The sequence below is a fragment of the Asterias amurensis genome, chromosome 12 (genome assembly GCF_032118995.1).
Source record: "Asterias amurensis chromosome 12, ASM3211899v1".
NCBI lineage: Eukaryota > Metazoa > Echinodermata > Asteroidea > Forcipulatida > Asteriidae > Asterias > Asterias amurensis.
Window position 1 is genome coordinate 20,622,033 of NC_092659.1, and position 122,656 is coordinate 20,744,688.

The window sequence follows — 122,656 nt, forward strand, 5'->3', positions numbered from 1 at the left end:
ACTCAACAAGTGTCTTCAGCACACCCGTATTTCTTGGTAAAAAACTAATCTAAGGTCGATCTGAGCAAATTGAAAAATTTTCTTCACAGATCACGCTGCAACTCAACTAGTGTCTTCAGCACACCCATATTTCTTGGTAGAAAATTAATCTAAGGTCGATCTAAAAAAGTTTAAAACATTTCTTCTCAGATCACGCTGCGATTGAACCAGTCGCTTCAGGACACCCATATTTCTTGGTACAAAACTAATCTTAGCTCGATCTGAGCAAATTTAAAATTTTTCTTCACAGATCACGCTGCAACTCAACAATCACACCCATATTTCTTGGTACAAAACTAATCTAAGCTCGATCTGAGAAAGTTTAAAACATTTCTTCTCAGATCACGCTGCGATTCAACCAGTCGCTACAGCACACCCATGTTTCTTGGTAGAAAACTAATCTAAGCTTGATCTGTGCAAATTTAAAATATTTCTTCTCCGATCATGCTGCGATTCAACCAGTAGCTTCAGCACCCCCATGTTTCTTGGTAGAAAACTAATCTAAGCTTGATCTGAGCAAATTTTAAATATTTCTTCTTAGATCACGCTGAAACTCAACCAGTGTCTTCAGCACATCCATATTTCTTGTAGAAAACTAATCTAAGCACGAACTGAGCAAATTTAAAATATTTTTTCTCAGATTACGCTGTGATTCAACCAGTCCCTTCAGGACACCCATAGTTCTTGGTACAAAACTAATCATAGCTCGATCTGAGCAAATTTAAAATATTTTTTTCACAGATCACGCTGCAACTCAACTAATGTCTTCAGCACACCCATATTTCTTGGTAGAAAACTAATCTAAGGTCGATCTGAGCACGTTTAAACATTTCTTCTCAGATCACGCTGCGATGCAACCAGTCGCTTCAGCACACCCATGTTTCTTGGTAGAAAACTAATCTAAGCTTGATCTGAGCAAATTTTAAATATTTCTTCTTAGATCACGCTGAAACTCAACCAGTGTCTTCAGCACATCCATATTTCTGGTAGAAAACTAATCTAAGCACGAACTGAGCAAATTTAAAATATTTTTTCTCAGATTACGCTGTGATTCAACCAGTCCCTTCAGGACACCCATATTTCTTGGTACAAAACTAATCATAGCTCGATCTGAGCAAATTTAAAATATTTCTTCTCAGATCACGCTGCGATTCAATCAGTCGCTTCAGCACACCCATGTTTCTTGGTAGAAAACTAATCTAAGCTTGATCTGTGCAAATTTAAAATATTTCTTCTCCGATCATGCTGCGATTCAACCAGTCGCTTCAGCACACCCATGTTTCTTGGTAGAAAACTAATCAAAACTCGATCTGAGCAATTTTAAAATATTTCTTCTCAGATCACGCTGCGATTGAACCATTCGCTTCAGCACACCCTTGTTTCTTGGTACAAAACTAATCTTAGCTCGATCTGAGCAAATTAACAATTTTTCTTCACAGATCACGCTGAAACTCAACTAGCGTCTTCAGCACACCCATATTTCTTGGTAGAAAACTAATCTAAGGTCGATCTGAGCACGTTTAAACATTTCTTCACAGATCACGCTGCGATTCAACCAGTCGCTTCAGCACACCCATGTTTCTTGGTAGAAAACTAATCTAAGCTTGATCTGAGCAATTTTAAAATATTTCTTCTCAGATCACGCTGCGATTGAACCATTCGCTTCAGCACACCCATGTTTCTTGGTAGAAAACTAATCTAAGCTTGATCTGAGCAAATTTTAAATATTTCTTCTTAGATCACGCTGAAACTCAACCAGTGTCTTCAGCACATCCATATTTCTGGTAGAAAACTAATCTAAGGTCGATCTGAGCAAATTGAAAAATTTTCTTCACAGATCACGCTGCAACTCAACAAGAGTCTTCAGCACACCCATATTTCTTGGTAGAAAACTAATCTAAGGTCGATCTGAGCACGTTTAAACTTTTCTTCACAGATCACGCTGCGATTCAACCAGTCGCTTCAGCACACCCATGTTTCTTGGTAGAAAACTAATCTAAGCTTGATCTGAGCAATTTTAAAATATTTCTTCTCAGATCACGCTGCGATTGAACCATTCGCTTCAGCACACCCATGTTTCTTGGTAGAAAACTAATCTAAGCTTGATCTGAGCAAATTTTAAATATTTCTTCTTAGATCACGCTGAAACTCAACCAGTGTCTTCAGCACATCCATATTTCTGGTAGAAAACTAATCTAAGGTCGATCTGAGCAAATTGAAAAATTTTCTTCACAGATCACGCTGCGATTCAACCAGTCGCTTCAGCACACCCATGTTTCTTGGTACAAAACTAATCTAAGCTCGATCTGAGCCAATTTAAAAAAAATTTTCTCAAATAACTCTGCAACTCAACAAGTGTCTTCAGCACACCCGTATTTCTTGGTACAAAACTAATCTTAGCTCGATCTGAGCAAATTTAAAATTTTTCTTCACAGATCACGCTGCAACTCAACAAGTGTCTTAAGCACACCCATATTTCTTGGTAGAAAACTAATCTAAGGTCGATCTGAGAAAGTTTAAAACATTTCTTCTCAGATCACGCTGCGATTCAACCAGTGTCTTCAGCACATCCATATTTCTTGTAGAAAACTAATCTAAGCACGAACTGAGCCAATTTAAAATATTTTTTCTCAGATTACGCTGTGATTCAACCAGTCCCTTCAGGACACCCATATTTCTTGGTACAAAACTAATCATAGCTCGATCTGAGCAAATTTAAAATATTTCTTCTCAGATCACGCTGCGATTCAATCAGTCGCTTCAGCACACCCATGTTTCTTGGTAGAAAACTAATCTAAGCTTGATCTGTGCAAATTTAAAATATTTCTTCTCCGATCATGCTGCGATTCAACCAGTCGCTTCAGCACACCCATGTTTCTTGGTAGAAAACTAATCAAAACTCGATCTGAGCAATTTTAAAATATTTCTTCTCAGATCACGCTGCGATTGAACCATTCGCTTCAGCACACCCTTGTTTCCTGGTACAAAACTAATCTTAGCTCGATCTGAGCAAATTAAAAATTTTTCTTCACAGATCACGCTGAAACTCAACTAGTGTCTTCAGCACACCCATATTTCTTGGTAGAAAACTAATCTAAGGTCGATCTGAGCACGTTTAAACATTTCTTCACAGATCACGCTGCGATTCAACCAGTCGCTTCAGCACACCCATGTTTCTTTGTAGAAAACTAATCTAAGCTTGATCTGAGCAATTTTAAAATATTTCTTCTCAGATCACGCTGCGATTGAACCATTCGCTTCAGCACACCCATGTTTCTTGGTAGAAAACTAATCTAAGCTTGATCTGAGCAAATTTTAAATATTTCTTCTTAGATCACGCTGAAACTCAACCAGTATCTTCAGCACATCCATATTTCTGGTAGAAAACTAATCTAAGGTCGATCTGAGCAAATTGAAAAATTTTCTTCACAGATCACGCTGCAACTCAACTAGTGTCTTCAGCACACCCATATTTCTTGGTAGAAAACTAATCTAAGGTCGATCTGAGAAAGTTTAAAACATTTCTTCTCAGATCACGCTGCGATTCAACCAGTCGCTTCAGCACACCCATGTTTCTTGGTACAAAACTAATCAAAACTCGATCTGAGCAATTTTAAAATATTTCTTCTCAGATCACGCTGCGATTGAGCCATTCGCTTTAGCACACCCATATTTCTTGGTAGAAAACTAATCAAAGCTTGATCTGAGCAAAATTAAATTATTTCTTCTCAAATCACGCTGCGATTCAACCATTCGCTTCAGGTCACCCATATTTCTTGGTACAAAACTAATCATAGCTCGATCTGAGCAAATTCAAAATATTTCTTCACAGATCACGCAGCAACTCAACTAGTGTCTTCAGCACACCCATATTTCTTGGTAGAAAACTAATCTAAGGTCGATCTGAGCACGTTTAAACATTTCTTCACAGATCACGCTGCGATTCAACCAGTCGCTTCAGCACACCCATATTTCTTGGTAGAAAACTAATCTAAGGTCGATCTAAAAAAGTTTAAAACATTTCTTCTCAGATCACGCTGCGATTCAACCAGTCGCTTCAGCACACCCATGTTTCTTGGTACAAAACTAATCTAAGCTCGATCTGAGCCAATTTAAAAAAAATTTTCTCAAATCACTCTGCAACTCAACAAGTGTCTTCAGCACACCCGTATTTCTTGGTAAAAAACTAATCTAAGGTCGATCTGAGCAAATTGAAAAATTTTCTTCACAGATCACGCTGCAACTCAACTAGTGTCTTCAGCACACCCATATTTCTTGGTAGAAAATTAATCTAAGGTCGATCTAAAAAAGTTTAAAACATTTCTTCTCAGATCACGCTGCGATTGAACCAGTCGCTTCAGGACACCCATATTTCTTGGTACAAAACTAATCTTAGCTCGATCTGAGCAAATTTAAAATTTTTCTTCACAGATCACGCTGCAACTCAACAATCACACCCATATTTCTTGGTACAAAACTAATCTAAGCTCGATCTGAGAAAGTTTAAAACATTTCTTCTCAGATCACGCTGCGATTCAACCAGTCGCTACAGCACACCCATGTTTCTTGGTAGAAAACTAATCTAAGCTTGATCTGTGCAAATTTAAAATATTTCTTCTCCGATCATGCTGCGATTCAACCAGTAGCTTCAGCACCCCCATGTTTCTTGGTAGAAAACTAATCTTAGCTCGATCTGAGCAAATTTAAAATTTTTCTTCACAGATCACGCTGCAACTCAACAATCACACCCATATTTCTTGGTAGAAAACTAATCTAAGCTCGATCTGAGAAAGTTTAAAACATTTCTTCTCAGATCACGCTGCGATTCAACCAGTCGCTACAGCACACCCATGTTTCTTGGTAGAAAACTAATCTAAGCTTGATCTGTGCAAATTTAAAATATTTCTTCTCCGATCATGCTGCGATTCAACCAGTAGCTTCAGCACCCCCATGTTTCTTGGTAGAAAACTAATCTTAGCTCGATCTGAGCAAATTTAAAATTTTTCTTCACAGATCACGCTGCAACTCAACAATCACACCCATATTTCTTGGTACAAAACTAATCTAAGCTCGATCTGAGAAAGTTTAAAACATTTCTTCTCAGATCACGCTGCGATTCAACCAGTCGCTACAGCACACCCATGTTTCTTGGTAGAAAACTAATCTAAGCTTGATCTGTGCAAATTTAAAATATTTCTTCTCCGATCATGCTGCGATTCAACCAGTAGCTTCAGCACCCCCATGTTTCTTGGTAGAAAACTAATCTAAGCTTGATCTGAGCAAATTTTAAATATTTCTTCTTAGATCACGCTGAAACTCAACCAGTGTCTTCAGCACATCCATATTTCTGGTAGAAAACTAATCTAAGGTCGATCTGAGCAAATTGAAAAATTTTCTTCACAGATCACGCTGCGATTCAACCAGTCGCTTCAGCACACCCATATTTCTTGGTAGAAAACTAATCTAAGGTCGATCTAAAAAAGTTTAAAACATTTCTTCTCAGATCACGCTGCGATTCAACCAGTCGCTTCAGCACACCCATGTTTCTTGGTACAAAACTAATCTAAGCTCGATCTGAGCCAATTTAAAAAAATTTTTCTCAAATAACTCTGCAACTCAACAAGTGTCTTCAGCACACCCGTATTTCTTGGTACAAAACTAATCTTAGCTCGATCTGAGCAAATTTAAAATTTTTCTTCACAGATCACGCTGCAACTCAACAAGTGTCTTAAGCACACCCATATTTCTTGGTAGAAAACTAATCTAAGGTCGATCTGAGAAAGTTTAAAACATTTCTTCTCAGATCACGCTGCGATTCAACCAGTGTCTTCAGCACATCCATATTTCTTGTAGAAAACTAATCTAAGCACGAACTGAGCAAATTTAAAATATTTTTTCTCAGATTACGCTGTGATTCAACCAGTCCCTTCAGGACACCCATAGTTCTTGGTACAAAACTAATCATAGCTCGATCTGAGCAAATTTAAAATATTTTTTTCACAGATCACGCTGCAACTCAACTAATGTCTTCAGCACACCCATATTTCTTGGTAGAAAACTAATCTAAGGTCGATCTGAGCACGTTTAAACATTTCTTCTCAGATCACGCTGCGATGCAACCAGTCGCTTCAGCACACCCATGTTTCTTGGTAGAAAACTAATCTAAGCTTGATCTGTGCAAATTTAAAACATTTCTTCTCCGATCATGCTGCGATTCAACCAGTCGCTTCAGCACACCCATGTTTCTTGGTAGAAAACTAATCTAAGCTTGATCTGAGCAATTTTAAAATATTTCTTCTCAGATCACGCTGCGATTGAACCATTCGCTTCAGCACACCCATGTTTCTTGGTAGAAAACTAATCTAAGCTTGATCTGAGCAAATTTTAAATATTTCTTCTTAGATCACGCTGAAACTCAACCAGTGTCTTCAGCACATCCATATTTCTTGGTAGAAAACTAATCTAAGGTCGATCTGAGCAAATTGAAAAATTTTCTTCACAGATCACGCTGCAACTCAACAAGAGTCTTCAGCACACCCATATTTCTTGGTAGAAAACTAATCTAAGGTCGATCTGAGCACGTTTAAACATTTCTTCACAGATCACGCTGCGATTCAACCAGTCGCTTCAGCACACCCATGTTTCTTGGTAGAAAACTAATCTAAGCTTGATCTGATCAATTTTAAAATATTTCCTTTCAGATCACGCTGCGATTGAACCATTCGCTTCAGCACACCCATGTTTCTTGGTAGAAAACTAATCTAAGCTTGATCTGAGCAAATTTTAAATATTTCTTCTTAGATCACGCTGAAACTCAACCAGTGTCTTCAGCACATCCATATTTCTGGTAGAAAACTAATCTAAGGTCGATCTGAGCAAATTGAAAAATTTTCTTCACAGATCACGCTGCGATTCAACCAGTCGCTTCAGCACACCCATATTTCTTGGTAGAAAACTAATCTAAGGTCGATCTAAAAAAGTTTAAAACATTTCTTCTCAGATCACGCTGCGATTCAACCAGTCGCTTCAGCACACCCATGTTTCTTGGTACAAAACTAATCTAAGCTCGATCTGAGCCAATTTAAAAAAAATTTTCTCAAATAACTCTGCAACTCAACAAGTGTCTTCAGCACACCCGTATTTCTTGGTACAAAACTAATCTTAGCTCGATCTGAGCAAATTTAAAATTTTTCTTCACAGATCACGCTGCAACTCAACAAGTGTCTTAAGCACACCCATATTTCTTGGTAGAAAACTAATCTAAGGTCGATCTGAGAAAGTTTAAAACATTTCTTCTCAGATCACGCTGCGATTCAACCAGTGTCTTCAGCACATCCATATTTCTTGTAGAAAACTAATCTAAGCACGAACTGAGCCAATTTAAAATATTTTTTCTCAGATTACGCTGTGATTCAACCAGTCCCTTCAGGACACCCATAGTTCTTGGTACAAAACTAATCATAGCTCGATCTGAGCAAATTTAAAATATTTTTTTCACAGATCACGCTGCAACTCAACTAATGTCTTCAGCACACCCATATTTCTTGGTAGAAAACTAATCTAAGGTCGATCTGAGCACGTTTAAACATTTCTTCTCAGATCACGCTGCGATGCAACCAGTCGCTTCAGCACACCCATGTTTCTTGGTAGAAAACTAATCTAAGCTTGATCTGAGCAAATTTTAAATATTTCTTCTTAGATCACGCTGAAACTCAACCAGTGTCTTCAGCACATCCATATTTCTGGTAGAAAACTAATCTAAGCACGAACTGAGCAAATTTAAAATATTTTTTCTCAGATTACGCTGTGATTCAACCAGTCCCTTCAGGACACCCATATTTATTGGTACAAAACTAATCATAGCTCGATCTGAGCAAATTTAAAATATTTCTTCTCAGATCACGCTGCGATTCAATCAGTCGCTTCAGCACACCCATGTTTCTTGGTAGAAAACTAATCTAAGCTTGATCTGTGCAAATTTAAAATATTTCTTCTCCGATCATGCTGCGATTCAACCAGTCGCTTCAGCACACCCATGTTTCTTGGTAGAAAACTAATCAAAACTCGATCTGAGCAATTTTAAAATATTTCTTCTCAGATCACGCTGCGATTGAACCATTCGCTTCAGCACACCCTTGTTTCCTGGTACAAAACTAATCTTAGCTCGATCTGAGCAAATTAAAAATTTTTCTTCACAGATCACGCTGAAACTCAACTAGTGTCTTCAGCACACCCATATTTCTTGGTAGAAAACTAATCTAAGGTCGATCTGAGCACGTTTAAACATTTCTTCACAGATCACGCTGCGATTCAACCAGTCGCTTCAGCACACCCATGTTTCTTTGTAGAAAACTAATCTAAGCTTGATCTGAGCAAATTTTAAATATTTCTTCTTAGATCACGCTGAAACTCAACCAGTATCTTCAGCACATCCATATTTCTGGTAGAAAACTAATCTAAGGTCGATCTGAGCAAATTGAAAAATTTTCTTCACAGATCACGCTGCAACTCAACTAGTGTCTTCAGCACACCCATATTTCTTGGTAGAAAACTAATCTAAGGTCGATCTGAGAAAGTTTAAAACATTTCTTCTCAGATCACGCTGCGATTCAACCAGTCGCTTCAGCACACCCATGTTTCTTGGTACAAAACTAATCAAAACTCGATCTGAGCAATTTTAAAATATTTCTTCTCAGATCACGCTGCGATTGAGCCATTCGCTTTAGCACACCCATATTTCTTGGTAGAAAACTAATCAAAGCTTGATCTGAGCAAAATTAAATTATTTCTTCTCAAATCACGCTGCGATTCAACCATTCGCTTCAGGTCACCCATATTTCTTGGTACAAAACTAATCATAGCTCGATCTGAGCAAATTCAAAATATTTCTTCACAGATCACGCAGCAACTCAACTAGTGTCTTCAGCACACCCATATTTCTTGGTAGAAAACTAATCTAAGGTCGATCTGAGCACGTTTAAACATTTCTTCACAGATCACGCTGCGATTCAACCAGTCGCTTCAGCACACCCATATTTCTTGGTAGAAAACTAATCTAAGGTCGATCTAAAAAAGTTTAAAACATTTCTTCTCAGATCACGCTGCGATTCAACCAGTCGCTTCAGCACACCCATGTTTCTTGGTACAAAACTAATCTAAGCTCGATCTGAGCCAATTTAAAAAATTTCTTCACAGATCACGCTGCAACTCAACAATCACACCCATATTTCTTGGTACAAAACTAATCTAAGCTCGATCTGAGAAAGTTTAAAACATTTCTTCTCAGATCACGCTGCGATTCAACCAGTCGCTACAGCACACCCATGTTTCTTGGTAGAAAACTAATCTAAGCTTGATCTGTGCAAATTTAAAATATTTCTTCTCCGATCATGCTGCGATTCAACCAGTAGCTTCAGCACCCCCATGTTTCTTGGTAGAAAACTAATCTAAGCTTGATCTGAGCAAATTTTAAATATTTCTTCTTAGATCACGCTGAAACTCAACCAGTGTCTTCAGCACATCCATATTTCTGGTAGAAAACTAATCTAAGGTCGATCTGAGCAAATTGAAAAATTTTCTTCACAGATCACGCTGCGAATCAACCAGTCGCTTCAGCACACCCATATTTCTTGGTAGAAAACTAATCTAAGGTCGATCTAAAAAAGTTTAAAACATTTCTTCTCAGATCACGCTGCGATTCAACCAGTCGCTTCAGCACACCCATGTTTCTTGGTACAAAACTAATCTAAGCTCGATCTGAGCCAATTTAAAAAACATTTTCTCAAATAACTCTGCAACTCAACAAGTGTCTTCAGCACACCCGTATTTCTTGGTACAAAACTAATCTTAGCTCGATCTGAGCAAATTTAAAATTTTTCTTCACAGATCACGCTGCAACTCAACAAGTGTCTTAAGCACACCCATATTTCTTGGTAGAAAACTAATCTAAGGTCGATCTGAGAAAGTTTAAAACATTTCTTCTCAGATCACGCTGCGATTCAACCAGTGTCTTCAGCACACCCATATTTCTTGTAGAAAACTAATCTAAGCACGAACTGAGCAAATTTAAAATATATTTTCTCAGATTACGCTGTGATTCAACCAGTCCCTTCAGGACACCCATAGTTCTTGGTACAAAACTAATCATAGCTCGATCTGAGCAAATTTAAAATATTTTTTTCACAGATCACGCTGCAACTCAACTAATGTCTTCAGCACACCCATATTTCTTGGTAGAAAACTAATCTAAGGTCGATCTGAGCACGTTTAAACATTTCTTCTCAGATCACGCTGCGATGCAACCAGTCGCTTCAGCACACCCATGTTTCTTGGTAGAAAACTAATCTAAGCTTGATCTGAGCAAATTTTAAATATTTCTTCTTAGATCACGCTGAAACTCAACCAGTGTCTTCAGCACATCCATAATTCTGTTAGAAAACTAATCTAAGCTTGATCTGTGCAAATTTAAAACATTTCTTCTCCGATCATGCTGCGATTCAACCAGTCGCTTTAGCACACCCATGTTTCTTGGTAGAAAACTAATCAAAACTCGATCTGAGCAATTTTAAAATATTTCTTCTCAGATCACGCTGCGATTGAACCATTCGCTTCAGCACACCCTTGTTTCTTGGTACAAAACTAATCTTAGCTCGATCTGAGCAAATTAAAAATTTTTCTTCACAGATCACGCTGAAACTCAACTAGTGTCTTCAGCACACCCATATTTCTTGGTAGAAAACTAATCTAAGGTCGATCTGAGCACGTTTAAACATTTCTTCACAGATCACGCTGCGATTCAACCAGTCGCTTCAGCACACCCATGTTTCTTGGTAGAAAACTAATCTAAGCTTGATCTGAGCAATTTTAAAATATTTCTTCTCAGATCACGCTGCGATTGAACCATTCGCTTCAGCACACCCATGTTTCTTGGTAGAAAACTAATCTAAGCTTGATCTGAGCAAATTTTAAATATTTCTTCTTAGATCACGCTGAAACTCAACCAGTGTCTTCAGCACATCCATATTTCTGGTAGAAAACTAATCTAAGGTCGATCTGAGCAAATTGAAAAATTTTCTTCACAGATCACGCTGCAACTCAACTAGTGTCTTCAGCACACCCATATTTCTTGGTAGAAAACTAATCTAATGTCGATCTGAGAAAATTTAAAACATTTCTTCTCAGATCACGCTGCGATTCAACCAGTCGCTTCAGCACACCCATGTTTCTTGGTACAAAACTAATCAAAACTCGATCTGAGCAATTTTAAAATATTTCTTCTCAGATCACGCTGCGATTGAGCCATTCGCTTTAGCACACCCATATTTCTTGGTAGAAAACTAATCAAAGCTTGATCTGAGCAAAATTAAATTATTTCTTCTCAAATCACGCTGCGATTCAACCATTCGCTTCAGGTCACCCATATTTCTTGGTACAAAACTAATCATAGCTCGATCTGAGCAAATTCAAAATATTTCTTCACAGATCACGCAGCAACTCAACTAGTGTCTTCAGCACACCCATATTTCTTGGTAGAAAACTAATCTAAGGTCGATCTGAGCACGTTTAAACATTTCTTCACAGATCACGCTGCGATTCAACCAGTCGCTTCAGCACACCCATATTTCTTGGTAGAAAACTAATCTAAGGTCGATCTAAAAAAGTTTAAAACATTTCTTCTCAGATCACGCTGCGATTCAACCAGTCGCTTCAGCACACCCATGTTTCTTGGTACAAAACTAATCTAAGCTCGATCTGAGCCAATTTAAAAAAAATTTTCTCAAATCACTCTGCAACTCAACAAGTGTCTTCAGCACACCCGTATTTCTTGGTAAAAAACTAATCTAAGGTCGATCTGAGCAAATTGAAAAATTTTCTTCACAGATCACGCTGCAACTCAACTAGTGTCTTCAGCACACCCATATTTCTTGGTAGAAAATTAATCTAAGGTCGATCTAAAAAAGTTTAAAACATTTCTTCTCAGATCACGCTGCGATTGAACCAGTCGCTTCAGGACACCCATATTTCTTGGTACAAAACTAATCTTAGCTCGATCTGAGCAAATTTAAAATTTTTCTTCACAGATCACGCTGCAACTCAACAATCACACCCATATTTCTTGGTACAAAACTAATCTAAGCTCGATCTGAGAAAGTTTAAAACATTTCTTCTCAGATCACGCTGCGATTCAACCAGTCGCTACAGCACACCCATGTTTCTTGGTAGAAAACTAATCTAAGCTTGATCTGTGCAAATTTAAAATATTTCTTCTCCGATCATGCTGCGATTCAACCAGTAGCTTCAGCACCCCCATGTTTCTTGGTAGAAAACTAATCTAAGCTTGATCTGAGCAAATTTTAAATATTTCTTCTTAGATCACGCTGAAACTCAACCAGTGTCTTCAGCACATCCATATTTCTTGTAGAAAACTAATCTAAGCACGAACTGAGCAAATTTAAAATATTTTTTCTCAGATTACGCTGTGATTCAACCAGTCCCTTCAGGACACCCATAGTTCTTGGTACAAAACTAATCATAGCTCGATCTGAGCAAATTTAAAATATTTTTTTCACAGATCACGCTGCAACTCAACTAATGTCTTCAGCACACCCATATTTCTTGGTAGAAAACTAATCTAAGGTCGATCTGAGCACGTTTAAACATTTCTTCTCAGATCACGCTGCGATGCAACCAGTCGCTTCAGCACACCCATGTTTCTTGGTAGAAAACTAATCTAAGCTTGATCTGAGCAAATTTTAAATATTTCTTCTTAGATCACGCTGAAACTCAACCAGTGTCTTCAGCACATCCATATTTCTGGTAGAAAACTAATCTAAGCACGAACTGAGCAAATTTAAAATATTTTTTCTCAGATTACGCTGTGATTCAACCAGTCCCTTCAGGACACCCATATTTCTTGGTACAAAACTAATCATAGCTCGATCTGAGCAAATTTAAAATATTTCTTCTCAGATCACGCTGCGATTCAATCAGTCGCTTCAGCACACCCATGTTTCTTGGTAGAAAACTAATCTAAGCTTGATCTGTGCAAATTTAAAATATTTCTTCTCCGATCATGCTGCGATTCAACCAGTCGCTTCAGCACACCCATGTTTCTTGGTAGAAAACTAATCAAAACTCGATCTGAGCAATTTTAAAATATTTCTTCTCAGATCACGCTGCGATTGAACCATTCGCTTCAGCACACCCTTGTTTCTTGGTACAAAACTAATCTTAGCTCGATCTGAGCAAATTAACAATTTTTCTTCACAGATCACGCTGAAACTCAACTAGTGTCTTCAGCACACCCATATTTCTTGGTAGAAAACTAATCTAAGGTCGATCTGAGCACGTTTAAACATTTCTTCACAGATCACGCTGTGATTCAACCAGTCGCTTCAGCACACCCATGTTTCTTGGTAGAAAACTAATCTAAGCTTGATCTGAGCAATTTTAAAATATTTCTTCTCAGATCACGCTGCGATTGAACCATTCGCTTCAGCACACCCATGTTTCTTGGTAGAAAACTAATCTAAGCTTGATCTGAGCAAATTTTAAATATTTCTTCTTAGATCACGCTGAAACTCAACCAGTGTCTTCAGCACATCCATATTTCTGGTAGAAAACTAATCTAAGGTCGATCTGAGCAAATTGACAAATTTTCTTCACAGATCACGCTGCAACTCAACTAGTGTCTTCAGCACACCCATATTTCTTGGTAGAAAACTAATCTAAGGTCGATCTGAGCACGTTTAAACATTTCTTCACAGATCACGCTGCGATTCAACCAGTCGCTTCAGCACACCCATGTTTCTTGGTAGAAAACTAATCATAGCTCGATCTGAGCAAATTTAAAATATTTCTTCACAGATCACGCTGCAACTCAACAAGTGTCTTCAGCACACCCATGTTTCTTGGTAGAAAACTAATCTAAGCTTGATCTGAGCAATTTTAAAATATTTCTTCTCAGATCACGCTGCGATTCAACCAGTCGATTCAGCACACCCATGTTTCTTGGTACAAAACTAATCATAGCTCGATCTGAGCTAATTTAAAATATATTTTCTCAAATCACGCTGCAACTCAACAGTTGTCTTCAGCACACCCATATTTCTTGGTAAAAAACTAATCTTAGCTCGATCTGAGCAAATTAAAAAATTTTCTTCACAGATCACGCTGCAACTCAACAAGTGTCTTCAGCACACCCATATTACTTGGTAGAAAACTAATCTAAGGTCGATCTGAGCACGTTTAAACATTTCTTCTCAGATCACGCTGCGATTCAACCAGTCGCTTCAGCACACCCATGTTTCTTGGTAGAAAACTAATCTAAGCTTGATCTGAGCAAATTTTAAATATTTCTTCTTAGATCACGCTGAAACTCAACCAGTGTCTTCAGCACATCCATATTTCTGGTAGAAAACTAATCTAAGCACGAACTGAGCAAATTTAAAATATTTTTTCTCAGATTACGCTGTGATTCAACTAGTGTCTTCAGCACACCCATATTTCTTGGTAGAAAACTAATCTAAGGTCGATCTAAAAAAGTTTAAAACATTTCTTCTCAGATCACGCTGCGATTCAACCAGTCGCTTCAGCACACCCATGTTTCTTGGTAGAAAACTAATCAAAACTCGATCTGAGCAATTTTAAAATATTTCTTCTCAGATCACGCTGCGATTGAACCATTCGCTTCAGCACACCCATGTTTCTTGGTAGAAAACTAATCAAAGCTTGATCTGAGCAAAATTAAATTATTTCTTCTCAAATCACGCTGCGATTCAACCATTCGCTTCAGGTCACCCATATTTCTTGGTACAAAACTAATCATAGCTCGATCTGAGCAAATTCAAAATATTTCTTCACAGATCACGCAGCAACTCAACTAGTGTCTTCAGCACACCCATATTTCTTGGTAGAAAACTAATCTAAGGTCGATCTGAGCACGTTTAAACATTTCTTCACAGATCACGCTGCGATTCAACCAGTCGCTTCAGCACACCCATGTTTCTTGGTAGAAAACTAATCTAAGCTTGATCTGAGCAATTTTAAAATATTTCTTCTCAGATCACGCTGCGATTGAACCATTCGCTTCAGCACACCCATGTTTCTTGGTAGAAAACTAATCTAAGCTTGATCTGAGCAAATTTTAAATATTTCTTCTTAGATCACGCTGAAACTCAACCAGTGTCTTCAGCACATCCATATTTCTGGTAGAAAACTAATCTAAGGTCGATCTGAGCAAATTGACAAATTTTCTTCACAGATCACGCTGCAACTCAACTAGTGTCTTCAGCACACCCATATTTCTTGGTAGAAAACTAATCTAAGGTCGATCTGAGCACGTTTAAACATTTCTTCACAGATCACGCTGCGATTCAACCAGTCGCTTCAGCACACCCATGTTTCTTGGTAGAAAACTAATCATAGCTCGATCTGAGCAAATTTAAAATATTTCTTCACAGATCACGCTGCAACTCAACAAGTGTCTTCAGCACACCCATATTTCTTGGTAGAAAACTAATCTAAGGTCGATCTGAGAAAGTTTAAAACATTTCTTCTCAGATCACACTGCGATTCAACCAGTCGCTACAGCACACCCATGTTTCTTGGTAGAAAACTAATCTAAGCTTGATCTGTGCAAATTGAAAATATTTCTTCTCCGATCATGCTGCGATTCAACCAGTCCCTTCAGGACACACATATTTCTTGGTACAAAACTAATCATAGCTCGATCTGAGCTAATTTAAAATATTTCTTCACAGATCACGCTGCAACTCAACAAGTGTCATAAGCACACCCATATTTCTTGGTAGAAAACTAATCTAAGGTCGATCTAAAAAAGTTTAAAACATCTCTTCTCAGATCACGCTGCGATTCAACCAGTCGCTTCAGCACACCCATGTTTCTTGGTAGAAAACTAATCAAAACTCGATCTGAGCAATTTTAAAATATTTCTTCTCAGATCACGCTGCGATTGAGCCATTCGCTTTAGCACACCCATATTTCTTGGTAGAAAACTAATCAAAGCTTGATCTGAGCAAAATTAAATTATTTCTTCTCAAATCACGCTGCGATTCAACCATTCGCATTCAGGTCACCCATATTTCTTGGTACAAAACTAATCATAGCTCGATCTGAGCAAATTCAAAATATTTCTTCACAGATCACGCAGCAACTCAACTAGTGTCTTCAGCACACCCATATTTCTTGGTAGAAAACTAATCTAAGGTCGATCTGAGCACGTTTAAACATTTCTTCACAGATCACGCTGCGATTCAACCAGTCGCTTCAGCACACCCATATTTCTTGGTAGAAAACTAATCTAAGGTCGATCTAAAAAAGTTTAAAACATTTCTTCTCAGATCACGCTGCGATTCAACCAGTCGCTTCAGCACACCCATGTTTCTTGGTACAAAACTAATCAAAACTCGATCTGAGCAATTTTAAAATATTTCTTCTAAGATCACGCTGCGATTGAACCATTCGCTTCAGCACACCCTTGTTCCTTGGTACAAAACTAATCTTAGCTCGATCTGAGCAAATTAAAAAATTTTCTTCACAGATCACGCTGCAACTCAACTAGTGTCTTCAGCACACCCATATTTCTTGGTAGAAAACTAATCTAAGGTCGATCTGAGCCCGTTTAAACATTTCTTCACAGATCACGCTGCGATTCAACCAGTCGCTTCAGCACACCCATGTTTCTTGGTAGAAAACTAATCTAAGCTTGATCTGAGCAATTTTAAAATATTTCTTCTCAGATCACGCTGCGATTCAACCAGTCGATTCAGCACACCCATGTTTCTTGGTACAAAACTAATCATAGCTCGATCTGAGCTAATTTAAAATATATTTTCTCAAATCACGCTGCAACTCAACAGTTGTCTTCAGCACACCCATATTTCTTGGTAAAAAACTAATCTTAGCTCGATCTGAGCAAATTAAAAAATTTTCTTCACAGATCACGCTGCAACTCAACAAGTGTCTTCAGCACACCAATATTACTTGGTAGAAAACTAATCTAAGGTCGATCTGAGCACGTTTAAACATTTCTTCTCAGATCACGCTGCGATTCAACCAGTCGCTTCAGCACACCCATGTTTCTTGGTAGAAAACTAATCTAAGCTTGATCTGAGCAAATTTTAAATATTTCTTCTTAGATCACGCTGAAACTCAACCAGTGTCTTCAGCACATCCATATTTCTGGTAGAAAACTAATCTAAGCACGAACTGAGCAAATTTAAAATATTTTTTCTCAGATTACGCTGTGATTCAACTAGTGTCTTCAGCACACCCATATTTCTTGGTAGAAAACTAATCTAAGGTCGATCTAAAAAAGTTTAAAACATTTCTTCTCAGATCACGCTGCGATTCAACCAGTCGCTTCAGCACACCCATGTTTCTTGGTAGAAAACTAATCAAAACTCGATCTGAGCAATTTTAAAATATTTCTTCTCAGATCACGCTGCGATTGAACCATTCGCTTCAGCACACCCATGTTTCTTGGTAGAAAACTAATCAAAGCTTGATCTGAGCAAAATTAAATTATTTCTTCTCAAATCACGCTGCGATTCAACCATTCGCTTCAGGTCACCCATATTTCTTGGTACAAAACTAATCATAGCTCGATCTGAGCAAATTTAAAATATTTCTTCACAGATCACGCTGCAACTCAACAAGTGTCTTAAGCACACCCATATTTCTTGGTAGAAAACTAATCTAAGGTCGATCTGAGAAAGTTTAAAACATTTCTTCTCAGATCACGCTGCGATTCAACCAGTCGCTACAGCACACCCATGTTTCTTGGTAGAAAACTAATCTAAGCTTGATCTGTGCAAATTTAAAGAATTTCTTCTCCGATCATGCTGCGATTCAACCAGTAGCTTCAGCACACCCATGTTTCTTGGTAGAAAACTAATCTAAGCTTGATCTGAGCAAATTTTAAATATTTCTTCTTAGATCACGCTGAAACTCAACCAGTGTCTTCAGCACATCCATATTTCTGGTAGAAAACTAATCTAAGCACGAACTGAGCAAATTTAAAATATTTTTTTCTCAGATTACGCTGTGATTCAACCAGTCCCTTCAGGACACCCATATTTCTTGGTACAAAACTAATCATAGCTCGATCTGAGCAAATTCAAAATATTTCTTCACAGATCACGCAGCAACTCAACTAGTGTCTTCAGCACACCCATATTTCTTGGTAGAAAACTAATCTAAGGTCGATCTGAGCACGTTTAAACATTTCTTCACAGATCACGCTGCGATTCAACCAGTCGCTTCAGCACATCCATATTTCTGGTAGAAAACTAATCTAAGCACGAACTGAGCAAATTTAAAATATTTTTTCTCAGATTACGCTGTGATTCAACCAGTCCCTTCAGGACACCCATAGTTCTTGGTACAAAACTAATCATAGCTCGATCTGAGCAAATTTAAAATATTTTTTCACAGATCACGCTGCAACTCAACTAATGTCTTCAGCACACCCATATTTCTTGGTAGAAAACTAATCTAAGGTCGATCTGAGCACGTTTAAACATTTCTTCTCAGATCACGCTGCGATTCAACCAGTCGCTTCAGCACACCCATATTTCTTGGTAGAAAACTAATCTAAGGTCGATCTAAAAAAGTTTAAAACATTTCTTCTCAGATCACGCTGCGATTCAACCAGTCGCTTCAGCACACCCATGTTTCTTGGTACAAAACTAATCATAGCTCGATCTGAGCTAATTTAAAATATATTTTCTCAAATCACGCTGCGATTGAACCATTCGCTTCAGCACACCCATGTTTCTTGGTAAAAAACTAATCAAAGCTTGATCTGAGCAAAATTAAATTATTTCTTCTCAAATCACGCTGCGATTCAACCATTCGCTTCAGGTCACCCATATTTCTTGGTACAAAACTAATCATAGCTCGATCTGAGCAAATTTAAAATTTTTCTTCACAGATCACGCTGCAACTCAACAAGTGTCTTCAGCACACCCATAATTACTTGGTAGAAAATTAATCTAAGGTCGATCTGAGCACGTTTAAACATTTCTTCTCAGATCACGCTGCGATTCAACCAGTCGCTTCAGCACACCCATGTTTCTTGGTAGAAAACTAATCTAAGCTTGATCTGAGCAAATTTTAAATATTTCTTCTTAGATCACGCTGAAACTCAACCAGTGTCTTCAGCACATCCATATTTCTGGTAGAAAACTAATCTAAGCACGAACTGAGCAAATTTAAAATATTTTTTCTCAGATTACGCTGTGATTCAACCTTCAGGACACCCATATTTCTTGGTACAAAACTAATCATAGCTCGATCTGAGCAAATTTAAAATATTTTTTCACAGATCACGCTGCAACTCAACTAGTGTCTTCAGCACACCCATATTTCTTGGTAGAAAACTAATCTAAGGTCGATCTAAAAAAGTTTAAAACATTTCTTCTCAGATCACGCTGCGATTCAACCATGCGCTTCAGCACACCCATGTTTCTTTGTAGAAAACTAATCAAAACTCGATCTGAGCAATTTTAAAATATTTCTTCTCAGATCACGCTGCGATTGAACCATTCGCTTCAGCACACCCATGTTTCTTGGTAGAAAACTAATCAAAGCTTGATCTGAGCAAAATTAAATTATTTCTTCTCAAATCACGCTGCGATTCAACCATTCGCTTCAGGTCACCCATATTTCTTGGTACAAAACTAATCATAGCTCGATCTGAGCAAATTTAAAATATTTCTTCACAGATCACGCTGCAACTCAACAAGTGTCTTAAGCACACCCATATTTCTTGGTAGAAAACTAATCTAAGGTCGATCTGAGAAAGTTTAAAACATTTCTTCTCAGATCACGCTGCGATTCAACCAGTCGCTACAGCACACCCATGTTTCTTGGTAGAAAACTAATCTAAGCCTGATCTGTGCAAATTTAAAGAATTTCTTCTCCGATCATGCTGCGATTCAACCAGTAGCTTCAGCACACCCATGTTTCTTGGTAGAAAACTAATCTAAGCTTGATCTGAGCAAATTTTAAATATTTCTTCTTAGATCACGCTGAAACTCAACCAGTGTCTTCAGCACATCCATATTTCTGGTAGAAAACTAATCTAAGCACGAACTGAGCAAATTTAAAATATTTTTTCTCAGATTACGCTGTGATTCAACCAGTCCCTTCAGGACACCCATATTTCTTGGTACAAAACTAATCATAGCTCGATCTGAGCAAATTCAAAATATTTCTTCACAGATCACGCAGCAACTCAACTAGTGTCTTCAGCACACCCATATTTCTTGGTAGTAAACTAATCCAAGGTCGATCTGAGCACGTTTAAACATTTCTTCACAGATCACGCTGCGATTCAACCAGTCGCTTCAGCACACCCATGTTTCTTGGTAGAAAACTAATCTAAGCTTGATCTGAGCAAATTTTAAATATTTCTTCTTAGATCACGCTGAAACTCAACCAGTGTCTTCAGCACATCCATATTTCTGGTAGAAAACTAATCTAAGCACGAACTGAGCAAATTTAAAATATTTTTTCTCAGATTACGCTGTGATTCAACCAGTCCCTTCAGGACACCCATAGTTCTTGGTACAAAACTAATCATAGCTCGATCTGAGCAAATTTAAAATATTTTTTCACAGATCACGCTGCAACTCAACTAATGTCTTCAGCACACCCATATTTCTTGGTAGAAAACTAATCTAAGGTCGATCTGAGCACGTTTAAACATTTCTTCTCAGATCACGCTGCGATTCAACCAGTCGCTTCAGCACACCCATATTTCTTGGTAGAAAACTAATCTAAGGTCGATCTAAAAAAGTTTAAAACATTTCTTCTCAGATCACGCTGCGATTCAACCAGTCGCTTCAGCACACCCATGTTTCTTGGTACAAAACTAATCTAAGCTCGATCTGAGCCAATTTAAAAAATTTCTTCACAGATCACGCTGCAACTCAACAATCACACCCATATTTCTTGGTACAAAACTAATCTAAGCTCGATCTGAGAAAGTTTAAAACATTTCTTCTCAGATCACGCTGCGATTCAACCAGTCGCTACAGCACACCCATGTTTCTTGGTAGAAAACTAATCTAAGCTTGATCTGTGCAAATTTAAAATATTTCTTCTCCGATCATGCTGCGATTCAACCAGTAGCTTCAGCACCCCCATGTTTCTTGGTAGAAAACTAATCTAAGCTTGATCTGAGCAAATTTTAAATATTTCTTCTTAGATCACGCTGAAACTCAACCAGTGTCTTCAGCACATCCATATTTCTGGTAGAAAACTAATCTAAGGTCGATCTGAGCAAATTGAAAAATTTTCTTCACAGATCACGCTGCGAATCAACCAGTCGCTTCAGCACACCCATATTTCTTGGTAGAAAACTAATCTAAGGTCGATCTAAAAAAGTTTAAAACATTTCTTCTCAGATCACGCTGCGATTCAACCAGTCGCTTCAGCACACCCATGTTTCTTGGTACAAAACTAATCTAAGCTCGATCTGAGCCAATTTAAAAAACATTTTCTCAAATAACTCTGCAACTCAACAAGTGTCTTCAGCACACCCGTATTTCTTGGTACAAAACTAATCTTAGCTCGATCTGAGCAAATTTAAAATTTTTCTTCACAGATCACGCTGCAACTCAACAAGTGTCTTAAGCACACCCATATTTCTTGGTAGAAAACTAATCTAAGGTCGATCTGAGAAAGTTTAAAACATTTCTTCTCAGATCACGCTGCGATTCAACCAGTGTCTTCAGCACACCCATATTTCTTGTAGAAAACTAATCTAAGCACGAACTGAGCAAATTTAAAATATATTTTCTCAGATTACGCTGTGATTCAACCAGTCCCTTCAGGACACCCATAGTTCTTGGTACAAAACTAATCATAGCTCGATCTGAGCAAATTTAAAATATTTTTTTCACAGATCACGCTGCAACTCAACTAATGTCTTCAGCACACCCATATTTCTTGGTAGAAAACTAATCTAAGGTCGATCTGAGCACGTTTAAACATTTCTTCTCAGATCACGCTGCGATGCAACCAGTCGCTTCAGCACACCCATGTTTCTTGGTAGAAAACTAATCTAAGCTTGATCTGAGCAAATTTTAAATATTTCTTCTTAGATCACGCTGAAACTCAACCAGTGTCTTCAGCACATCCATAATTCTGTTAGAAAACTAATCTAAGCTTGATCTGTGCAAATTTAAAACATTTCTTCTCCGATCATGCTGCGATTCAACCAGTCGCTTTAGCACACCCATGTTTCTTGGTAGAAAACTAATCAAAACTCGATCTGAGCAATTTTAAAATATTTCTTCTCAGATCACGCTGCGATTGAACCATTCGCTTCAGCACACCCTTGTTTCTTGGTACAAAACTAATCTTAGCTCGATCTGAGCAAATTAAAAATTTTTCTTCACAGATCACGCTGAAACTCAACTAGTGTCTTCAGCACACCCATATTTCTTGGTAGAAAACTAATCTAAGGTCGATCTGAGCACGTTTAAACATTTCTTCACAGATCACGCTGCGATTCAACCAGTCGCTTCAGCACACCCATGTTTCTTGGTAGAAAACTAATCTAAGCTTGATCTGAGCAATTTTAAAATATTTCTTCTCAGATCACGCTGCGATTGAACCATTCGCTTCAGCACACCCATGTTTCTTGGTAGAAAACTAATCTAAGCTTGATCTGAGCAAATTTTAAATATTTCTTCTTAGATCACGCTGAAACTCAACCAGTGTCTTCAGCACATCCATATTTCTGGTAGAAAACTAATCTAAGGTCGATCTGAGCAAATTGAAAAATTTTCTTCACAGATCACGCTGCAACTCAACTAGTGTCTTCAGCACACCCATATTTCTTGGTAGAAAACTAATCTAATGTCGATCTGAGAAAATTTAAAACATTTCTTCTCAGATCACGCTGCGATTCAACCAGTCGCTTCAGCACACCCATGTTTCTTGGTACAAAACTAATCAAAACTCGATCTGAGCAATTTTAAAATATTTCTTCTCAGATCACGCTGCGATTGAGCCATTCGCTTTAGCACACCCATATTTCTTGGTAGAAAACTAATCAAAGCTTGATCTGAGCAAAATTAAATTATTTCTTCTCAAATCACGCTGCGATTCAACCATTCGCTTCAGGTCACCCATATTTCTTGGTACAAAACTAATCATAGCTCGATCTGAGCAAATTCAAAATATTTCTTCACAGATCACGCAGCAACTCAACTAGTGTCTTCAGCACACCCATATTTCTTGGTAGAAAACTAATCTAAGGTCGATCTGAGCACGTTTAAACATTTCTTCACAGATCACGCTGCGATTCAACCAGTCGCTTCAGCACACCCATATTTCTTGGTAGAAAACTAATCTAAGGTCGATCTAAAAAAGTTTAAAACATTTCTTCTCAGATCACGCTGCGATTCAACCAGTCGCTTCAGCACACCCATGTTTCTTGGTACAAAACTAATCTAAGCTCGATCTGAGCCAATTTAAAAAAATTTTTCTCAAATCACTCTGCAACTCAACAAGTGTCTTCAGCACACCCGTATTTCTTGGTAAAAAACTAATCTAAGGTCGATCTGAGCAAATTGAAAAATTTTCTTCACAGATCACGCTGCAACTCAACTAGTGTCTTCAGCACACCCATATTTCTTGGTAGAAAATTAATCTAAGGTCGATCTAAAAAAGTTTAAAACATTTCTTCTCAGATCACGCTGCGATTGAACCAGTCGCTTCAGGACACCCATATTTCTTGGTACAAAACTAATCTTAGCTCGATCTGAGCAAATTTAAAATTTTTCTTCACAGATCACGCTGCAACTCAACAATCACACCCATATTTCTTGGTACAAAACTAATCTAAGCTCGATCTGAGAAAGTTTAAAACATTTCTTCTCAGATCACGCTGCGATTCAACCAGTCGCTACAGCACACCCATGTTTCTTGGTAGAAAACTAATCTAAGCTTGATCTGTGCAAATTTAAAATATTTCTTCTCCGATCATGCTGCGATTCAACCAGTAGCTTCAGCACCCCCATGTTTCTTGGTAGAAAACTAATCTAAGCTTGATCTGAGCAAATTTTAAATATTTCTTCTTAGATCACGCTGAAACTCAACCAGTGTCTTCAGCACATCCATATTTCTTGTAGAAAACTAATCTAAGCACGAACTGAGCAAATTTAAAATATTTTTTCTCAGATTACGCTGTGATTCAACCAGTCCCTTCAGGACACCCATAGTTCTTGGTACAAAACTAATCATAGCTCGATCTGAGCAAATTTAAAATATTTTTTTCACAGATCACGCTGCAACTCAACTAATGTCTTCAGCACACCCATATTTCTTGGTAGAAAACTAATCTAAGGTCGATCTGAGCACGTTTAAACATTTCTTCTCAGATCACGCTGCGATGCAACCAGTCGCTTCAGCACACCCATGTTTCTTGGTAGAAAACTAATCTAAGCTTGATCTGAGCAAATTTTAAATATTTCTTCTTAGATCACGCTGAAACTCAACCAGTGTCTTCAGCACATCCATATTTCTGGTAGAAAACTAATCTAAGCACGAACTGAGCAAATTTAAAATATTTTTTCTCAGATTACGCTGTGATTCAACCAGTCCCTTCAGGACACCCATATTTCTTGGTACAAAACTAATCATAGCTCGATCTGAGCAAATTTAAAATATTTCTTCTCAGATCACGCTGCGATTCAATCAGTCGCTTCAGCACACCCATGTTTCTTGGTAGAAAACTAATCTAAGCTTGATCTGTGCAAATTTAAAATATTTCTTCTCCGATCATGCTGCGATTCAACCAGTCGCTTCAGCACACCCATGTTTCTTGGTAGAAAACTAATCAAAACTCGATCTGAGCAATTTTAAAATATTTCTTCTCAGATCACGCTGCGATTGAACCATTCGCTTCAGCACACCCTTGTTTCTTGGTACAAAACTAATCTTAGCTCGATCTGAGCAAATTAACAATTTTTCTTCACAGATCACGCTGAAACTCAACTAGTGTCTTCAGCACACCCATATTTCTTGGTAGAAAACTAATCTAAGGTCGATCTGAGCACGTTTAAACATTTCTTCACAGATCACGCTGTGATTCAACCAGTCGCTTCAGCACACCCATGTTTCTTGGTAGAAAACTAATCTAAGCTTGATCTGAGCAATTTTAAAATATTTCTTCTCAGATCACGCTGCGATTGAACCATTCGCTTCAGCACACCCATGTTTCTTGGTAGAAAACTAATCTAAGCTTGATCTGAGCAAATTTTAAATATTTCTTCTTAGATCACGCTGAAACTCAACCAGTGTCTTCAGCACATCCATATTTCTGGTAGAAAACTAATCTAAGGTCGATCTGAGCAAATTGACAAATTTTCTTCACAGATCACGCTGCAACTCAACTAGTGTCTTCAGCACACCCATATTTCTTGGTAGAAAACTAATCTAAGGTCGATCTGAGCACGTTTAAACATTTCTTCACAGATCACGCTGCGATTCAACCAGTCGCTTCAGCACACCCATGTTTCTTGGTAGAAAACTAATCATAGCTCGATCTGAGCAAATTTAAAATATTTCTTCACAGATCACGCTGCAACTCAACAAGTGTCTTCAGCACACCCATGTTTCTTGGTAGAAAACTAATCTAAGCTTGATCTGAGCAATTTTAAAATATTTCTTCTCAGATCACGCTGCGATTCAACCAGTCGATTCAGCACACCCATGTTTCTTGGTACAAAACTAATCATAGCTCGATCTGAGCTAATTTAAAATATATTTTCTCAAATCACGCTGCAACTCAACAGTTGTCTTCAGCACACCCATATTTCTTGGTAAAAAACTAATCTTAGCTCGATCTGAGCAAATTAAAAAATTTTCTTCACAGATCACGCTGCAACTCAACAAGTGTCTTCAGCACACCCATATTACTTGGTAGAAAACTAATCTAAGGTCGATCTGAGCACGTTTAAACATTTCTTCTCAGATCACGCTGCGATTCAACCAGTCGCTTCAGCACACCCATGTTTCTTGGTAGAAAACTAATCTAAGCTTGATCTGAGCAAATTTTAAATATTTCTTCTTAGATCACGCTGAAACTCAACCAGTGTCTTCAGCACATCCATATTTCTGGTAGAAAACTAATCTAAGCACGAACTGAGCAAATTTAAAATATTTTTTCTCAGATTACGCTGTGATTCAACTAGTGTCTTCAGCACACCCATATTTCTTGGTAGAAAACTAATCTAAGGTCGATCTAAAAAAGTTTAAAACATTTCTTCTCAGATCACGCTGCGATTCAACCAGTCGCTTCAGCACACCCATGTTTCTTGGTAGAAAACTAATCAAAACTCGATCTGAGCAATTTTAAAATATTTCTTCTCAGATCACGCTGCGATTGAACCATTCGCTTCAGCACACCCATGTTTCTTGGTAGAAAACTAATCAAAGCTTGATCTGAGCAAAATTAAATTATTTCTTCTCAAATCACGCTGCGATTCAACCATTCGCTTCAGGTCACCCATATTTCTTGGTACAAAACTAATCATAGCTCGATCTGAGCAAATTCAAAATATTTCTTCACAGATCACGCAGCAACTCAACTAGTGTCTTCAGCACACCCATATTTCTTGGTAGAAAACTAATCTAAGGTCGATCTGAGCACGTTTAAACATTTCTTCACAGATCACGCTGCGATTCAACCAGTCGCTTCAGCACACCCATGTTTCTTGGTAGAAAACTAATCTAAGCTTGATCTGAGCAATTTTAAAATATTTCTTCTCAGATCACGCTGCGATTGAACCATTCGCTTCAGCACACCCATGTTTCTTGGTAGAAAACTAATCTAAGCTTGATCTGAGCAAATTTTAAATATTTCTTCTTAGATCACGCTGAAACTCAACCAGTGTCTTCAGCACATCCATATTTCTGGTAGAAAACTAATCTAAGGTCGATCTGAGCAAATTGACAAATTTTCTTCACAGATCACGCTGCAACTCAACTAGTGTCTTCAGCACACCCATATTTCTTGGTAGAAAACTAATCTAAGGTCGATCTGAGCACGTTTAAACATTTCTTCACAGATCACGCTGCGATTCAACCAGTCGCTTCAGCACACCCATGTTTCTTGGTAGAAAACTAATCATAGCTCGATCTGAGCAAATTTAAAATATTTCTTCACAGATCACGCTGCAACTCAACAAGTGTCTTCAGCACACCCATATTTCTTGGTAGAAAACTAATCTAAGGTCGATCTGAGAAAGTTTAAAACATTTCTTCTCAGATCACGCTGCGATTCAACCAGTCGCTACAGCACACCCATGTTTCTTGGTAGAAAACTAATCTAAGCTTGATCTGTGCAAATTGAAAATATTTCTTCTCCGATCATGCTGCGATTCAACCAGTCCCTTCAGGACACACATATTTCTTGGTACAAAACTAATCATAGCTCGATCTGAGCTAATTTAAAATATTTCTTCACAGATCACGCTGCAACTCAACAAGTGTCATAAGCACACCCATATTTCTTGGTAGAAAACTAATCTAAGGTCGATCTAAAAAAGTTTAAAACATCTCTTCTCAGATCACGCTGCGATTCAACCAGTCGCTTCAGCACACCCATGTTTCTTGGTAGAAAACTAATCAAAACTCGATCTGAGCAATTTTAAAATATTTCTTCTCAGATCACGCTGCGATTGAGCCATTCGCTTTAGCACACCCATATTTCTTGGTAGAAAACTAATCAAAGCTTGATCTGAGCAAAATTAAATTATTTCTTCTCAAATCACGCTGCGATTCAACCATTCGCATTCAGGTCACCCATATTTCTTGGTACAAAACTAATCATAGCTCGATCTGAGCAAATTCAAAATATTTCTTCACAGATCACGCAGCAACTCAACTAGTGTCTTCAGCACACCCATATTTCTTGGTAGAAAACTAATCTAAGGTCGATCTGAGCACGTTTAAACATTTCTTCACAGATCACGCTGCGATTCAACCAGTCGCTTCAGCACACCCATATTTCTTGGTAGAAAACTAATCTAAGGTCGATCTAAAAAAGTTTAAAACATTTCTTCTCAGATCACGCTGCGATTCAACCAGTCGCTTCAGCACACCCATGTTTCTTGGTACAAAACTAATCAAAACTCGATCTGAGCAATTTTAAAATATTTCTTCTAAGATCACGCTGCGATTGAACCATTCGCTTCAGCACACCCTTGTTCCTTGGTACAAAACTAATCTTAGCTCGATCTGAGCAAATTAAAAAATTTTCTTCACAGATCACGCTGCAACTCAACTAGTGTCTTCAGCACACCCATATTTCTTGGTAGAAAACTAATCTAAGGTCGATCTGAGCCCGTTTAAACATTTCTTCACAGATCACGCTGCGATTCAACCAGTCGCTTCAGCACACCCATGTTTCTTGGTAGAAAACTAATCTAAGCTTGATCTGAGCAATTTTAAAATATTTCTTCTCAGATCACGCTGCGATTCAACCAGTCGATTCAGCACACCCATGTTTCTTGGTACAAAACTAATCATAGCTCGATCTGAGCTAATTTAAAATATATTTTCTCAAATCACGCTGCAACTCAACAGTTGTCTTCAGCACACCCATATTTCTTGGTAAAAAACTAATCTTAGCTCGATCTGAGCAAATTAAAAAATTTTCTTCACAGATCACGCTGCAACTCAACAAGTGTCTTCAGCACACCAATATTACTTGGTAGAAAACTAATCTAAGGTCGATCTGAGCACGTTTAAACATTTCTTCTCAGATCACGCTGCGATTCAACCAGTCGCTTCAGCACACCCATGTTTCTTGGTAGAAAACTAATCTAAGCTTGATCTGAGCAAATTTTAAATATTTCTTCTTAGATCACGCTGAAACTCAACCAGTGTCTTCAGCACATCCATATTTCTGGTAGAAAACTAATCTAAGCACGAACTGAGCAAATTTAAAATATTTTTTCTCAGATTACGCTGTGATTCAACTAGTGTCTTCAGCACACCCATATTTCTTGGTAGAAAACTAATCTAAGGTCGATCTAAAAAAGTTTAAAACATTTCTTCTCAGATCACGCTGCGATTCAACCAGTCGCTTCAGCACACCCATGTTTCTTGGTAGAAAACTAATCAAAACTCGATCTGAGCAATTTTAAAATATTTCTTCTCAGATCACGCTGCGATTGAACCATTCGCTTCAGCACACCCATGTTTCTTGGTAGAAAACTAATCAAAGCTTGATCTGAGCAAAATTAAATTATTTCTTCTCAAATCACGCTGCGATTCAACCATTCGCTTCAGGTCACCCATATTTCTTGGTACAAAACTAATCATAGCTCGATCTGAGCAAATTTAAAATATTTCTTCACAGATCACGCTGCAACTCAACAAGTGTCTTAAGCACACCCATATTTCTTGGTAGAAAACTAATCTAAGGTCGATCTGAGAAAGTTTAAAACATTTCTTCTCAGATCACGCTGCGATTCAACCAGTCGCTACAGCACACCCATGTTTCTTGGTAGAAAACTAATCTAAGCTTGATCTGTGCAAATTTAAAGAATTTCTTCTCCGATCATGCTGCGATTCAACCAGTAGCTTCAGCACACCCATGTTTCTTGGTAGAAAACTAATCTAAGCTTGATCTGAGCAAATTTTAAATATTTCTTCTTAGATCACGCTGAAACTCAACCAGTGTCTTCAGCACATCCATATTTCTGGTAGAAAACTAATCTAAGCACGAACTGAGCAAATTTAAAATATTTTTTTCTCAGATTACGCTGTGATTCAACCAGTCCCTTCAGGACACCCATATTTCTTGGTACAAAACTAATCATAGCTCGATCTGAGCAAATTCAAAATATTTCTTCACAGATCACGCAGCAACTCAACTAGTGTCTTCAGCACACCCATATTTCTTGGTAGAAAACTAATCTAAGGTCGATCTGAGCACGTTTAAACATTTCTTCACAGATCACGCTGCGATTCAACCAGTCGCTTCAGCACATCCATATTTCTGGTAGAAAACTAATCTAAGCACGAACTGAGCAAATTTAAAATATTTTTTCTCAGATTACGCTGTGATTCAACCAGTCCCTTCAGGACACCCATAGTTCTTGGTACAAAACTAATCATAGCTCGATCTGAGCAAATTTAAAATATTTTTTCACAGATCACGCTGCAACTCAACTAATGTCTTCAGCACACCCATATTTCTTGGTAGAAAACTAATCTAAGGTCGATCTGAGCACGTTTAAACATTTCTTCTCAGATCACGCTGCGATTCAACCAGTCGCTTCAGCACACCCATATTTCTTGGTAGAAAACTAATCTAAGGTCGATCTAAAAAAGTTTAAAACATTTCTTCTCAGATCACGCTGCGATTCAACCAGTCGCTTCAGCACACCCATGTTTCTTGGTACAAAACTAATCATAGCTCGATCTGAGCTAATTTAAAATATATTTTCTCAAATCACGCTGCGATTGAACCATTCGCTTCAGCACACCCATGTTTCTTGGTAAAAAACTAATCAAAGCTTGATCTGAGCAAAATTAAATTATTTCTTCTCAAATCACGCTGCGATTCAACCATTCGCTTCAGGTCACCCATATTTCTTGGTACAAAACTAATCATAGCTCGATCTGAGCAAATTTAAAATTTTTCTTCACAGATCACGCTGCAACTCAACAAGTGTCTTCAGCACACCCATAATTACTTGGTAGAAAATTAATCTAAGGTCGATCTGAGCACGTTTAAACATTTCTTCTCAGATCACGCTGCGATTCAACCAGTCGCTTCAGCACACCCATGTTTCTTGGTAGAAAACTAATCTAAGCTTGATCTGAGCAAATTTTAAATATTTCTTCTTAGATCACGCTGAAACTCAACCAGTGTCTTCAGCACATCCATATTTCTGGTAGAAAACTAATCTAAGCACGAACTGAGCAAATTTAAAATATTTTTTCTCAGATTACGCTGTGATTCAACCTTCAGGACACCCATATTTCTTGGTACAAAACTAATCATAGCTCGATCTGAGCAAATTTAAAATATTTTTTCACAGATCACGCTGCAACTCAACTAGTGTCTTCAGCACACCCATATTTCTTGGTAGAAAACTAATCTAAGGTCGATCTAAAAAAGTTTAAAACATTTCTTCTCAGATCACGCTGCGATTCAACCATGCGCTTCAGCACACCCATGTTTCTTTGTAGAAAACTAATCAAAACTCGATCTGAGCAATTTTAAAATATTTCTTCTCAGATCACGCTGCGATTGAACCATTCGCTTCAGCACACCCATGTTTCTTGGTAGAAAACTAATCAAAGCTTGATCTGAGCAAAATTAAATTATTTCTTCTCAAATCACGCTGCGATTCAACCATTCGCTTCAGGTCACCCATATTTCTTGGTACAAAACTAATCATAGCTCGATCTGAGCAAATTTAAAATATTTCTTCACAGATCACGCTGCAACTCAACAAGTGTCTTAAGCACACCCATATTTCTTGGTAGAAAACTAATCTAAGGTCGATCTGAGAAAGTTTAAAACATTTCTTCTCAGATCACGCTGCGATTCAACCAGTCGCTACAGCACACCCATGTTTCTTGGTAGAAAACTAATCTAAGCCTGATCTGTGCAAATTTAAAGAATTTCTTCTCCGATCATGCTGCGATTCAACCAGTAGCTTCAGCACACCCATGTTTCTTGGTAGAAAACTAATCTAAGCTTGATCTGAGCAAATTTTAAATATTTCTTCTTAGATCACGCTGAAACTCAACCAGTGTCTTCAGCACATCCATATTTCTGGTAGAAAACTAATCTAAGCACGAACTGAGCAAATTTAAAATATTTTTTCTCAGATTACGCTGTGATTCAACCAGTCCCTTCAGGACACCCATATTTCTTGGTACAAAACTAATCATAGCTCGATCTGAGCAAATTCAAAATATTTCTTCACAGATCACGCAGCAACTCAACTAGTGTCTTCAGCACACCCATATTTCTTGGTAGTAAACTAATCCAAGGTCGATCTGAGCACGTTTAAACATTTCTTCACAGATCACGCTGCGATTCAACCAGTCGCTTCAGCACACCCATGTTTCTTGGTAGAAAACTAATCTAAGCTTGATCTGAGCAAATTTTAAATATTTCTTCTTAGATCACGCTGAAACTCAACCAGTGTCTTCAGCACATCCATATTTCTGGTAGAAAACTAATCTAAGCACGAACTGAGCAAATTTAAAATATTTTTTCTCAGATTACGCTGTGATTCAACCAGTCCCTTCAGGACACCCATAGTTCTTGGTACAAAACTAATCATAGCTCGATCTGAGCAAATTTAAAATATTTTTTCACAGATCACGCTGCAACTCAACTAATGTCTTCAGCACACCCATATTTCTTGGTAGAAAACTAATCTAAGGTCGATCTGAGCACGTTTAAACATTTCTTCTCAGATCACGCTGCGATTCAACCAGTCGCTTCAGCACACCCATATTTCTTGGTAGAAAACTAATCTAAGGTCGATCTAAAAAAGTTTAAAACATTTCTTCTCAGATCACGCTGCGATTCAACCAGTCGCTTCAGCACACCCATGTTTCTTGGTACAAAACTAATCATAGCTCGATCTGAGCTAATTTAAAATATATTTTCTCAAATCACGCTGCGATTGAACCATTCGCTTCAGCACACCCATGTTTCTTGGTAAAAAACTAATCAAAGCTTGATCTGAGCAAAATTAAATTATTTCTTCTCAAATCACGCTGCGATTCAACCATTCGCTTCAGGTCACCCATATTTCTTGGTACAAAACTAATCATAGCTCGATCTGAGCAAATTTAAAATATTTCTTCTCAAACCACGCTGCAACTCAACCATGTGTCTTCAGCACACCCATGTTTCTTTAGGGTTGGCCTCAGGGTTGACACAGAACGCTAGTCATACTATGATATATCATAGTTGCGTTATTTTCAGAGCGGGACTATGCCCTGAGCATAGGTACTATGACGTCATCTTGATAGAAAAAGGGGCATAGCTATTTCCATGACCCCATTTTTAAATAATAATAATAATGATAAAAATAATAAAGAATATTTATAGGGCGCCAAAATCCACCAAAATGGGGTGCTCAAGGCGCACAATCAGATTAAGAATTCTATACATGTGGAAATATTGACTGCTACACGGGCACAGTTAAAATTATAGGCCCAAGGTGATCAAAACCATGACGTTGCCCGAAGCGAAGCCGAGGGCATAGCCATGGTTTTGACATCATCTTCAAATTTCTGTTGTCATCTTCAAACATTAATTGCGACGAGTATGCATAGTTTAATAAGGCAGACGAACAGATAAACCAGTCTTTACTGTTCCCTCGAACCCGCAGCCGTTTCGCACTAGCGCTGGAAATCGACCAACAATGGGAACGATCAAGGTGATGTACACCGGTTAAGATCACTCATGTTACATACCGCCGCGCCATGGTACATGGGTTTTTTTTGTTGCACGTCATGTGATGGTTCTCGACCAATTGAACTTCATAATTAGTTACCGAGGTATACATGTAACAAAGTTAATTGACTTTGCCCCCAGCATATAGTCACTATGGCGTCATCTTGATAGAAAAAGGGGGCATATATAGCTATTTCCTTGACTCCATTTTTAACCACCCAGATTAGAGGATTCTATACATGAGGTATATAATTGTATCACGCGCGTTCGTGGGAAAAGTTCAACTGAGGTGAAACTTGGTGTGTTGTTAGTCAAGGACATTAACTTCTTGAACTTGAAATGACGTCATAATGACATCATCATGTTGTTTTGACATATTTGCACTTTTAATCATTTGTTACAAATCTTGAGAACAAAGCAAGGTGTCTTTTTACACCAGGCTTTTACTCCCGGAAACCAAACACAATGTCTAGTTATTATCATTATTATATGTGGATCGTGTGCATTTATGTGTGAAAACGAAATTGTGTGATATTATGGTTGCAAGACTGAACGATTCGGAACCTTATAGAAACACGTTGCCTTGGATCGTAAGTTGGTCTTTGAAAAGCGTTTGTAACCGTTTGTTATAAAATGCATATGGGTAGAAAGATGTTGTAAAAGTAGAATACAATGATCCACACAACCATGCCTCGAAATTGCGCGGTTTTCCTTTTACCTCGTCGACTAACATGGTCGGCCATTTATGACAGTCAAATTTTTTGCAAGTTTGTGTGGATTATTGTATTGTAACATTCGTGCCAATTAGCCAGTAGAGGGCGCCAGCACGGCTCCGCGGTGGAGCTAGTTGCTGGTTGCCCCCCCCCCCCCCTGCGGGAAGATTGGGAAACCCGCTCGCCTGGGGAGATGTTTTTCCTATGTCTAGATCTGTGAATTTATAAAGATTGGACGTCTGGAATAAAACGGTCAGGAATTCAAGCAGAAATACTGTTTTTTAAGTGTGTTTCATTGCTCCGTATTGTTGTGGTTATTGACACAGGATTTTTGTGTTACAGTATTCAACTTTTAAAACATCTTTCCAACCATATGCATTTTATAACAAACGGTTACAAACAAATTTTATAGACCAACTCGTCCGATTAGAGGCAACGTGTTCCTTTAATAACAAGTCACTGAGGGACCAGACTCGCCGCGCCATTTTTTCCAAGCATGCCTTGCTCGATCATAACCCCAGGAGTGGGTTTTGGCGACCCCAACCAAAAACTGTTTCGGTTGTTAGTCGTTGGTTCTGCTGTTCAGACTGAACGATAACTGAGTTGTGAGCTCGGTTACTGTTTTGGTTATGACGTCAGAAACAGTTTTTGGTTGGGGTCACCAAAACGCACTCTTGGAAGTGTAACTCAAAAATATCAAAATATAAGGGATATTACAATTAGTCCTGTGTTTGATCCGTTCTGTGTTGGGCGTTAGTCGCGCACACGCTGGATGCGCTGTGTGTAATAAAAGTCATAAACTTGCCTTGGCGTTCAAGCGTTGCGTGACAAAAAAAAGTTATTTTTGTAATCTTTCAGCGTATAGAGCTTGTTGCGTGACAAAAAAAAGTTATTTTGTTATCTTTCAGCGTATAGAGCTTTTTGGAGACGCCAGGCGTTTCAAATTTTGCGCGTATATGATAGCCAATGAAAGACAAGGATTGGAGTTTCCCTCCCAGGGGGTTAGAGGCGTACGCAGAGCAAGCAGGTGATACGGTGCGCTGCCCATGGTTGCGAGGTTGCCGGAGCGGTAAACACCACAAACGAAGAACTTATTTTTTATGAAATCAAATCTCTGCTTTAAATTATTCTTTATTCCAAACCATCTGAACAACAACAATTAGTTTTATAGCTTTTTAAACAAATGTACAATTAAAAGGGTTTCAGTTTATGTACAGACAAAAGTAAAACTCTGGCACTAGGACTTTTATTTGATCTTAATTTATGTTAAACCCACGTTGTATATTTGTGCCCGAATATGAAACTACTAAAAGCTGGTTTATACGCGGACACACGATAGGACGTCCTATACTTCCACGAATGAAGACGCAGAAATCTAGCCGTAGCCGTAGTCGTCAATTGGGACATAGAACACCAGACCCCCTTTCGCCTGATGTGTTTTACTCCTGGTTATATGCAAATTGTGATCCCTCCTTTCCCCAAGACGATGTCCGGTCACTGGCGATGTCCATTAGTCTCAGGTTCCAGGCTACGGATAGCCGATTAGTTTGCAGTGAAGTTCCTTGTTTCGTCTGCTTAGGCCTACATGTATGTGTGACATAAGGCTTATGTGATTCAGAACCACAATGCGTTGTGGGTAGACAGAGGGCATTCGACGATCGTGGTGTGTTGTCATGCATGACGTTCGCACGCATGGCCTATATCTCTGAGCGGGGTCAACAGCGTCCTCTCATTATATTTTGCTATTTGCAATAAACCTTATGGTTGATTTCTTTTACTTTTTAATTTCTCCTGTTTAATTTTAAATAGCCTACCTGCCAGGTCATGGGTCCTTCAGTTCCCAAATACTTGTTTCCTAGACCTGGCTGCCATTTGCATGACTGCAACCCCTTTCTCCCCGATTATATGCTCCTTGGTATGGGTGGATTTCACAGAGAGTTAGGACTAGTCTTATCTCGAGTTAGGACCAGTTACTCGTCCTAACTTAGGACTATCCATGCAATTTGTATATCTCCTAGGACTAGTCCCAAGTTAGGACTAGTCTTAATAGTAGGCCAGCCAAAGTGTAAAATTACACTTTGGCTGGCATAGTTTGTTAATGGCTGGCATCCATGCTAGATGTATGGATCATGGGCTCGGGAAGGCGATTAGGGTGGATGCCCAGCTTGATTTTGAATTTTAAGGTCATTTTGGGGTAAAAAGGTCAAAAAAGGTCAAAAATCAATATTTTCAAAATTTGTGTCAAATTTATTCACATTTGATAGATCTATCCATAAAATGTATTTTTAACTTTATGTTGATACTACAAACCTATGTGATTAACGTATAAACTTTGACCTTGTGCACAAATGTATAGCAAAACGAAGTGTAAAAGTGTGATTATCTTGAAAAGGGTGCATTTTGAGTACACCAATTGTTTTTGCACTCCCCATCCTCATTGGTGCATATATTGGTTTCAAACAACTTTTTTTGAAAGGTAAATATACCCAGGCAGTTTTTGAGGAAAAAAATAATTCAAATACCACCTTCATGTGGGGTCTTAACGACTCATTTTAAGGTCAAAATTTCAAATAAGGCAAAAAATTAGCATTTTTGAAATTTTCACAAAATTTGACCCCAAGTGATAGATCTATCCATAAAATGTATTTTTAAGTTAATGTTGATATGCCAAACTTACGTAATTAACAAATAAACTTTGACCCTGTACACAAACGTATAGCAAAGCAAAACGTAAAAGTGTGATCATCTTGAAAAGTGTACATTTTTAGTATACCAGCTGTTTTTGCACCCAAGGGTGCATTTATATGTTTCAAACAATTTTTTTTTAAAGATTAATGTACCCAGGCAGTCTTTCGAGAATTTTTTTTTCTCAAATACCACCTTCGTGTAAGGTCATATTGAGGTCAAAAAGTGCCAAAAATGTCAAAATTTAATGTATTTTTATTTTTTCGCCAAATTTTACCCCAGGCGGCAGATCTATCCATAAAAAGTAGTTTCATCATCAAAATGACATGCCAAGTCTGTGAAATTATGAGTTAATCCTTTGACTTGTACACAAACTCATAGGAAAATTAAATCTTAAATTGCAATTTTCTCAAAAAGTGCGTATCCTGAGCATATTACAGTGTTTTTGCACTTTCTATCCCAGCAATGCATATAAACGTTTGAAAACAACTTTTTGGTGAAAGGTCAATATACCAAGGCAATTTTTAGTTTAAAATAAATTCATATTACACCTTCCTCATTGGTAAATTGAAACAAGAAATGCGTATGCTGATTCGTGCAATTAGTTTGATATAGTAGTTGTACAGTTTGACGTGTCCAAAAAATGCATGTTTGTATCAAAGTTATTTGAACACTCCCAATCTTTCCAAGATTTGCGCCATAATAAAACTACCTCAAATGAAGCATCTGAGGTAGGGGTAGTTTTGCAGGTAACCCCACTCTTTCTTTTAAGCTCATGTGTGTCTGTGTCAGTGTGAGAGATGAGACGTCAATGTATTCCTTGTTTATACTGTGTGAAGTTTCAGTGCATCTCTTGTTGGCGGTAACATCTCCAGACACTTCTTCGCCTTATTTACCAAAGAGTTGGAGCCTGACAAGGTTGATAATTTTATACCAAGGTGCACAAGTGTTACCAAACTGCTCAATGAAAACAAGTTCTCCATTACGGCCGATTCCCTTGACACATATTAACTTTGCTTTTCGGAGACTTTCTTTTCCCAATGGTCACGTAGGAGAGGCTGTGTCGCATCATGTGAGAGCATGTAAGCTGCCTTACAGGTTGGCAAGTCTCTCAGTTACTGCAAGTAGTGGGTAATTAATGTGCATTTCTTTCCAAGTTTCTGACGCTTTTGAACACACAAAAGTGACATTTCTCCACCTGAAAAACATCATCTCTCCTAAAGGACCATGGCTTCCGTAACATAAAGAAACCCCCGCCTGTACTATTCCTCATCTTTCCAGTAGACCCTTGCCCTTTCTACAAAAACGTCTGACAAGAACTTGAGGTGAGGTTTGTTCAATAGCCCATACATGACGTGTAGGAGTGGAACCCCGGTCTATCGATGAACTTTCGCATTGGCTTTTTCTTTCCCAGTCTCTTTGACTGTGTCACTGCCTTGGTGGAGCCCTCTCCAATCTAGCGACCAAGACCAGGTTGTAGGTTCCAGTGGCAGCATTGAGCAATTGTTGCAGTAACTTTCTGTCCGTTTTGATAGGCTTTTGTACCGTACATAATTCGTTTGGTTGAAACATTTGCATTGTACAGATCAGAGAAAGTTTTTGCGTAATGTTTTCTTCAGGGCGTCACTAAAACCATCAGTTTCTTGAAGCAGACGGTGCTTCCAGATGTTTATTATATACTGCGTTCCATGATCTGGAGTTGTTAGAAGATCACTGTACCACATCAACTGGTGCAATGTCTTTTTGTTGTCAAAGATACCAGTGGTATCTCTCTCACAATATCAGAGTCTGTGTCATCGTCTTCGCAAAGGTTTGGTTTAGTCGGAATACATCAAATCTTACGGTTTGTTATGAAAGCTTCTAAATATCATCAACATCTCTGTCTTCATGAGGAGTTTCATATCTGCCAGATGAACACATCACTATCGATCAAAGTTACTGTGGTCATAGATGATGGGGACGGCAGCATTGCGGAAAAAGCTCCCAGATTGGTGATCAATTATCTGTCTTTCTGAGTCCTGGATCTCAATCTCCACCATCACAATGTAATGACACCACAGTTGGGAGTTTGGATTTCTAGAGTGCTGGTTGAATTTGTTTAAGCAGACAATAGTCCTCCCTTGAAGAAGATTTAAATCTCAAACTTTGCCCGTTTAAGTTCATTTCTTCCTGATGTGTATAGTGGCCGGGCAACTGTGATGATGGAATGTTTCTGACCTGTGTTATGTCCACAAACTGATTGATCAAAGTGATGAGATTGTCATTGCTGTCTGCTAGTGCCTGAAGAGTAGTGAGAATTCTTTCTTCAAAGAAACTTGGCATAAAAGTATGTCAAGCTGTAGTGGTTTCGGTGTGCCTGGTTACATGTAGCTCTGGAGTTTGCTTTGAATAATGGCACTCCATATAAGAAAGTATACAATGAATCACTGCACGATACCCCCTACCCCCATCGTAGCTACAATGTATAGGCCTACCTAGGAAAAAACCACAATTAACTGCAAAAAGAATGTTCAACTTTGTTAATTTACTAATAAAAGTTGGGTATTTAACTGCGTACATGTACATGTACTTGGAAAGATTGGGAGTGTTAAAATAACTTTGATACAAACACGCATTTTTTGAGCACGTCAAACTATACAATTACAATATCAAACTAATTGCATGAATCAGCATACGCATTTCTTGTTTCAATTTACCAATGAGGAAGGTTTAATATGAATTTAGTTTAAACTAAAAATTGCCTTGGTATATTGACCTTTCACCAAAAAGTTGTTTTCAAACATTTATATGCATTGCTGGGATAGAAAGTGCAAAAACACTGTAATATGCTCAAGATCACTTTTTTGAGAAAATTGCAATTTAAGATTTAATTTTCCTATGAGTTTGTGTACAAGTCAAAGGATTAACTCATAATTTCACAGACTTGGCATGTCATTTTGATGATGAAACTACTTTTTATGGATAGATCTGCCGCCTGGGGTAAAATTTGGCGAAAAAATAAAAATACATTAAATTTTGACATTTTTGGCACTTTTTGACCTCAATATGACCTTACACGAGGGTGGTATTTGAGAATGTTTTTTCTTGAAAGACTGCCTGGGTACATTAACCTTTAAAAAAAATTGTTTGAAACACATAAATGCACCATTGTGTGCGAAAAAAGCTGGTATACTAAAAGTGTACACTTTTCAAGATGATCACACTTTTACGTTTTGCTTTGCTATACGTTTGTGTACAAGGTCAAAGTTTATTCGTCAATTACATACGTTTGTCATATCAACATTAACTTACAAATACATTTTATGGATAGATCTATCACTTGGGTTCAAATTTTGTGAAAATTTAAAAAATGCAAATTTTTTGCCTAATTTGAAATTTTGACCTTAAAATGAGTCGTTAAGACCCCACATGAAGGTGGTATTTGAATTATTTTTTTTTCTCAAAAACTGCCCGGGTATATTTACCTTTCAAAAAAAGTTGTTTGAAACCAATATATGCACCAATGGGGATGGGGAGTGCAAAAACAATTGGTGCACTCAAAATGTACCCTTTTCAAGATAATCACACTTTTACACTTCGTTTTGCTATACATTTGTGCACAAGGTCAAAGTTTATACGTTAATTACATAGATTTGTAGTATAAACATAAAGTTGAAAATACATTTTATGGATAGATCTTTTAAACGTGAACACATTTGACGTAAATTTTGAAAATATTGATTTTTGACCTTTTTTGACCTTTTTACCCCAAAATGACCTTAAAATTCAAAATCAAGCTGGGCATCCACCCTAATCGTCTTCCCGAGCCCATGATCCATACATCTAGCATGGATGCCAGCCATTAACATACTATGCCGTGGTTTTTTTTTCTAGAGCACTTTTTAAAGTTTGGCTGGTCTACTATAACTCTTTGTGAAATCGACCCCTGGTCCTATAGACAGTACTTTTCCAGCTAAGACAATTCAATTACACCAGCAGTATGGAAGTTGGGCCACGTCACACTTTCTTGTTTCTACATCTTTGACATGTTGATCCCTAGACTTGGTCTGTTGTGGATTTGGTATTACAAATAACAAATAGCCTTTGTTCCCCACTCTCAGCTTTCTGTAAGTACCCATGTGTACTTGACTTTTATATGAAAATAGCTTTGATATTGAAAAACATAGTTGAATATTTTTCAAGCAAAACTTTTTATAGCGATTGAAGAGTTTTGCATATATTAAATTCTAAATGTTTTGGACAAATTCAGGGGCATAATGAGAGTACAATTTTGCTCCATTTATAATTTGAGTTTAGTTCTGTGTTTTTCTTTTGTTTATCTTAAACATTTGTTCTGATTCAAATACTTTTTCAAAATGTCCACAGATTTACATTAAACTTAATGGTTTGAAGGTAATGATAGTAGAAAGCTTCCCTTCAAATATTACTACTGGGTGAGGTGCTGTAGCTTTTGAGAAATGAGTAAAACAAGTCGCAAAATAATTTTTGTCTCAGTGAGGTGAAAACTATTTTAGCATGTAAACATGTATTAACCAGTTATGATGTTATAAGTTATCACACAAGCGCGAGTGGAATACGGAAAAATATAGCGCTTCTAGTGCTTCTGCGTCCCATATCCAACGAGGCCGAACGCAGACGCGCTATATTTTCCGTATTTCCACGAGCGCGCGTGTGATAACGTATTTATCTTCAAGCAAACTTGACGCCGGTAGTGATATTAGCCGTGCAATATAGGTTTTTATAACCACTCCATTCTGTGAATCTGATTGGAGGATTAGCGTGTACTTGAAGATAATATACCATAACATATCGTAACTGGTTTATACATTTTTACATGCTAAAACTGAGACGAAAATATTTGTCTTGACATTGTTTTAGGTTTGATGTAAATCTGTGGACCTTGTATTTTGTGTTAGAAAAAAAGACATAGACCCTTGAAACAACATTAGTGTTTACATGGATCTGATATGGTTTCAAAATCAAACAGGAATCAGGGGGATCCAGGGGGTAGTGGGGGTGTACACCGCCCTTCCATTCAGAAAAATAAGGAGAGATGGAGGGGGGGGGGGAGTGAGGTAGAGATAAAATAAATTACATACCTGTTTTTTAAATTTGTTTTTAAAGGTAATACCCCCATTTCTAGTTTGTGGACCACCATTATTTCACTGACAGCAATGGGCCATATAAATAAAAACTAGCAATTGCTTTTACTATCCTCTTACAGGTCAGGTTCACATTTAACTGCATTTTTTTTTTTACATTTGGTTATCTTTCAAATTTACAGCTTTAAACTAGAAAAAGAAAAAACCTTGTGGCACAATTGTTTGTGCTTTCAGATGCATGAAAAAGGCTTCAGGCCGGAAGTATTTTTCAGATTCAATTATTTTAGAGAGAAATGACCCCTTTCTCAAAAACCCCATTTCTCCATAGGGAGTGGGTTATCCCAATGTATTTTACGATCAGCAGCTCCCCTTTGCTTGTTACCAAGTACATGTAAGTTTTTTGCTTATATATATTTTGAGTAAGAACCAATACTGTCCAGTGCTCTTAGGCTCTTTTGGCACACCCTTCCCGATAAAGTTTCTAAATTGTCTAGGAATCCTGTGCAATAAAAATGTTACTGCATAATCCTTGGTAGTGTGGTTAGTCACCAGGTGTAGTTTACACAGACAACAGCCCAGCAGCCACTGGGAACATCATTTATGTGTTCTCCCATCACATCCTTTCGTGTTACATGTATACTCCTGAACTTGATGATCTAACTTTTAGCTGTGTCAACACAGCTAGTGGCCTGCTTTTGAGCCATTTTAATTTTTGAAAAGAGCACAACATTTGTCTCCACCTTGTGCAACTACCAAGTAGTACACAGCAGTGTCAAACTAAAATCAAAAGTTTTTCTTATTATTAGCGCAGGCCTTATATAGAGTAATGTAATTTTTCTTAAGTGAGTTCCCCCAAAGCGTCTAGTTTTATTTAGTTTATTCAAGTTGTCAGGATATTCAAATACACCGCTTCTAATCAGGTGTATTTGTGAATAAACTCCAGCAACTAAATTAAAGGAGCACTCTTTTTAGCTTTAAAACTTCTGATTCTCTACATCAAAATAAGTCTCATAACATTTAAAAAAGAAAGAAAAAGTTTTTACCCATTGCATTAATGTTACGTGGCTACTGTTGCTTTAAGCGCTTAGTATAAAAGTGTTTTATAAATAAGTTTGTTATACTATTATTATTATGGTTTGCCACATTCACTGTTTGGAAGTAAAATTGCATCAGAATTTTATGGTCAGCATGTAAAATGTTCACTACATTGCACAATCATGGAGGAATCCATGGTTTCACATTGACTCCCAAAATGGCACAATGGTGAATGATGATGGGTGAATTGGATCAGTATTCATCATGTTTTGTACTGGGTAGAACAAAGAAAATTGACTTTATTTAACCCCAAATTCTTTATTTTACTTAATGCAGGAATAGTTGAGAATATGACATGCTGTGATGTGGGGGAAGATGTGCAGGAAGGCGGCCTAGCAGGGCCTCATGCAATGGCTGCTGAAGAGACTCAAGCCCATAAAGTGCCATTTGATGCCAAGAAGCTTTACTGTAGTTATATCTTTGCTATCATCCTGCAAGACACACAAGACAAGTTGCTGTCAAGTTTGTTGTTATTCTATCTTCAAAATTAGCTTAATACACACTGTTACTATTGGTAATTACTAAGGGAATCAATGTGTGGTGAAGAGGTTTTCAACTAGTGGTTTAATCCCAATGAGGCCTGGTTCTTGATAATTTTACCGAGATGAAGTCAAGGTAAATTATCAAGAACCAGGCCTCGGCGGGTTTAAACCACTAGTTGAAAACTGATTCAACACACTTTGATTCCCATTCATAAATACCTTTTCGGTCAAAAACATCAAAAATAAAATAAATGCAAAAATTATAACTGTTAAATGATTTCTTTCAACACAACACCCCTCCAGCTATGAAATGGTAAAGCCCTCTGCCGCCCTCGGGTAAACAACTCCTTATAAGGGAATGCTGTGCGCGTCGCGCGTGATGTGGCACAACTTTTTCAGCCGTTTCTCTCGACCAATAGCAATGAAGAAACTGTCTTATAATTTATATTTTTGTTTATATTTTTATTTGTTTTTAAATTTATTTCCTTTGTCTTTTATTGTTTTTTCTATTTTATAATTTATTGTAGGCTGTTGGTTTTAAAATATATTTTTAATATTTCACAGTCGTTCATGGCGGTCTTTTTCTGTTCCCTATTTTATTTTATTTAATCTTCATGCCAGCATGACTAAGGAACAAACTGCATCTCCCTAGCATTTTTTGTTCCAGAGTTATTCCAGAGCGTAGCTGAAAGTTTTTAATTGTCCGGCCTATTTTTTGAATGACCCTTTTGTTGTTGGTTAAAACCCTGACTGCGCCGTGTCTTTGTATACGCTGTATACACGCACTGTGTACGTCAATTTCTAATGGGTGCCTGCTCGCGCCGTCGCATCTGGCCCAGCCTTAAAAATCGTCAGAGCATTAAGTTTTGTACGAGAGGAAAGCCCTTGAACATGGCAATCCTGTGGTGGTAAAATTTTGAAGATTAAGCATGATACTGGGATCGAAATTACCCGTTGTACAAATGTACATTTTGTTTTTCTCTCCGACAGCTCTGTGCACAAAACTCCCATAGTGGAGGTTGTTGAAATCGTTTCTGAGCAACCCCGCCTACTTGAGCTTGTTTCTATCAAGAAGTGTGCAAGTCGCCCTAAATCTTTAATAAATGGACGCAGGATCATGCCAGCATGACTAAGGTACAAACTGCATCTCCCTAGCATTTTTTGTTCCAGAGTTATTCCAGAGCGTAGCTGAAAGTTTTTAATTGTCCGGCCTATTTTTTGAATGACCCCCTTATTGTTGGTTGGAACCCTGACTGCGCCGTGTCTTTGTATACACTGTATACACGCACAGTGTACGTCAATTTCTAGTGGGTGCCTGCTCGCGCCGTCGCATCTGGCCCCGCCTTAAATATGCTTTAATTTTCTTTCCCAAAATGATTCTATTTTAATTGTTAACTTTGTCCATATCAGATTGTTTTTATATAGACTATATGAATATTTCTAATTGTTTTTTATCCTTTCCTGTAATTGGCGGCTCGTCTGCTGTTGGCTTGGTCAATAAATATATATACATATATAATAAGAACAGGTGCAAGGTAGCGTGTCAATCCCATGAATTAACATTTTTTACCGGTCATAAACAAAGGTTTATACACACCCACGTGACGAGTTCTCCACCAATAGGAATAGGGAAACTGTCTGAGGTATTTATGAATAAAAAATAATTGTTGGCATAAAAACTTACTTGGTAGTGAGCAATGGGAACTTGTTGATAGTATAACACATTGTGAAACGGCTCACTGTGAAGTTTAGTTGTAACCAAGTTTGTGAGAAAGGGGTAAGTTTACTCTCAAATAATAAAAGTCTTTGGCCCTGAAGCCTTTTATTGGGAATCGGAAAACACATCAATGGCGAGTCCAGATTTTTAATTTTGTTTATATATTATGTTAGGATACATACACAAAGTAAGAATTGACATTTACCAAACATGTTCAGACCAGGGCAACATTTAAAAAAAAAAAAAAATTTATGACCTTTACTTCTGGTTTTAATGACAGGTGAAAGTTTACCTTTTGTTTATTGTCATTAAAAAAATCCAACCTTTTGTACTTCAGATTTAAATTTACAACATCATTTTATAAGAACTTTTCAAAATGGGACTTAATTCATATTTCAGCTACATAAACCAATCTTGATTCTTCTATAGTCACCTTGCCAGTTAGTTTGGAATTTTAGCATAGATGGGGTTAGAGGCGTCTGTCTCCTGAAGAAAAAAACATTACCGATGCCAGCAGAGATAGGCCTATGTAAAAAGTAGTTCTCTGTTGGCGGGACAGATGTATCCCCATACTTCTGTTTGGGCACTGGCCTGGTGACCAGTCTTTTTTCTTTGTCTTTTTCTTCCACTCTGTACTTTTTAGTGTTCTGCGCCTTTGATCATTTTGCATGTAAGGGGCGCAATATAAATTTTAAATATTATTATTATTATTATTTATTATCATGTAATCAAGTGTCACTTTGTCACCTTGAAGGTGCACTTTCAAGAAAGAATATGTGAACTAACAAAATTTGTATTTAGTCAAGCCAGTAAGTGTAACATCTAAAATGTTAGGCTCTCTTCCAAAAACATTATCAAGTGTCCCCTGACATCACCTTAAAGGTGCAGTATTTATTTATTTATTTTCCTCAAAACCTCCAAAAATGGATAAGATAAAAAGATGTATACTACATCAAATATACAGTATAAGGTATATTAACAAAAATATTAACAAGGAAAATTACATCATGGGGGATTGCATCAAATGCCACCTCTCCATTGAGAGAGCAACAGAATACAGTAATTCATGACGTTATTGACTGTGGCTGCGGCCATGGCTGTCCCCCTCCCATTAACAAAACCAAATTGCAGAGGGTCAAACTTCACATTTGAACATGATTCTAAAAGAAAACATCTAATGGGATTTTACATGCTAAAATAATTTTCGTCTTCCTGAGACGAAAATTATTCTGTGTTTTGTTTTACTCATTTCTCAAAACTACACAACCAGTGATATTTGAAGGGAGGCTTTCCACTATCTTCAAACCCTGTAAGTTTAATGTCAATCTGTGGACATTTTGAAAAGGTACCCGAATCCTTTAAAGGTACATGTTCACTTTTCAAAGATTGATAGTTTCAGGGAAAAATGCATGATCAGGTTGAAACTGTTCATGTAGTCAAGCCGGAAACCAGAATTTGAGGTCTAATGTTCTAATGACATCATCAAGTGTCACAATGCTACACCTTAATTGTGCAGTATTACAGAGACCAATTCAAGAACTGACTCTGCAATAGTGCAGTTAATTATGATCCTATAAGCTAAAGTAGTAGGCCCAGCCAATTTTCTATACCTTAGTACCCCAGTAGTATTTAAGAAGCAGGACAGTTCTTTTCAGAACTGAGAAGTCTCCCGAACATCCGATAAATCTACTCCGCGGTAGTAGAATATAAAGAAAGACAGTTCTCTAAGAACAAACTCTACCTGGCAAGTAGATACACACATGGGGTTACCACAAATTAAATTCTATTATTACAAGGTTTGTATATAAAAAATAAAGAAAATCTTTCTTTTTCTATTTGCCACAAGTTCCTTAGCTTCTTAGATGTACATGTAGCCTATTGATTTTTAAACATCACATTTTTGTAAAGGTGACACTTTGATCTTGGCATGTGTAGTGATGCTCTCGCTGGATCTTTTAAGAAATAACCGATGTCTCCAATATTTTTTTGCTAAATTGCTGAACTTCTTAAACCTGACTTCTGAAGAGTACCAAGGTCATTAGGGTACCGTCAGATTTGCAAAGTTTGACTTGAATGATGTACTAAAAAGCCTGTATACGCGCCTTTTAAACATGACGCACATGACGCTCGCAGTTTGTTCGCTCATCAGCAGATGGTGCGTTCACATTTGCTGTACTTTTTGGTTCGATGACACATATAAAAGAACAAACGCACTATCATGCAAATAGCCGTACAATTGCCGTACAAAAATTTCAAGCTTTTGTATTGGTTTGTACATAAACATGGATGCGCCCACACGACTTCAAAACAATAGCGCGTGTATAACAGGGTGTTAGCGCTCTAGTCAATATATATAGCTCTACGGAACCAACGCACCAGTTGATACCAACGCATCAGTGGACCACTATCAACACTATTCATCATGGTAAGACGGTGATTACATGTACATGTAGCTACTCTAAAGTTAACTTGTTTAACCTAAACTCAAAGGATGACAATGCTGATGATTGTCCTTTCAATGTATTTACATGTGACAGACTGGCAAATCTTAACCTGCTAAGCAACTCCTGTTCAAAGCACAATTACAACCTAGCTAGCACTCTGGCTAAGAACAGAACAAGATACCAACGTTAACGCATTAGAAAACGTAGTACAGTACCAATTGAAAATAACTAGACGCCGTGCGATAAATTTAGCGCGCAAACGAGCGTGGAGGTCGGCGCGATAACATGTCTTGAAAAAAAGTCAAATAGCCGTCGGTATATTAACGCGTGACTCACGCGTGGAGTGGCACGCGCTAAACTTGCAAAACCCACGCGACATTTTGCGTGATTACTAGAGAATGAATAGTGCTTTGATGTCGCTCAATTCCCATGATTATCCCCATAATGAAGGTTGCTTTGATGTTGTGTAATTCACCGTTATTACTGAGATTGAAGGATGCTTTGATGTTGTGTAATTCACCGGCGCTATACATGTGTAGTTGATTATTTTGGGTGTTTAAATAATGGTCTTTTAAAATGAATTTGGCGGTCTGATTGTGAAAAAAAAATAGACTCAATGTGTATTTTCATTGTTGTGAAATTAAACGCCAGGCGCTGTCGGCATCTTGTGTCTGTAGTTAGTGTCGGCATCTTGTGTCTGTGATTAGGTGTCGGCAACTTGTGTCTGTGATTGGAAGTTGGCATTGCTTGAGTTGTGATTGGTTATAAGCCAAGACAATGTTCAACTTGGTTCAACCTTTGAGAAGTCTGCGTCGTCGCCATATTTTCTTTGGTCCAATACCATCTGCGCGACGCCCACGCGTGGAGCGCCATGCGCTAAACTGGCAGTACCCCCGCGACATTTTGCGTGATTTCCCGAGAATGTACGTGCTTTGATGATGCCTGATTTACCGGCGCCATACATGTACATGTACATAGTTGATTACTTTGTAACGTCGGCATCTTGTGTCTGTGATTAGGTGTCGACATCTTGTGTCTGTGATTAGGTGTCGACATCTTGTGTCTGTGATTAGGTTTCGGCAACTTGTGTCTGTGATTGGAAGTTTGCATTATTTTGCTTGAGTTGTGATTGGTTAAAGTCCAGGTTCTTAAACCTTTTAGAAGTCTGGGTCCCCATTTTCTTTGGTCCAAGACCACCAACGGCGTGGCCCACGCGTGGAGCGCCACGCGACATTTTTCGTGATTACCCGAGAATGTATGGTGCTTTGATGATGTGTGATTCACCGGTGCTTTGATGATTCACCGGCGTCAATTTTTTTTATTTTGTGTGCTTATATTTTATTCTTTTGAAATGGATTGGGATTGTCCTTATATAAAAAAAAACATATACTCCAGGCAGGTGTATCCTGGCTGTAGTATTATTTGTTGTAAAATTAAATGCCAGTCGGTGTCAGCAACTAGTTGTGTAATGTATGTGATCGGAATTCATTCGATTGAGGTGTGATTACGCCTGGGCAATTTCAGCCACGGTTCAACCGTTAAGAAGTTTGCGTCCGTGTTTTCTGTGAGTATGATTGACACTCTTATCGAGATCCAATCATGTCTTATCTTAACCCCCCCCCCCAGTTTGTTATACATTTTGTTTCCCTCAAAAGACAAGCCGCTGGGTTGCGCGGTGTCTCTGTGGTTTTCTTTGGGTTCGGTGGTTCCCTGGCCAAATGCCAGTTGAAATGACATTGGGAATTTAACAGCCAATTGGAAAATACGACCAGTCTTGATTTGTGTATAGGTATCGCCTCCAGTAATGACTTAGACTACGTTTGTTGATGATAAAACTACTTTAGTGATGGTACCCAACCCTTCCCCTTCGGTACGGTAGATTAGTACGGTAGACTAATACAATATTAATACAATAATTATTATCAATGTTATCAATATTATCAATATTATCAATATTAACAATTTGTTTAAGAGACGGTTTTAAAAGTACCTGTTTTTAATTATCAATCGATGTTTATTTTGAGCATAACAAAGTGTACTTTTCACAAAGGAAATTATTTGACGCTTGAAATGTTGTTTGTCTTTTGTTACTGAAATCATAGACTAAAACTATCCAAAGATCGTTGCCAATTTGCTTCTGAAATTACTCTGGCGATCATACTAACTCTCCCTCTTTGGTACCATAGATAAACACATTAACACTTGACAAATTCATTTTGTTTTCTTCAAAGTAACGCCTTAAAAGTTACTTGTGTTCTAATAATCACGGGCAGTTATATATTTATAACAGATTTATTCGACATGATTGATTTTTTCTCCCGAAAATCTGATTTGTGTCCAACTTGTTATTTTTGAGTAATAATATTAATGCCAAAAAAAGCGGAACGCCATCACAAGTTATTACCCAACTATTAAACTGTTAAAATATTAACATTTAGTTCGGCACAGGCAAGCGTATACATATTTAAATGGGCAACTGTAAGTGACTTTGCGGTGACGTTTTTCAAGCATCAGGACATTTTTATTAGTTGGTTAATTTTATTGCGGATCGCGGCGATGTTTTTTTCTTGGAAAAAAACAAAACAAAAAAACAATCGAAATCCACACAAATTGTAGTTGTGTTCGCCCGGTGGCGAACATACAACATTTTTAGTTTACAATAATCCATAATTTAATTCAATTTTGTTTCATGAATCTGCCAGCTAGTGTTGAATCAAAACGCCAGCGAGTACATTTTTCATCAAGAAACTAATGCTTGACACATTCTTTGCTGAGCAAGAATTTAGTGGGCACCAGTCACAACAATTTAAACTTTATGATGTAAAAGTTTGGCTGGTTACCTGTTTATGTAATACCTTTCTGTGCTTATAGCAGGCGACATGATAGACGTGCTAACATGCTTAAATTATGGCAGGGCCCAATTCCATAATGTTGTTAAACAGAAAAATATTGCTTAGCAAATGTCTACACTAAGCTTAGTAGGCAACCAGTTGCAAAAATACAACCTTTACGGAACTTTGGCTGATTATAAGTTTCTTTTAAGCCAGATTTGTCTGTGCATGCTTGGCGGTCAGTTTTTATACTTACAGGCCTGATGAGTTCATTTCATAGCAGATTCAAGTTCAGCTTTATGAAAATCAGAATTTCGGATTTCCCCCCAGTTTTTCAGGAAGGGTTGTCCATTTTAACGCGGATTACACAACACGCAAAACATAGACGTAAGCACCGTAAGCGCAGTTTTTTTTGCCTAAGGTAACAGAGACATGAAACTATGAAACTGGACCGGGTCATGTATCATCAGCATGCACTGTGTGTCGTTGCGTTTATTACAAGTCAAACTCAAAGGCCTGATTTTTCCCATGAATGGACAGAATACATTACACATCCAAAGTTGCTATAATTGTGCAGCTGATACAATTAATATTAGGCTGTGCTTAAAAAAATAATAATAATAGAATGGTTTTATAGTGTCGGACCTTCCATAAAATATTATGTAATCCGACTGGAGACACGTGCATCGGTAATGGAAAGATCCTCGCGCTTCCTAGCAACAGTGTTGCTATGGAGCGTTGCCGCTAACATTGTGATAATGTGATGCCTGTGGTTGTATTACTACATTGTTGTTGATTAACTAACTTGATTTTTTACAAGAATAGTGCAGACTTCAAAATGTGACGAAATTTGTTTCGTCTTAGCAGCTTTAAACTTAACTTTCTAACTGAAACAAACCCATAAAACTTATTTCGTAAAGAATAAATTATTCCGACAATCAGTTTTTGAGAATTACCCCAAATTATCCATGCCAAAAAGTAAAAGCTGACTTTGTGGTGTATTTTTTTTGTTGTTCCTCCGAGCTTTTGTATCCTTAACTAGGAGAAATGACAGCTTCACGTGATGTTTGTTTAGTCCGAGTGTCTGTGCTAAGCAAAGTCCAACCAGCTTTACATGAGAAAAATTTGTATTCATTTGCCGCCAAACAGTGGATGTTCCTCATGAAACATTGGTTGTGTATATAGTATATAGGCCTACATGTAGTTGATAAACTAACCTTAAATGATACTCTATCTAAAGAATATTAACTTTATAAGTTAAAATATAGTCTCCAAGTAGGGCCAGTGAAAAATAGAAACAATAATTTACAGTCCACAAATAATAAGAAACGTTGAGAGATAAATAGTCTGGACGTTTCGAACAACATAATAACCATTTTTCTTTTAAATGCTGCCTGAGATTATTGTTAATATTTGATAGGGCCTTTAAGGAAACCATTCTCGGTTACCTTGTCTGTTTTCCCCCAAATTAACCCCACAAGTATATTTGAACCTCTTAAAAATGTCCCCGCCAATAAAAGTCCCCGCTAAATTTCCCTACCATGATTGACACTTGTGATGTTAACCGCGTTCAAACGGCGGGGGGGGGGGGGGGGGTGGGTACGATTCCTCTGTGGTGCCGCTGTGGTTTGGAGTTTTTTTACTTTATAAGCCTTCACATAAAACAGCAGATTCCTTCAACATAAATACGTGTTTCTTTTGATTATTTTGATGTTATAAAAGTTTTGTATTGGTTCGACTACCTTGACTAGATTATACGAGTCCAATCTTACTAAACATGAATTTAATTTGATCAGCATCTGGAAAATGACATTCTACTTCAAGGAGTTTTTTATCCCGACATAATTGATCTCATGATGTTGTCATCTTACGTATACGTTTTTCAGCATCAGAGCAAGAAGATAAAACGTATCAAGGAGGCGATATCCTTCTCTCAGGCTGTCGACTTTGTAATCATAAATTATTTCTGTAAGACGACATCCTATTTTTGAAGAACTATGTTAAAGCAAGTTTATGTTTCCTTTTTATAGCACATAATTGAAAAAACTCACAGGGCCGAACCCCCCACTAAAAATTTATCCCGACCAAAAAAATGCACACCCTTCAGTAAGATGAGTGACAGCTCCATTGTTCAACGGTTCCTTTGAGATGCCGCTGGTAAAACATTTAAGAAGCTTTGCTTAAAAAGTGTGGTTTTTGGGGGATCCGACTTTCCCATTGATGGGAATTTAATCCACTGGGGACAGTGGCAAAAGAGGACACCAACACTTCCTATGTGATGCCGCTAGCTTTTTATACTTGTTTCTGAAACTAGCTCGTCCAATAAAACGGGCTGTCTCCTTCCAAATAAAGACGTAGTCGTTGCCTATTGGGTTAGTTTTAGGCGGTAGGTTTATACAAAAGTGACTGTATAGAACTTTCGTGCATTGGTTCATTTGGAATGGGTTGTCTATACGCAACAATTCCTTTGTGATGCCGCAGGAGTTTCAAACTTCTTTTCAGTAAATAGTTCTTTAAATCAAACCGGCTTTTTCCTTCCAAATAAAGCTGTAATAGGCTGTAAACTGTGGTTGCTTTCAGCTGGTAACAACAATGAATCACATCTCAAGCATTCACGCAACCATACAAGGAGAATGGTCCAGCATTTTTCGCGTGGAGATTGTCGCGAAAGAGTACCGCCTACGCGCGACTAATTGCCGACGGCTGTTTACGCATTTTGTTGTCTGGCGCGATAAGACCCACGCGTTAGGCGGCGCAACAGTCTATCGCGCCAAGGCATTTCTATCGCGCTAAATTTATCGCACAGCGTCTAGTTATTTTCAATCGGTACTGTACTAGTGGTTTCAAAGGATCTGCAAGACCCATTGAAGTACATGTATGTGTTGCCAATTGGACTACATGTACATCACAAGTTTCACAACCTTGCTTGTTTAACTTGTCTGCTCTACGCCAAATTCAACCTCACACGACCCAAACAAGTTAAACATTCACATTTGGAACGCCAGGTCTATATGCAACAAGACAACAAACGGTAGCATATGATTACACCCTTGAGAAGACGTCAATATTCTTGTCTTAACCGAAACTTGGTTAAAAAGTGATGATCATATGATAATAGGTGAGATCCTGCTGGATATGATTTCATGTCCTGAGAGGTACTGGAAGAAGAGGTGGAGGTATTGGTGTTCTATACAAGTCTTCCCTTTAGTTGAGTGTCTTGCCATCTGATACAACCCCAACATGTTCACTAGTTGGGAAACTAAAGGATATTGTTGACTGCTATAAAACAGTGACCTCCTTAAAGGGACACACCAGCTGAATTGGGCTACAAAATGGACTAAGATGTGACTTCAAAGGTCTTCCAGGAATGGAGAAGAGCAGTCCCTAAAAAAATCATAACATTTAGCAGTTTTTAAGCATTATTAAAAAAAAACATAGTTGCGTGATAGATAGAGCCACAAAGTGGTTTTAATAGTCACGTGATCTTCCCAGTTAGTTTTACTTCCAGCCGTAGAAAAGCTAATTCGCTGAACCAAATTTAAATATTTTTGTTTACAATTATTCATAAGTATATGAAAAAAAACCCTACATATTCAGATTATGGATACAAATCTTATATACACGTAATGGTCATAAATTGAACTAAGATTAGTATTCAGAGTCTGTGTATACGGAAGCTTGTTCTATGGCCCAAGGCATGGAGAAGTCGGAATGTAAGCCTCGGTGCATATCACCTACTGCCCATGCCGTGTCTCATGGGGGATGGAGGTGTAATCCCGAGCGCTATGACATCCCAGCTTGCGGGTCTCGCAGTGAGCTTAGGAGGGGTTGGGAGCCAGACATCAAAGTACATGTTTGTCATCGTGGGTTTGTCAGTCGGTACACCTCGCTTGTCGAGTCCAGTATTTTTATATGATCGCAACGTTCTAATGCTCTGTTTTGTTTCCTTCCCCTCATTTATTTTGTTAGGAGTTTTCAGGTAATTAAAAAAAGATTGATGTTGTCGAGTCAAGTATTTTTATATGATCGCAACATTCTAATGCTCTGTTTTGTTTCCTTCCCCTCATTTATTTTGTTAGGAGTTTTCAGGTAATTGAAAAAAGATTGATGTTGTCAAAACATATGAATACAACAGCATTATGTTATTGACGGTGCTTTTGTGTGAATATTTTATGAAGAAGAAAAAAGTAAAAAGTACAGGTAAATAAGAATTTTTTACAAATGGTAAAACAATGATAAAAGAAAATTCCCTCAAGTATAATTTTGTCAAACAAAATATTATTTTTGAATTCGGTAAATGAAATGTTATTTTGAGATTTTGGGGTTTATGATTTGGGCAACTAGTATACACATATTGACTGGCAATGAGGTGACTAGTGTACGTCTATTCCCCTGAGGGACTTTGAGTGACCAGAAGAGGGACCTATTTCCCGACGCCACTATAGGAGTAGTAGTTGGATGTCTAAACATACACGATCAAAATAGAACTCGTTTTCATAAGAAACTACGGCTTTTAATTCTGCCAACAGGTCAGGAATAATCGGTAACTAATACAGACAAGTCATAACATGAAGTGAACTAAGAGTGACCTCAAGAGGGCGCTAGACTGAACTGGCGTGACTCCTTCTATTTACCATTTGTCCATTGTTCAAAAGAGGAGAGCCATCTATCGAACGAAATGTACGAGTAAGTAAAGACCGCGTAGCAGTTAAACAGTCAAATCGGGAGATCTCATTAGTGAGCAATCACAAAATGGCACTTGTGCCTTTCTGCTCAGACCAATAACAGACATAAAACCCATACAAAAGAATGGAACACAGTAACACCAGATTAGAAATAATAAAGAAACTACAATTTAATAGAAGTACCCCACAATAATTTAGCTTTTACGATCTTCCAGTTTTGCACCTTTACATTCTCCACAGCTTACATAGAGCAATCCGTACAATATGAATTTCATGCATAAGTAAATAAGTTTACACTCAGACTTTTACACAATGAAAGTTCCCTAAATGAATAAACAAACAGCAGAAAGGCGACATAGACTTTGTAGTATGGCTGCTTGAGTCTTGAGAATAGGTTCAGTTCAGAGGAGTGGACCCCGTCCCCTATGTCACCATCGGTAGCCCCGCGTGAGTCGACCCGCTGAAGGTTGATCACGCCCCAGAGGACCGTTTAGACCAAGTTTGGTTTAGCATCACGGGAACTCCTGTAAATGTTACATTAGGAAGCCCTTTACTACAAACAATTCTATTTAAACTCGGTAAAGTTACGCCTTCACAAATTTCACAATGGCCCATACCCAAAAATCAAGTAAACAACAACATGCTTTTACAACAAAAGTTTATCGATGAATCTTTTAGGCAAACAATAATCAACTCTTTAGGCAAACAATAGTCAATGGCTGCATGCATTTTAGAACAAGGGACATTTAGTGAATAACCCATGGCTTGACTAAATCCCAGTAAAATTAGTTTAAAGTTACTCACAATGCCTTTGGCTTCAACACCGCTTATCCTTGGGTCCGAGATTCCCGGGAGGATTTGCGTTGCTGATGGGCCTTAAAACACCCGCCGGACCCCTACCCGTGCTAGACGGGTCGACACGACACAACCTCAACGCTGGCCTAGCTGTCCGCTGGTGTTCACACCCAAACAGTACCCAAACAGTACCCTTCTCAGCACCCGCAACGCAAATCTCAACCACAATATAAAATTCCTTTGGTTTTAAAGTTCCCTCTAACGGAACCCAAAACAAAAGCTTAAATAGCCCAAATGCCTGATGGGACATTCAAACAATTATTTCCCCTCCCATGTTATGCCTATAACAATGCACATTAACTATCAGCCATTTAAAGAAGTAATTTTCCCACATACATTGTACTGTTACAGTTGGGGCGTGTTGAGTAGAGATGCGCAAAGGTGACAGCTGGAACTAACTTCGTTAACAGACTTGTCTAAATCGAGAGCAAAGAAGTAGCGACGAGTCACAGAATTGAGTTGGTGGCGTGTTGGGTGGTCGAGTTGGATGTGGAGCGAAGAAAGGAGGCCATGGAGTACTTGGCGGGGAACGATGATGCATTATCGTGTAGGGAACAGTGGCACTTCTCTGCGAACTACGTGTATCAGTAGGCCGTCCTTAGCAACCGATGCGACTTGTAGGTATCGTTTGACATCCTTGATGGTTGTGGCTTTTTTTGGGAGGACGGGTGCCCTGCACCAAGTGAGCATGAGTGCGGCGCAAATCTGGACATTTCGACTGAACCGCTAACCATGCTGCTCTGCTTGTGAATGGGAGCTTAGCATCAACGGAGAGATCTCCTGGGCAGACACTCGCATGACCGTGGACTCTTCAATGTGTCTGACAAAGGTGCATACTTGGCAAGTGGGGTCATAACAATCCGGAAATTGCGGCTAGCAAAATCAGAGGGGACGTTAGCAGAACCAGCAAGATGACAAATAGAGGCTTGGTAGAAAGGTCGTAATCCACGGGCTGGCTGATAATTCCCCACGGCACAACTTTTCTCAGGCCTGGACACATGGTTTACTGTCGGTCAGGGTGCGTGTGTGATTCTTAGATTGGACGATGAATGGTCCAAAATGCTTGGTGGAGGCTGCGATGGAGAGAGCTTCTACTTCACAGGGTGTCCATTTTTTCTTCAAACATTAAAGTATATGTATATGAACAACAAAATCATTTTTTGAGATATTGTTGTGTTACTATTTATTTGTTTAAAAAATAGATAAAGTAGTTTTTGGGGGTGACTCCGCCTTCCCCTTTTGTGACGTCATTTGCGGCAGACTTTGCCTCGATCGAACATCAAACACACGTACGTGCAAGTACATGCAGGTCCTAGTCATGAGTTTGTATGTTTCGAGAAAAGGTTTATTTCCTGCATTTTTCCGGCAATGTCGCCTACGTGTATTGCTGCTGGATGCAGCAAAACGACTAAAGATGGGGTCAGTTTGCAAAGTGGTCCTGTCCAACTTCTTTTCCAGCACTGTGCAGCAAACACTTCGAGCTGTCGTGCTTCGAGAATCCGGAATACAGCATTAATTTGACATGAAGAGAAAAGTTCTTTCCTAAAACATGACACTATTCCAACAAGTTTTCCAGCTAGTAGGAAGTCGAAGAAGGTACCTGAAGGACGTGACGAACCTAAAGGAGCATTTGCCTGACGTGAACACATCTGGGTACTGCTTCTCGTGTTGGCACTGCATGCGATTCACCAAGCTGGGTAATTCGAGTGGACCATCCGCACAGCAGATATACAGTGCGTGCAGTCTGCTCATGACCGTAGTTCTGAAAGTCAGCATCACACTGATCAGGTACCCAGACATAGTGTACAGGGCTAGACTACAGATTTTCTCTTCAAATATCGCGCCTCGATTGACGTCACAAACAGCGCCTTCTTGGGTCGGGCCTACTTTTAAATTTGTAAATAAAATGGAAACTAATTTTTTAGAACCTTAGTGAACTGTTTATTCATATTCCAATCATCAAAACACATATTTTAGTGACAAAAGATTTATTTTGACAAAATACCAGTTCCAGGTGACTTTAATATCTTCAAAGGGGTGCTTGTAAAAAGCCACACAACAGTTAACTGATGTGTGGCCAGGGGTAAAACAAGTTAACGATACAACCTTGGAAGCTGCAGCAGAGGGGTCAACGAGAACAAGCCCAATTTCAAAAAAACACAAAGGCGAACTTTGACCCAGGGTAACGACCCGGAAGTTCAGGTCATACGATTTTGGCATTAACTTTTCAAATGTTGCCCAAGTCTGTAGCTTTCATATTTCTTGAGATACAGCAACAAGCAAATGGTAATTTTTCAACATTAAAAAACTTGTCATGACGTCATCAATGGCGTCATCATTCCAAAAAAGTGGCGGCTTCATCCACTCACTTTTGCCTATGTCCATAGTAAGTTTGTACAAGCTTTACTTTTGTTTAAAAGCTCAAAAGTTGTTTTTGATTGAAAACAAATGCGAACTTTGACCCAGGGTAATGACCCGGAAGTTAAGGTCGTACGATTTTGGAATTAACTTTTCAAATATTGCCCAAGGCTTTATCTATCCGATGCCCAAGTATGAACATCATGTAGCTTTTATATTCGTTGAGATACAGCAACAAGCAAATTGTCATTTTTCAACAATAAAAACCTTATGATGATGTCATCAATGATGTCATCATTCCAAAAAAGTGGCGGATTCATCTACTCACTATTGCCTATGGACATAGTAAGTTTCAAGATTGTACAAGCTTTACTTTTGTTTTAAAGCTCAAAAGTTGTTTTTTGATGAAAAAATGCAAAGGCGAACTTTGACCCATGGTAACGACCGGAAAGTAAGGTCATACGATTTTGGCGTTAACTTTTCAAATGTTGTCAATGTCTTTATCTATCCGATGCTGAAGTATGAACATCATAGCATTAATATTCGTTGAGATACAGCGAAAAAGCAAATGTCGTTTTTCAACTTTAAAAACCTTGCCATGACGTCATCAATGTTGTCATCATTCCCAAAAGTGGCGGTTTATCTACTCACTGATCCCTATGTACATGGTAAGTTTTAAGTTTGTACAAGCTTTACTTTTGTTTAAAATTGCTAGAGAAGGTTTGCAGGGAAAAAACATAACAATAACAATAGTTGTTCGGCTAATTGGTGTTTGAAGCTTTGCATGGTGTGGAGAATAAGATCAACTATAAATATAAATATTAATAGTAAACTTGCAGGTACAACCATGGGTAAAAACTCTTTTGAAGGAGTGGTGGCTCTGAAAAGAGCCGGTTTGGTCTCGACGTTTCGAACAGAATACTCTGCTCGATTCTCCTGAAGACGAGCAGAGTATACTGTTCGAAACGTCGAGACCAAACCGGCTCTTTTCAGAGCCACCACTCCTTCAAAAGAGTTTTTACCCATAGTTGTTCGGCTGTTAGCCGAACACCTAATAATAGTTGTTCGGCTGTTAGCCGAACACCTAGTTAAAATAGTACATAATGTATGCCTCACTATTTTAGATCTCTAGCTTTTGTACTTACTGTTAACATGTTGCGTAAGTTTGCTCAATGTGGTGGTTTTTCATATTGGAGTAGTGGAACAGTATTGAAGAGAACTGTTTGCAGAATGCAACTCAAGGATAAGCCTGCAAAGTATAGAACAGTAAAGGACTGATTAATTTTCAAGTACAACAAAGAACACTGATTTGTTACGTTGCAAGCTACATGTATTCTACTTCAGTTCCAAAGAATCATGAGCAGGCCATGCTTGAAAACAGCGTCTGGATTATCGTGAATAAGGGAATCAATGTGTGGTGAAGAGGTTTTCAACTAGTGGTTTAATCAACTAGTGGTTCTTGATAATTTACCGATATGAAGTCTAGGTAAATTATCAAGAACCAGGCCTCGGCGGGTTTAAACCACTAGTTGAAACCGATTCAACACACTTTGATTCCCATTCATAAATACCTTTTCGGTCAAAGAACATCAACACTTTTGGTCAAAAAGTAAAATAAATGCAAAAATACTAATTGTTCAATGATTTCTTTTAACACAACACCCCTCCAGCTATGAAATGGTACTTGGCCCTCTGCCGCCCTCGGGTAAACAACTCCTTATAAGGGAATGCTGTGCGCGTCTCGCGTATCGCGTGATGTGGCACAACTGTTTCAGCCGTTGCTCTCGACCAATAGGAATGAAGAAATTGTCTTGTAAGCACAGGTGCAAGCTCGCCTGCCACACCCATGTTTCAACACTTTTTACTGGTCATAAACAAAGGTTTATACACACCCACGTGACGCGCTCTCCACCAATAGGAATAGCGAAACTGTCCGAGGTATTTATGAATGCATTATTAAGTGATTTTAGGACAAGGTAGTCCATGGCATTTGAAGTCACTTACTATTGGGAACCTTTGTCATAGTACTATGAATCATAATAACCAGTTTTTAGCTTCCAACATTAGTACCCCTGGTCACTGGGCCTTAATTAATTCCTTAAACCTTCTCAGCTCCCTCGTGGAGAGTATGCAGCCTGTGCAACATTAATATGCGCTACTTGGCTAAATCAATCACAAGAACCATCTCTGCCCTCACAAGTACCCATTTACCCCTGGGTGGAGAGAAGCAATTATAGGTACATGTAAGTGTCTTGCTCAGGGACTCAAGTGTCACGACCGGGACTCAAACTCACACTCTGCTGAACAGAAGCACCAGAGCTCGAGTTCGGTGCTCTTATCCGCTCGGCCACGATGTCATGAGCCTAATAACCTTGGTTTTCAGGGGGAATTGTAGGAGCAGTCTGAAAGAATGAGCTGCTTTCATATCACATAATTCTCTGCAGAGTGTGGTTTTAGTTCTTCTTTTTCTGAGCAAAACACAAATAAACACACCCCTTTGACTTTTTATTGCTCTCTTTAAATCTTGTGACAACGTGAATGTTATATGTGTTTATATGCGTGTACCAATTAAAAGTTCAATGTCAAATGCTGACTCACCAACGGTAAGAAATATAGAGGCCACATTTGCACACATCTCTCTGTCTCCTTCAGGATATTTACTGTCCGTCCTTATCATGTAAAATATGTTGACATATACAGCACCTCTCAATATACCAGCAATGATCATCAATAGTGGAAGAATTGCAACTGGCAAAAACCGGAACTAGAAATGAAAATACAACAAATAAATAAGAAGAGGAGGGAGTCTAGTGTAATGGCACTATGGGTGTGTTGAGTCTCTTAGGACCATCTTGCTGCTGTAAAACACCATGCAAATTTCGCAGACTAAAAGTCCAGGTGTGAATCACGATAGAATTACACCAAAGCCAGTCACGGTAACTCTCCACCTGGCTGCAGAAGAAACAGTCTATTGGGAAGCTGGCTTTAGTGTTGGGATAAGCATCCATACAAGAGACAAAGTAGGTAATAAAACACAACAGCATAGTACAAATGAGGTTGTGGATGGTGCATTTGATACTAAGGCAAGTTCTCCTTTTTGGCCACCACCAGTCCTGCTTACCACCATGCTGCTTGCAGTCTGTATGATTCCAGTGGGCTAGTTTGGTAAAGGGTCAATCAACAAATCCAAAGAGCATAAACTATAATACATGACAGAGTGTGACCTTATGGACCTCTTCAATAAATAAACTGACATAGCATACAGTGCAAAATGCTAGATATCAAAAAATACATGTCGCACAGATTGTATACAGTGAAGGGGAAATTATCCATTGAGTCTTGAACTTTTATCCCATGCTCAATTTGATATGGGGAGTCTCAGGGCCCGGCCATTTATTAAAAACACCCCTACACCGGTGTATTTTTCCCAACATCCCCCCCCCCGGCACATTTTTTTTATTGGGTTCTCAAATCTGTTTAATTACAAATATTTTGAGGGTCTACAAAATGTTAATGACACCAATTGCTGTTTTTTGTCCCTATATAGTTGGGTGCACCAATAACAATGAATCTGGTTCACCTTGGTCTTGTAATACGTAACAGGTGCAAACTGTGTCAACTCAAACTGATTAAAGGTGACCGACAGATAATTAAGAACTTAAAGGGACAAACTAATACATTTTTTTAAAACAAAGTATGTAATGATTTACACTGTACAATTTCAATCAATGAACCAATCAGACACTTCAAACATGTTACAATGTATAGCAGCCCTTTGCTCATGTGTGTGCTTGAAATTGTAAACACACATCACTCTTTACAAAGGGTCTGTACATGTTTGGTACATGTAATTTCTCTGAAAATTACTGGTAATAATAACTTACGTGGTACGAAAAACAGCAGCTTTGGAAAGTAGAATGCATTAAGAGAAACATTTCACTTCAAAGTACTGTATGATATGGGAAAAGATTTCAACTTTATCTGCCAAAATTTGATTAAAAGAAGCATTAACCATGGTAACGCTTCTCAGATTGTCTATTCTTCCTGCATGTACAAAGTCGCTCCAAAGTTTCAGCGATATCTCACGATATCTCACAATATATCTCACGATAGCTAACACAAAAACTCAAAATGAAATTTAAATGAAACTTTTATATTTTAATTTGACTTTAAAACAATCAAACGGTTCTCAGAACCAATAGTTTATACTGTCTTTACAGTCAGGGTTAATACAAGATGAACTAAGGAAATATTTAATGGAAAGAATATGATAAACTACATACTGTTTTGTTTTCATTGAAGATCCATACTAGCATATTTATGGTCTGAAATAAAGTCAGTAGACCAACTTGTCTGATCTTGCCGATTGGTAACGATGACTGCGAGACAAAGACACCCACCTAAAAAATACAAAAAAGCATGATCATTGTCACTCAATAAACCTTGATGTTTTAAAATCACAGAGAAATAACATCAGCTTAGAGCCCGCAATCTATTCATTTCAATGTATAGTTTGACATAAACTTTATGTTGTAACTTTTCTATCAAAAAAATAGTAGGGTTGAATTGACCTGATTGGGATTTGAAGCAGCAAAGTATGATTAAACATACCGACACTCTACCAACTGACCTATTATTAGCCCTAGTTGGCGCTCTCCCTAAACTGTCAATATCTTTGTTTTGGGCGTCAGTCAGAAGCCATGCAACTGTTAACTGATGTCAGCAGATAACCGGCTGAACATGAATGTCGAAACCCAAACTGGCAGTCAGTTAGAAGGTCATTGTCCTCCAGGTGACCAAGGAGCTTACTTATTATGGGATAAATTGCTTCTAATCAAAAGTGTATGTTTTTTATTGGTCTCAATAAAAATGAGGTCTGAGACCAAGACAGAAAGGTTCAAGATCAAGATCAGGAAGCCCGAGACCATGTGTGCTCGAGACCAAGTCAAAGACCACCAAAAATTGGTTTCCAGACTGGTCTCGAGACCAAGACCATTCACATCGGCTACAACACTGTTATTCCTTTAATAATAACTGTAGGGAGAGGAGAAACATTCTTTAGTAATTGTTCTATTGTAATTGTAATACATTGAATTTGGGACAAGAGATGACTTCTGTGGCCTAAATAATAGGAAATTTGAATGCAAAAAATGCTTTTGTGACACCCCCCTGCATAACTGATCACATAATGCCCTTTTTCATGAAATGAAAGGTTAATTGTACCTGATAGCAAAGTTGTAATGATGCATAAAACTCAGGACATTTTGTGACATCAGGTTTGTCTTTTGCCTTGGCTGCAGCAACTCTTATTGTGTAACTTGTGAATTGTATCACTGCCAACTGTCAATACACAAAATAATCATAGATTACATGGATAACACATCAAGTGGCTTTAGAAAAGTATACAGTCAAGCCCTGTTATTACGAGGTTGCGGTTAATAGGAGAGTGTTGCTGGTTCCGCACTGCCTCATGCCTGTTTCAATGCATTTAAGTACAGATTATACCAGCACATTAGTAGCGAGAACCGATAACGACAAGGTATATTAGCAAAACTGCAGAATTGTTCCACAAGCATCTGAAAACATTCCTCATGAAGGAATCCAGCGATTACCTGTCATTTCCATACTTGTCATTATTTCGCTTATTACTGTTTCTAGTGTTTTTTTCTTGTGCTCCTTGGGTGCCATTTTAGGCAGATATGTGCACTTTATAAACATCTAATTATTATTATTTTTATTAATTTTGTCAACCTGATGCATCCAATCCTTTTTGAAGGAGAATAATACACAAACAAAAACAGCAAAGAAAATATCTTTTCTTGAAAGTCGTTACTATGGCTTGAAAAACAACTGAAAAGCTAAAATATGTTCGCTATCAATACTTAATGCAACAGGAAGATTTCACTGGTATCCTCGTTTAGCATTAAACTAAGGAAAAAATCGTAGTTCTTATAAAACGGTTGTTTAAAACCGGCAGGGTTTTAGCTGTGTGTTCGGCTCGGGCCTTTATCGCACGGCCACGACCCTGCAAGGTTTTAAACAGCCGTTTAAGAACGAGTCACTACTCTTTAATTCCCATTCATAAATGCCCTTATGTTAAAAAGCAAAATAATCTCACAATTATAAACAATGTGACACTGTTTCTTTTGCAATTTTTTTCAAAGTTCACAAATTTTTTCAAAAACTTTTGTAAAAATGTTTTGTGCGTGTCGGTCACAAATTACCCGCTGTTACTAATAACTATGAATTGAGTTCCGTGTAATATAACTTGCCGTACATTAGCTTGCGCGCCCAACACGCGAAGCCAGTCGGTCTTAAACAGCTTTAGCTGTGTCTTTATCAACCCTTTAAACACCCCCACGTGACGCGCTCTCCACTGAAAGGATTAGCGGAACTGTGCAGGGTATTTATGAATGGTGGTTATTAATATTGCAGAGAAACTCAAGATTGTGAGTTTGTAAGCACCTCACTACTCAAATTGACTTTTATTGGTTACTGCACTCTAGGACCGCAATTACACTAAATCCCAGGTGGATGGAGATTCTGCATTTTTTTACGACCGCAGATCAAAATTAAGTGTCGCGTTTAAGGCCGAGTTATAGTCGGTCGCGCGATGGTCAGGCGTCGGAAATCTTGATGCGCGATCATAAAAAGACACGGTTTTTAGGCCTCAGTCTTAGGATTGCGCGCAAGAATTCCGTCGCGTGACCATCGCGCAACCGACTATAAACCGGCCTTTATACCAGTCCTTAATCCATCTCCGATTCTGCTTTCAAACATGATGTTTATTGGCAGTGACGTCACCGCTCCCCGGAAAGAGCTCAAGGATCACGATTTCAGCGCGCCATATTTTTCCTGGAGCGATCTGTAATTATTGCCGAAAAGGAAAAGTAATGTGAAGATTCGACTTGTACTCGCTCGGCACGGAGCATCGAGTAAATCAGTCTAGTATCAATTCAGTTGACCGTACGCGTAATCATAATGTTGTTGAGGGAACCCAACAAAACCTAGTTTTCGAATGATAGTAACGTGGCAAATCATTTGTTTTAGGGCCCTGAAAAATACAAAACGTTTCACACACACACAGTCCACACACACTGTGCATCAGACATCAGTGACAATAAAGAAGACGCTCACAAATATAATGTTCAGCGAAGAGAAAAGCGCGCCATTCGTAACAAAACCGGAAATGCAACGTTTAATTGCCATGTATAATCCACCTTTGTGTTTACACTTGTATTTAAATCCACATTGCCGGACCTTAATCCACCAATTGCCGGATTCAACCCTCGAAAGGTGGATTGAAATTGCCGGATACAGACCCGGGTCTGACCCAGCATTTTTGCGTTTACACTTGCCGTTAATCCACATTGCCGAATTCGATCCGCGTCTGATCCGGCTTTCGGGATCTAGTGTAAACAGGGCCTACATGTAGGTGTTTGTGTGCATTAATAGCCAAACCATGATGGCATTCTCAAAACGTTCCTGTTCCACGGTTGATTTCTAAGGACAAACTGTTTTCCCATTATTAGTGCCATTAGTTATGTATTTGTTTAATATACCGTAATTTTCGTATTATAAACTGCCCGGTGTATAAACCACCCTTCCCCAAAATATAGAAATAAATATTTAAGTGTCGGCGCATAAACCGCCCGGCAAATAAACCACAGCCACGAGCGCACAAAGAGAGGGGCCGTGTGAAAGTGGGGTCCTACCCGCCTTTAACTCACTTGGTGCCGTCAACTCGCCATCAACTCCTCCAATAATACATTTACAATCCACAAAAGAGGAAAAGAAATGAAAAGTATTAGCTAAAGGAAAATTTTCATAACTTTTATGTTACATTTCAGTTTAAAATTTGAGTTTTTTCTCATTAAAAATTACCTCGAAGCTCCAAAACCGTCGGCTGCCATTTTGCTTTTTTTTACGTATTGGGTGAAGACTAATTCATACCTGCCATCTGCGTAGTGGTCAAGTTGACGGCGAATAGACGGCACAAGCGAGTTGACAGTGATTTGACGGCAAGTAGCAGGACCAAAAATAACAAACTCCGACCGGCAGAAATTTATTTATAATTGTTAACATTTTCATTGAAATAATGTGAAAAATGAAGAAAGAACTTTGTTGCAAACTCCTTAATGTGTGTTTTTTGTTTCTGTTAAAACAATCAAACAAGTTTATTCTCCAGTTCCCGCGATTATTTGCTTACATCCATGGGCCGCTTGATGAGGGGTGAGTTGGCAGACGAGTGCGACCATCCGACGATCGTTTCAAAGTCTGCTCTTAATAAAAAAGAATCTCCCAAAAAAAAAAGCACCCATTTCTACATGGCAGCCGGTACCCATAAGTAAGCAATTCAGCAATGACACTTAGCATGTGTTTTTTCTCTGTGTGGAAAGGCAACCCGACTATATTTCTTTTGAAGCTATCCTCGTACTCACGATCTTGCCTTGCGCTCAACCCCACTATATCGTGACACATCATGGATTATTTTATGGGTCCGAGGATGACAATTATTCCCAATTCGCTATATGCAGAGTCGCAGGACTAACATCATTTTGGCGTTCAAAGTGTTCATAAATATGAAAGAAAAAAAACGGTCTTGTTGGACAGATGGATTTATTATGGAGTAGAAATAGGACTTTTTGAGACCCATTGATCTAGGAATAAAATCGAGGCACGGCCTTGTAACGGCAGACAAGGTTGGTGGAGTCGTCCATGTAGCAATAATTTCTCGTCAAATGTTTTTCAGAGTGAGTTTGACACGCCGGTGTATGATTTTTTCTGTCTGTTTTGTATTTGTTTTAATAAGGAGTTTTTTTAAACAATGTTTCTTTAAAAAAAAATTATGTTGTTGTTTTCTTTTTCAATATTAATATGTCGGCATACAAGCCGCCCGGCGAATAAACCGCAGGAGTTCAAAAAAAGAATCAAAATCAACATAAACCGCGGTTTATAATCCGTAAATTACGGTACTGTTTCTTGTTAAGAGCTGTGGTACCCTGTAAAAAATGCTCTATATGTACATGTACAATAAATGCTTGTTATTATTACTATTATTATTATCATTCTCTGATTTGTGTGCATGTTCTGAACTACACACACAATATAAAACTACACAAAATGCCATCTTCCTTTTACATGTAGTGTCTCATAGGCTCCATCAGAATCTTTACTGTGGATTTAATGCAAGTGAAATTGAGTTGTGTGTACACTGTACATGTACTTAAATTCCTGAAATATGCACCTCTTGCATTAATTGTAATACTTACACAAAATGATAACCATGCAACAAGTTTGATGCATCTTTTTACTTGATGGAAAAAAGCTTTGAGCTTGATGGTAAAAGAATGTATTTCAGTCGTTTCTGAAGCATCACCTGCTCCTTGTTGAACTCTTAAGATACCTGTCAATAAAAACACAATTGATATTCTATTATATACATGTACATATTGCCTAAATGCTTAATGTTAAGGGCACCAATAAGATGCTTAATGCTAAGGGCACCAATAAGATGCTTAATGCTAAGGGCACCAATAAGATGCTTAATGTTAAGGGCAACATCAAGATGCTTAATGCTAAGGGCAACATCAAGATGCTTAATGTTAAGGGCACCAATAAGATGCTTAATGTTAAGGGCACCAATAAGATGCTTAATGTTAAGGGCAACACCAAGATGCTTAATGCTAAGGGCAACATCAAGATGCTTAATGCCAAGGGCACCAATAAAATGCTTAATGTTAAGGGCACCAATAAGATGCTTAATGTTAAGGGCAACATCAAGATGCTTAATGCTAAGGGCAACATCAAGATGCTTAATGCTAAGGGCACCAATAAGACGCTTAACGTTAAGGGCACCAATAAGATGCTTAATTTTAAGGGCAACATCAAGATGCTTAATGCTAAGGGCAACATCAAGATGCTCAATGCTAAGGGCACCAATAAGACGCTTAACGTTAAGGGCAACATCAAGATGCTTAATGCTAAGGGCAACATCAAGATGCTTAATGCTCAGGGCACCAATAAGATGCTTAATGTTAAGGGCACCAATAAGATGCTTAATGCTAAGGGCACCAATAAGATGCCTAATTTTAAGGGCAACATCAAGATGCTTAATGCTAAGGGCAACATCAAGATGCTTAATGCCAAGGGCACCAATAAGATGCTTAATGTTAAGGGCACCAATAAGATGCTTAATGTTAAGGGCAACACCAAGATGCTTAATGCTAAGGGCAACATCAAGATGCTTAATGCCAAGGGCACCAATAAAATGCTTAATGTTAAGGGCACCAATAAGATGCTTAATGTTAAGGGCAACATCAAGATGCTTAATGCTAAGGGCAACATCAAGATGCTTAATGCTAAGGGCACCAATAAGACGCTTAACGTTAAGGGCACCAATAAGATGCTTAATTTTAAGGGCAACATCAAGATGCTTAATGCTAAGGGCAACATCAAGATGCTCAATGCTAAGGGCACCAATAAGACGCTTAACGTTAAGGGCAACATCAAGATGCTTAATGCTAAGGGCACCATCAAGATGCTTAATGCTAAGGGCACCAATAAGACGCTTAATGTTAAGGGCACCAATAAGATGCTTAATGTTAAGGGCAACACCAAGATGCTTAATGCTAAGGGCAACATCAAGATGCTTAATGCCAAGGGCACCAATAAAATGCTTAATGTTAAGGGCACCAATAAGATGCTTAATGTTAAGAACAACATCAAGATGCTTAATGCTAAGGGCAACATCAAGATGCTCAATGCTAAGGGCACCAATAAGACGCTTAACGTTAAGGGCACCAATAAGATGCTTAATTTTAAGGGCAACATCAAGATGCTTAATGCTAAGGGCAACATCAAGATGCTCAATGCTAAGAGCACCAATAAGACGCTTAACGTTAAGGGCAACATCAAGATGCTTAATGCTAAGGGCAACATCAAGATGCTTAATGCTCAGGGCACCAATAAGATGCTTAATGTTAAGGGCACCAATAAGATGCTTAATGTTAAGGGCACCAATAAGACGCTTAATGTTAAGGGCACCAATAAAATGCTTAATGCTAAGGGCACCAATAAGATGCTTAATTTTAAGGGCAACATCAAGATGCTTAATGCTAAGGGCAACATCAAGATGCTCAATGCTAAGGGCACCATCAAGATGCTTAATGCTAAGGGCACCAATAAGATGCTTAATGCTAAGGGCACCAATAAGATGCTTAATGTTAAGGGCACCAATAAGATGCTTAATGTTAAGGGCACCAATAAGATGCTTAATGTTAAGGGCAACATCAAGATGCTTAATGCTAAGGGCAACATCAAGATGCTTAATGCTAAGGGCACCAATAAGACGCTTAGCGTTAAGGGCACCAATAAGATGCTTAATTTTAAGGGCAACATCAGATGCTTAATGCTAAGGGCAACATCAAGATGCTCAATGCTAAGGGCACCAATAAGACGCTTAATGTTAAGGGCACCAATAAGATGCTTAATGCTAAGGGCACCAATAAGATGCTTAATGTTAAGGGCACCAATAAGATGCTTAATGCTAAGGGCACCAATAAGATGCTTAATGTTAAGGGCACCAATAAGATGCTTAATGCTAAGGGCACCAATAAGATGCTTAATGTTAAGGGCACCAATAAGATGCTTAATGCTAAGGGCACCAATAAGACGCTTAATGTTAAGGGCACCAATAAGATGCTTAATGTTAAGGGCACCAATAAGATGCTTAATGTTAAGGGCACCAATAAGATGCTTAATGCTAAGGGCACCAATAAGATGCTTAATGCTAAGGGCACCAATAAGATGCTTAATGTTAACGACAACATCAAGATGCTTAATGCTAAGGGCACCAATAAGATGCTTAATGTTAAGGGCACCAATAAGATGCTTAATGTTAAGGGCACCAATAAGATGCTTAATGCTAAGGGCACCAATAAGATGCTTAATGCTAAGGGCACCAATAAGATGCTTAATGTGAAGGGCACCAATAAGATGCTTAATGTTAACGACAACATCAAGATGCTTAATGCTAAGGGCACCAATAAGACGCTTAACGTTAAGGGCACCAATAAGATGCTTAATGTTAAGGGCACCAATAAGACGCTTAATGTTAAGGGCACCAATAAGATGCTTAATGTTAAGGGCACCTATAAGATGCTTAATGTTAAGGGCACCAATAAGACGCTTAATGTTAAGGGCACCTATAAGACGCTTAATGTTAAGGGCACCAATAAGATGCTTAATGTTAAGGGCACCAATTAGATGCTTAATGTTAAGGGCACCAATAAGATGCTTAATGTTAAGGGCACCAATAAGATGCTTAATGTTAAGGGCACCAATATGATGCTTAATGCTAAGGGCACCAATAAGATGCTTAATGCTAAGGGCACCAATAAGATGCTCAATGCTAAGGGCACCAATAAGATGCTTAATGTTAAGGGCACCAATAAGATGCTTAATGTTAAGGGCACCAATAAGATGCTTAATGTTAAAGGAACACGTTGCCTTGGATCGGACGAGTTGGTCTATAAAAAACATTTGAAACCGTTTGTTATGAAATGCATATGGTTAGAAAGATGTTTTAAAAGTAGAAGATAATGATCCACATAAGTACCACTCAAAATTGCACAGTTTTACTTTTAACTCGTTGACTAACACGGTCGGCCATTTATGGGAGTCAAATGTTTGACTCCAATAAATGGCCGACCGTGTTAGTTCGCAAAGTAAAAGGAAAACCACGCAATTTCGAGGCAAATTTGTGTGGATCATTGTATTCTACTTTTTAAACAACTTGCTAACCATATGCATTTTATAACAAACGGTTACAAACATTTTATAAAGACCAACTCGACCGATCCAAGGCAACGTGTTCCTTTAAGGGCACCAATAAGACGCTTAATGTTAAGGGCAACATCAAGATGCTTAATGCTAAGGGCACCAATAAGACGCTTAACGTTAAGGGCACCAATAAGATGCTTAATGTTAAGGGCAACATCAAGATGCTTAATGCTAAGGGCACCAATAAGACGCTTAACAATAAGGGCACCAATAAGATGCTTAATGTTAAGGGCAACATCAAGATGCTTAATGTTAAGGGCACCAATAAGATGCTTAATGTTAAGGGCACCAATAAGATGCTTAATGTTAAGGGCACCAATTAAGCTTGGGCGATATCACGATATTATCGAATATCGCGATATTAATTTGGAAACGATTTCGATATCTGATGGATTTGGTTATAATCGAAATATCGATATATCGTGATAATCGCGATATTTAATCGATATCGCGATGTATTTGCTAGCTGAGACATCTCGCACCCCATAGGTTTGGAGTAAAACCAGTAGAATAGGTCATTAGAACACCTCTCTTATGCTATGACTGTCTCTTCTACAACTTTCACTTGGAGTTTGAAGACTGATGATGTCAAATTTAATTAATCGCGATTATATCGAATATCGCGATATATTGTCGGCGATATATCAAGAATAAAATAAATCGATATCGCCCAAGCTTACATGTAGCACCAATAAGATGCTTAATGTTAAGGGCAACACTGAGATGCTCAATGCTAACGGCAACATCAAGATGCTTAATGCTAAAGGCAACATCAAGATGCTTAATGCTAAAGGCAACACTGAGATGCTTAATGCTAAAGGCAACACTGAGATGCTTAATGCTAAAGGCAACACTGAGATGCTTAATGCTAAAGGCAACACTGAGATGCTTAATGCTAAAGGCAACACTGAGATGCTTAATGCTAAAGGCAACACTGAGATGCTTAATGCTAAAGGCAACACTGAGATGCTTAATGCTAAAGGCAACACTGAGATGCTTAATGCTAAAGGCAACACTGAGATGCTTAATGCTAAAGGCAACACTGAGATGCTTAATGCTAAAGGCAACACTGAGATGCTTAATGCTAAAGGCAACACTGAGATGCTTTATGCTAAAGGCAACACTGAGATGCTTAATGCTAAAGGCAACACTGAGATGCTTAATGCTAAAGGCAACACTGAGATGCTTAATGCTAAAGGCAACACTGAGATGCTTAATGCTAAAGGCAACACTGAGATGCTTAATGCTAAAGGCAACACTGAGATGCTTAATGCTAAAGGCAACACTGAGATGCTTAATGCTAAAGGCAACACTGAGATGCTTAATGCTAAAGGCAACACTGAGATGCTTAATGCTAAAGGCAACACTGAGATGCTTAATGCTAAAGGCAACACTGAGATGCTTAATGCTAAAGGCAACACTGAGATGCTTAATGCTAAAGGCAACACTGAGATGCTTTATGCTAAAGGCAACACTGAGATGCTTAATGCTAAAGGCAACACTGAGATGCTTAATGCTAAAGGCAACACTGAGATGCTTAATGCTAAAGGCAACACTGAGATGCTTAATGCTAAAGGCAACACTGAGATGCTTAATGCTAAAGGCAACACTGAGATGCTTAATGCTAAAGGCAACACTGAGATGCTTAATGCTAAAGGCAACACTGAGATGCTTAATGCTAAAGGCAACACTGAGATGCTTAATGCTAAAGGCATGCCAAACATTCTCTTCACATTGGTACATGTGTATACATTGATGAAGGGGTACATGTCTGTGTTTATCAGCAATAAATCATACACTTTTCTGCAAAACTTTTAAGTTTTTAAAAAGAGTTAGAGAATATGGACCTGCTGTGTTAACCAATAGAGGAGTTGTCTCCTGAGATGAGTTATTGCTCTCTTCACTCTGGTGTCTCTCCACTATGCCTTGCTCACTTTCGTTCGGTGCCTTGATTAATTTTAACGATGCCGTCAAATATATAATGACTAATGGTGCAACACTAATGAATGCCCACCTGTGTAATAATCAGAAATAATCAGAAATCAATATTTTTTAAACACAAATATTTTACAAAAACAAGACACAATGTGTCAAATATCTTGCTACACTTGGTATGATTCTGCAATTGGGCGTCATACAAATGTGATTACTTTAGCTAGAATCTTGATTAAGTTTGTTTTTGTTTAAAGGCAGTGGACACTATTGGTAACTACTCAAAATAATTATTAGCATAAAACGTTTCTTGGTGACGAGTAATGGGGAGAGGTTGATGGTATAAAACATTGTGAGAAAAGGCTCCCTCTGAAGTGCCATAGTTTTCGAGAAAGAAGTAATTTTCCACGAATTTGATTTCGAGACCTCAGATTTAGAACTTGAGGTCTCGAAATCAACCATCTAAACGCACACAACTTCGTGTGACAGGTTTTTTTTTCTTTCATTATTATCTCGCAACTTCGATGACCGATTGAGCTCAAATTTTCACAGGTTAGTTATTTTATGCATATGTTGAGATACACCAACTGTGAAGGCTAGTCTTTGACAATTATCAATAGTGTCCACTGCCTTTAAATCGTTTGGATAACATTTGTTTATGTCTGAAACAGCATTAGAAGAACCCCCAACCCATTGTCTTTTTTGCAGGATTTGAAACAAGAATGTTGTAAACATGCACAAGATTCCCAACAAATGTTCACTAAAATACGGTGTGTTAATTGGAAATTGGAGAATGCAGTGAAATAGCTAAGTGTTTTATCACTACTTGATTTTATTGGTTCTTAATATACATTTGCGGAGCCTCTTTCATTGTCACATTTGCTCTCATTTCCCTGGAAGATGCTATGTCAGATTTTTGGCCGATTTGACCCCAACATTTTGATTTAAAATTCAAGAGGTATTTTGATGGGGGTCGAGAAAGTTGCAAGCAGTGAAATAGTAGCAGTGAAATAAAGTGCTCAAAATTAAACTTGTTTTCGTTAGAGCTGGTGACACTAAAAAAAATCTATTTTTTAATGTTTGGGGCTAAAAAAATCTGACATAGCATCTTTGACTCTCACCTACATGTACATGTCTCATTGATAATTCCTTAACGGGTTCAAGTACTTTGTATAGGACACAATACACAATGTCCACATACTTACATTAAACTTACACAGTTTGAAGATAATGATGGTAGAAAGCTTCCCTTAAAAATTACTTGCCGAGGTGCTGTTGGTTTTGAGAAATTAGTAAAACAAGCCACAAAAATATTTCTTGAAAAAAAATAAGGATTTTAGCATGTACATGTACATACATGTACATGTAGTAATACAAAGTTGCCAGTTATGGTAAATCGATTTTACATGCTAAAACTCAGAAGAAGTTTGTGACATCTGTTTACTAATTTCTCAAGAACTACAGCACCTCAGCAAGTAATAAATTAATGTAAGCTATCCACTACCTTCAAACGGTGTAAGTTTAACCATGCTCTGCAGTATGCCAATTTTCCCTACGCCTTCCATGGTTGTACAGTCAGCAACTGTGGTAAATGCATGTAAAACTGATTTTGGCTGCTCATTAACTTTTCTAACACAGTATAACTAGACCCAGAAAGGTTCACTGAATCCCCAGAAAAAAAGCAAACAAAAATTTCAACGGGGACTAACTCTACAGGGGTTAAGTCTGTAAAGAAGAAATAAATGTCAACCAAAGTCACAACTTTTAATTTTTGTTTACACTCTTACTGTTTGCAGGATTATAATTTACTTGGCCTGCCCCGTGGTGCCTCAGGACCCTTTTAGGGTTAAGGGGCTATATAAAAGCCATTAATTATTATTATTGAGCTAATCTGCTGGTATTAGTGCTAATCAGCTATGTTCTTTTAGGGAACTTAATTCTGTGATTTGCTACCATACCATTTAAAAAAAAGTATAAACAAAATTTGTTTTCAATGGTACAAACACAATTGTTTTCAATGGTACAGTCACTGACTATGCGATGCCTCTGCAAAGGTTTAATGTAAATCTGTGGACATTGTGTTTTGTGTTACAAAAAGCACCCACATCCTTAAATGTGAGAGGTCAAACAAATGGATACTACAAATGTACATGTATATCAAAACATGTATCTATGGTTTGGACAAGGAAATAGGTTTATTTTATTGAGAAACTCCCTTGAATACCAGTTCATTCGTATTAAAGACAGTGGACACTATTGGTAATTGTCAAAGACTAGTCTTCACAGTTGGTGTATCTCAACATATGCGTAAAATAACAAACCTGTGAAAATTTGAGCTTAATCAATCATCGAATTTGCGAGATAATAATGAAAGAAAAAACACACTTCACACGAAGTTGTGTGCTTTCTGATGCTTGATTTTGAGACCTCAAATTCTAAACTTGAGGTCTCGACATCAAATTCGTGGAAAATTACTTCTTTCTCGAAAACTACGCCACTTCAGAGGGAACTGTTTCTCACAATGTTTTATACCATCAACCTCTCCCCGTTACTCGTAATCAAGAAAGGTTTCATGATATTTTGAGTAATTACCAATAGTGTCCACTGCCTTTAAGAATATAATAAATGATTATCAGTTAAAGATTATTAGCAATAACAGTTATACATGTACATTGTACTACTTATAGTGACTCTCTTGTGGTGGCACAATGTGCCTAATTCCAGCCTCTAGCATACATATTGACAACACAACATTCATGAGGTGCACATTCAATACATTAACTGGAGACTTACTTATCCAGATTTCTCATGTCTTGAGGGTCCCCTTCTTTATCAATAAAACAACCTGTGAACAAACAAAAATTAAGAAAGTTTATGACTACAAATATTCAGGCCAAACAAAAGAACAACAGAAATCTCTCCTTTGAAAGTTTTAACACATCAGCCAGCCACTTCAACTTGTGACCAGTTTTAATGCAATCATTTTGTAACCAACGTTAAACTGTTGGCTCTGATGTAGAAAATGTAAACATTCTAAATCAGAGTTTGAAGATGTAGGTGTACGATCCTTGAGTACATTTATCTAGCAGGGATGACATAACCTCACACAAAGTTTTGTATACTTCCTTAATTTATTGTTAAATTTAACTGATTTTTAATATTTAATATTAATATTTTTATCAGTTCTGTAATTGGCGCTTGCGCTGTGAGATGTTGCATAAAATTAAAATAAAATAAAATAAAATTCAACGGATCCTCAGTGAAGCGGAAATCCAGGTCTACTTGATAAGGTCTACTTGATGAACTCGAATTCCTTGTTCTTGTTGTAAAGTGTACATTGGCGAGACCGGTGGAGACCTCACTACAAGGCTGAAAGAACAATAAAGCACACGGCTGCAGAGGGGAATAGGAAAAATCTGTCATTGTCAAACACCCTACCAATTTAGACCATGTCATAGATTGGGATCAGGTTCGAATCATAGCACCTGAGAGACATTGGTATACAAGGCGTATAAGGGAAGCTATCGCAATACACACGACACGACGCTGTGCCACAAGATATCGGTTATTTCTACAGCCACATTTGGCATAAACTACTACCACCCTCCTCCTCTAACAAACCACAGTCTATAAACTACCACCCTCCTCCTCTAACAAACCACAGTCTATAAACTACCACCCTCCTCCTCTAACAAACCACAGTCTATAAACTACCACCCTCCTCCTCTAACAAACCACAGTCTATAAACTACCACCCTCCTCCTCTAACAAACCACAGTCTATAAACTACCACCCTCCTCCTCTAACAAACCACAGTCTATAAACTACCACCCTCCTCCTCTAACAAACCACAGTCTAAGTAGGATTTGAAACTTTGCATGGTGGAGAAAGATATAGAAGAGTTTGCGGTAACACCATGTAATAACAATCTCTAAATGAGTTGGGGTGGTTCTGAAAAGAACCGTTGGGTTAGCTTGACGTTTCGATCAGTATGCTCTGATCGATGCATTCTCCAGAAGACGATCAGAGCATACTGATCGAAACGTCGAGCTAACCCAACGGTTCTTTTCAGAACCACCCCAACTCATTTAGAGATTATTACATGGTGTTACCGCAAACTCTTCTATATATAAACCACAGTCTATAAACTACCACCCTCCTCCTCTAACAAACCAGTCTATAAACTACCACCCTCCTCCTCTAACAAACCCCAGTCTATAAACTACCACCCTCCTCCTCTAACAAACCACAGTCTATAAACTACCACCCTCCTCCTCTAACAAACCACAGTCTATAAACTACCACCCTCCTCCTCTAACAAACCACAGTCTATAAACTACCACCCTCCTCCTCTAACAAACCACAGTCTATAAACTACCACCCTCCTCCTCTAACAAACCACAGTCTATAAACTACCACCCTCCTCCTCTAACAAACCAGTCTATAAACTACCACCCTCCTCCTCTAACAAACCACAGTCTATAAACTACCACCCTCCTCCTCTAACAAACCACAGTCTATAAACTACCACCCTCCTCCTCTAACAAACCACAGTCTATAATGACATGCCTCACTACACACAAGGGCTTTCTCAAGCAATGAGCAACCCACCCGATACATGTAGCCCTGAGCCAACCAACCACAGGTCTCCTTTCAGGGAACCAATTAGAGTGTTGATTGGTTCTACACTGGATCCTCTGATCCCCTATAAATAAGCCCACTTCTCTCTTATCTGTTCAGGCTCCTGTCGATGACTAGAGCAAGCTAGTCGAAATGTTGTGAGACAATTTTAAAGTCCTGACTCCTCGGTAGTGCAGTTAATTATGATCCTATTACATGTATCTAAAGTAGTAGTCCCAGCTGTAACAGTATGTGGGAAAATTACTTCTTTAAATGGCTGATAGTTAATGTGCAATAACATGGGAGGGGAAATAATTGTTTGAATCGCTATGGTTGGAATGTCCCGTCATGCATTTGGGCTGCTTTTGTAATGGGTTTCGTAGAGTACACTATAAAACCAAAGGAATTTTATATTGTGGTTGAGATTTGCGTTGCGGGTGCTGAGAAGGGTACTGTTTGGGTGTGAACCAGCGGACAGCGAGGCCAGCGTTGAGGCTGTGTCGTGTCGACCCGTCTAGCACGGGTAGGGGTCCGGCGGGTGTTTTATGAGGCCCATCAGCAACGCAAATCCTCCCGGGAATCTCGGACCCAAGGATAAGCGGTGTCGAAGCCAAAGGCATTGTGAGTAACTTTAAACTAATTCTAATGGGATTTAATCAAGCCATGGGTTATTCACTAAATGTCCCTTGTTCTAAAATGCATGCAGCCATTGACTATTGTTTTGCCTAAAGAGTTGATTGTTTGCCTAAAAGATTCTATTGTTGTTGTTTAATTGATCTTTTGGGTATTTGTGAATTTGTGAAGGCGTAGCTTTACCGGGTTTAAATAGAATTGTTTGTAGTAAAGGGCTTCCTATAATGTAACATTTACAGGAGTTCCCGTGACACTAAACCACACTTGGTCTGAACGGTCCTCTGGGGCGTGGTCAACCTTCAGCGGGAAGACTTACGTGGGGCTACCGATGGTGACAAGGGGACGGGGGTCCACTCTTCTGAGCAAACTTATTTTCGAGACTTAATCAGCCGTACTACAAACTCTATGTCGCCGTTCTGCTGTTTGTTTATTTATTTAGGGGAACTTTCATTGTATTAAAGTCTGAATGTAAACTTATTTACTTATGCATGAAATTCATATTGTACGGATTGCCCTAAGCTGTGGAGAATGTAAAGGTGCAAAACTGGAAGATTGTTAAAGCTAAATTATTGTGGGGTACTTCTATTAAATTGTAGTTTCTTTATTGTTTCTAATCTGGTGTTACTGTGTTCTGGGTTTTATGTATGATATTGGTCTGAGTAGAGTGGTGCAAGGGTCCACTCTGCGACACCAGCCAATTTTCTATACTTTCCGCTCGGCAGTGTTCTTCACACAAGTAATTTGGGAGGGCAGGTCGCCCTACTAAAGTTTAAGCCGCCCTGCCAAAGAATTGGCTGCCCTGCTCAAAATATTACAAATATACTATTTTTAGACAGCATTTAATATGATCAAATGAGTACCTGACAATATCAGACTTCAAAACTACAGCATCGGAAATGCAATCGCAAACAGAAACGTCAAAACACGATGTACACCCGACCACATGCTGAATGAATCCACGGCGTGCACAAGGTTCTGTTGCCCATTGTAGACTTCAACATAATACGCACATTCACGAAACGAGAAAGAATTGCCACACAGTGTGCCGCAAGCCTGAAGAATGGTACAATGTACAGCCTTGAAGCATATTCAAACATGTATACCTTTCGCCGATTGAGGGCAAGCGCATGCGGGGCAAAGTTCATTGATCAAATTGCTCAAAGTTCCTACGTTGAATCTCAATGATTTTATTGCAAACGAAGTTCTTATCAATGAAACTGCTAATCATTAATTCATGAAAATAGTTTTCGATGGAAAAAGTATTATTTAGGGCCAACATTTGGGGATAAGATCGTCAAAATACAAAAGGTTTTTCTCAAGCATTTGTTGCTTTCACATCCAATGACATCATATAAAAATGGGCCCCATTTTGATTATGTCATTTTGAAGGGGGCCATTTTAATTTTGTCATGCCGCCCTCCTAAAAAAAAAATACTGCCCCGCGTAGTAGTTAAAAAGCAGAACAGTTCTCTTCAGAACTTTGAAGTATCCCGAACATATGCTAAATTTACTCTAAAATAAAGAAAGACAGTTCTCTAAGAACACACTCTACCTGGCCAGTGGATACACACATGGTGTTACCGCAAATGGGATGACATTCAGAAAAAATGAAAAAGACTAAAATTTGTCACCTCGCGGGAGGTGGACTTTTAAACATAAACTACATTTCCCCAACTATTTTCACTAGCTGGCTGGACGAGCCAAACAAATATTGGGCTGCCTGCAAATTTTTCACTAGCATGTTACAAGCTAGTCTTGGCCCAAGACTATGGTGCTTGATATTGGAGTGTACTACGCGCAGTTGTAAATTGCCAAAGCGCGCCCGCCACGGTATGATTTAGTTTACTGGACGGCTTGAAATCTAGACTATACTGGCAAGCTACCATAGTCTTGGACTTCTTGCAGTGCTGTGTTAACTTTTTCATTATTTTCTGCTTCAGCTTTCCGACGGAACCGGTCGAACCAATCAGCGTGCGATCCTAGTAATATATTAGCATAGAGTGTTCTGTGACCCAGGGTCATTCATAATAGATTACACGGCATAGGCAGCTCCGTGTTTGTCATTAAGAAAGACTCGTAAGAAATATAGGAATAATGTTCACGATTATGAATGCTAAAGATGAAAAAGTGAAGCCGAAGCTTTATTGATATGCTACTTCGATGGCAATGAATTAACGACATGTCAAAATATACCAGCTAGTGCCCTCTCTGCGGACGGTCTGTGTTGCGATAAACTCCGTCAGTTCTTTGTGTGCCTCTGCATGCAGGCAGTTTGACTGTGTGTCCGGGTGTGAATAAACTAGGGGAAACTAGAGCATGATACAACCAAAGTTTGCAACTGTGCAAGTCATGGATCCCAAGTCATTATGTAACTGTCAGTGTCACAAAGTGGTGAGTGGAGAGAATCTTGTTTATATTGATCGAATAATAACAACAACAACAACAACAACAACAACAACAACAACAACAACAACAACAACAACAACAACAACAACAACAACAACAACAACAACAACAACAACAACAACAACAACAACAACAACAACAACAACAACAACAACAACAACAACAACAACAACAACAACAACAACAACAACAACAACAACAACAACAACAACAACAACAACAACAACAACAACAACAACAACAACAACAACAACAACAACAACAACAACAACAACAACAACAACAACAACAACAACAACAACAACAACAACAACAACAACAACAACAACAACAACAACAACAACAACAACAACAACAACAACAACAACAACAACAACAACAACAACAACAACAACAACAACAACAACAACAACAACAACAACAACAACAACAACAACAACAACAACAACAACAACAACAACAACAACAACAACAACAACAACAACAACAACAACAACAACAACAACAACAACAACAACAACAACAACAACAACAACAACAACAACAACAACAACAACAACAACAACAACAACAACAACAACAACAACAACAACAACAACAACAACAACAACAACAACAACAACAACAACAACAACAACAACAACAACAACAACAACAACAACAACAACAACAACAACAACAACAACAACAACAACAACAACAACAACAACAACAACAACAACAACAACAACAACAACAACAACAACAACAACAACAACAACAACAACAACAACAACAACAACAACAACAACAACAACAACAACAACAACAACAACAACAACAACAACAACAACAACAACAACAACAACAACAACAACAACAACAACAACAACAACAACAACAACAACAACAACAACAACAACAACAACAACAACAACAACAACAACAACAACAACAACAACAACAACAACAACAACAACAACAACAACAACAACAACAACAACAACAACAACAACAACAACAACAACAACAACAACAACAACAACAACAACAACAACAACAACAACAACAACAACAACAACAACAACAACAACAACAACAACAACAACAACAACAACAACAACAACAACAACAACAACAACAACAACAACAACAACAACAACAACAACAACAACAACAACAACAACAACAACAACAACAACAACAACAACAACAACAACAACAACAACAACAACAACAACAACAACAACAACAACAACAACAACAACAACAACAACAACAACAACAACAACAACAACAACAACAACAACAACAACAACAACAACAACAACAACAACAACAACAACAACAACAACAACAACAACAACAACAACAACAACAACAACAACAACAACAACAACAACAACAACAACAACAACAACAACAACAACAACAACAACAACAACAACAACAACAACAACAACAACAACAACAACAACAACAACAACAACAACAACAACAACAACAACAACAACAACAACAACAACAACAACAACAACAACAACAACAACAACAACAACAACAACAACAACAACAACAACAACAACAACAACAACAACAACAACAACAACAACAACAACAACAACAACAACAACAACAACAACAACAACAACAACAACAACAACAACAACAACAACAACAACAACAACAACAACAACAACAACAACAACAACAACAACAACAACAATAATAATAATAATAATAATAATAATAATAATAATAATAATAATAAGACTTGCAATGCGCACGTATCCACCCTGCTGGGTGTTCAAGTATAGAAAACCTGTAAAGTCATAAGAAGTTATTGTTTGTGATCACCTAATTTGCTCTGAACAAAACTTACTTCAAAACTTGTTGCTGGTACATAGGCCTCCTTCTTCCTGCTATTTCATCATGCGAAGCAACATTTTTGTGTGTCACACTTATGGAAGGGCAGTTTGTAAAAGTATTGCCTCACCAAAATCCACTCCGCATTCGCATTCGAAGGAAGTATGAGTTCATCATAGGAGTAGTATGAGCCCAGCTTTACGTGAGGTTGGATTTGTCTGACTTGAGTCACCAACACTTCAATGCACACAGATGCATATCCCTTGGATCTGTGCGCATACTCTTAGCAACCGATGCTTTTGGACTGGGGTTGATGTTTATCATTATTTTGAACACCAAGTGAAATTTATGAAAATGTACAACTAAATGGAAGAGTTGGGCGAGATGAGCAACATGGTCTTTCAACTGCCATAAACTATCTGAGACACAGAGAATCAGAGGAAAACTGCATTGCACCTCACAATGTAGAAGAGTGGTCGTACATGTAGGCTCAGCCGTGCACACAAGTACATATAATGTATATACTGTAGTACAAACAGTATTGTGTATAACTGTGCACTTTAAATGCTGCTGTGGGAAAACGTGTGATGGGCGACTAGTGGTACGCACTACGATTGATGTCGAAATCGCAACTAGTTATTGCTTAGTCGAGTTGCAACTGCCATTATTCACCTACTCGGTAAATCGAGCCACCACACCAATTGAGTCGCTCACAAACAGTCACGACTATACACAACAACATAATTTACCTACGAAACACAACCAGACATCAGTAAGCCTGGGCCACTAGTGAAATTTACTTCTCGACTAGTCACACCTCAAAAAGTCATGACTACGACACTAGTCGCGACTTGTTTGCCGCAGGGGCAATATGGTAAATTCGTGTCACTGGTGTCACTGATTGTGCTTCGTAAGTAAATTATGTTGCCATGAATAGTCGTAAGCGATACAATCGGTTCACCAAACAGGAAGTCGTGACTTTTTTTGTACTTTACTTGGCAGCACGATTATTCAATAGGAATAAAAAAAGTAGTCGCAGCACGACTAATGATTTTAGTAGTCTCGACTGTGCGACTACATAAAGTGTGACAATGTGTCGCACTAGTCACCCAGGCCTAGACATGTACAGTGACACAATCCTTAATCCTTTCAGCGTGAATTTGACTATACTGCACCTACAGCAAACAATACGCCGCAATGCATTTTGGGGCATTAAAAATTTGTGACTAGTTTGTTGAAGTCGCAACTATTTGAGATACGAATAGTTGAGTAGCAAATTTCACTAGTCGCCCGGGGATATTTCTTGTTATAGCCTGTTCTCAAACGTGATCATTTTAATACCCACCGTTCTATGAAAAATTTGTGTTTGGCAATACAGAAATCAATTTTAAGAACAAGTAATTTATTTAGAAATAATTTTAATTAAACTGTATCAATTGTTTTTATACACAATACATTAACATTAATTTAACATACTGACTATATTATGTACATGTACATGTATTCATGTGATTGTGTCAAAATTAGTAGCCCTCAAGTTATACATGTGCAAAGTCGGTGCATGAACAACAATTTGTACATGTACAGTGAATAGTGTTTGCTGTAGTAAAACTACGGTAGTATCATGGAGGTTTCTACCTCCATGGTAGTATGCACTGCGGGTAGTTTGCCTGTGGTTCCTGTGATCTGCCCACAACATCATTTGGGAAGTATGAAACCATTAAACAAACACAATTGATGTGACGAAGATGCAAGCACTTCTGTTTTTTTAGTTTTCTGTAGTCAGCTCTATTTTTTCAGAATAACGACAATAATTATTTGGCTGTTTACTGGGAAAAGGAGATGTCAAATTTAAATCCCTGCATTTCGTTCCCTTTGGCCATTACACATAGCCTTAAGGTTAGGCAAACCAGGCAAACTATCACGCATTCGCACGTCCGACCGAGGATCGACTTCATACTGTTGGGCGCTGCCATGTTGTTCACATATTGAATACGCATTACACAACCTGTAATGCCCAAGACTATGTCTATACCAGGGGCTGAATGAGCTGATTCCTCATTCAGCCCATGGTATAGACGGGCGCTTTTGTTATTGACTAACTTAGGCTTGGTGGTCGGGTACCATGCCAACGAAAAACAGCATGCTGCCCTATCAGTTGATGATGTCATTGTCCGCCAATCACCCGTGCAAGAAAACCATTCTGTCTAATAGTTGACTTGTTCGTAATGTGAGATTTGGATTAACGGTGGAAATCGCTGTATCCTGACTGGACTAGGAACGATCCGGTCTCGCTTTAAACATTTCCTGGTAGAATATGAAATAATCTATCCATACATAATAAATGGGGACTGTTGCCGACATTCAAACATGAATATTTTCTGTGTTTTTGTGACTTGTTTTCTCTGTTTTTGAAGCCATTTTTTACGTACAAATTTCTCTTTCTAAAATTTGAGTTGCACCGATTGTTTTTATACATAACGACAGATATGCTCTTCGTTTCAATTTACTGGTACATTATTTTGGTTGAGACTTTTCAGCAAAGGCTGAAACTGACCGAATTCCAGAAGCCCTTTTGACTAATTAGTTTTCAAACCGAGGTCACGCATGAAAAAACGCTGCATATCCCTGCAGATAAATAACAATGGGCATTAGTGTACTGCATGTAGACTGCCCATCATTCTACCTGAATGTGGAGTATACAGCTGCTTCACTTTTGTTTTCGCCTGTGCTAAACAAGTATTTACAAGCACCTCATTTTTTTATTAGGTTTACTTAAAGGACTGTGTTTAAACTTTGAATGAAAAACCACAAAATCATGCTCCCTGTACTTTATAAAACTTACCAAATAACACATACAGAAGAGCCCCAAGGAGTCCTGCTAGCCCATATCCACTGCCCCAAGCTGTTACATGACTACTGTCAAACTTAGATAGATATCCTAAAGCAAGACTAGGAGAAAGATGCAAATAATAACTCAATTGGGAAAAGTGATATTGTTGTCTCGCATACAAAGAGGAATTATTTGTTCTTCAATTCAATTCAATTCATTTCTATTCAATTCATTCAACTCAGGTCATATTTACTTTAAACTACTCAACCTACTTCGCAACATACAAGTACATTGGTAACACATATAAAATTGATAGAATACAGCAGAGATATGCTACAAAATAAGCACAGAAGATGGAGGGCAAGTATTAATACATGTGGACCAAAATAAGAGAGAAATAGGCTTTCAGATTAAACCATGGATTTTAGAAGTTAGCCTAGACAGACATTAAAAAAACGCAGTGAAAGAAAAATGTATGTTACTAACGAGGGTTTGTTAAAGTCACCTGGAAATAGAATTTGTTTTCTTCAAACATTAGAGTATATGTTTCTGCACAATAAAATAATTATTTGAGTATATGTTTTTAACGATTTATATGTAAAACAAAAACAAAAAAATTGTGTGGGGGTGACTCCGCCTACCCCGTTTTGTGACGTCAATTGAGGCAGACTTTGCCTCGATCGAACATCGGACACATGTACGTGCAAGTACATTCAAGTCCTAGTTGTGAGTTTTATGCTTTTAAAAAGTTTTTTTCTTGCATTTTTCCGGCAATGTCGACCAGGTGTATTGCTGCTGGATGCAGCAAAACAACCAAAGATGGGGTCAGTATGCAAAGTGGTCCGGTCCGATATCTTTTCCAGCGCTGTGCAGCAAACACTTCGAGCTGTTGTGCTTCTACACTACACATTTTGACATGAAGAGAAAAGTTATTTTCTAAAACATGACGCCATCCCAACAATTATTCCAGCTAGTGGGGAAGTCCAAGAAGGTACCTGAGAGACGTAACGAACCTTAAGGAGCATTTGCCTCACCTGAAAAAAATCAGTCATTGATTCAACTTTGAGGGCATGTTTTTAGCTTGCTCTAAGCGTCACTATATTGTATTGGCACTGCATGCGATTCATCGCCCCTCTATTGACATCACGAACAGCGCCCTCTCGGGTCGGGCTTATTTTCAAATTTGTAAATAACATGGAAACTAAAACACATATTGTAATGACAAAAGCTTTATTTTGACAAAATCCCACTTCCAGGTGACTTTAATGTTTAAGGGAGACAGTGCCTTAGATCGGTTGATTTTGTCTATAAAAGCATTTGAAACTGTTTGGTATTAAGAGTCCCTGCCTGTAAGAATGTACCAAATTAGGGGGGAGGGGTGTGATTCATGGGTTCGCAGATCTTCTTCCAAAAAATTAGAGTGATACACCATCATACCAAACGAATAAATCCAAAATTTTAGTTTGCTGACGCTTTCGGTTTTGGAGTTACCAGTTATCAAAGTTTGGGACAAAAAGCCCTCAAGAAACGAATAGTACATTCCCTGTAAACACAAAAACGTGCGCCAAGGTCATCCCAGAAAAAGTAAAACATTTTTTGAAACCTCCAGTTGGGCTTATAACAAAAGTAAAAAAAAAAATTGGGATCTCGTTGGCGCGTCATGTTACGCGCACCTGAACCTTTGACGAACAGTGCCCTCGTGCCATTTTCAACGCCTCATAACTCAACGCGCCTATAGGATCCCATGAATTGAACCAGTTCAAATGAAAGAGCTTGCAACCCTAAAACAAATTTAAGTGCAAAGTGAGTGGGATCTCGTTGGCGCAGAGAGATATAAGAGGTCAAAGTTCAAATTTTACCAATATATTGCGTTTTCGCACCTCCGTAACTTCGCGCGCCAACAACAAAAAATTGTTTTTATGGCAACTGGGTATTGGAACAGTTTTCATCTAATGACAAATGAAAAAAGAATCTTGGGATCTCTGCAACTTGCATGTCAAAAGATTTTTTGAAAATTTTCTAAAGTATTGTCATTCCACACATTTTGGCCTAAATTGGCACAACATTCACTTTTTTCATTACTGTAAGTATCTGTGCCACCAAGATCCCATCAATGTTTTCTTGTATTTGGTTAAGTTGAGTGTTCCTAAACAGATTCCAATTGAAAAATAATTGGGATCATGTTGGCCCACCAATATAACACACAGATGGCACAGATACTTACAGTGATGAAAAAAGTGAATGTTGTGCCAATTTAGGCCAAAATGTGTGGAATGACAATACTTTGGAAAATTTTCAAAAAATCTTTTGACATGCAAGTTGCAGAGATCCCAAGATTCTTTTTTCATTTGTCATTAGATGAAAACTGTTCCAATACCCAGTTGCCATAAAAACAATTTTTTGTTGTTGGCGCGCGAAGTTACGGAGGTGCGAAAACGCAATCTATTGGTAAAATTTGAACTTTGACCTCTATTATCTCTCTGCGCCAACGAGATCCCACGCACTTTGCACTTAAATTTGTTTTAGAGATGCAAGCTCTTTCATTTGAACTTGTTTAACTCATAGGATCTTATAGGCGCGCTGAGTTATGAGGCGTTGAAAATGGCACGAGGGCACTGTCCGTCAAAGGTTCAGGTGCGGGTAACATGATGCGCCAACGAGATCCCAATTTTTTTTTTTTACTTTTGTTATAAGCCCAACTGGAGGTTTCAAAAAATGTTTTACTTTTGTTGGGATGACCTTGGCGCACATTTTTGTGTTTACAGGGAGTGTACTATTCGTTTCTCGAGGGCTTTTAGGCCGAAACTTTGATAACTGGTAACTCCAAAACCGAAAGCGTCAGCAAACTAAAATTTTGGATTTATTCGTTTGGTATGATGATGTATCACTCTATTTTTTTAGAAGAAGATCTGAGAACCCATGAATCACCACTTGGTACACTCTTACAGGCAGGGACTCTTAAATCGATATGGTTAGAATTTTTTTTTTAAAGTAGAATATGCCTCACAAAATGGCATGTCGTGTTAGTACGCGACGTATAAGGGGAACCATACCATTTCGAGGCATATTTGCGTGGATCGTTATATATTCAATTTATACAACATATTTCTAACCATATGCATTTTATACCAAAGGGTTGCAAACTCTTTTCCAAGACCAACTCACACGATCCAAGACAACGTGTTCCTTTAATGGCTGATGATGGGAGCTGGACTGGCTAGCAAAGAGCAATGCCACATACATGTACATGTAGTTGGAGAAGAGAAGACAAATCTTTTTTAACAATACTAGATCATTTTCTAATATTGTTATGAAAAGAGTTACACAAGTGAGGATAGAAACAAAGAGGGTTGCTGGAGTACAGGGCAGGAGTGGAAGGAATGTACAGATTACAACAACACCTAGTAGGATACAGGAGTGGAAGGAATGTACAGATTACAACAAGACCTAGTAGGATACAGGAGTGGAAGGAATGTACAGATTACAACAAGACCTAGTAGGATACAGGAGTGGAAGGAATGTACAGATTACAACAAGACCTAGTAGGATACAGGAGTGGAAGGAATGTACAGATTACAACAAGACCTAGTAGGATACAGGAGTGGAAGGAATGTACAGATTACAACAAGACCTAGTAGGATACAGGAGTGGAAGGAATGTACAGATTACAACAAGACCTAGTAGGATACAGGAGTGGAAGGAATGTACAGATTACAACAACACCTAGTAGGATACAGGAGTGGAAGGAATGTACAGATTACAACAAGACCTAGTAGGATACAGGAGTGGAAGGAATGTACAGATTACAACAACACCTAGTAGGATACAGGAGTGGAAGGAATGTACAGATTACAACAAGACCTAGTAGGATACAGGAGTGGAAGGAATGTACAGATTACAACAAGACCTAGTAGGATACAGGAGTGGAAGGAATGTACAGATTACAACAAGACCTAGTAGGATACAGGAGTGGAAGGAATGTACAGATTACAACAAGACCTAGTAGGATACAGGAGTGGAAGGAATGTACAGATTACAACAAGACCTAGTAGGATACAGGAGTGGAAGGAATGTACAGATTACAACAAGACCTAGTAGGATACAGGAGTGGAAGGAATGTACAGATTACAACAAGACCTAGTAGGATACAGGAGTGGAAGGAATGTACAGATTACAACAAGACCTAGTAGGATACAGGAGTGGAAGGAATGTACAGATTACAACAAGACCTAGTAGGATAAATATGTAGATAAGATATGCCAAGTATGAAGAAAGTGTGGTTGGAGGCAGATGAGTGAGTTTCTACATGAACTTGAAGATCCCGATATGAAGCTTATTGATGTCATTAAGAGTATTGAGTTGTCTAAAGAGAGGGGCAGAGGGCTCTCAAGGATGAGAGACAGAATAAACACGAAGACATGTAGCTCTCTTTTGAATAGTAGACAAGGACTGAAGTTTGCTATTGTTGGTGTGTGCCCACACAATGTTGCAGTAGTTTAATAGGCAAGTATAAGATAAGGGAGGTAGGAGGTAGAAAGGAACAAAGTTTGGAAATTACACTGACATTGGGAAACGTTCTCTTTTCATGACAAAAGCATTTTTTCGCTGCTAAGATTTAGACTGTGGAAGACGATTTGTAAAACAATATTACAAACAAATTACTTATTCTTCTCCGTAACACTAAAAAACTAAAACATATAAAATAAAAAAAGGTTCACTTACTTTTCTCCAAAAGCGTTTGATGCACCAACAAGTACCTGAGGGTTATTAAAATATAGTTCATGAATATCCCATACAGTTTCTCTACTCCTATTGGTGGAGAGCGCGTCACGTTGGTGTGTTTAAACGGTTGATAATGACCAGTGTTTATAACAGGCTGGCTTCCGCGTTATATATCCACTTTTCAACTGTCAAAGTGTCTGTAATTGTATTTTTTAACGTTTTTTAAGAAAAGGGCATTTATGAATGGGAATAAAAGAGTAATGACTCGTTCTTAAACGTCCGTTTGAAACCTTGCAGGGTCATTGCCATGCGCTAAAGGCAATCACACGGCAATTCAACCCTGCCTGCCGGCTTTAAATGGCCATGTAAAAACTCGTCGCTACCCTTTTATTCCCCTAGTTAAGTGCTATTAAACAAATGGTTTGGAATTATTGGAGTCATTTAAATTGATATCTTTTATCCAAACAAAAAATGCACTCCTACATGTACATGTATAGTGGCCACCATACCTCAAAAAGGCTTTACCAGTTACCAAGTAACTGTTTATGCTAAAAACTATTTTGAGTAATTACAGATAGTGTCCAGTGCTTTTAAAGGCAGTGGACACATTGGAAATTACTCAAAATAGTTATTATCATAAAACCTCACTTGGTAACCAGTAATGGGGAGCTGTTGATACATGTAGTATAAAATATTGTGAGAAACGGCTCCATCTGAAGTGACGTAGTTTTCGAGAAAGAAGTAATTTTCAAAGAAATTTACTTTGAGACCTCAGATTTAGAATTTGAGGTCTCAAAATCAAGCATCTGAAAGCACACAACTTCGTCTGACAAGGTTTTTGTTTTTTCATCTTTAGTTATCTCCCAACTTCGAGCTCAAATGTTCACAGGTTTTGTTATCTTATGCATATGTTGAGATACAGCAAGTGAGACGACTGGTCTTTTGACAATTACCAATAGTGTCCAGTGTCTTTACGCCTTTTCCACATTCTCTTATCTCTTCCTCAAAAACTACATTACTTCAGAGGGAGTTGTTTCTCACAATGTTTCATACTATCAACAGCTCTACATTGCTCAAAACCAAGTAAATGTCTTATGCTATTTATACAAAATTTGAGTAATTACCAAAAGTGTCCAAGGCCTTAAAAGCCCTCTTGAGTTGAAAGTCTCAGTTCATATTTAATTCAATTTAAGTTTTGAACACTGCTCATGTTCCAGTACAGTGGACTGTTAACAAGGTTTTATGCTGACAGTTGCATTAAAGATTAATTAAGCGTGGTCCAAAATCAGGCTGTGCTTATACCCTATATAGTCACTGAGCCATGTGCTCACCGCACAGTAGGCCTACAGCACAGTGAACGCACAAACAACCATTGTCAGCAAAGAACTATTCCCTACATGTACATGTAGAAGTAAACTCTGTAACTAGCCATATTTTCTAAAGATTTTTGACTTTGGGTATAAATGTCCACATTTCTCCAATGAAGTGGCGTTATTTACCAAACATGTGCACGCAGTAACAGTGCCTTTTCTTGGCTTGAAACGTGAACAACAACTAAAAAATTCCTTTTTATGTTCTTATTTGACATTTGTGACCCGCTATGTGAAAATGAGTCAGATGTTGACAATTTCAAGGATTGAGTTATATATGCATGGCTGGAAAGAACACACCAACAGCAGTAATTTGGTATATGTCTAAGCTTTGGTATCGCGTTGCTGAGTTACTTCTGTTTGAAATTAGCCAATACATCATTTTTTTCTGAAAAACGAATTACAAGTAAAGTGATGTTTTAAACTACCATTTCACGCAAAAGGATACAAATTAGACATAAGTATTATCACAAAATTGTTGTATTCATAGCTTTATTGCCTAAAAGTAAGTGTTCTAAAGGTTAACCATGCAAATATAGATCTTAAAAAGTAACAAACAAAAAAAGAAAACATTCTTTTCCCCCCCCCCCCCACATTAAACTGTCCATTACTTAATAATGCATTGGGCGACATCTGACTCATTTTCACGTAGCGGGTCACATTGAAGACCGAGCTGTGTTATAAAACACATATTATTGACTGGCATAATTCGGTAACTAGTGTATGGGCCTGTGAGTGACCAGAAGAAGGGCGTTTTTCCCTCGGCCTCGGGAAATAGGTTGCTCTTCTTGTCACTCAAAGTCCCTGGTGGGAACAGACGTATTATTAGTTACCATGTGGCCAGTCAATATCTGAATAGAAATTGTGATAAAATGTCAGCTTTTAATTACCCAAGATTTTTATTGTAATTTATGTTCTCACTGTTAGAAGAAGTTCTGGTCACATGATTGAGATAATAAACACTGCATTTGCATTTATTTGGGATTGGCAATTCATACATGTAGCAAAAAGACAAAAAGTTTTAGGTAGAAATGTTTTTTGATACATGCCCCCCAAAAAACTAGACATGATTGCAGTGCACAAATGCATAGCTGTTTCGTTAATAAAACTTTCAAATTACTCAACTGAATTTGAATTTTGTTTTGTATTCAAAGCAGTTATACATGTAACCTATTTAGCCCTATTGTATACACTTACAGAACAGAAACAAAATAAAAGTTCACATATTTACAAATAACTTACAGGGTTTACAGAAGGTAATGGTGAAAGACTTCTCTTGAAATACTATTTCATGAAATGCTTCACTTTTTGAGAAAACATTAAAACAATGATCAATTCTCGATACCGAGAATTACGGATTTATTTTAAACACATGTCATGACACGGCAAAACGTGCGGAAACAAGGGTTGGTACTCCCGTTAATTTCTCCCGACTCTGATGACTGATTGAGCCTAAATTTTCACAGGTTTGTTATTTTATATGTAAGTTGTGACACACGAAGTGTGGGCCTTTGGACAAAACTGTTTACCGAAAGTGTCCATTGGCTTTAAAAAAAATATTTAGATTATACCAAGTCCAGTTAGCAATTTATGACTTAAAGTTACAAAATTAAAAAAATCATTAAAAATCATGTGATGACGTCATCATGCTGCATTTCACAAGAACTTGCCAATATCTAACAACCTTCAAAGTTTCAGCTTGATCTCATCATTATTGTACTTCGGGAGTTATACGACTTCAAAAAATGCACCTTTAATTCCACGTCCCATGACCCCCAATGACGTGACATTTATTTTCGCTATCGAACAAAACGCTGCGCCATAAGCGCTTACGCATATCCCTTTGTTAATGCTTACTCAGCAGGGTATATATAAACCCTGTTCCAAGCACAATTCCTCATTCTCGATTGAGTAATTTCCACCTTGCTCGTTGTATTTTTTGCTAAACGTTAAACATCTTACACTCTCAACCATGAGCCTTGAAAGCCAGGCCCAAGTCTCTAATCAAGAGATACTGAGTGCTATTCAGCATCTACAACATAGAGTGGATACCACTTCTAAAAAGCAAAAGCTTTCAGAAACTGCAGTTCCTTTTAAAAGCGAGGGGAACAAAAAGCAGTTTAACCACTATGAAGGCCTAGTCCACTCTGGGTTTTCTCGAGCTTGGTGACTTCACCAACACAAAATCAACCCTCCAAGAGGCCTTGGATGCAGTAAAACAGCGACAGAAGCTTATCAAACTGGCCGACCGCTCATCCCTAGGTTGGGCTACAGTCAAAGAGTATTTGGCAGACAACCTGGCAGACAACTTGGACGACGAGAAGAGACTAAAAAAATCTGATGCATCCAAGAAAACTAGAAATCAGTCTAGATTTCGCGAGAACTGCGGGATCAGCTTTCCAACTCCTGCGACTTATCAGCCTAATAACTACTTTTTCGTTGCCCATACTTCACCAGCCCCAACTTTAACATCGACCGCATAATGTGCTTCCAGTGCGGCCTCACGGGCCATGTCCGTCCCAATTGCCCATCCCTCAGAGCACTACAAACAAGCCACCAGCAGCCCGGACCTGCAACAACCAGACCTCCTTCTACCTAGAGACTGGGAAGCTTCGGAGATCAACCCAGGCTTTACAGCCCTAGCGACAGTTAAAGGTCAATTAAAAGCTTGCTTGCCTTTTTGGATCAAAGTTACTGAAACAATTGCATCGGGATATAAAGTCGCTTTAAACTATTAATAACCTCTACCATTTTTCACGAAAAATAACAAATGAAGTTTGAACTGTTACCAATTTGCGACTACCGCAATTGCACAACTGTTATACAATAACCAGTATATTTCATTAACTAAATTCAAATACGAAGGCTTAAAGCACATCTCCCAGGTCCACGGACCTCATCAGTTTTACCTATCTTTTGACTTTGAGTCGGGCTATCATCACATTGATATATTTCCCCCTCACCAACAATACCTGGGTTTTTCTTGGACCCATGCAATTGCGTAAAGTATTATGTTTTCACAGATCTCGCACAAGGAATACTTTCATTCGTGTACATTGACGATGGTATCATAATCTCTCCAACCAATCATGCTGCTTCGAAAAACTCAGTTATCGTAAAGGAGACAATAGCCTGCAGTGGCTTTGTTCTAAGCAAAAAGAAGTGCGTTTGGAACCCCTTCACAAGCATTAACTTTTTGGGTTTCATCATAGACTCATGTTTCATCTTTGCTTTACATTCCAAATGCTAAGCGTGACAAATTAATGTCATCTATTCACAATCTTTTGTCCCTGCATGCGTCACACTCATGAACCTCAGTAAGGAATCTAGCCTCCATTGCAGGCCAACTCATTTCCATGACCCCCGCTATAAGCCCAATAGCCAGACTCATGACCTGCGAATGCTATAGCACAATCAACGAGCGCCAATCTTTGGCAAGCTCAATACTTCTCACAAGTGGCGTCATTACCGAGCTTGACTTCTGGATACAAAACATCCATTCACTAAATGGCTTCCCATTCAAATTCTTGTTGGTACCACAGATTCAAATTTCCTCAGATGCCAGAGCTAGGGGCTATGTGCGCATACATCCACAACTCAGCCAAAATGCAATTTTATGGCCTTTGGACCGCAGCCGAAAAACTCAACAGCTCAACATGGCGCGAACTAGCCGCTGTACTCAGAGTTCTCAAAGAATCTAAATCTTTTCTGGCAAACCACAAAGTGAAATGCTTAACAGACAACGCAAACGTCCCACACATTGTAAGTTGCGGGACGCTAAGCCCGATCTACAAGAATTAGTAATCGGTATTTACACCATCTGCCATTCACACGACATTGTCATTGTTCCCAAATGGTTACCCAGGGTCGAGAACAAGATATCAGATAAAATAAGCAAATTCGTAGACTACGATGATTGGTCCATTGATGACTATGCCTTTGCAACAATCGATTTAGCATGGGGCACACAATAGATTGATTTGCATCCCCTCAGAACAGAAAACTCAAAGCATTCAACACCAGGTTTTGGTGCAGGGGTGTTACCAGGGTGGACACATTTAGTCAATACTGGTGCGGGCATAACAATTACCTTTGCCCACCTGTTTCCCTTATATTCACAGTCATCAGACTCATGAAACCATCCAAAGCAGCCGGTACATTAGTCGTTCCAAAATGGCCCTCCTCACACTCCTGGCCACTGATTTGCCCAGACGGCTTGCATTTGAACGAACATGTTCTAGATTGGAAATTGGTGAATATTTCCTTTCACCCATACTCTTTGGGTAACAATTCGCCTTTTTTGCACAGAACCAACATTCCTTACATTGGCATTGAGATTAAACTATACAAAGAATCCCGGATTATTCCAGACTACAAAGCCTATATAACTGTCTATTTGACAAATGAGAGGATTTACATAATCCGTTACTTAGTGCAAATGCACTAGGTCGATTTGTGCGCCAGATGTTTGTGAATATATTTTGCTTATATGCTATCTATCCAAGATATTTTAGACTTTCTCTTGGAGACGTTGGTATATTTATTGAATTGTACCGCCCTACTATAACAAAACAGTCAGAAAAAGAGAAACCCTTCTTTGGCGTCTCTCATGCCCAAACGTATCCAACTTGTTAACCAAACAATGCCTCTCCGTGCTATTTATTTATTTGCTTGTTTATTTATTTACCGTAAGGTAGATTTAGAAAAGAAATACATTTTCTGATGTATGAAGAAAATGACATTACGCATATCCCTTTGTTAATGCTCACTCAACAAGGTATAAACCCTGTGACGAGCACAATTCCTCATTCTCGATTGAGTAATTACACCTTGTTCCCCTTCTAGCCCTCCCTCCCGAGATTTATTGCAAGGAAAAGGGACTGCACCCCCACTCGGTGTCCTTGGATGCAACCACGTTCCCTCCTAGAAACTAGGGGGTTTTACGTGGCCTCCGAGCGCCAGCAACCGCTGGACTGATACCGAGTACCTTGTTGTTGTTGTTGTTGTTGTTGTTGTTGTTGTTGTTGTTGTTGTTGTTACCGTTGTTGTTGTTGTTGTTTATAATCCGAATTGTTTTTGACGAGTAGTTCATTAGGCAAAGTTTTATGTTATGAAGGTAGCGAAATGTATACTTTTGGTTTTCCTGTATGCTTGTTTTTTATCGACAGAGATATGAAAATCCTTCAGCAACTCGATCCAGGATCACACCCTGCAATCACTCGCGAAGTCCCTACCTAACCTGCTGATGGACTAAATGGGAGAACTGGGCAAACTCAAAAAACAGAATCCAGACCATACCAGCTGCCCCATTCCATCTTACCCTCAACATCACACACCTCTCTGCGACATCTGAAGAGAAAACTGCTGCAGACGCTTTCGCTGCAAGTATCAAGTGGGTCTATAGCCCCATGTTCAAACTAGCACTACAGGGTTACAAACGTCTCCACGCCACACCAGTCAAGAGAAAAGAGCCCATTTCACCCGACATTTTAGAAAAACTACTTGTTTCACATGGCCATCCAACCGCGACACTGGCTGACCTTCTAACTCTTTTCATTTGTTTCATCACTTATGCCGTATTTTTGAGATTTGACGACATCAGTCAGATCAGACGACGTGACTATACATTTACACCAGACCGTCTCGTGTTACATCTACAAAAATCTAAAACTGACCAACTCCATCAGGCGACAAAGTCATAATAGCCAGGACATACAAACCAAAATGTCCAGTCATTATTGTCGAGTGATATTTAAACACCCTGTCAGATCCACCCAACTCGGATTTGCCCGTACTACGCAGGCTTACACCTTAAAAAAAAAGGACTTGTACCCACTAAGTACAGCCGGAGTTACACAAGGGCACGTGAAACCGTCCTACAAGCCTTGCAGCCATTGGTTCCCAACATTGGACGATATGGACTCCACAGTCTCCGATCAGGTGGAGCAACAGCTGCGAGCAATGCTCATCTCCCTCCCACTCTGATATCTCGTCACGGTAGATGGAAAACAGAAAAAGCTTGAAATGCCTACATCAAACCTAGCCCCGATTTCACGCTAATAGTACCAAAGAACCTAGGAATTTAAAACCAATTTGATTGAATTTGAGAAGAATTTGAATGATTATGCCTGAGTTAGGCAATTTGTAACCAACTTGTATTGAATTGAAGTCATATGAGTTTGATTGAATTTGAGAAGAATTTAATGGTTTTGATTGAGTTACGCAATTTGTAACCAACTTGTATTGTATTGAATTTGTATGAATTTTAAACGAGTTACGAATAAAGCAGGTCTTTTTGCTGAAGCGAATCCAACTTGTTAACCAAACAATGCATCTTCGTCCTATTTATTTGTTTGCTTGTTTATTTATTTACTGTCAGGTAGATTTAGAAACAAAATACGTTTTCTGACGTAGCAATGTAGGAAGAAAGTTATTGATCTAAAACTTCACACACATGATGGCTGCCTGACGATCAACATGTGTGTAAATTTTGAAGTGAATACATAAAACTTCACCAAACACATCTTCAAAAAGTCCATTTAGAAGAGTTTTCAACCTGCCACTAGAGGGTGCTCTTGCGTATTGTGACTCCATCAGTATTTTTTCTTTAATTGCCCACCCTTGCCAGACACTAACATCGTTGAAATCAGCTTCATAAATGTTGTTACTTTTGAATTACAAACACCGTTTTTGACCCGTTTCGGCCAGAAGCAGAGGTCATGTGAGGTCACACACACAAAACAAAATGAAGACCTGAATTAACTCTACCCCATCCAGCAAACAGACTTCGTAGATTAGATTCCGAAGAGGTGAAAGGCATGGCAAGATAAACACTAAGCCAACTGGATTCTCAAGTGAACATGTCACTCAGTTATTACACAAAATTATGTGTAAAATACTTACGATTGAAACAATTGCAAGTGGAAATGATTGAGAAAATGCTAGTCCAATTATCCCTGCAGTGGTAAAAACAGACAAACAAAAAAATTAAAAAGGACAGTTTATCAAAGCAATCTTTGTATTGGACCATAAAGAAATGTTGTAGGAAAACGGTGTCCTTTTAAAAGCCATGGGAATATTGGCCCATTGTTCAAAAACTGTATGGTAATTTATGTTACATATAGCTAGGTGTGTTTTATCAGGCGTTTAATACCTTAATGTTCAAATGTTTATTCCCGATGCAAATTAACATCTGTTACATATGTGTGCAAGTGCATAAATGCCAGTTCTGGGGCCGATTTCACTAACGTCTGTTTGCGAAAATAAGCCCGACCCGAGAGGGCGCTGTAGTGATGCGTGGCACAAGCTAAAAACATGCCCTCAAAGTTGAAACAATACCTGATTTTTTTCACGTTAGGCAAATGCTCCTTTAGATTCGTTACATCTTTTAGGTACCATCTTTGACTTTCCCACTAGCTGGGAAAAATTGTTGGGATGGCATCATGTTTTAGAACAGAACTTTTCTCTTCATGTCAAAATGTGTAGTGTATTCCGGATTCTCGAAGCCGACGGGTTTTAGTTGTTTTGCTGCATCCAGCAGCAATACACTTTGTCGACATTGCCGGAAAAATGCAGGAAAAAAACTTTTTTGAAGCGCAAAACTGACGACAAGGACTTAAATGTACTTGTACGTACGTGTGTTTGATGTTTGACCAAGGCACAGTCTGCCTCAATTGACGTCACAAAAGGGGTAGTAATAACTAATAACTTTCGATTTATATAGCGCCTATGAACTAACACTTAATTCTCTAAGCACTTTATATTAGTGCCCTGGTCATAGGGCCAATAACATCCCTTTTTAATGTTTCTCAGCTCCCTTTGGAGTATACAACCTGGGCAACAGTTTATATCGCTCCAAAGGCTTTTTCATTCACAATATCAACCTCTACCCTCGCAGGTACCCATTTATACCCTGGGTGAAGAGAAGCAATTATAGTAAAGTATCTTGCTCAAGGACACAAGTGTCACGACCGGGATTCGAACCCACACTCCGGTGAATCAGCACCAGAACTTGAATTCGATGCTCTTAACCACTCGGCCATGACGGAGTCACCCCCACACAACTTCATTTTATTTTTTTTAAAGGCAGTGGACACTATTGGTAATAATTGTCACAGACTAGCCTACACAGTTGGTGTATCTCAACATACGCATAAAATAACAAACCTGTGAAAATTTGAGCTCAATCGGTCATCGAACTTGCGAGATAATAATGAAGGAAAAAACACCCTTGTCACACTAAGTTGTGTGCATTTAGATGGTTGATTTCGAGACCTCAAGTTCTACATGTAAATCTGAGGTCTCGAAATCAAACTCGTGGAAAATTACTTCTTTCTCGAAAACTATGGCACTTCAGAGGGAGCCGTTTCTCACAATGTTTTATACCATCAACCTCTCCCCATTCCTCGTCACCAAGAAAGGTGTTATGCTAATAATTATTTTGAGTAATTACCAATAGTGTCCATTGCCTTTAAACATATAAATCGTTAAAAACAATTACTCAACAAATTATTTTATTGTTCAGAAACATATTCTCTACTGTTTCAAAAAGAAAAAAAAATCTATTTCCAGGTGACTTTAATATTGTCAAAAGTGTTGTCACCGAAAAGTGGTGCATGATATTAAATCAGAAAGGAAGATTTTTGGCTGCAACGTCAATTTGTAAAGGTCCACATTACTGTAGTCACAAATTATGGTTAAAATAATCAAACCTGAGATAGTGTCTCCTCTTTACCAATTTTAACCTCTCTTCGCATCAGATGCATCGCTGATAATTGGCTATCTGATGAGTCTCCCAGTAAAATACCGTAAAGACTAAATGTAGCGCCATTTTACTCTAAATCACGCAAAAACTAAACGTCATAACGTACAGTATTGTACACCTCTAACAACTAAGCACAAAAGTGGCACAATGTATCTTTAGTTTGCGATTAACTTTTACTTTGCGACCACTTACGAGTCATCACAAGATTGTCATCGCTAAATCAATCTTTGCGATGAGTATACTCATCGCGAATTTTTTAGTGAAATCGTTGCGATGGATTTTGGGTTTAGAGATCGACTTTCAGCTTTTGCAATGATCAAACCGCGTTCGTGAAATCAGCCCCTGGTCCATGGTGGTTATCGTTCTCAAGGTTGTACAACTTTGCTGCAAAATCAGGAATTCACCCGAGTTAAAGACTGTCATCCTGACATGAAACCACATTGGAACTGATTTTCAAATTGAACAATTTACAAGCAGCAATATTCTACAACAAATTCATGAATATAACAAGGTGGTTAAAACTTGTAATAACAAGAGTTGACTGTATTACATGTATTGCTGTGATCTTTAACTACATGTAGCAAGCTGTGCAGGGAACATGTTTCAGCATACATGTAGTTAAAATGATGTTTGGAGAGATTATATGAACTGATTGTCTGTATGAGATTCGCTTTTGGGTTGCACTTCATCTGTATGTACATACCTGAGAGCATAAGGATACTGTTTGATAGAAACCGACTTCCGTAGGAAACACGAAACAGGAGAAATGCATTGACATCTGAAGAAAAGAAAAAAATACACAAATACTTGGTACATGCATGGAGGAAGGAAGACAAGGAACTCGAACGACCCGCAAAATCGCAGAGTAACAAAAGAATACTCTGACAATGCCCCTGTCTGGCCAGTGGAAAAAGATAGGAGACCTCCAGCTGGACGGCCGATTAATGAGTAGGATTAAATCTCTTTGTACAGAACGTGTGGTACCGCCAGTCTGCGCTCTTGCCTGCGTGTAAAGTTGAATCATTGGAGACAAGAATTGTGAATATACACGTTTTCATTTACCGTTTGTGGTGTTTCGCTGAAACATCATGGCATATTTTTACATTTTTTGTGACTTTCCGGTCAATAGCGGTGGATCAAAATTTGGATTTAGGCATACGAGGGTGGTTGGTATTCAATTGTGTTTTTCGATTTGGTGAGCACAAGTGTACACAATTTTTATCAGGTCTCAAAAAAGTTGTTTTTCTGTATTATATCCATACGACATACAACACCATAGTTGAGTGAAGAACCAAGTGCGCACGCACAAACTCACATATGCCAGGTCGCCCATTGTCTGTGTAAGGTATGTGGGTGATTACGAGGTGTCGTTAAACGGTTGCGGTACCACGGGTTCGACTTTTGAAGTCCCTTCGTTCGAGCTCCTTCTCTTCCTTCCTCCATGGTATGTACATGTGACATGATTGAAATTCATGTGTAGCATAAACAAACATGTTTTTTTAGAGTTCAAATAAAACTATACAAAAATATTGCTGCATCAATATTATATTGATGTCAGCTTCAATTCCTTATCTGAGCACTGAGATCCTAATGTACCATTGTTATGACTGAACAATGACCACTTGTCCAAAATGGTTGTTGGGTCCAGTTAGACTAATCGAACCATACCTGCACACAGCAAGGTGTCAAACTTGTTTTACAAACCTTTCTTTTTGGTACAATTTCACAGTTGTGGTCTTCCACAAATTAAATTTTAATTCGCGTTCTCAAAATTCTGCATCAAAAAACATTTCATAGTTGACAATGCTTTCTTATAACAAGGGCCTAGTTTTATAGAGCTGCTTAACACCCGATTTTGTGCTTACTGTGCACTTCATCTCCGGGCTCCATTTAATGTTGAAAACACTCTGCAAATTGTCATCACTGCACTAAAAATAATGACGGAGCCCAAGCCAAGAATTGGAAAAAGGGCACTAGAATAGAAGCAATTTGTTGTAGTTTGTGATCTCATGCTGTTCCGTCATGCCCATATGCAAGAATATATAATTTATATTTTCTGCTCCTTTGACATGGGTTACTTTGCAAACCATTCACACAATATATCCAGTTTGGGTATAACATCATGTCCTTATGGTTACCCAAAAAACTAATAGTGAAACTTTTGTGACTGGTTGGCAGAAATTGTATTTGTGTATTCAGCAAGATCACTTTCTCATTTTATGTAGAACAGTGTCTACACACATGTAAACACAAACAAGCTACATTGGGGTATAAAGATTACTTTTGAATGTTTTGCTTTTGCATGTAAAAGTGGTTCCTTCACAAATCTTCAAACAACTTCAGTCTTCTTGGAAATTTCCTTCACATTTTAAAGAATGTGCATAATTGGAAGACACAATGTTACAACTTACATATCGATACATGTACAAACATGTACAGAAGAACCATTGACTCACTTTAACTGCGATATATCTTTTATTTTGAGATGTCTTTGTCCATGGCCTATTTGTTAGGTTTCTATGGACTGTACCAAAATCTATTGAAATACATTGGTAACAAACTGTGAAGTTTGATTGGTCGAGAACCAATCATGTGACGTGCAACAAATATTCATGTTACATGGCTCGACGGGCCGGGTAACCTGAAAAGTGATGTACACCGGTGTACATCACCTTGATCGTTCCCAGCGTTGGTCGATTTCACGCTGTGTACCAAACAACCGCTGGTTCGAGGGAATTGTTTCTTGTTCGTGCGCTTATAAAACAATGAATAGTCCGTCGTAATAATGTTTGAATATGACAACAGAACTTCGAGAAGAGGAATAACAACTTTACAAAAGTGAAACAAAACAATTGTTGCACGATGTGACTGGGGTCCATGGGTTTTGTACACCCTCGAGGGTAAATGGAACCCGAGGCGGGTTCCATTTTCCTCCTCGAGTGTACAAAACGCCATGGACCCCGTCACAGCGTGCATCAATTGTATTTTGTCCACTCAGGGTCTGGTTTGTAACACAAATGTGTAAACGGTATCATATCCCTGCACACATCGTAAAGAGAAAAATGATCACTTCATGAAAACTGTATTGGTGCATTCAAATTAATATGTTTTATTAAAGCCATTGGACCCTTTCGGTACAGAAAAAAAAGAAAAAAGTTCACAGATTTACAAATAACTTACAGGGTTTACAGAAGGTAGTGGTGAAAGACTTCCCTTGAAATATTATTCCATGAAATACTTTACTTTTTGAGAAAACAGTAAAACAATATCGATTCTCGTTAGCGAGAATTACGGATTTATTTTAAACACATGTCATGACACGGCGAAACGCGCGGATACACGGGTAGGTTTTCCCGCTATTTTCTCCAGACTCCGATGACCGATTGAGCCTAAATTTTCACAGGTTTGTTATTTGATATAGAAGTTGTGATACACGAAGTGTGGGCTTTGAACAATAGTGTTTACCGAAAGGGTCCAATGGCTTTAAAGTTGTTATCCCTAGAATACACTTAACTTACTTTTCACAACTGTTGTAGCTCCATTGCCTGCACCGTATACAGTAGCCACAAAGTTACCTGCGTTGTTACTGTGAACATTAATCAAAACAAACACCTGTATTTATCAAGTATTTATCAAGTATTTTAAAATGAACTCAGATCCTTAAGAGAAAATCTACATGACATGAAATTTTTAACGAAGAACATATTTCTTTTCTGCAAACAAATCTCTGATTAAAATTACATCTATGAAGAAATCTGTACTATAAAATACTCAACTTTTTTTATAAAATGAATTTTAGCTTAATAAAATACACAAACAATTTTTTAATTTATATTGAAACAAAATTAAAAGTCTTAGATACTAAAAGGAGATTTATTATTTGATCTTTTACTATTTATAAACTCCTTTCAAAAGTCTATGCCTGTTGCAGTTTAAGAGGACGCTGATGCCTCAACAACCAACAGTCTGACGACCAATGAAAGGCTTTTCATCACTTGCAACCAAACAACATACATTATTATACGTTTACATACATTATTTATTAAAGGTAGTTATCCCCTCAAAATGCGAGCAAAATGTGCGAGAATGATTTTCAACGAGGGAGAACAAGGTACGTTCAATTTATAAGGCAGATAAATGTAGTTAGTATGCCTGTGTCTGTAAATCTGAGGTCGACCAAACTGACACAGAAAGGTATGTTATTGAATGTCCTGTTTAATACTAACCTTAGGACTATTGTATTTGCAGCAGTATTCATTATGGCACAAGGAAGGTGTGTACAGAGTCCAAGAAGAAAGAATCCAGCCTGTGTGAAAGATGTACATGTACAGTTCCTTATAACAATCAAGCACTCAAGTCAATTTAGTCTTACATGTATTAGAGACACGCACGACTGAATAAAAGTAATACAACACATTACCATGTTTGCTGACAAAAATCTGTTGCTCAATGCACATTTTCCCCAGTTCTGGGTCCTCCTACAAAAAGGGTGTGGGAATTTGATATATATGGTGAATTAGGGCAGTAAGAGCTTGGAGGTTGATCATTGAGTGAGGTTATTGTAAAGTGTTGACATTTGCTGAAGGGTTCAGTGTTTAAAAGCTATCCTTGTTTTCACAGTCGCCATTTTCAAATGTTTTCAACACTTCCTGGCTGGATAATAACAGTGAATAATCAATATAACAAACAAAATAAAAGTTTGACCTAAAACAAAGGGTGATAAATTAATGACTTTATCATTCATATCTTGAAAGCAGGCCACAGATGCACAACCCTTATACATGTATTTCACGATGGCAACATCAGCAATCGCCATTGATGCCCCTTACTATTGCCTCAATGCCCTAAGTTGCAACTGTTTATGCTTGCCTTGATGCCCTTTGAAAATCCTACACCACAGCAGTGTGTTTGGGCTCTACAAGCAAATACTTACATGTAGAATGAATTACTAAATTTCCATGCCTAGGCTGGCAGGCATTAATGCTAAGAGTTTTACCACACAGCGCCGTCTGGCTCCCCACAATGCCCTGCTCATAGAGTTATATATAAGAACTAGAGGGCGCACGAGTGACGCGCGACCGATCTAGTTATTCTATTCTATATCTATGTATCAGGGCTGTATGCAAACATTCTATTGGAACATTTAGTATAAGGGCTGTATGCAAATATCATAACTATTATACACATATTGACTATTCCCACGAGGAACTTTGAGTGACCAGAAGAGCAACCTATTTCCTGAGGCCGAAGGGAAACTATTTTGTCAAAGGTTGTGGTCCTTGGGATTATTTTAAAGCAAAATTTGCTGAAGAAACTAAATTATTCACAATGATTAATAAGTTTTGAGGTTTAAAGCTCTAGACATTATTTTTTTAGTTTATAATCAATGTTCATTAATGTAATTTGACACCTCAAGCGTTTTGTGCAATGTATTTAAAATCTCTACACAGGTTTTATTGTTCTGTTCCCTATGGACTTGACAGCAGGTTTGCAAAAACTACAGCACCTCAGCAAGTAATAAACATGTAGTAAGGGAAGCTTTCTATCATCAATATCTTCAAACCGTTTAATGTAAATCTGTGGACATTGTGTTTTGTGTCAGCTACAAAAAGTAAACCAACCCCTACCCTTTTAAAGATGTGTACAACCAACATTGACATGAATGAATACTTACCCAATTGCGATAAAACACTTGTGATTCTTCATGTCTTGCATTATTAAATGGTTGCTGTGCTGTTTGATTACTGCTCTCACTAGTACCTGACATGATGGTTAAACCAATGGTTTCCAAATGTAAGTTCTGTGGATTGATCAAACAGTAGACAATGGTAGAAAGCAATGAAGATTCACATTCAAAATAAAGGAAAATACATATTTATAAGTGACTTAAACTTGTACATTTCATCTATTATGTTTGTTGCAGCACAAATTCTAAAGAAGAATGACCTCACAGTGGCAGGTGAAACAGTGAGGTGTTGACTGACCACCAGATAAAGGACTGCAACAAGCAACCATGTAATGTCTGTGGTTGAGAGAGAGAGTTTGGTTCAGGATAGGTTAAGGCTCCCCGGGAATAGAAACCAGAAGAGAAGGAATAATCAATGAGAAGATTATATCACTGGACTCTACTTAGGGAATAACAGTGCGAGGACCCCTGTCTTCACTGCAAGGTAATGACCGGGTTGGTGGCTGGCGATGTTAACAGACCTAGCCGGAGGTGAGGTCTGTTAATAGCGCCAGCCACCAACCAAGGTCATTACCACGCAGTGAAGACTGGGTCCTCATACTGTTAACCCCATTAATAAATACCTTTTAAATGAAATAAACGGCTAAAATTTTCCAAATTTTGTGACTTTTCTCTCGGCGATACTTCCAGACATGTTCAGGGGCCATATTTTAGCTTTTGATGGTTCCCGTCTCTTTCGTGCGTTAATCACATTACTGATACTTTGAGACCAGTGACTCTTTTAAATAATGGTCTGTTCAGCGTCCTCACTGGTGTCAAAGCAGGCAAATGATTGGCTGATAGATGTTTTTTGTGCATTAAAACGCACTCATGAGCTCAGTGTTCATTTAGCAAGTCGCTGTAAACAAGACCATTATGGACAAATGAGTCTATACGCGTGCACCTGTTACCTCAAAATCGATACATTTTCAGCGCAAAGCGCGCAAAGTTGCAATGAAACTAACATGAATATAAATAAGCATGAGTTACAGTGCATGCAACGCGCCAACTAGTTTTACACAGTGTATGCTGATTACGGGGCCACTTAATCGCTATTTTCCAAAGCCGGTCTTTATACTGTACGCGTTAATACACCCCCACGTGACCGGGTTTTGACCAATCAGAGACTTGAAACCGTCCAAGGTATTTATTAATTGACACTTAAACAATTTTCATTCTCGTGCTGGAACATTTACACATCATGTTAACAGGCCTAAATAAAAGGGCATCCCCCTAAACCCACGTGACCGGGTTTTGACCAATCAGAGACTTGAAACCGTCCAAGGTATTTATTAATTGACACTTAAACAATTTTCATTCTCGTGCTGGAACATTTACACATCATGTTAACAGGCCTAAATAAAAGGGCATCCCCCTAAACCAACTTGGAACCATTTACAGTACAGAAAACAATAATCCTGGTTCATACTTCATGCGGAAGTAAATGTGAAGCAAGTTATGTGAACCAAATAGTTACTAACCCGCTATTTACATCTGTGATGCAAGGAAATTCCTTTCGCGTTTTGCGATTCACATGAAGTTTGAACCAGTTTTCATGTACATTATTAAGCCTTCAACTAGCCCTGGTAGGACAATAGTGAAAGATTCTCGGATTCGTAAGTTTGGGAAACTGGAATGATGTTCTTGATGCTGAGTTAACACAGCTATATGCATTATACCAGTCTGTAGGCAATGCACTTGATTTATTCTTTCCATTGACAACACATAAATATAGATGCAAAAATATTTACAAACCATGGATAAAAAAAAATTTGATCTTTGATTAGGTCACGCCATAGTGCATTTTCGAAAGGTGAAATAGGTTAAGTCAGATTATTATGTTATCAAGTGAACTCTGAAATACCCAAGTGTTATGTCAATTATTATGCTAATATAATAGGGTTTGTGAGTTGCTGGCCACTGACCCCCAAAAATGGCATCATCAAATACACTCGATAACCAGGAATGACAAAGCTGAACTGTGCATTTCCATCCCAGGTATCGGTGAGCATTAAGACCATACCAAGATTGCTGATCCCATCAAGAGTTATAAAAGTGTCCTCTGGAATTCCACCTCTGAATCTTGGTACTCTGGAACCTTTTCTTCCTGCTCCCAGTCTTCCTCCTTAACTTCATCCGTGGGATGTCTTATGCACAGCAGAGCCGAGTCAAACCTGGTAAATAGAGCGGACCTGATGGTATTTCTCCTAATCCCAGCTGCAACATTTTTAATTCTTCTGAGTTTTTTTTTTAAATTCTCCGCAGCAGTGAAAGAAAGCCATTGTTGTGCCCATACCAAAATCCAATCCTCTGCGTGCCGACAAATTACGTCCCATTTCATTTACTGGATGTTTTACTGGATGTTCTTAAAAATGACAGACGCCAGGTTGCCCAGTGACTGTAAGGTATCTGGGTGATTACATGTGATTACTAAACCAGAACTTGGTAAGTAAGCTTGGGCAATATTGCTTTTATTTTCCCACGATATATCGTCAAGAAAGTATTGCGATATTCGATTATATCGCGATTTATATTTTAGACAAACAAATTATAACATCTTGCGATGCCCTATTTCAATACTTTTTGAAGTTTAGAATTCTGACATCTTACGATGCCTGTTCTTACATGTGAGCATATTTAGCTAGATCCCGCCCATTTCATTCTAGCTAACCAGTAAGCATCCATAGTGCACATGGGGTGACCTCTCATTAATAAAACGGGTTGTGGATGGGTTGTGGTTTGTGTAATGATCCCATTTTGGTCTGCAGTTCGCGGCAAGGCGGGCGCACAAGGCTCCCACACAGGGGAGGTAAATGACACATTGTGTTACTTCTGCAGTGTTTGTGGGAGACCACCTGGGCGCTAGAGTCTTTTAATGTTTGTTTTTTCAAAGAAACCCTGGTATTTCCGGATCAATTGTGGAATCTTGCAGTTGTTTCTGGGACTTTATACTTTTTTAAACAGCCCTTGTGGTTGCAAGACGTCTCAATTAGGGAACATCAAGATACTTCATCAAAACTACGACTTGCCAATAATTCGATTAACAAGACATCAAGACGATACGATATCGTCTAAGAAATGGTATCGCGATTTTCGATTATATCGAGATATCGCCCAAGCTTAGTATAAAGGGCGTATTCTTCCATTGCTTGATTATACTGAATGTAGTATGGCATTCCTCAATCACATGTTAACAATCCTCTCAAATCGGTAGTCGCATCAATTATATACATGTAGCGACTCCGCACAACGGATAATAGGAACCTGGTTAATGGTTATAATTAGAGGACTATCCAGTTTATACCAGGTACATGTATCTGCACCCCTTGCGGATATCCTGTTAGGTCAAAAAAGGTTTTCACGGTTACCGTCAGGAAAAGCTATTCGCCATTAACTGGATAGTTGAATTATATGCCCAGGCCTATTGAACATTACTTGCACCAGAGCAGTCTCTACACTGTGATGGCGTAGGTTGGCTGACTGCCTTGAGGGAAAAAGAGAGTTGCTTGTCATGAGTTGCATGCATACAACACATTCCATTATCTTTCCTATGAATGGAAGGTTGGATATTGGTTGAAAGTTCTTCAGCTCCTCTGGATCTAGACTAGGCTTTTTCAGTGTTGTTATTACCATAGCTGATTTAAGTGAGGTGGGGAACACACCAATCTCTAGAGATTGGTTCACCATGTCAGTAATGGCAGGTAGAAGGGTGTCGAGGCATTTGGTGAAGACACAGGCAGACATTATGATTGTGTGAATATCGGCGTCTGACATTTGATTGATTTCCTGAAGGCAACGCACATGACTATTACCTTGTACCTTTGCAACCAGCTTGTGGGCCGGGTCTATACAAATGAGGTCAGCATGTGGTCTTCGTTCCGTAGTATTCCTACATGATATCTTGTCTTGGAACAATGAAGCTAACTTTTGGGAAATCTCCGTCTTTGAGTTGTGAGATGGCAACACTTGTGACTTGGTCAGGCTGTTCTACTGTCATCTTTTGAACAACATCGAATAACTTCTTGTTGTCTGCTTCAGCAATTTTCTCTTGGTGCTAAGCTACTTTGGCTCTTTTCAGGGCACAGTGATACCTATGTATACATTCAAATCGGAACTACATGTATCAGCCTTGATGAACAAACATACAGTATCCCACCAAAGATGTCTAGGTCCAACCCAACAAAACCTTGGATCACCAGAGATGTAAGATGTACATGGCCCCGACTCGCAACCCACTTGTGTTTTGAGAGAATTTGCAATCGAGATTGCACCAATTCTGACCCATATCTTTCAAAAATCCTTGGTCACAGGCACTTTACCAACTGACTGGCGTGTTGCAAACATCTCACCCATCTTCAAGAAGTGGAGTATACCATCCAACTATCGTCCTGTGTGGATCACTTCCATATGTTGTAAGCTCCTAGAGCACATCATCTTTAGCAACATCATGGCCCACTTCAACAATCACAACATCCTTGTCCATGCTTAGGCGCCTTGTCAAAACCTCCCGAGCGTTCCTCCGCGGACTGGACAGCAAATACCACCGTTGCTAAGGACCTCAGACAGTCTGCGGAAGAACGGCCATGTGCGTTGAAGCGCGGCGAAGTTAATGAGCTATCCATGCCGGGCGCTATTGTTGGTATAACAATAAGTCTCATGAATAAACAAGTTGTATTTTCAGGTCATGAACTATATATCAGCGGCTTGGACGCGGAACGGCCGTGCTATCCCAGAATAGTACATTTTCAACTCATGAATACCATCGTTCTGGAAGCGGACAGGCCGCACAGACAAGACAATTACACCATAATTGTTGGGTGTGCCAGCCGACCCTCCAGCGCATAAGATAATCGCGCACTTCATAAATCAGGGAACGCGTTGTCACAGATGGCCAGTCTTCATACTGGGCCCCAGTACTATCTGGGCGTCAACAGGGAACAACTCTTCTTCCTCATATTTATAAATGATTTGCAAACTGGGATCACCTCTAAACTACGTCTGTTTGCAGATGACTGCCTAATTTATAGATCCATCTCAATCATCAATTAAGGCCCAGCTAATAAACAGTGAGGCACTTTGGGACGCCCTCCAGGTGTGAAATGACAGTGAAATCTTACAGCAGGATCTCAACCGTCTTCATCAATGGTCAATTGACTGGCAACTGCAGTTCAACATTATACAATTGTTGCACGCTGTGACGGGGTCCATGGCGTTTTGTACACCTGAGGGGGAAAATGGAACCCGAGGTGAAGCCAAGGGTGCCATTTCCCCTTGAGGGTGTACAAAACCCATGGACCCAGTCACAGCTTGCAACAATTGTTTTGTTATACCTTTGCATAATTGTTTTTTCTCTTCTCGAAGTTCTGTTGTTCTTCAGGCATTATAGCACGGATTATATAACACCCAAGCAGACCCTTGCCATTTGATTGGAGGATTGTCCGTCACATGATAGCAAATGAAAGTACCATTGCACGCTGAGTCACACAATGTGCTTTTTCGTTCCATCAGTATCGGGGTATTTATCCACCTGTTTCCGTGAGCATCGTTCCTCCAGGCGTCTGCACCAATTCCCTGGCATGCTTTGGCTGCCCATTCGGTGTGTTCTTTGATCCTCCAACACTCCTTTGGTCTTGCCAACTCACGCAGGTCCTCAGCGTTTCGCAAATGTGCCACTCCTGCTTTCCCTATACGGGCAATGGTGGGGTCCTTGCTATCGATCGTTGACATAATGGCCTTGGCTCTTAAGGTAGGGATTACCTTCTCAAATCTGATCATACCCAGGCCGCCATCGCCGACGGCCGAGTAGATCAGTCCATTAGTCGTACATGGAGGGAGCTTCAACCAATCCTTCACTGCCATCGGATTGTACTATCAAGAGACCGCAAACTATTACCGCTTGCTTCCGTCATTGACAGTTGGAACTGCAATCTCGGGGTGACATGGTTACGGACCAAGTCAACTTTCTGGACTGGTTTGAGCGGAGCTTTTCCTATCCTCTCAATCCAAACATTTAACCTCTCCCCCAGATCTGCCGTTTTGACGCCTCGCCACGGTCCTAAGCGTAATCCCAGGTATTTGGTCGTCTCATCAGGTGTGATCCAGGGGATTGGCAGGCCGCCAATGCACCAAGAAGCCCCTTCATTGACCGTGAACGATTTCCCCCAGGGCTGAATGTGAAAAGCCGCGCACTTTCCCACATTCATGCGGAGCCCCGTTTTCTGGCAGAATTCGTCGGCAATGTTGAGTAATCGTTGTAGGTCCAGGCTTGACTTTCCAACTGCACGCTGCCAGCGTGCAATGGTACTTTTTCGGATGGAACGAATAAGCTGAGTAAAAACATCACTGCGTGCGCGCGTCTTTGGTAAGGCAGCAGTGTTACTGCAAGGCATTATTGAATAAAATTACTAGCCTTCGGCTTCTGCGTGTCTCAAAATAGCTGTAGAACGCGCATCGTGACTGTTGAATCCAACAGGCCGACCCAAAGAGAAACAGGTGTAATTTCACAATAAAAATTGTAGGCCTACGCCTTGTTTGCGTTGTTTTGAAAGTTGTATCTTCCAATCAAAATGACAAAGATCTACTTGGATGTTATATAAAACAAATAATGAATGTTTTTCATTCGAGCAATGGTGCGAATATGTTCATTCGTTGAAAGCTGGAATGTTCCATTCAACTCGGCTCCGCCTCGCTGAATAGAACATTCCATCTTTCAACTCATGAACATATTCGCACCATTGCACTCATAAACATTCATTATGTGTATACTATTCATTGTTTAATAAGCAGACGAACAAGAAACAATTCCCTCAAACCCGCGGTTGTTTCGTACACAGCTCTGGAAATCATCGACCAACGCTGGGAACGATCAAGGTGATGTACACCGGTGTACATCACTTTTCATGTTACCCGGCCCGTCGAGCCATGTAACATGTGTTTTTGTTGCGCGTCACATGATTGGCTCTCGACCAATCAAACTTCACAATTTGTACCAAGGTATAACAATAAAAAATGCCACATCATGAGGTTCACCTGCCAACGCAAGATTACAAATACAATACCAACTGGGAGGCGACTGTCTATCTTCTTTCACGGAAAACCCTTATCTCGGCCTAACACTCTCGAGCAACATGTCTTGGCAGAAACATATTGACAAGGTTACATGCAAAGCCAATAAAATTCTAGGCCTGCTTCGTCGCAACTTGAGGAGATGCTCAGCAAAGATCGGAGAAAGATTATACACTAGCCTCGTTAGACCTCATTTTAAAATGTGGAGTACTGTAACACTGTCTGCAACCCTCACACTTAGAAAGACATTAGTAGAAAAAATATAACGCCGTGCAGCCATGTTTGTCCGGAAAATGTATCTAAACAGCACAAGATCTACAATGGTAAACCCTAGAATGGATACGACAAACTGCAAGCCTTAACCCTACTCTACAAAGTCCACTAACATAGTCGCCATTGATACTGCAGTCTACCTCACACAAATGCCTCCCAGCAGCAAGATCTTACCACCCAAACAAGTTCCAACTCATTACAAGCCGCTACCAGCTTTACGGACTCTCCTTCTTCCTCTGGACTACTGTCTCAATGTGGAACACCCTCCCTGAGATTGTCCTCACTGCTCCATCTGTAATGGCTTTCCAAGAAGGAGTAGCTGCTAACCTGTGAGCAGTGGAAGCTGTTTTTACTTGCACCACTCTGTCCTGCACAGTTGTAATGCCAGGGTGGCGTTCATTTCACGTATTAGCATTTTATTTCTTCAAGCCCTAGTATGTTGGCCTAGAGGCACCTGTACAACATGTATAATTTTTCTTTCAAGAGCACCAATCAACCACCGTTAGCTTTACGTCCAAACTATAGATCCTGCTGAGTAAACCAACGTAAACAAAAACATTGGTTTCATCATGCCTTGCTAGGAATGGAGTGTCTTGGTCTTTTTTGACTTTTTCCATTTTCTTTCTGTAGCTAGCCTTGATCAAGGCTGTTGACGTACTGTTCCCCGGCCCGATTCGCGGCACATGCATGCAGTACATTCACAAATGTACATTACCATACATTGTACAGCGAGAACAGTATAGCGTAGTCGTGAGAACGGTCGTGTCTTTGTATTTTCAACCTCATACACGTGGCTCAAACAACAGCCTTGATGGGTTTGTAAAGCTTTATCGGAATTCCGATAAACGGGTATTCATGATGTGGGCGTGTCATTCTAAACATTGGCCAATCACAGGCGCGATTGAGAATGACGTATTACTGCTAGCAATCATGCCACATCCATGTGTGTGTACGCTGAACGCTAGCTGTATATGTACATGTAGTGTACTACGTGCTTTTTATAGCAGTGTCGGGAGCGTGGTGTATATTAGCTATGATTGTAAGGGGTCTGAATGCGCTGCCGGACGGGTGAGCCGGACATGACTCGCCCGGTCGGTAATGGTGTGGAACAACTTCGAACACCTTCCGTTGTCTTGCGTTTCATTATAACACGAGGACTATAATTACAACGTAGCTGGTAGATTTGTCCCTGAATTGGAAGCTGCTGTACTATATAAGTGTAACGTTGTAGTGTAGTACTAGTAGTATGGCAAGAGTTAGTTTATGAAATTGAACTTTATTTAGTTATTGTTCAGCCACACGCCATCTTCTACCGTCTGTCGACAACACATATTTTCGATCCCCAACTTTGATTTACCGCGAGAAACGTAATGAATAATATATTTCTACATTAAGACAAAATAAACAGCTGGGTTTCTTATCTCATCTGGTCTGTGTTTTTGCTTCAAGGGGATGGGGTGTGTTGTACTGTCATATTATGCCCAACACCTAAGAATTCTTACCAAGTAGCCATCTTACCGGAAACCCATGACACCTGGATACTTTTTTAACCTTTCTCAAACACATTTCACATGGTCTAATTTCCTTCCTTCTATTTCTAAACCCATGATTGATGCATTAAACGCGGCTGTTATATTTTGTTGAAAGTTTCTGTAGTTGTGTTGCAAATTATACTCCATTGATTTCCAGCGACTTACAGTTTTGTTTTACTAGTAGGGATTTCTCCCTCGCCTGCCGCCATTATTGCAACTATACTACAGCCACTGCTTGTTTACAATACGTCGACGAGCACATGTGTGCGAGTGCTTGCAGAACAACGTTGTGATTGACATCGCAGCGAGAGTTTATAGGTCAACCAACAACCAATGAGAACGGGTTGTTAGTAAACATTAGCATAATGAGCTCCGCCCTAAATTTTGGCAGATACAAAACCATCAAGGCGCTACTTGGGAAGACCCATGTACCGTAAGTGTACCGTATACTGATGGTACATGTACATAGTACGTATGTGTACATACGCTGTACACGTATGCACTGGGTTATGTATGGGGGTGCGCTGGCGGAATTCAGTGATGGGGACTGGGATTTTGCAGATCGCGGCTGGCTGTAGCGCCTTGATCAAGGCTATTCTGTTGCAGGTAGTCTCTGCTTATGGGTCCTCAGTGGTTCACTGTACCAAGAATGTGGATTGTGGGCATAATTGAACACTCCTGACTGATACTGGGGTATGCTTATCTAGGGTGGCAGTTATTATTAGGGTAGTGTTGTATAGTAGGTCTAACTTCTTAGATTTCCCCTTTTGACAGTTTTTAATTCAATGTCACAATTAAATTGCTCAAAGTTTAGATGTCTTTGAGCATGCGAAAGTGACGTTGATTCTTGGTTGGCAGGTTGTGTGAGTTCAGCAGTGAAAGTCAGCTCTATGGACAATTATCAAGTTGGGACGGAACTGTAGTTGGGACGCCCCAACTTCGGTCCTACTACTTGCTGTCAACTCGCTTGTGCCGTTAACTCGCCATCAACTCAACCACTGCTTTTTTTTAATTTTGGACGATCTTACCCGCTAATTTCTGCCCTTAATAACACTTTTTTTCGTCAACAGTTATTTTCATGGGTTTATGATTTGAAGATCAGTTGTATAAAAAACAACTTACTTTGCAATATAAATGTTCGGTCAGCAACGCACACTTGCAAATAGCGCAGAGGTAGAAATACATGTACAGATATTATGTAGGCTGGTAGGGTCCTACCTAGCCCTGGCGGCCTTACACTTTCGTTTTGTACTACAGTGACGTCCTGGACATCAGGGTAAATTTCTGGGGCGTAAAATTTTCACAGCTTCATAACTCAAATCTTACCTGCAAGAAAGCACCAATTTCAACAGATTCACATTCCATGGCAGCATATGTTTTTCTGCGGTGGGTTTTGATCGTCATATATTCTTCACAAATCCGTCATTTTCATGAAACAATGCAGCTCCCAACGTTAAGGAATTCCCATTTTTGTCCGTACTCTCACAGTCTGCCGTGTGTACGCAAGACGCGCGACGCGCACATTTTGAATTGTGTTGGTAACGCTGTGCAGTCAAGATACGGTGACCAAGAATTCATGCGTCTAAGCTTGCATCATGCGTCTTGCACGCGAATGTATACGCGTACGCACGACAACAGACAACACTGTGAGAAAACGATCGAAACGGGATTTTTTTAACGTTGGAAGCTGCATTATTTCACGAAAATGACGGATTTGTGAGGAAAATATGAGGACCAAAACCCACCGCAGAAAAATGTATGCCGTCATGGAATGTGAATCTGTTGAAATTAGTGGCTTGTTGCAGGTAAGATTTAAGTTATGAAGCTGTGAAATTTTTCCGCCCCAGAAACGGGCCTCAATACTTAGGACTCTGTTCCTGTGTACAGAGAAAGAGTCCTATATAGGGCTAGGTCCTACCTAAATACTTCCTTGCCGTTAACCGTCAACTCGCTTGGTGCCACTGCCGTCAACTCGCTGTCAACTCCTCCAATTTGTTTTTAAAATCCACAAAAGAGGCATAGAACTGTAATGTATTAGCTTAAAAAGGAGTTTCATAAGTTTTAGGTAACATTTCGATGTAAAAATTTAGGTTTTTTTTTCTCGTGAAAAAAATGATCTCTCAGCAGAGCAGTCGGCCGCCATCTTGCATTTTCACAGGCTTGTACAACACGACAACAGAGGGCGCTTTTCTGCATTTGGAATAGTCTTGACCTAAGTCGTCAATGATCGGTACTGCATGGTGTATTATGTACTGTACTACGTGTAAATTGAGCGGTGCCGTCTTGGGTCAAGACTAAAACTTATCCATGCCTGCCATATCCTGCGTGGTTGAGAGTTGACGGCGAATTGACTGACACAAGCGACTTGATGGCGAGTTGACGGCAATTAGTAAGACCGGGTGCATGCGTTGTGATTCGTGCACGATCGCCGACGATACCAGACGGGATTGTGTTAGTTTCTCCATGGTTTTAACGGCGATTTTCGAGTTTTTCGAATTTAAAAATAGCAAATTTGGAAGCATAAATCCGGGGAATATCTGACATTTGTACATTGATTTATACATTTTAGATTTTGAACAAAAAACCCTGAACAAAATCGGATTTGTGGGTAAAAATAAAAATAGAAAAGTCTGTTTTCCGATTTAAATCGGAAAAGTTGCATCTCTGCACTTGTGTGGCCGAGGCTTATGAGGCAAGTGAATTGTGCGTGTGAATTTTCTCAACTAACGCTCTTTTACCGCTTATGCCGATTGTCCCCCGACCGTGCGCAGATTTTTTTCCCAGGAACCATCTGCACACATTCGCCCTGGGAAGAAAAGATACCCAATCCGCGCTTCGTGTACAAACATATGGACACGCGTCTGGGAACTACAAAGAATGGTTCCCCAATCAGTGCTTTGTGTACAAACATATGACATATGGACACGCGTCTGGGAACAACGAAGAACAGTTCCCAGACACGTGTCCATATGTTTGTACACGAAGCACGGATTGGGTATCTTTTCTTCCCAGGCAAACGTGTGCAGATGGTTCCACACGTTTGTCCTGGGAAAAAAATCTGCGCACGGTCGGGGGACAACCGGCATATCGGTATTAGCGGTAAAAGAGCGTTAGTTGAGAAAATTCACACGCAAAATTCACATGACGGAGCAGAGATCATCTTTAGCGAGAGGCTCAATCAAGATCCGCTTGAACAATATTTTAGCAAGCAGAGAGGAGAGGGGCCGGTGGACAGTGATAATGCTCAGTTTCACAGTATAGCCACAAAATGGATTTAAGGCAGAATATAAAATTAAAGCTAGCGAGCCATAAAGTGAAAAGGAAAAGACATTATTTCAATTAATATCCGAAATACTTTATTGTAACATTGTATTCTCAAAGAATCTACTTAGATGACTTTACGTACATTTTTATTGTTACATGCATTGAACATCTCAAGTTATCTGTGTGTTCCTTTGTCCTTTTATGACAATTTTCCTGTCACTAGTGTTAGACAAGATTTATTCATTCAAAATAACTCTATTTAACGAGATTTTCTCATAAAAATAACTCTATTTAATGAAACTCTGGACTTGTTTTTCTGCACATCCTATTCCTTTTATTTCAAACTAAAATAAATACAACAACATAAAGGAGCTTAATTCGTAGTCTCAAAAAAATGATAAAGAAATTTTGAATGTAAAGCACTCAAATAATTCTGCCCCTGTAAATTTCTGTTCCAGAATGATATGAAGTCACTTAGGCATTTTTAATATTAAACTTTATTGCCCTTACAAATAATCTATACAAGAATACAGTCACGCCATCAGTGAACAACTGTAATAATTGATTGGATAACTTGGACATGTAGCACCTCGCACATTAAAACCAGTCTAAGGCTAAATAATGTATTGAGTGCAGTTTCTTTATAAAATTATTCGCCTTAAAGACACTGGACACATTTGGTAATTGTCAAAGATCAGTCTTCTCACTTGGTGTATCTCAATATATGCAATAAAAAAAAACTCAGAAAATTTGAACTCAACTGGTCGTCGAAATTGCGAGATAATAATGGAAGATAAAACACCCTTGCCACATGAAGTTGTGTGCTTTTAGATGCTTGATTTCGGGACCTCAAAATCTAATTCTGAGGTATCAAAATCAAATGTTTTAGTGGAATATTACTTCTTTTTCAAAAATGACGTTTCTTCAGAGGGAGCCGTTTCTCACAATTTCTTTGCTATCTATTAGTATGTAATCCAGTTTCATAACAAATAACAATTTTTGGCATTGGCGATGGCATCCTCCTGGGTAAACTTCGCTGCTGGACGATCAGAGGCTGTTAGGTTATAATTATAGAAACAAAAACAGAATTAGCTGTTGTACACTGCTTGTGTAAAATTAAAACAATTAGGAAATTGCCATGTTTTGACAGTAGCAAAGTCTTTCACAAAAGCTTTAAAAAAGGAGATGCCTTTCGAGGAAGACTCGGCTAGGATCAAACTTGAGGCCCTGGACTTTTTTTTTAATGTAAAAAGAAGATACATGTGTATAAGTAACTCAGTGAGTGTTGGGTAATAGTTCTGTGAAAGAATTGGACAGTCTTTGCTATGGAGAAAACTTCATTATTGGGGGCGGGGAATACAAAATTTGTCTAATTTGTTTTGTATATTTTGTTTTTAAAAACGTGCTAGGAATACTTTTTAGCTTTGTTAAAGAAGTTTTTTTTTTTGAAGAAATCAAATTTTACATGCACTGTGGCACACCTACCATTTTTTCTGTCTTTCTTGACGACAAACAGAAGTACTGAGTAGATTTGTTCTTTCCTTTGGCAACACTGGAAGTTGTAGGATGTGAATGGATACTGGGTCCATTTTCAGCACCTATTTATTAATTTAAAAAAAGTGTCATAGGCCTACCTAAATTATAAGCTGAATGGAATAATAAGTCCCCATCGGGCAATCAAACCTTTAAAAGAATGTACTAGGGGTCCCCACATTAATAAGGCTATAATTTTTATAACTTACACAAATAATAATTAATGGAGTTAAAAACAAAACACCATTCAGTTCACACGAACAGTAAAACAGGACAACAGAAACTTTGATTAATATAACGGCAGGCAATAGCAAAATGGTTTGAAAAATAAAATCAAAAAAACTTGCCTTTTCATTTTCTATATAATTTATAAAAAGATTTAAATTGTGTTTGAAATGCAGAGGAAACATGACAAATAAATAATGCAAATATAGTAAGAGAAAGGGGAGGGTTTAAAACAACCTACCATTTTCACTGGCAGTGGCAGGCAATCATTGATTTGATTTCGTTTCTGGACGTCCACACATGCTTTTAGAAATTTCTTACATTTTCACCAGCCTCATCCTCGAATTTCCAAATCAATTCAAAGCCTTCAAGATCATTTTGATCGAATTCCTCCTCTGAAAAATCGCTAAAATCGCTAAATTCTGAACCACAAACAAAATCGTTCTGTCCGCGAGCGGCCATTTTGTACTGTGATTGTTAAGGACGCCGGCCACGGCAACGCAAATGATGACGAATTTCAGTACCCACAATGCTTTGCGCTTGGCTGGACGATTGTGTTAATCGGATTAGCGCTCGCTGGGGATTGTTTACTGAGCAATTATCACCCGCTCGCTTTATGACTTCGGCAGAGGAGATAAAACCTTTGATGTAAGGTTGTTGTAACTCCTTCTAGTTTATTCCTCCACGCTGGGGCCAAGGATACGGAGTAGATTGGACCAGTTTATGGGGCTAGGTTTACCTTAGCCCACCTTTTTCATGTTTTTGAGCTGTAAATATAAATGGCCCCGTTTTTAACATCGGTCTCATTAATGGCGACAGTGACGAGACCGATGTTAAAAGCGGAGCCATTTAGTTTACAGCTCAACAAGGTGGGCTAGGTAGGTTTACCTCATTGCTCATCTCTTTTTGTATAAATAAATGAAAAAGTGGTGGCGCCATACGGAAAGTTATCCATAGCTCCGTACATATCAATATCATGGTTAGACTTGAAAATTATTCCTGAATGGTGGGGAAACTTACTCAGTTAAAAAAGTCAACCTAACCAACTTTCAGAGCGTTGACCAGACCAGTTGACACAGTCGAGACGCACTGCTGAATAGTACAAATAAAAGGCTCTGCTCATGCCCATCCATGGGGCCGCTCAAAATAAATTGTGAGTTTGAAAACTGTGCTAAATAGTGTGCTAAGCCCTGGTAGTAGGTGGTAGGAGTCCAGCCTGAGTCATGAGTGATAGTGTTAAGTGTAGTGTAGTACTGTCCGACTCGATCATAATAACGGGAGCGGAGCATCATAAACACAACAACATGATTGAACAACAAGGGAACACGAACTAAACACGGAACTTCCCCATCCCGAAATTGACTCTCCAAGTTTGCTCATCCTCCAACCCACACAGGGCATCCACGTATTGTTGTCATACAGGGGGACGAGCGACAAACGAGATTCGGCCAAGGGAACGTGAACGTTTGCAAGGCAATCAGAAAATAGAACACATACAGTACAGGGAGGTGAAGCTGCGTTCGATTTGCTTCCATGGCCCAATTTCATAGCGCTGCTAAGCACAAAAACTTGCTAATCATGAAATTTCTTCCCAGATAAAAACAGGATTACCAGCCAAATTTCCATTTGTTGCATAAGTGCTTGCTACTGGTATTCAGCTTATCCTGAAAATCACATGGAAATTTTGTTGTTAAACCTGTTTTTATCAAGAAAGACATTTCATGCTAAGCGAATTTTTGTGCTTAGCTCAGCTCCATAGAGCTGCTTAAGCAAAAAAATTGCTTCAGCACGAAAATAGCTCGCTTATTTTACACGTGTTACTGGCCAAAATTTCATGCCATATACATTGCTTATGACTAGTATTTAGCTGTTGTTTGCTTAGCATAACAAATGAGTGGAGTCATGACCGGTAATCTGATTTTACTAAGCAATGAAAAATTTGCTTAAGCAAACTTTTGTGCTTAAGCAGCTCTTTGAAATTGGTACTCATTCGATCGGAAGAGCTAATCGAACCTTCTTACCCTCACCCTCTCGTCGTGGTGGTGACGTCATGCACCTCGGGCCGATCCATTATGCTGGACGATGGACGGGAAGCTCGGGATCCAACAAGGTGTTCGTCATATAGCATCAATAATTCAAACTTTAAGGTTCGGGAAAGCGACAAGTATGCGAATTATGAAGCATTTAAGACGGTACAAACATTAGAAGTTCGTTGAGAGGATCAGTCGTCTCAAAAATAGCCGGCTTCGTTATTTGTGACCGAAATAAAAGTATTTATTTCTGGCGAAACAGTAAAAAGGTTATGGAAGTTTTGCTGTTGGGATTGTTTTTCAATGAATAGAAGCTTAACAATAAAAAGTTTAAATTCGTTAATGGAGGCAACTCTCAATTACCACATTGTATTTTGTTTTTATCTTTCTTGTCCTTTTCCCTCGATATTAGCGAGTAGTTCTCACTCTAGTCTTAGTTTGCATAGGCCTACTCGAATGTTAAATTATAGGAGCGACTCTTGTTTTGTCTTTAAGTTTATATGGTTTATTGTCAGTTTTTCAATGAACTGAAAGAATTTTAAAAAAAACAT

At 38.7% G+C, this 122,656-nt stretch overlaps 1 protein-coding gene across 4 annotated transcripts; it reads right to left on the reverse strand.

Annotated features, from left to right (window-relative positions):
• Window positions 1-42,109: 42,109 nt before the first annotated feature.
• Window positions 42,110-121,384, reverse strand: LOC139945242 (battenin-like). Of its 4 annotated transcripts, none has more exons than XM_071942554.1 (16): window positions 121,119-121,384; window positions 106,133-106,258; window positions 104,685-104,764; window positions 103,977-104,044; window positions 101,162-101,236; window positions 98,598-98,650; window positions 90,325-90,359; window positions 85,615-85,721; window positions 76,059-76,110; window positions 73,181-73,347; window positions 67,763-67,896; window positions 63,714-63,830; window positions 62,774-62,890; window positions 61,089-61,254; window positions 59,636-59,739; window positions 42,110-43,549 (listed from the first exon to the last, which is right to left on the reverse strand). In XM_071942554.1, the coding sequence occupies exons 2-15, from the start codon at window positions 106,223-106,225 to the stop codon at window positions 59,660-59,662; spliced, it is 1,344 nt and encodes a 447-aa protein (XP_071798655.1). In that variant the 5' UTR covers window positions 106,226-106,258; window positions 121,119-121,384; the 3' UTR covers window positions 42,110-43,549; window positions 59,636-59,659. The 4 variants fall into 4 exon arrangements, with proteins under 4 accessions (XP_071798655.1, XP_071798657.1, XP_071798659.1 ...); XM_071942556.1 differs by having other exon boundaries at window positions 121,096-121,384; XM_071942557.1 differs by lacking the exon at window positions 42,110-43,549 and adding an exon at window positions 55,603-55,801.
• Between the last annotated feature and the right edge of the window lie 1,272 nt (window positions 121,385-122,656).

Coding starts and splice junctions, on each gene's coding strand:
- LOC139945242 (XM_071942554.1), bottom strand. CDS start 106,225: ATGTCAGGTACTAGTGAGAGCAGTAATCAAACAGCACAGCAACCATTT. Junction 104,765..106,132: donor AAGTGTTTTATCGCAATTGG/GTAAGTATTCAT, acceptor TCTTTCACACAG/GCTGGATTCTTTCTTCTTGG. Junction 85,722..90,324: donor TCAAACGCTTTTGGAGAAAA/GTAAGTGAACCT, acceptor TCTTTCTCCTAG/TCTTGCTTTAGGATATCTAT.